The sequence below is a fragment of the Balaenoptera physalus genome (genome assembly GCF_965194825.1).
Source record: "Balaenoptera physalus genome assembly, contig: SUPER_7_unloc_1, whole genome shotgun sequence".
Taxonomy (NCBI): Eukaryota; Metazoa; Chordata; class Mammalia; order Artiodactyla; family Balaenopteridae; genus Balaenoptera; species Balaenoptera physalus.
The window spans coordinates 350,471-494,649 of NW_028126534.1; the positions used below are offsets into that span (position 1 = coordinate 350,471).

Genomic DNA, 144,179 nt, shown 5'->3' on the forward strand with positions numbered 1-144,179 from the left:
CTTTTAAGCAGGTAAAATTCTATTCTTCTCAGGAAGTGGAGAAAAGTTCACCGGCAGAACCCAGGGAAGATCTGGGCTGATTCCAGGCTGGCGTTGGGTTAGCTGCAGTGCCTGATTCAGGGGCAACCGCACTGGGCAACCGTCCATCTGAGAGATGAAAATCCCTCAACTGCTGCTGGGGTGAGTCTCCTTGGTGGCCCAGATGCATTTCAGGGCCCAGCGCTCACTCCTGGCAGAAGCACTGCCCTGCAGTGGGCCCTGGAGCTGCCTCCAGTTCAGACACGGCCAGCTCACTCAGGGATCACGCAGGGGCCATTCAGGGCTCCCCTATTTGGCTCGATGAACCTTCAAGAGAAGGTAGGCCACTAGAATCATTTTCTACATTCCAGATATTTATCTGATATGACCTTTGAGCCCTTTATAAAGATATTCTCTACAGGTGCATAGTAGTAGTATTAAAGATCACCAATTAAGAGAAGACATTTTAATTAAAAACTAATATAGTCATTGGAAAGAATGTTTATATTTTGCTCATTATAGGGAACAGAGATAGAATTTGCTAAGGACCAAGTACTCCTGGCCCTGGGTCCTCTCAGTGGCTTCAGAACCAGGATGGCCTCTGCCACAGTGTTTCCCAGAGCTGCTCCCATCCATCGACTCCTCCTATTCAGAGAAGCGGAGAAAACCTGTCTATAAAAGGTCTCCTAAAAGACAGTGAGGGGTTAAGGGGTCCCAGCTCATGCAACTAACTTATTCCTGCCTCTCTGTACCTTGATGGGTAATGGCCGGACCACAGGAAGTATTTGCAACTCCTAGAAAAGAAGGGGATTACAAATTAACACAATGTAAATATAATAAAGTAAAATGTTATCCTAAAACAGAGAGGTGCACAACTGTTTTTCTTTTACAACGTGTCTCTGTCTCTAACTAGCTAGGTGACTTTGAACAAGTCACTTTATCCCCTGTCCTTCCGCCCCTGAGTTGTTCCCTCTGAAAAATGACTGAATTTGAACTTGATGGCTCCTGCATGCCCTTCATGCCCCGCAGTCCCGGGCACTCTGGGCTGCCATGTGGGGATGATGGCTTCTTGGCAGCTGAGGCATCAAGTGAGAGCAGCATGGTGTACCAGGTACTTGCAGCCACAACTTGATTTAATTTAAACTGTATTTCATGAGGTAGATAGTAGTATCCCCATTACAGATGGGAATACAGAGGTTTAGAGAGAATAAATGATTTACCAAGGTTCCTAGAGCTGGTTAAGTGGTAGAGCCTGGATTCAAACCTTGAAAGCCCATGCTTTTGGCGGCTCTGCGTTGAGATCCTGCCACTATGCTAGACATTGGAGTAACAACCCCAGGTGCACAGCACTTACCAGGAGCCAGACACAGTTCTAAGCACTTTGCATATACTAATTCGCCTAATCCTCACAACGGTCTCATGCCATTTCACAATTGAGGAAACTGGGGCACAGAGAGATTAAACAACTTGCCCAAGGTCACAGAGCTGGTATGTATAGGAGGGATATTCATAAGCACAAACGATAACTTAGAACTGGGTTTCTCCTTTAAAATAAAGTATGGAAATACTATTTTTTTACATCTATCTGTAGAATATTGGCACAGAAATTTTTCGAATACCAAATCATCTACCTTTCAAAACTTCCTCCAATACTAAGATTCTGTTCCCCAAGAAACCTAGTCAAAGCGTCACCCCAGGACCCTCAGGTTGGGTATACTATAAAATACATTCGTTTCTAGAACAATTTATCCTTCTTTAAGAGGGCTCTCCTAATTATGTTAATCTGCACTTTTAAAAAAAATGTGTAACGTAGTTATCCAAAACTTGAAAGATGAATAGGATTCTATAACATTATAAATTGTTTATTTGTAGTATCCTGAACTGAAACTTAATAATTTCACCAAGCATAAAATAAACTCTTGTTTAAGTAAAATGCTGGACAATCATTGCTTGGACAATCTAAGATCACCCTTTTGAAGTTTTTCAGGATTTAGGATTCAAAATAACATTTTTAAATGACTCAGTGTTTATACAACACCAGCACAGGGAGATGTGGGTGAAGGTGAGAGAGCAAAACACAGTGCTCATATATTTTATAATTATTTATTGAGTATGCACTAGATACTTGTGAATACAGTGATGAAAATATTGTCACAGCTCCTATCTTTGGTCAATGGAGAAGGCAGACATTGATTCATACATACACAACTACATACTTAGGTTTTATTACGTGAAACCAAGAAGTGCAGAGTCCTGAAAAACAAAGAAGTGCAGAGTCCTAAGAGAGCTTATAACTCAGGGAGGGGAGAGCTCCCTGAGAAAGTAATGTTTGAGCTGAGATCTGAAGGATATATATCTCAGATCTTGGTTGAGAGATGAGAGCATTCTCGGTACAGAGTGTGCATTCCAGGTACATGTGCCAAGATGCACAGAAGAGGAAAGGAAGGGCTAGTGGGGATGGGACACAGAAGGAAGGATGGTTAAGGATGGGGCTTTAGGTAATGGTGTGGCTGGCACAGTGGCACATCCAATTCTACTCCCTCTTTCCCGAAAACAGAACCCCACTTTATTGAGGCAGTGGGCAGAGACCCCTTGATCTCACTGAAGGCAGGCCCAGTCCCCAGACTCAAAAGAAAAGTCATAACTGGTTGGCTAATTTTTTGCCTCCTTTCCCAGTGACCGGAGAGGGGTTGGCAAGTGGCCAGTTCTGACCAATAAAGGAAAAATGCAAGAATGCTGGAGGGTTCTTGGGAAAAATTAGATTTCCAAATAAAACCTCAGAGATCAAGAGAAGACATCCTTTTTGCCTTGCCCCTCTTGTCCTGACTGTATGTGACAGTGCGGCACTGTGGTCATCTGGAATGCATGACAATCTTAACAACACAAAGCCACCGGGTGGAGGATGGAAGAGTGGAAAAGTAGCATCTGGGTCCTTGACATTTCCAAGCCTCTGAGCAAACCCTGGAACTGCCTCCCCCAGGCTCCTTGATATGTAGGATCATTGAAGGCCTTTGTTTAAGTCATTATTGCTCAGGTCCTCTTATTCACAGCCAGATGCAACCAAAACTGATATGTGGGGGAAGACATTTGTTTCAGTGGTCTATTGTTAAGTCATGAACCACCTCAGAACTTGATGGCATAAAGCACCCATTTATTATTATCTCTCACAGTTCTGTAGGTTGACTGTGCCCAGCTGGGCAGTTCTCACTTGAAGTCTTACAGGTGGTTGCCGTCATACAAAAGCTGCAGTCATGTGAAAACTCGACCAGGTTGGATGCTCAAGGTGGCTCACTGACGTGTATGTTGGCTGGGTGCTCCGCTGGGGCTGTCAACCATTGTGCCTATTCATGGCTTTTTCACGCAGCTTTAGCAGCTCACAGTATGGTGGCTGGTTTCCTAGAGGGAGTATTCTAAAAAACAGTGTTCTAGCAGAAACAGTAACGTTTTTTATGACCCACTTTCAGAAGCCACATGGCATCACTGGACAAAAGCAAATTGCAGAGCCAACCCAGATTCAAGATGTGAATACCAGGAGGTGTAATTCAGTGGGAGGGTCATCTTTGAAGACTAGGTGCCATACTGTTGAAGGATTTTAAGTGATGAGTGATGTAGTCAGATGGTTGCTGTATCGAATGGATCGGTGGAAAGGAAGATAAAATAGGGAGACCAGTGAAGTGGCTTTCGAGGATTGTGATTGACTCCAATATCCATTCTGTTCCTCCCATTGTGTATCAGCAAATCATCCCTTCTCTCCTTTACACTGACTGATTCAGGTGTGGACAGATCCAAGTCATGTAGACCAAGGAGACTTGAGCAGAACTCTCAGGGTCTCTTAGAAAAATCGTTCCTTGCTCTTAAGAAAAAACCTCTTGAAACCAGTCTCTCTCTTTGCCTGGACGTGAACATGGAATCATGCAGAACTGATTACCATCAGCTGCTGTCTTATAGCCAGTGAGGAGTACTGGTCTTAAAATTATCTTGATATTGGTCTTACAAAGAAGTTGATACTGTGGGTAGTGGAACAAAGATCTCAGAAGAACCAGAGGCTTCAATAGCTTTGTTGAGCCACAGGACTGGAGTTATCCAGGGATGACCTGAACCTCACTTTTTAAATTTTTCACAAATTATTTGATTGATTGATTATCACTGCATATTTTGCAAGGCTACAGGTATAATTAAAGACATTAGAGCAGGTGTCCAGAAGGACAAGGGATGAGAATGGGAGTGGGGACTGGAGACAAAGTGGGGGGAAACGAATGGATGGATGAATAGAGAGACTACAAGTGATTTATAAACTTAGCAGTCTGAATAACTCAACTTTATACCCCTACAATAATAAAAATAATAATAATGAATTGAGAGCCCTTAAGAAATATTATCTAAGAAAGGGTTGCAGGAATGGATTCAAGGGTGTGTATACAAAACTACCTGTTTGATATACTGCAGGGTAATGGGAGATTTAAGGGATTTTCAGTTAATTTTAATATTAGGCCAACAAATCTATTTGATTTTAGATCCAAACAGAAATTTTTCTACATCCCACAATAAGATATTTTTCCACTGTTCAATACACATAAATCACTGATAACAGTGACTGACACATAATGCTAAATACGTTAGGTAAAATATTATAAAGAACAATTAAAGATACAACTTGGCTTAATTTTGATTTTTTTCCGTTTTAGTACGTATACTATATACACATATACACATATACTTACATATATTATAGGTTAAGAATTCAGATAAAAGCACGAGGTTTATAAAAATAAAAATCTGTCCTGGCCCACCCTTCCCCACCCCAGATTCCCATTTCCAAAAGGCAACTACTTCTTTTAGTTACTTCTAAAAATTTCTTTATATTTTTAAGCAGCTTGCTCTTCTTGTATTTATGATGTTTTCATTTTGCTGTTATTCATTAACAACATGTTATAGAAGATGAAGATTCAGGTGCCTTAACATTATCCCTCCCACACATTTCAACATTTCACCAACTCCCATCTTCTCAATATAGTTGAACCCATTTTTCAGTTAAGTTCATTCACAGTGTTTCTATTATTAAATGACTTTAAACGTTGTTCACTGTCAAGCCAAATAGTGATTCCTCTCTGTAACATTTTTCTTCTGGGTTTAATTGCCTCTTTTTGTTAATTTTCTTGATGTTGGACCCACTTAGATCCATTCCTTCTGTCCTCCATCCCATTAATCCAATTTGGCCTAGTCACACTTAGGCCTGCCCACAGCTGTCATCCTGGAATCTCCTTCCCTTCTTTTCTGTGTGAGGTGTCCCATGTCATCTTCTTTCTTGTTTTGCTACTCATTTGGGAGTGGCATATCACCCAGGAGTTTCTTGAGAAAGAGTACCAAGGTGGATCGGTTATTAAGAACTTGTGTGCAGGCATCAGTGCTGTTCTGTTTTCCAGACATGGAGTAACATCACACCTCCTCGCCACATGAGTAGAAGTGGCATGTCACCTTCATGCCACAGCACTAATTGCTAGTGTGAAACTGGCAGTAACACAATGATATGTGATGTCCAGGATGGTGGCTGTTGTGTTGGCCTGGATCATGAAAAAGGGCAGTGTTGCAGAATCTCCCCTACTCTCAGATTTACAAAGGGGTGTAGCATAAGCAAGAAATAAACTTGTTATAATAAGCCACAAAGATTTGGGAGATGGTTGTTACTGTAGCATCACCTAACTGATCCTAATTGATATACACTGTATGTCTTCATTCTACTTTTATTATTGAGTAATAGTTAATGATAGACTCCTTTGTTGGAAATCATTTCCTTCAGAAGTTTGAAGGCATTGAGGACTTCCCTGGTGGCGCAGTGGTTAAGAATCCTCCTGCCAATGCAGGGGACAGGGGTCCAATCCCTGGTCCGGGAGGATCCCACATGCTGCGGAGCAACTAAGCGCATGTGCCCAACTATTGAGCCTGCGCTCTAGAGCCCACGAGCCACAGCTACTGAGACCGTGTGCCACCACTACTGAAGCCTGCATGCCTGGAGCTGGTGCTTCACAACAAGGGAATCCACTGAAATAAGAAGCCTGCACACCGCAAGGAAGAGTAGCCCCTGCTCGCAGCAGTGAAGACCCAACACAGCCAAAAATAAATAAAATTAATTAATTAAAAAAAAAAGTTTGACGACATTGGTCTATGCTGTCTGGCTTCTAATATTGCTAATGAGAAGTCTGACCCTATATTTACACTTGATCCTTTTTATATGACCCGTCCTCCTATCCCCCCTTTTAGAAGATTTAGGAGCTTTCTTTATTTTCATTTTTCTTTAACTTTACAATGGTATAAGTAGTTGTGGGACTTCTTATAATCAGTATGTTGGGCACTTGAGGGAGCCTTTCAATCTGGAAACTCATGTCCTTTGGGGAATTTTCTTCTATTATGTCTTAGATTGTTTCCTCTCCATCTTTTCCTATGTGCTGTCTTTCTGGAACTCAAGTATATGAATCTTGCAATTCCTAAACTGTTTCTCTCATCTGTGTGTCTTTTGTCCCTAATTTCTATCTCTTTGTTTTTTTGTTATATTTTCTGGGACATTTCTTTAACTTTATCTTTCAAGACTTTTAACACATTCTTTCATTTCTGCTTCCATGTTTTTAATTCCCAAGAGCTCTTCCTTATTACCTAGATGTTCCTTTTTATGACATATGGCTCTTGCCTCATGGTTGCATTATATTCTTCTTCTTTCCATGAAACTATATTTTTTCCTTCTTCATTTCACATTAACCCTGTTTCCCCAAGTTCCTTTTTTGTAAAATAAGCTTTTTATTTTACAATAGTTTTAGATTTACAGAAAAAATTGTGATGATAGTAGAGTTCCTATATAACTCACAACTAGTTCCCCTATAATTAAACAGCTTATACTAGTATGGTGCATTTGTCACAACTGCAAAGCCAGTTGTGCCAAGCTCTTTTTATTCTTTGTTTTGGTGTTTTTCTTTCATGTTAAATTATTTTTTCAACTCTGCGGTGACTCTTGGATGACCATTAATATTTAAGAGTTAGGAAAATCCTGATATATAAAGTAAATGGGATTTTACTGGGCTTTAATAAAAAAGTCTTTTCAGTGACTATGGTAAAGTCTGTCACTATATTAACATTCACTTTATTCAGTGTCTGAGTGGGCAGCAGTCCAAGGTAGGAAAAAATTAAAATTTTAGAAAAATTTTTTAAATTTTAGAAATTTTTTCAAATGTACTGGAAACTAATACCTAATATGACCAAATAGAAGTAATATCTGAGGAAATATGGTTAATAGGGAAAACAGGAGGCCATCTTAAAGTAAATGTAGTTAATATACCCAGTAAGTGGTGCTTTAAGGCAGAGCCTTTATACCTCTTTTCTCCTGTATCTACACTCATTTCCATTTCTATTCCTTACCTCTCTTCTGAACTTCAGATCCAAACATCCACCTGCCTATGGGACATCTCCATGCAGATGTCTAACATCTGCTTTCAAACTTGCTCACCTTCAGTCTTCCCCATCTCAGAAAATGGTAATGCCATTCACTCAGTGATTCAGGCTAAAGACCTTGGAGAATCCTTGATCTACTTTTCTCTCCCATCCCACAGTGGCAAATCTTATCAGTTCTATCTTGAAACTGTCTCTGGTATGATGACTTCTCACCTCATCCAACTCTACCACCAGCGTCTAACTAAGTCAGGACCTTTGCAGTAGCTCCCCTCACCCTACACCAGCCACACTCTCGTCTTTGGTATTTCTTGAACTCCCAAAATATTTTCTCATCGCTTGGTCTTTCCCCTACCTATAACACTCTTTCACCAAACATTCATAAATTTCATTCCTTTATTAAAAGTTCTGCCCAAACAACAACTCTTTAGAGAGCCTTCCCTGTCCACTTTCTGTAATTCTTTATCTCTATACATACTTTCCCTTTCTTCATAACATTTCATGACATTAAGCTGTATATTTTGTTGTTTATCTGTTTATTACCTGTCTACCCACTACAGCGTAAGCACCAGGAGGGCAGGGATGTGACATTTTTTGTGCATTTCTATGCTCCAGTGCCTTAGGAAGTAAGTGCTCAATAAATAAATGTTGATGAATTCCACATCTAGAATTTTAAATAATTTACTTCTCTAGAAATTAAAAATGGTCACTGAAATTAGATTTTAAATCAATGACCTGATGGGCTGAATAGCCACAACTAAAGACAAAATGGTGGACTAGAATATTGACACCAGGAATTTTACCAGAATGAAGTTTAAAAGGACAAAAATTGGAAATTTTGGAAAAAAAGTTAATCTATATAAAATTTAAATACATACATATAAAGAAAAAGGAGTTCTTTATTGTGGTAAAACATACATACATAACAAAATTTACCATTTTAACCACTTTTAAGTGTATAATTCAGCACCATTAAGCATCCTTTTATGTGCTTAGTGACTATTTGTATACCTTCTTTGGTGAAATATCTGTTCAAATCCTTTGCCCATTTTTTAACTTGGTTGTTTGTTTTGTTGTTTTTGTTCAGTTGCAGGAGTTCTCTATACATTCTGGATATTAATCTCTTATCATTTATGTAGTTTGCAAATATTTTCTCCCATAAATAAAAAACTGTTTTAAAGGTAACATAAATAATGAGGTAGAAATAGTCAAAAAAATTGTTCTAGAACTGAAGAAGGACATAATGCTTCAGCTTGAAAGAAACCACCTAGTACCCAGCAAAATAAATGAAAAATGTTTAACATTACTACATATAATACTTGTGTGTGTGTGTGTTGTGTTAGTCTCAGACTCTTGATAGTGATGCTTATGGTTAGGAATGCCTGAGACACTTGCCCAGGGCCTATATTACAAGCAGCCAGTCCCCACAGACATTTCCCTGACCTGAGCCAATGTTGTGGCTGGTCTGGTCCTTGCAGTACTTATTATGATTGCAGGATGCACTTCAGCAAAAACCATCAGGGAACTTTAAGGAACAAGGTTTATTACTCACAGGTCTTGGAGGGTACATGGCAAGCTCCAGGGCCACACTGTGAGGTCACGGAGAGGGAGGGAGGCAGGGAGGGAGGGATGGCGGGGAGAGAGAGAGAGAGAGAGAGAGAGAGAGAGAGAGAGAATCTAGCAAGAATCAGGGGCTCTGCCTTTGTTAGGGTCCAAGGTTGGGGTGTGTAGGGTTTTGCAGGTTCACTCTGTCAGGAGGAAGAAATTTTTCTCTACCCTTCTAGGTTCTTCTGGCTGGTCTAAGAATTAAATTGACATGAAACAGATTAACAGGAGAAAATCACACAAAATTTTAATAACATGTATACATTGCAGAGACCCAGGAAAACCAGATAACTCACCAAAATGGCAGGAACCCTCACCTTACATATCATCTTCAGCTAAAGACAAAATAGGATGTTGGGGATAGCAGTTTGGGACTTCAAAGAGGGGGAAGGCAATTTACATGGAGATGGAAAAGCAACTGTTTGGTAAACAAATGTTTGCTGGCCATGCAGAGACAGTGAGACAGAGAGGAATTTTAAAAAACACACTGCTAGGTTCCTCCCTCTGTACACACCAAGTTCATACCATAGTTATCTATGGTGATAGCTCCCTTCCTGAAACAGTCCTCTATCTACATTCTTTAGGCAGTTAGGAGGAAGGTCAAAGGTTCTTCCTGAGTCTTTTGGGCTTTGATTTTTTTCAGCTCAAAATAATCTGCATGCCAAAGAAACATTTTGGGGTGAGAAATTTTGCTCCTCTGTAGTCCCACTTTTGAAACTTAAGTTTCACAGTCCAGAAGTTAAGTTGATAGATTGCTTTTTATCTCACTGAACCAGTATCTTAGTCCTGATAATAGGTCAGTTCAGTTACTCATTTCAGGAAGCAGAGATGCAGGTGGGCTCCCAAAGCTAGGCCTATAGGGTGTGAGAAGTTGGGTATTTAATAAGAGGCATTTCTACGGAGACAAAAGAAAAACAATGGTTAATGATTGGAGCAAGTTATAAACTCACGGTCTGAGTGAGTTCTGATTGCTGCCAGTGCAGAAGATTTCTCGATGTCAGGATTGAAGCATCTTTTGCAGTTTGAAATGTCTCTGAGGATGTCATCAGGTGTTCAGGTAAACTTTCTGAGTGCCTTACACAGCAATAAGCACAGAGATGGTCTAAACATGGGCTATTGAGGTAACCTCTCTTAAGTTTATATCAAGTTGTTCAGTTTCAGTTCACAGGGCTTCAGGAAAAGGGCAGTTTTAGTTCTCAACGATTCCAAGTCCAAAGTGGGAGAAAAATTGGAAACATTAGTTTGAAAAGTTGTAGTAAAAGATTTGAGTAAACTAGAAGAATTCAGGATCCAGACCAGCTAACGAGTGGAAAAGCAAAACCTTGAAGACAATTAACAGAACTAGAATCTAATACCCATGACTGTGTATTAAAGTTCTACTGAAAAACAACTTTTTTCTCTAAAGTCATCCTCATTTCTAACAAAGATAGCTGAATTAACATTTAATTTGTTTGCCAAATAAATTTAGTTTCATTAAACCTAGCCTGATTACTTAAATCCAGAAAGAATAGTGATTGACCATAAAGACTATTTTAAATTTGCTTCCCTGGAACTTTTCACAAGGAATCCCAGATTAAATTTTTATTAGCCTATGGAGGCCAGGAAGCCATGAAGCCACACCAAGGACTTGCCATCTGACTTGCCTGTAATACCTATATATTTGGGTGAATTCCTCTCTTCTTGAGGTCCCCAAAATATTCTGAGATTCTTGTGCCTGCCAGGAAGTGACCTTCCTTACTCACCTGGTAAGGCCACTGAGAACCTGTTAGCAGGGTACCAGGCTAACTTTCCAAGGGATTTTATGGCTCCCTAAAGTCAGCCTCAGTTCCTTAAGGCTGTCTGGTTGTATCTGATTCTATGCACATTCTCAAATATGACTTTCCAGCCAAAGCCATAGCCAAAGTTTCCAATTGGGTCCTGTTATAAGGGGAACATATTTTTAGTGAACTTATACAAATAACTATATTGCCATGAAAATAAGAATACTCACTAAGAGTCTCCAAATTCTGGAGCAATCAGGTAGGGAGAAAAAAAGATAAATGTTTCAATTCTACTTACAAATGTATAATTTACCAAGTAGCTATAATATTGTCAGCTTAAGAGGAAAGATTTCCTTATATCTGGAAAGCAAAGATTAAAAAGCCTGTAATAGTTCAGATGAAAAGTCATAAAACTTATGATCATGTTCATCAGTTCATTCAGTTTGGTATAATTAATTCTTATTGATATTGATCTTTGTTAGCAGTTTTATGAAGCCATCAGGGTTTTCATTAGAGTTCTGTAATTTCTTACTCAGTTAAGTATATGATTTGAAAGTTATCAGAAAGGTATATATGTCAAAAAATTCTTTCTATAAATCTTCTTGAACATGAAGCATTTTTGTAAAAGCATCAGAGTAAAACAGTAACTGTCTATAAATGACAAAATACTTAAAATGGTATGGTTAAAGATCTTATTATAATGCAATTGACAAGGAAATTTGGTTATTTCTGTGACATACAACATTATAAAATAATAACTAGAATTGTAATTGATATTATACCAGGACATATCTGAGTTTTATATAGAATTTTATATAATTTCTATAACATTTATATTAGTAACATTCATTCATACAATATAACCTAAGGTTTATCTCAAATTATCACTCATTTGACAATGCTTTCCATGTAATTTAACATACCAAATAAGCCTAATAAGTTTAATATCTCTCTTTGAGATTTTTCAGGGGCCCTCTGAAAACCTCAAAGTTAGCTAGAGGTCAAAAAGACTTCATCTAGAATTTGATTTGGGGAAATTTCTCAAAGATATCAAAAGGTTTAAAACACTTGGTCAAATAGGATCATAGGTCACTGTGAAAGGATACTTATTCACTTAACCGAAGTGACAATAAGATATTTCAAAGGCAAATACAGAAACTTACAACAGATTATTTAAAAGGTAAAGAAATTTTACAATCTGCTATCAAAAACAGATCAATATTGCAAGATAACTTTGTCCACTTAACAGAGAGAAAAATTCAAATTCTAGTTTTGCAACAGCTTAGTTTTAATATTAAAATTCATTCGCTCAATTAAATTTATTATATTTATTCTAAATTTATTCTATTTTATTCTTAGCCAGTCCTAACCACGCACAAAAATTTTTCTCAGGGTTTCTTTTCCGTAAACCTCTATAACACCTTTCTTTTGTATATTCAGATTTTGTCCTATGCTTTCCCTTTCTCTCTCTCTCTCCTTTTTTTTTTAACTTCTTTTTAGGACAAAATTACTTGTTTTCCCCTTAACAAAATGCATTTCCATTCCTTATACTTTTTTCCCCTTACATATAAAGATGTTTTCCTTATTAATTTTGATAATTTTAATTATTTATATTAATTAGAGTTCTTAACCCATAGAAACCTTAATTTCTAGTGAAAACTAAGGAGTAAGCAATTGTGACCTGTTTGTTATACCAGTATTTTCTGGTTGGCAAACATGTGAATACATTTCATAATTTCTAGAAACATACATTTCCTCATAACATAATAATTTTTTTCAATGTGGTACATGACATGTTTCTAATAAATCTAAACATATTTAGTTTTTCTGTAATAAGAAGACAAAAAGTAGGTATATTTATACTTGTTTAGCAATTAATATTTCAGCAATTTATCATATTTGGAAATGATCTAGACATTCGATGAATTTTCATCATTTAATTTAACTTAGCAAAACTGTACAGTTTTGTTACCAAATTATTTTGGAAGCTGTTTTTAAGATTTAGCTTACTTACATTTATCTACATCACTTGTTCCCAAAAATCATGTTTAGATCACCCTTGAAAACTTCAGGAGACATTAGACAAAGCCGATCAACATCCCAAGCTATTTTTCTTGCTGGCAAATTTTGTATCAGAGATAACATAAACTTATTTGACTTTTAATACATTTTTTGGGGGAATTATTTATTTATTTATTTATGGCTGTGTTGGGTCTTCGTTTCTGTGCGAGGACTTTCTCTAGTTGCGGCAAGCGGGGGCCACTCTTCATCGGGGTGCGCGGGCCTCTCACTATCGCGGCCTCTCTTGTTGCGGAGCACAGGCTCCAGACGCGCAAGCTCAGTAGTTATGGCACAGGGGCTTAGTTGCTCCGCGGCATGTGGGACCTTCCCAGACCAGGGCTCGAACCCGTGTCCCCTGCACTGGCAGGCAGATTCTCAACCACTGCTCCACCAGGGAAGCCCCCTTGACTTTTAATAAACCTAGGTTGAATAAAAGTTTTACATTTAATGCTGACAACTCTAAACACATGCCTATTTTAATTGAACTGATAACCTTAAATTTACTTTTATTTGTTAAAGATTAATCCTGGATCACATGAACTTGAAAAATATTTGCGTTTGTTTCTATTACATTTAAAAATATTTAATTTGTAAGCACTTTTAAGCAAAGTAAACAGAGCTCTTTTACAAATTAATTTCAATAATACTATCAGAGGTAGAAAAAAATACCGTATCTCCAACATACACCACAGACATACAGACACAACCAGTGATCTCATAGCTTCATTTTAAAACTTTAGTCATGAATCAGGTATTACAATATAAAACTCACTAGTTTATAAATAACAGTTGGAATAAGTTGTTTATCTGCTCAGAAGACTAAGGTTTTTTACTATTTGTGGAAGAGACTTTTAAAATTTGCATTTGTCCTTGAAAAATCTTTACAGAGAGTATGAATTAGATTTTGGGGCAAGGAAGTCTTTCCAGCAGGTTGTACTTTTTTAAAGCTCTCTTTCCCTCTTTTTTCCCCCTTTGGTTTCAGGTACTACCTGACTGAGGTCACAGGGCTCAGTCTTAGGCAATAGTGAGCTGTGTTTACATTTCTGATTAGGTAGAGATTACAAGACAATGTTTTCAATTTCCCCAAAGAACTGGGTTGCCGCCTAAATGATATGAAAAGGCTGACTTGCTGGTCCAATTACATTTTCTTTCACTTGCTTCTTTATATCAAGGAGATTTCCAACAACTAAAATGGAAATCAAAATATTTCTATGTTCTAGAATTTCGGGGTTTATGTACCACATCTTTAAAAAATCTGCACAAGGCATTCAACAAAGGCCCTCTATCTGAGTGCATACGTCAACCCTAAACCAGTTCACCCTAGGGATAAAAATCCTCCGCTACTACTCCTGTCAACCCCCAGTTTCCACCTTACACTACGTGGGATCAGGCAACCCTACTGACTTCTTTTAGTATGTTCAATTCACGTATGACGTTGCCCAAAAGGTGGATTTATATGGCCTGTCTTACAATACCAGGCAGGGGAAGCATTCCACAGTGAGACACAAAGTTCACTCCCACAAAACAATCAGGCAAAAGAGACACAACCATTTTACATAAAGCCCATTCAAATATTCCCATTTTCTCCAAACTGAGGTAAATAGAGCAGACTTGTTTGGGGCCCTTTAATGTTGGGGGGATGAGTAGGGGAGTAAGTAACCACATCAGTGTTTGTTTTATATATCCCACTTCTTAATAATTATCAAAAGATTTTCATTCCTCTGTGATGAATCCCATGATTCTTTCTTTTTTGATTCTTCTTTATTCTGCCTCTAGCAATATTTGTTAGACGTAGGTTGTTGTGAGGTTGCCCCTGAGCAGAGCTATTTACTTAGGTGGCAGCTGCCATTAAAAGTGCTAAAGAACTTCAGGCAGGGCAAACTTGACTCAGAGCAAAGTGTCAGGTTTGCTTTCTCACCACTCAAGTGGTTTATTTTTCCTTGTTAGACCCTAGCTGATACATTGCTTCTAAAATGATCCCATCAATCAATTTTCAAAGAGCTGGCAGAGAAATCCTGGCAAATGCAAGCCAGAGCGTGTCTCTCTTCTGTTCAGAACCCTCCAACAGCCCCCATGTCATCTGGGAAATGGCAGAGTCCTGAGAGCGACCTACAATCCCCATAAGACCAGGCTTCTTCCTCACTCCTAACCTCACCTCCTACTCTTCTGTCCTCTGGCTCAATCCAATCCAGCCAGATTGGCCCCTCATTCTGCCTTGAGCATTCTGAGAATGCTCCAACCTTAGGGCCTTGCACCTGTTAGTCTCTCTACCTGCAAAGTTCATAGGAGCTGAGAAATTTTTGTAGTGTGCACAAAAGACAATAGTATTGACTAGGTATCTGCATGGCTAGCTCTTTCATTTGCAACTAGTATTTAAGTCAAAAGTTAACTTCTCAGTAAGCCTTCCCTGGTCATCCGATCTAAAATATCAACCTCGCAAACAATTTATAACCCCCTTCCCTGCTTTATTACTTTCTCTCTAGCATTTATCACTATCTAAGACACTATATATTTTCCTTGTCTGTCTTGTTTCTTTCTGGTTTCCTTAGTAGGATATAAGCTCCAGGAAGAAAAAGATCTTTGAAGATTTTGTTCACTTCTTTGTCCCTATCTCCTTAGGCTTATAGTGGGTACTGGTTAAATATCAGTTGAAAGAGTAAATGAAAAGAAAATGTAACCTCATGAAAGAAGAACTGACTGTTATGAATAAGAAATAATGAGCCAACTGAATTGCTACATTCACCAGAACAAAATACCACAAAACTACAGTGAATTAAAAAAAACATGGTGCAAACCACTTAATGGCAAAGGAATAGTATCTAGATTACACAAAGAACTCTTAAAACTGAACAGTTAACATAAAATCCAGTTGGAAAAGGGGCAAAAGACATAAATAGACATTTTACCAAGGTTGATATACAGACCTCTCTCATCCTTATTTAATAACAAATAAACATATGAAAATTGGAAAATGCAAATTAAAACTACAGTGAGATATAATTACATACCTATCAGAAAGGCCAAAGTAAAAAATTGTGACAACACCTGGTGAGGATGTAGAGAAACTAGATCACTGATATGTTGCTGATGGGAAAGCAAAATGGTACAGGCACTCTGCAAAATAGTTTGGCAGGTTTTGTAAAACTAAACATAAAATTACCATATGACCCACCAATTTCACTCCTGGGTATGAATCCCAGAGAAATGAAAGTTGATGTTCACACAAAAATCTGTACACAAATCTTAATAGGAGCTCTAAAACTGGAAACGACTCAAGTGTCCTTCAACATGTGAATGGCCTAACAATGAGCAGAGCTAACAATGGCCTAACAATGACGTAACATCCATATCACAGAATACCACTCAGTAATGAAAAGGGAAACACTATTAATACATGTAACTTCCTGGATGAATCTTAGGGAATTACGCTGAAATTTAAATGCCAATCTTAAAATTTCCCCTATGGTATGATTCCATTTATATAAAATTCTAAAAATGCAAAATTATAGAAATGGAGAACAGATTAGGGGGTGTCAGGGGACAGAGACTGAGGAGGGAGAAGGGGAAGTGGGTGTAGCCATAAAAAGGCAAAATGAGGGATCCTTGTGGCAAGGGAATGCTTCTGTATCCTGACTGTATCAATGTCAGTATTCTGGTTTTAATATTGTACCATAGTTTTGCAAGATGTTTTGATTGAAGAAAACTGGGTAAAGGGGACATGAGATCTCTCTGATTTATTTCTTACAATGCCATATGGACCTGAAAATATTTCAAAATAAGTAATTTATTTTTTTTAAGTAATATTGTATCAGAATGGGCACAAATAAAATAGATTAATGGAATCAAATAGATGCTCCAGATACAAACTCTATCAAGTATGGTTTTCCAGAAGCAGACTACGAGGCAAGGATATGTGTGAAAATGATTTGTTAAGAAGCATTCTCGGGAAAAACTGGTGGGAGAGATTGGTGGTAGAATCAGAAAAGAAAGGAGGCCGTAGTAAGTTGAATAGTGGCCCCCAAAGACATGGTCTTATCCCAATCCTAATCCTACATTGTAAATGTCACCTTATTTGGAAAAAGGGCTGTAACAGTTGTAATTAAGGATTCTAAGATGAGATCATCCTAGATTATCCAGATGGGTCCTAAATCCAGTGACAGTATCTTTATAAGAAACACAGAGGAGACATACACAGAGAAAGAGGAGAAGACCATGTGAAGATGGAGATAGAAATTAGAATGATGCAGCCACAAGCCAGGGAATGAATGGAGCCACCAGAACCTGGAAGAAGAAAGGACACATTCTCCCCTAAAGCCTTCAAAGTGAGTACAGCCCTGCAAATGCTTGATTTTGGATTTTTGACCTCTCAGAATATAAGAAAATAAATTTCTCTTTTTTTTTCTCCCACCCCATTCGTGATAATTTGTTATGACAGCCCTAGGAAACTAATACAGATTTTGGTACTAGGAAGTGAAGTGCTGCTGTAACAAATACCTAAAACTATGGAAGTGGCTTTGGAATTAGGTAATGGATAGAGGTTGGAAGAATTTTGAGGTGCATGAGAGAAAAAGATTTGAAGAGTCTGCAAGTAGAAATATGGGCTTTAAGGATAATCCTGGTGAGATCTCAGAAGAAAGTGAAGAGCATGGTAGAGAAAATGTCTGTCATCTTAGAGAATGGGGATCCCATCATGACCAGAATGTTAGTAAATATGGATGTTAAAGTCCTTTCTGTTGAGGGCTCAGAAGGAAATGTGGAACATGTTATTAGAAACTAGAGGAAAGGCAATCGTGGTGATACAGTGGCAAAGAACCTAACTGAATTGTGTCCTGTAGCTACGGTGGAAAGCAGAACTTTTAAGTAATGAACTTGGATAATTAGCTGAGGAAATTTCTAAGCAAAGTGTTGAAAGTGTGGTCTGGTTCCTTCATGCTGTTTCTTCAAAAATATGAGAGGAAAGAGGTAAATTGAGGAAGGAACTGTCAGGCAAAAAAGAACACAGCACTTGATGACTTGGGAGGTTCTTGGGTTATCCATATTGCAAAGGATGAAAAAATTAGTAGAGTCACTGTTGGGAAAGTATGCTCTGGAGAGAGGGCCAAGGATGCAGCTGGACAAACTTTTTGTAAAGAGATTAAATATGTGACTCATGGATCCACTCAATCATCTCAGCAGAGCCAGAAGTAGAGACGGGGTTATTCAGAAAAGATCTCTGGAGGACTCTCTGTTTATGGCACAGTCTCATGACATACATGGGAGACCCACAAGGTTTCTGAGAATGTTGTATCAGCAGAAACACGGTCAGCTTGGCCTGAAGGGACAGAGACAGGACAAAGTGAAAGAGTGCTGTTGAATTTCCAGAATTCTGTTGAATTTCCAGAATTCTACAGGGCTGTTAAAGCTTCTTAGCTATAAGCATATGCTCCCCTTCAAGAAAAATGAAGAATGACTATAAGGGCAGAGCCATGGACTCAAGAGGTAGAAGCTGGAGGTGTAGCAGCAGAGACCTACCAATCTACCATAGGTGCAGAGGCCTATGGAGCTGTGTGCCCAGATGATGTAGCTTCATAACACAGAGAATTATTCTCAGGTCTTGAAACAAAATGAAACTGGCCCTGCTGGATTGCTAACTTTCTTGGGACTGATGACTCCTTTATTCCTTGCATTTTCTCCCTTTTGGAATGGAAATGTCTATCCTATTCCTGTCCCACCCTTGTATTTTGTATGTGATCTTCTGGCTTTACAGGTCAATAGATGGAGAATTTTGCCATTGGATGGGTTATACCTAGAGATTCATTCATATCTGATTTAGATGACTTAGATGATGAGATTTTGGACTTTTTGAACTGATTTAGATGAGGGTTGAAACTTTTGGAAATGTTGGAACGGAGCAAATGTATTTTGCATGTGGGACAGATGTGAATTGTGGGCCAGAGATTGGACTGTAGCTGAGTTGAATTGTGGGCCCCCAAAGTACATGTCCATGTCATAATCTCTGGAACCTGTGAATATGGTCTTATTTGGAAAAAGTTTCTTTGCAGATGTAATTAAATTAAGGCTCTTGAGATGACATCAGCCTGGATTATCAGGATGGGTCCTAAATCCAATGACAAGTGTGTGTAAAGAGACACATATAGGACAGAGAAGATCATGTGAATACAGAGGCAGAGATTGTAGTTGTGCAGTCACAAGCTAAAGAATGCCAGGAGCCACCAGAAGCTGGAAGAGACAAGGAAGGATTATTCCCCAGAGTCTTTGGAGGGAGTGCAGCCCTGTGGACAGCTTGATTTTGGACTTCTGGCCTCCAGAACTGTGAGAGAATAAATTTTTGTCGTTTCAAGCCACCCAGTTTCTGATAATTTGTTATGGCAACCTTAGGAAAATAATACAGGGACCATGCAAGAGTGCAAAAGCCTGAAAGGTTCCACAGGGTACACATTCCAGTGATCTATTGTAGCAGATAACTTCTACATAGCAACCAATCCCAAAGCAGTGGCTTAGGACAATAACAATCATTTGTTTTGCTCACAAATTTTGGGGTTGTCTGAGCTTAGCTAGACATTTTTCACTCAAAGTCTCTCAGGTGGTTGAACCAGAGGGTGATTAGAGCCAGGGTCATCTTGAAGGCAACTTCCCTTACATGTCTGGCACCTGGACTGGTAAGACTCAAACAGCAGGGGGCTGGAGCAGGTGGGGTCACTTCGCCATCTCTTTTCCTGTGTATGAGGTACCCACATGATCTCTCCACATGGCAGCAGCAATCTACTGTAGAAGTTGTCACAAGGTACACCCAGATTCAAGCAAAGAGAACATAGACTCTACCTCTTGATGGGTGTGTCAAAGAATTTGCACACAGTACCCTTGACTCAATCTAGAGGAGATGGTGAGGTTCACCCCTTCGAATCGTCTTGCTCTGTGCCGCCAGGAAGCTCCAATATTTTACACCCCAGCAACCATCAGTCACCCACCCAGTAAAGGGCTGCCTGAGAAAACATGTTCTCAGATCCTTCCAGTTCTCCATGAGAGTAGGAAACATGGGTTCTGGCAGCCTGAAGGTAGGCCTCTGAAAACTGCAGGAGCTGGCTGTTGGGAGTGAATGCACCTGGGCGAGGCAGCGTGCGCAAGCATGGTACTGGATCCCAGGGCACCAACACCATCGGGTACACAGTGGCAACTTCATGTGCAGTGCATAGTGCTGGTGCCATTTCACAGAATTTGGGAAAATCAGGATTACTCAAACAAATGGCACTGAGAAAAATTGTTATTCCTTTAGGAAAAAATAAAGGCCCATACCTCTCATCATACAAAAATATCATTTCCAGAATAATTAAAGAGCTAACTATAAACAACAAACTGAAGCGTGGGAGGAAAACCTAAGTGTGGTGAAGATGGTCTTTCTAAGCAAGATACAAACCCACAGGCAATAAAGGAACAGACTGACACATTACATAAAAATTAAAATATAGGTATGACAAAAGACAATGTAAACAACTAGACAGAAATTGGGCAAAAATAATTGTCACATATGAAATAGGAAAATATAAGATATTCAGAATGCATAAAGAACTTCCATACATCCATTAGAAAGTGAAAAATAACTAATAGAAAACTGGGCAAAGAATATGAATTGATGATTCACAAACGGACTACAAATGCCAATAAACATATAAGAATAACCATGAATAACCAGCAGCATGGAAAGTAAAATTCAGTGGAGACATTTTATCTCCATTAAATTAAATTGGCCAAAAATTTTAAAAGATTGATAATATCCATCATGAGATAGAGCGTGAATACACTTTCAAACATTTAAAATTGGTTGAGCCATTCTGGAGAGCAGTATGGCAGTATTTATCGACATTAGCATGCATATTGAGTAAAATTCGACTTTGAGGAAACTTGTCAGATATACCCCAACACGCACAGAAAGACAATAGGGCACATCAATGTTTACTGTAGCATTGTTTGTAATAGGTGAAAAAGTAGAAAAAACCTAAGTGTTCACCAATAGGAAAATGTTTAAATAAAATGGAAAGAGAAATACACATAACAAATTATTCCAATAAATAGGCTTCTTCGTTGATTAAAAACACAAGATTTATAGCCAAAAAAAGAATGGAAGAAAAGCAATTGTAGAACAATATTGTCCCTATGCTCCCGGTTATATTTAAGAAATCCAACCGAAGTGTGTGTGCACACCACGTTGGGATACAGAGGCTCTTGAAGGTTCCACACCAAACTCCTATATGGCTTAATACCTGCAAATCCTTAGACTAGGCTTTATACACAGTAAGTGCTATATAAGAGTTGTCTATTTTTTTTTACGATAATGCATTCCTGCATTACTTATGTAATTTAAAAGCAAAGAATATGTTTGCGATTGCATTAATAACTCCCTGCACCCAACTGCCTAACAAGCACGAGGGCCATTTATTAAAATCTCTCCATCCTGAGAGCCTATCACAGGGTCTGGCACATAATGGCCACGTTGTGAATACCTGTTGCGGGGACCAGCCTGCCGCTTCCCACCCCTCCCCTCACCTAAGCGAGACCTCAAGTTGACCTTCCACCCCGAAACCTTCCTCAGCCAGCGCAGCCACCGGCCGCCCAGTACGCAGGCGCGAGAAGGCGGGGCCCAACTCACGGCAGCCCCGCCTTCCGGGCGTGTAGACGTCACTGGACCGCGCCGCGCAATATCTGACGGGCCTGCGGCCCGCCTTCCGGAAGGAAACCCTGGCGGCTAACTATGGCGACGGTGGCGGAGCAGTGGGTGCTGGTGGAGATGGTACAGGCGCTCTACGAGGTGAGCTTGGCGGCCCCAGGGGTCCACGACCACACCCAGCCCTGGGGAGGTGGGACGTTTTGTGTGGATTTTTGGTCTGAGGCCTGGGCAGGCCTGGCCCGGTTACGCCCGGACCCCCGGCGTCCCTCGCTGGAAAGGCTCATAGGCGCACACATTTCCCAGTGGCGGAATGTAGGGAGGCACGGGCGGGAGCCGGAGCCGGGGGTCTCGTATTGCGCTGCTGCGAGCGCGGAGCCCTCTCCAGGTCCTGCCCGGATACAGGAGAGAGGCTAGTCAAAAACAAGAGTTGGGACTGATGGTAAAACGGAGTGATGAAAGTAGAGTGGAAAATCTCAGTCTGGAGAGGTCCCAGGGAAGACAGGTTCTCGGAACTGTGGAGCAGGGAATAGGGGAAAGAATTGTAATAAGTTGGACTTTGTTTTTGTTGGGACGTGGGGTTAGAAAGGAAGCCGAATGATTTAGGTATGTGAAATAGTTTGTCATTCTTCCCGCCTACGTCCCATCTTCTGTCTTGTAAAGATAAAATTATTTTAGTAAAAATTTAAAGAAAGACCAGTTAGGAGCTTTTTTGAAAGGCCAGCTGTTTCAAGTAGGTAAAATAATATGAAATTTAAATGTCAGTCTTGGAGAATGTTCATTCATTTGACATTTAGTGAGTTCCCATGCACTGTGCAATGGAACTTTCTGCGTGTTCTCTGAGCTGTTCAGTACAGTAGCCCACTAACCACATGTGGCTGTTAAGCGCTTGAAACGTGGCTAGTGCAACTGAGGGGCTGAATTTTTCATTTAATTTAATTTAGATGTGTATTTAAATAGTTGAATGATGCTAGTGACTACAGTATTGGACAGCAGAGATCTAGATGCTAGGAATAGTGCAATGAGGGAACAGGTAGAAGTCCCTGTGCTTACAGAGCTTACATTCACTTAAAGTGAATCTGTTTCCTTTTGATAATTTTCTTAAAACTTAATATAGCGTTTACTGGTAAGGGTGCTGATGCAAGATGTATTATTGCAAAACCCATCAGGACTTTTTGAAAAAAAACAGTTAAGAGAGCAAATAGAGCTTAGGTGATGTCCAGCCTTAGGTAGATTATAGTGACTAAGAAGAACCACTAAAATCTAAGATTTCTTTTTTAGAAATGAATAATTTCTACTATATGTTGTTGCTGCCTTTTTGAAGACTGCCCTTTGACTATGTAACTTCTCATACCCTGGTATTGACCATGAGTGGGACTTGAGAGAAGGTCTCCTTTATGTAACATTTCCTAGGGAAGAAAAGAAGCCACATTTGTGATTTTTATTAATTCAGTAGACATTTCAACTTTTCTTAGGATTTCTTTGTGGAGTGGAATGTTTAGTGACTTGGACTTATGTTTGTCAACTATAATCCAATTACTGATAAAACCAAAAGGATTTTTTTAGTCGAGTCCTCATTCTTAAATGAATTATAGTCAGGAGGGATCAGCAAATTTTAAAAATAGTCTTAGATTTCTGGTTTTGCTTCTAATTTCTGTGCACGGTGTATGCAGAATTTGAGGAGTCTTGCTGTGTACCCATACATATGTAACATGTATGGAGTTTTAAAGTTATTTGTCCAATGACCTGAAAGTTTATTTATGAAATAGTCAGCAGTTTCCCTGGTCCCCCCTTCTGAACTTTTTTAACTATTGTGAATCATCATTGCTTTTTTTTTGTCTAATGTTTGAAAATAATTTGTATTTACGTTTCTAAATACCTCTTTTTTTTTTAACATCTTTATTGGAGTAAAATTGCTTTACAATGGTGTGTTAGTTTCTGCTTTATAACAAAGTGAATCAGCTGTACATGTACATATATCTTCCCTCTTGCATAAATACCTCTTTTAAATGACTTTTCAATGACAACCTCTTGGAATGTAGCACCCGATAACTGACTTATGGAGGTTTAGTTGATATCTGGAATCTTTTATATGCACTTACTGTATCTAGTTGTGTAAGACATAGAAGTCAGCCTGGCTTTTATCCTGGAAATGTTCAGTTGAAAAGAAGACCTGATGTGGATAATTTCATTAAGGTACCTTTGTGGATGTTGACACGGAAAACACTACATACTTTTGGGGAACTGTGGTAGAAAAGAGACCTGCTATTTCTTTAAGCACTTATAAAGTCTTTTTTTCTCTGCCACGTTCCAAGGAGAATTTAAAGAGGCCTATTGGGGATACAGGAAATATAGTAAGTTGTGCAAAAGTCTTTTGAGAATTATGGAAACTGGTGTCCAAATAATTCTCAATTTATCCATGGTATGTGGGGGTTGTAGAAGGCTTGTGAAGCTGTGAAATGTTTGTTACAGTCATTTCCCACCAGTAAAAATATAAATTACCTGAAGGATCTGATAGTTGATATTGTTTGACTATTGGAATTCTGTGTCAGATTTAATTTTAAAAATTAATTTTATTCCTAAAGCTGTTTTTATTCCTAACGCTGCAGTTTTAGAGATTTTTCATGTAGGAGAAATTGCCTTCTGTTAGAAATGGGAAAAGGAATGAGTAGAAATGAAGTGCGCTTTGAAAGTAAATTTTAAGAAGTAATAAATAGGTTAAAGGTCATGGGAGCAGTATATGCAAGTGAATTAAATTTTATGTGCAGGTTTTGGAAATGTTTATTTCACTTCTTGTTTGCTTCTGTTTTTGACTGACTCCTAGGCTCCTGCTTATCATCTTATTTTGGAAGGAATTTTAATACTCTGGATAATCAGACTTCTTTTCTCTAAAACTTACAAGTTACAAGAACGATCTGATCTTACAGTCAAGGTAAGAAGTTAAATCTCTATTTTATTATTTGGTGTATGATTATAGTTGCTACATCTTTCGAAAAAGGACTTGTGGTGGCTCAACTATCAATGTTAAAATATTTTCTGGAATGTAAGGAAATCAGGGTAAGCAAAATACGGGGAAGCCAGGGATAAAGTGAATACACAAAGCAGTACCATGTTACAGGCCTTTATACTTTGCTAGGAGTAAACAGCAGCCTGGGAACGTACTAGATGCTGGACGGGAAGCATGGATGCATGCTGCATTTCAAATGTCCGTATACAAGAAAGATTACATGAGTTGCTCGGGAAAAGCACCACTATTCCTGAAGCCTGAATGAAAGTTTTCCCTGTGGTCTTTATAAAGGAAATTCAGAGTTAGAAAGAATCCTCCCCATCCCACTGCTCTCCACCTTCCCACCCCAAATCAAATTTTGATGTGTTCTGTATGGTAAGGGACCCAGCTCCAGCCCAAGCTAGGCAAACCTTAGGAAGCAGAAGTGTCGAGAGGACTTGCAGTCCTGCCCACTTCGAGTCTGTTAGTATGAGGGACCAAGGGGTTTGTGGAATCCCCTACCTTCTCACGCACGTAGAAACACTTAATAACTGTGCCCCAGGTGTGAGAGGAAGAGCAGTTTTGACTGCAGTGTGGTTTCTGTAGCTTGGATTGTTTCCTTATCCAGCCTCTGTAGCAGTGTGCCAGAATACTACTTAGGGATACAGAGACGGTGAGAGATGTTTTCCCACAAAAATGCCTGAAACTTTGGTTCACAAGGCAGCATTGAGTGCGGCACAATGATGGAGCACTGCTCTCTTCTGGAGCATTCACAGAAGGAAGTGCAAGTGGAATGGAATTACAGCAATGTGGCGATTGTTTCCCTGGTTTCACTGGCTGCCCCTGCTGTCCTGATCATTAATATTTGTCATGAGATGGTCAGGCAGTATCCCCCCTAGGGGATATGGGATATGCAGCAAATGGTTCTTAGGGCAAATAAGTTTTGGAAACCTGGGTAAAGAGACTAAAGAGGTGTCTCATTGCATGATTTCTTGTAACCTTTAATATGACAGTGGATATTTGAACTGCTGTTTGGAGAACTGCCCTAAACTTGACCATAGATCCCCACCCCTGCCTTTTTTTTATGAATACCTTGTGAGATTAGTGTGCCATAGAACACACTTTTGATAGTATTGCAGTAAGATTGGGCTATCTGGGCCAGAAATCCTGTCTCTACTTTTTTCCCTTAGTATTTAGGAACTCCATGTGAATGATTATGAGGCCATGGAATAGATTTCTAGCCCAACTTTTTAAGGGGTTGATCATTCCTAATATTCTTAGTTTAAGTTTAAACAAGTCAATCCACACAAATATGCATTTTAAAAGAAGGATACTGAAACATAATTTTAGGCTAACCCTCTAAAAGCAGAATTTACCTAGAGCAAGATTCAGTAATCACTGACATCTTACCCTAAAAGCTGTGGAAGAAAAAAAAACTACATGAGTGTTTCTAAAGCTTAACTTATGGCAACAAAGAAGAAATGCCCTTCTCAGTTTTATAGGTCTGCAGAGTCTCTTTTTTTATGATTAATTAATTAATTAATTTTATTTTTGGCTGTGTTGGGTCTTTGTTGCTGCGCGTGGGCTTGCTCTAGTTGCAGCGAGCGGGGCTACTCTTCGTTGAGGTGCGCAGGCTTCTCATTATGGTGGCTTCCGTTGTTGCGGAGCACGGGCTGTAGGTGTGCGGGCTTCAGTAGTTGTGGCAGGCAGGCTCAGTAGCTGTGGCTCACGCGCTATAGGGTACAGCCTCAGTAGTTGTGGTGCACGGGCTTAGTTGCTCTGCAGCATGTGGAATCTTCCCGGACCAGGGCTTGAACCCATAGCCCCTGCATTGGCAAGCGGATTCTTAACCACGGCACCACCAAGGAAGTCCCCTGCAGAGACTCTTGAATACCAGGCAGTCTTGAGTTGATTCTCAGATCTGTCTCTGTGGTAGCAAGTGGACAGTATGCATGATACATACGTCAGGCTTGTTCAGGCTGCTGTTCTGTGCAGTCATTGGCAGAAAGAGATGAGGAATTTACTGGCTGATTTACTCAGCCAGCATTTTTGAGTGCCTGAGCATCAGGTGAATATGCTCCTAGCCATGCCCTAGAATTGCCTATTAGGAGAAAAGTGCACGGAAGCATTTAACAGGAGTGTGAAAACAGAAGTATTGAGAGTGGGCCTATGTAAGGCAAGAATTGCTGTGGCTGTCATGTTCATCAGGTGCCTCATCTCATCCTGTACATCCAGACTACATTTTCAAAATTACATTGTTTTCTAGTTCAAGAAAGGATAAGAAACTCAAAATAGTCAAAATACTTGGAATGCATGAAATAACAGGTAAAAAGAATAAAGTGGTTTTTTTATGAGAAATTTCCAAACAACTAAATCCTACTACAATAATTATTATAAGAGAGTCTTTTGGTATATTTCAGTTACTTCTGAATCCTTGCCAATGGCTTGTAGAAACAGTGCTTTGTAGTCTAGTTGATCCCTTCCTGTGACAGTCATGCCTGTAAGAACTTAAGGCATGGCTGTCTGTCATATCTTGCAGTAGAGGCTGAGCTCCCTTACCTGCAGTCATGCCTCTCACCTTTGTGTTATAGACTTTTTGTTTTATCATCAGTAGCAGTTATACTTCCTACTTCCCACAGTGAAAAATCCTGAACATAGAAATACAGTTTTTAAGAAATTTCCAGTCAGCCACAAAGCTTCATGGAAAAAGAGCCTTTAGCCTGAGATAAGGAAAGAGGTGAGGGGTTAAGTGCACAAAACTCAATAGTGATTCTGTGTCATTTCCAGGCACAGCAGCTGGACGTCTGTGTCTAGCAGTGTGTTCATTATGATGGTTCCATTACAACGAACAGCTTAGATACCGCTAGAGTTGCTGTCCAGTAATTAGCACTGCACTGTATTTTAACTGCTTTTCTCCTGTAGGAAAAGGAAGAATTGATTGAAGAGTGGCAACCAGAACCTCTTGTTCCTCCTGTCTCAAAAGACCATCCTGCTCTCAACTACAACATCGTTTCAGGGTAAATTGTTTTTGCTAGTCAAGGGCTTATATTTGGTTTCCTGTAGGTAAACTCAACAAAGTATCCAGTGGTTTATATAGTATTCCTTTTTTAACTGAAATAAGATTTTTAGAAATTTCTGGAGATCAGAAACTGCTTTTTAATAGTCTCCAATTTGGGTTTCTGAGTTTGTCCCTTTTTAAAAATATATATATATATTTTTTAAAGTAATACACACATGTAATATTTCAAATGGGAAGACAGTTAAAATGAAAAACAGCATTCCTACTTTTTCCCACCTGGATTGTTTCTGATTTTAGATCTGTTGGAGGTTACCTTCATAACTAGATATTAGCAGTATGCTTACACTACTGTTTCTTGATTGATTAATGATAGGCAGTGCCTGTTGACTTTCACAATATGAATTATGAAACTTCAGCTCACTTATGCTACCTACCTCCTGGCTTCCAGTGTTTTATTTATTTTTATTTTTATTTCTTAAATTGAAGTATACAGAAAATATCAGGCACATATGTATCTACCACCCAGAAGTAATAGGTATTAACATTTTGCTCTCTTTACTTTAAATCTATTTTTTAAAAGAAATAAAACATTAGAAATGCAGTTGACCCTTGAACAGTATGGGGGTTAGGGGCCCTGACCCTCTGGGCAGTCAAAAACCTGCATATAAATTAGAGTCAGCCCTCCAGATACCCAGTTCCTCCAGATATGTGGTTCTACATCCATGGATTCAACCAACTGTGGATCATGTAGTACAGTAGTATCTACTGTTGAAAAAAATCTGTGTATAAGTGGACCTGCACAGTTCAAACCCATGTTGTTCAGGGGTCAAGTGTATCACTAAAGAAATCCCTTCCCATCTATCACTTACTCTTGCCTCCCAGGCAAGATAACCACCATCTTGAAGTTGGTAGATGTTTTTCCTTTGCTTATATTTATACTTTTGCCACAGCATGCCTGTTGCCATGAAAGTGTTTAGTATTCTATTTAAAAATATGTTGTAGGATATTTTCCTGAGTATGTCCTTCTACTTCTGGTCTGATCTGAGAGAGGCTTGTATTCTTCACTTTCGTGAATTTCTTTGGTCTCATGAAAGTTTTACTTGTCCTGAAATCAGACTTACCAATCATTAATGTTATGGTTATAAAATCCTTCCTACCACAAAGGTCTAATTTGCCTGTTTTCCATATGACAGTTAGTTGTCCCAACATTATTAGTTGAATAGTCCATTTTTTACCTACTGATTGGAAATTTCCCTTCTTTCATATGTCAAGTTCCCTTATAAAGGATCTGTTTCTGGCTTTATTTCTATTCTTTTGGTATATTTATCTCTCCCTGTGCCAGAACCTCGCTTATACCACAGCTTAATAATAGGCCTTGACTAGAGTGAGTCCTTCACCTCCTTGTTCTTCACAATTGTCTAGGCTATCCTTGACTCTTCACTATGAGTTTAGGTTTAGCTGCTCAGATTTGACCAGAAAATGGGTTTGGGTTTGTGACTAGTAATGCATTGAATTTATGGATTAATTTGGAGAGAATTGGTATATTGCTAATACTGAATCTCTTCACCACGTACCTTGTGTGTCACTTGTATACTTAGGTCTTTTATGTCTCTGAGAGAAGTTACATAACGTTCTTCATAAAGATTTTGCTTAACTTTTTTTTCCCTACTTTTTATTTGGAAATAATAGTAGATTCACATGCAGTTGTAAGAAATAATACAGAGAGATTTCATATACCCTTCATCAGTTTCCCCCAGTGGTAACATCTTGCTTAACTATAGTACAGTAGCACAACCAGGAAATTAACATTGCATATCTTTTAATAGCTTCGTCTCTGGGTTCCAGAGAGTTTTCACTTCTGTCATGAGGCATCATTTTCTTCTTGTTTCTGTGTTATTGCATTTGCTAGGATACCTACCATGCAGTGTTGAATAGGAGTGGTAACAAGGGCCTCTGTATCCTGTTCCGGATGGCTGTTAAGGGATAACCTGTATGGTGTTATAGGCCTTCCTTTCTCTTCCTAGTTTGCTAAGGGAACTTTTTGTTAGTTTTAAAGTCAGTGTTAAATTTTATTAAATTTTTTTTTTATCTATTGAGATGGTTGTGAGTTTTCTCCTCTAATTCATTGCTATATTAAATTGTACTGATCGATTTTTTTTACATTAATTAAGCATATACATAAATTTTTACGAGAAAAATTGCAAGCAACCATGCCACTCATCCTCACCCCAGATTTCAGCTCTGTAGACTTGCAGAAAGATGGGAGATTTACTCTCCGGAAAGGCTAAATATAAATTGGAAGTCCTAAGAATGTGTGAGGAGGCGGGTGCCATTCTAAAAACAAAGCAAGTATATAATGAATAATGGGATGCTAATCCCGTTTCCTCCAACGCAGCTTTCAGAAAGTTGGAAACCAGATTTATATCCTCATGTACACCTCACTGGAGGATTCCTCTCTGGTGAAACTCAAAGTCAAGAGAATAAAAACAGAAAATTTTGAGTTTGGGGTCTCCACAGATGAATAAACAAGTCTGTGTCTCATTATCATAGAGTGAAGCCCACCATTTACAAAGAAGCCAAGCCCATTTACACAGTGCTTGCAATTAGCATTTCAGTGTCTTACTCTTAAAAATGTGTGGACAACCTTAAATTATGGTCCATTGATTCTCAACAGAATGCTGAGACAATCCAGTAGGGAAAGAATACTCTTTTTAACAGATTGTGATGGGACAAGGGGATATACACATGTAAAAGAATGATGATGGACCCTGACCTCACACCATGTGTAAAAATTAGCTCAAATTAATCATGGGCTTAAATTTAAGAGCAAAAACTATAAGTTCTTAGTTTAGAAGAAAGAAAACAAAAGAGTAAATCTTCATAATCTTGGATTGGCCAGAGATTTTTAGATATGACACAAAAGCACAAGCAGCAAAAGAAAAAATAGACAAACTGGACTTCATTAAAATTAAAAACATTTGTGCTTCAAAGTCCACTACTAGAGAAATGATACAAAACCCCACAAAATGGAAGAAAATATTTTCAAGTCATATATTTGTTAAGGGGCTAGTATCCAAAATATTAAATATATAAAAAGAACTCTTACAACTCAGTGATAAACCCTATTTAAGCATGACTATTTGGTTAATTTTTATTAATTGTTGGATTTTTTTTTTTTTTTTTTTGCTAATATTTGGTATTTTTAGCATCAGTATTGAAAAATGAGTTTAGTCTTTTTCTTTTCCCTTACTGTGCTGGCCCAGCTTTGGTATCAGAGGTATATTAGTCTTATAGTTTTCCTGGCAACACTATTTGTGTTTGTTCTGTTGAGCATAGATTTTTAATCATGAATTTAATGTCTTCAGTGAGTTTTTAAAGCTGTTCATATTTCCTTTTTGAGTAAGTTTTTGTTACTGCCATTTAGTAATTGTTCATTTCTTCTTTTGTTTTCAAATGCATTGGCATGAAGTAGTTCATAGAAGTAGTTCATGAAGTAGTTCATAGTAGCTCCTTTCATATTACTTCTTCTGCCCTGGGTCCTGGAGTGTTTGAGATTTTGTGTGCAGTCTCTGTTTCCCACAGCACTATGGCTCTCCCTAGAGGAAGCTCCACTGACCTTCAAAACCAAATGTTTGGGACTTCCCTGGTGGTCTAGTACGAATCCACCTTACAGTGCAGGGGACCCGGGTTCAATCTCTGGTCAGGGAACTAAGATCCCACATGCAGTGTTGCAACTAAGCCCATGCACCACAACTACACCGAGCCCTCGCGCCTCAACTAGAGAGCCCACGTGCTGCCAACTACAGAGCCCATGCACTCTGGAACCCCTGCGCCACAACTACAGAGCCCACACACCCCAGAGCCTGCGCGCCACAACTAGAGAAGCGAAAACCTGCACACCACAACTAGAGAGAAGCCCACGTGCCACAACGAAAAGTCCCGCATGCCTCAATGAAGATCCCGCATGCCTCAACTAAGACCCGGTGCAGCCAAAAATAAATAAAATAAGTAAATAAATAATAAATTTTTTAAAAAAACGCAAATGTTGTGGGGGTTCATCTTCCTGGTGCAGGACATCCAGGCTGGGGAACCTCTTGTCGGGCTCAGACCCCTCACTCCTTGGGAAGGGCTTCTGCAATTGTAATTATTCTCCCATTTGTGGATCACCTACCTGCAGTTATCGGTCTTGACTATACCATGTCTGCACCTCGCCTACCCATCTCATTGTGATTCCTTCTTTATATCTTTAGTTGTGGAAGATCTTGTCTGCTAGTCTTCAGGTCATTCTCATTGATAGCTGCTCTGTAAATAGTTGTAATTTTGGTGTGCCCATGGGAGGAGGTGAGCTCAGGGTCTTCCTAGTCTGCCATCTTGGCCACTCCCAATGCAATAAATTATTATTTATTTATTTATTTTTGGCTGCGTTGGGCCTTCGTTGGTGCACGCGGGCTTTCTCTAGTTGTGGCAAGCAGGGACTACTCTTTGTTGTGGTCCACAAGCTTCTTGCTGTGGTGGCTTCTCTTGTTGAGGGCTCTAGGTGCACAGGCTTCAGTAGTTGCAGCATGTGGGCTCAGTAGTTGCAGCACACGGGCCCTAGAGCGTGCAGCTTCAGTAGTTGCGGTGCGTGGGCTCAGTAGTTGTGGCTCGAAGGCTCTAGAGCGCAGGCTCAGTAGTTGTGGAGCACGGGCTTAGTTGTTCTGTGGCATGTGGGATCTTCCCCGACCAGGGATCAAACCTGTGTCCTCTGCATTGTCAGGTGCATTCTTAACCACTACACCACCAGGGAAGTCCCAATAAATTATTTTTTAATTAAGGTGTGTACATTGTTTTTTAGACATAATGCTGCTGTACACTTAATAGACTACAGTGTGGAGTAAACATAACTTTTACATGCACTGGGAAACCAAAAAATTCATGTGGTTCTCTTGATTGCTATACTTGCTTCATCGCAGTGGTCTGGAACCGACCCCGCAGTATCTCTGAGGTGTTCCTGTATACACAGTTTTCTTGAGTTCTGGATTCTTTCATTCGTCCAGTTGTCTGTTCTCCCTCAAGTGCCAAACCTGTTGTTAATGGGGGTCTGTAGTATTTGTTTCTTTCTGGTAAAGCACCATTGTCCTATTTCTAAGTTCACTTATGTAATTACTGACTCTCACTAATAGTGTGGTTGTGGGTTTTGGCTGGGAAGGGTTTTATTTTCCCTCCTTTGACTCTTCTGAAGCCTTGTTGTGGAGATGTCTTTCTGTATCGGTTTTATTTGCTTCTGTGAGGAACTTTGAAGTGTCTTCAGCTCCAGTATTCCTGTGTTAAGTGCCCTGTCTGGCTTACTGCTGCAAGCCTGCATGGGGCACAGGTGTTAGCCTTCCACTTCTCATGGAAACTGTTTTCCTTTCCTGCCCCATGTGCTAGGCAGAAACAAGATGTCTGCATCCCTACGTCATGCTGGCAGCTTATCGACTCTGGTCAGGGGCTTTGGGTGTACTTATTCCTGATAGTTTGATTTCTCTGTGTGTCACAGTTTTTGTAGAATGGCCTCAACTTTCACAGCAGCAACCGTTAGTACAGACTTGTCTACGTGGATATTTTGTTTTTTCATCTTTTTGTGGGTGCCAACACCTCCACATCAGGGAGGACTTATGAAACTAAAGAAGTCCTGGGAAGTGGGAAACTAAATAACAGTGGATTATTTGAAAGAGAAGAAGCTCTTGAAGCAATAGGAAAAAAGAAGAAAATATGTAATGAACACCTCTTATAATGACAAGTTGAGAGATGAAGAAATTGAGGCTTATGCAGGCCAGGTAACATCCCTGAGTTTCTGAAGTGGTCAGTAGCCATAATACTGACGGGATCTGCCTGACTCCACAACCATGTTCTTTTCACCGAGTCTTGTATGAGTTCATCTGCTTTTGTGAATTTACTTCAAGTAGTCATTCTTTTCCTTCCCTGGTTTCCCAGCATCTTTTGCTATTTTTCTCATAGAAAACCAGTTCTGTTAAAACATACCAGTGAGAGTGGTGTTTCCCCGTCTTTTCTGACCACAGTGCATTTTACAGAGCAGCCCAGTGCACAGAGCAATGCATGTGTAGAACAGTTCCGTGCCACCGTCCTTTCCCTGGCCCTGTTGGTGCATTTCCATTCCGTTCTATTCTTATGGCTTAGTTTAGGTGAAATAGGCTGGCTGTGACTAAGTAAATTGATCTCACAACCCTTTAATAGCTCACGTCCCATAGTTTGGCCAGTGTTTTTGAAGCATGACTTAAAGCTAGAGTATTTGTCAGCAGAGGACATAATAGGTTGTCTCCTCAAGAGCCCATCTCTTGTCTCAGCTGAACTCAATCCATGCTTCTCCTATGCAACTGGCCACTCTATTTTCCCCCCTTTTTGGATGAGGGGGATTCCTTTTAAATGGTATTCCAGCATTAACTTTAGAAATTGGGAACAGCGCTTACTTATTCTTTTGGTGGCTTCCTGTAGGTAACATGTAATTTTTTTTTTAATATTTATTTATTTTTATTTATTTATTTTGGCTACGCCGGGTCTTAGTTGCTGCATGCGGACTTCTTAGTTGCTGCATGCAGACTTCTTAGTTGCAGCGTGCATGCGTGATCTAGTTCCCCACCAGGGATCAAACCCAGGCCCCCTGCATTGCGAACGCAGAGTCTTACCCACTGGACCACCGGGGAAGTCCTAGTAACATGTATTTTTAAACCACTTAACTGTAAGATTGTTGCTTGCTCTGCCTCTTCATACCTTTGATCTTGATCTTTTTATGTTTCCTCCCTGTTTGTCTCATTCCAGGTACTTTATTTAGCAACTTCTTTCTTAAGTGAGTTTTAAAACTAAAGCAACGGTGTGCCATTAATCTATTCATCTTGGAATTCTAGCTCACTTTTTTTTATTTAAGTAGTACAGGGTGACCTATTAAGAGTAGAATTAATGACCGAGTATCTGATTTTTAATATACTATTGTCTAATTTTACTTTTTAAGAATAAAAAGAGAGATAGGAGGCTAGAATGCAAACAGAGTAGAATGGCAACACTTGTGTGTCCTGTCGCCTTCCCTCTTCTGGACAGCTGATAATGTGTGTCCTGTAACAAGAATGACTGCTGAAGTATACCACTCTTGTCTCTTTCCCCAGCCCTCCAAGCCATAACATTGTGGTGAATGGAAAAGAATGCATAAACTTTGCCTCATTCAATTTTCTTGGATTGTTGGATAACCCTAGGCTCAAGGTAAGTAGCACATATGCTGAAGTGGACAGATAACATGACTGACATAAGCATCTGGACATAAAATAAGAGACAAATGCAGAATATCAGAAAGGGCTGTGTAAGTACTTACTCTTTACTCTTTAGTGACAGAGCTGTAACCTAGTTTTCAACAAAGGGAGGCAAGGGTGTCCTAATGTGGCTTAGTGTTGGGTGACAACCAGAGAACTATATGAACCAGACCCAGGTAATAGTTGGAGATGTATCTAGGAAATTGCTTCATCTCCTGTTGGGATTGTGGGCCAGTAAACATTTTTTGAGGAAAGACCTATGCCCACAAATGCCAGAAAGTGCGAATGCATTGAGTTAACCAGGTTTTAATGATCAAGCTAATATAACTTTTCCATGTTTTAAGTCGTATACCTAAGTCTTCCTATCCCTCTTTTCTTTATATCCTGTTAGAATTGTCTTAGTACTAAGAAAGGGAAAGCCAGGGTACTGGGGAGCTATGTGGGTTAAAGAATAGGAAATGTCATTTTTAAACTGTTAAAGATATATTATTACAGTCTAATTTTTTTTTTTTTTTTTTTTTTTTTTTTTACTTTCACAAAGGCAGCAGCTTTGGCATCTCTAAAGAAGTATGGTGTGGGAACTTGTGGACCTAGAGGATTTTATGGCACATTTGGTATGTTTTCTGTCATATTTTTCAGACTACTGCTCTCAAGAATTAAGATTCAGTTTGATTTCAGAACTCCTTGGAAAAGGTATCCTTAATGAGTTGTGGTAATAAGCTGGCGAACTTTCTAGATTTTGTGTTTGAGATCATTGGTAGGAGATGCACTGGTCTGGGGCTGACTGTCCCTGTGGAGAAGAGCCATAGGTACCTAAGGCACACTGTCTCAGTAGGGCAAAGCCCGAGCTCTTGTTGCATTTGCCCCAGGAGACAGTGGTGTGAGGAAACTGTTTCTGCCGGGCATGACAGTTGTAAGGGGAGGCGTCCGGCTGTGAGTGGCTCTGCTCTTGGTAGTCGGGCAGGAACCCAGATTTTCCCTGTCTCGTTGCTTTAGGCCTGAGGGCACCATCTTTGTCTGTGTGGCCGAAGCCAGGTGATGAGTATGGGGGAGCAGGCGTGCAGGGCATTGGTACCTGTTCAGGTGGGCGGGTGGGGTTGCTCATCATTCTGCCCATATTCTGTTGGTGAGAACATAACCCAGGTCACGTCTCCCAGCAGAGGGACTGGAAAGTTGCTCTAGCTGGGCGGCCACCACGTGCCGGGAGGAAAGTGAGAACGGATTTGGGGGATGGGGCAGGTCATACACTGTGTAGCCCTTTTCTTTCTGGAATGAGGACAAAGGATCATTGATTTCCTTGTGTGTGAATGACCTGGAGATGGGCTAACTACATATTAGCATGAGAGTTGTGATTTCAAACACTATGAACTCCCTAAATCAGAGTCATCAAAGAAGACCCTGGAATTTTATGGTGGTTTTTTATTAAATGTATATTGTTCTTTGCTTCTGAAAATTTCAAAAATGTTGTTAAATAATTTTCCAAATGAGTATATTACTGGAAATAACATTCTGGTTTACAAAATGTCAGAGGGTAGGGACAATGGGGCCAGGGAAGTCTCTTTTGTCTTCTCTACTCATTTTCATTTCTGGGTCTTTGTTTTTTTCACTTTAACAGTTAAGATGTTTTTATTTAAGGGAGCACCTTTCTTTATCCCTTAGCTAATTTAGTGGTTAAATTATTTTTATTGGAAACAGATGATGGGAGTTGGTGTCCAAGAATCCTACAGCTGAAAAGGATCTTTAAAATCTTGTATTCCAGCATCCCAGCTATTCAGAAGAATAGAAAGCTCAGAGAGGTTAAGTGACTTCCTCATGGTCACATAGCTAATTAATTTCAGCCCTAAAACTAGAAAATAAGTATTCTGATTTGCAATATTACTGGCAAGATCAAAGACTTAAAAGAGCTCAGATCAGAGGCTCCCTCTTTCCTCTAGCCTAGTGCAAACATGATTTGTTTGCCTGCTTTTTATTGGTAGGGTATTATTTCCTTCATAAGAATTAGAAAACTAGAAAAGGCATTTTTTTTACAGGGTTGTTTGTTGTAATCTGATCAACAAGGCTTTCTTTCCATGATCTGCTTGCGGGGTAAAGAAATTTTTTCTTAAAAGCCTCTCTTTCTAGTAGATTTTATTTGCATGTGTGGCCTTGGCTCTTGCTCGGGAGTTAAATCTGAGAAGACCGATAAGAGATTTATTGCTGAATTTAGTGGAAAAAAAGTTTCAAATCTTCAAGACCAGTTTTCCCAGAGCTATGGAAATATGTTGTTTTAATTGCCCAGTCAATTTTTCATTTGGATCACCTGAAATATGTGTAATAGGATGCTGTGTGCCTCTAAACTTGGGGGGGTCGTTAAATTAATGATTTAAAATTTTTTTAATTTAAATATAGTTGACATACAATATTATGTTAGTTTCAGGTATACTATATAGTGATTTGACATGCATACATTATGAAATGATCACCATGGTAAGTCTAGTAACTGTCTGTCCCCAAAGTTATTACAATATTTTTGGCCATATTCCTTATGCTGTATGTTACATCACCATTGCTTATTTATTTTATAACTGGAGCTTTGTACCTCTTAATTCCCTACACCTAATTTTCCCCACCCCTGATCCCCTTTCCCTCTGGCAACCACCCCTTTGTTCTGTGTATCTATGAGTCTGTTTTCATTTTGTTTTATTTTGTTTGTTTTGTTTTTTAGATTCCACATATTAGTGAGATCATATGCTATTTGTCTTTCTCTGTCCAACTTATTTCACTTTTCATAAAACCCTCTTGATCCATCCTAAATTAATTTTCTTGATGGAATAATTCAATCCATGATATAAACCTCAAAGATTTAAAGAGATAGTGAAGTCTTCTCCCCACGGCCATTCCGCCCCCAAAAAAGCCAGCTGCTATCAGTAGTTTCTTGTTCATTCTTCCAGGCTTTTTTCAGTGTGTGCAAACCACTTCCATACATTTTCCCCCCCGTTTTACAAAAATGGTAGCATACCACATACATGTGGTGTGCTGTTCAAGTGCGTTTTAAATTTAAATTGGATTTCATCTTTCAAGTGTCTGAATGGGCCACCAGAGTCAATATAATGAACACGTAATTGTGTATTAGCTACTCTGAACTACATTATTGGTCACTGTGTCATCCTTATCCTAATGTAGTTGAAGGTTCAAACAGACTGTGGTATCTGGACAAAGGCTGAAGGTTAATTGGCAGTGTGATGGTTTTGTAATAAGACACCAAACCTACAGCTTGGAATAATGTGTATTGTTTTTTGAGTACATTGTCCTTCCTGTAAACTTGTTTTGTTCCTTTTCAGCAGTTGCCCATGCTTGCTTATCATCTTTTTTCCTTTCTTTATGTGTATATCGTATGTATTTTTACTTGGTTTTCCAACAGGGTATTTTCTGTGTTTTTCCTTATTCTGGAACTAATCATTTAAATTACTGTAGTTGTGTTAAATTACCTTGAAATTTCAGTGTTAGATAAGTTCAAGAAGCTACTTGAGGTCAGCTAAGGCTATATTTTAAATCTCTAAAATACCCTTGGGACTTCCCTGGTGGCGCAGTGGTTAAGAATCTGCCTGCCAATGCAGGGGACACAGGTTCGAGCCCTGGTCCAGGAAGATCCCACATGCCACGGAGCAACTAAGCCTGTGTGCCATGACTACTGAAGCCCGTGCACCACAACTACTGAAGCCCGCATGCCTAGAGCCTGTGCTCTGCAACAAAGAGTAGCCCCCACTTGCCACAACTAGAGAAAGCCTGCGCACAGCAATGAAGACCCAACGCAGCCAAAAATGAATAAATAAATTTATTTTAAAAATAAAAAAAATAAAATACCCTCTATAATTAAATTATTCTGAATATTTAGGGTACATTTGCCCTTTGTACTGAGCATTAAAGCAGAAGTGTACTTCCCTTTCCTCTCATTTTAGTAGCTTACATGTGAGGCTAGGGTCTCTTTCCCAGGCCCACCAAAAGGTTGCTTTTGATTTTGGCTTTTTCTTTTCCTGGAAGTACTAATATCACTCAGGCATCTGTTTTCAGTGATGAAAATGCTCCCTCTTTTAGCTCTTTTCTCAACTTTTCCGATAGTGAATGAAAATCACTTATTGGAAAAGTAAATTTCCTTATTAAAACATTTTCTGTTTATTATTTCATAGTAACATATTAGATGATACTAGATGATTAACACAGAAAAAGAAAATTGACAGTTGAATTAAAATTCTTCTAGTTTCTTAGGCTAAATGTTCTCCTGCCTCCTGAAGGCCCAGCAGGTTCTTAAAATAGTCTTGTGAGGACTGTGTGGATCCGAAGTTTTCCACCTTCTCATCTTATTGTTTTAATGTGTAGTTTAGAATCAGTCAAGTGATTTTATCAGGTTGTGGAGCCTTCCTTTCCTCTAAGGCTAATGGGGCCCCTATGCACTTTGATAGTTTCTCTTGTTGAACCTCTCTGATTGTTTTGTTTGTAATGCATTCAGATCTCATTTACATGTGGTTTATCCCTGTGCCTGGGATCTGCTTTGCATACATGTTGCCTACTTGACTCTTTGGTCTTAAACTAAATCAAAAGACAATTAGTGGCAGAGTTTCATGGTGAGAGATAGTGGCATGTAATTGTGTTCTAGAGCCAATAGTAAACAATTGTTCATTTGTTTATTTTAAAAAATATTTTCTGTCTGTTGTAGGACCATGACTGCATGTTTTAGTTGAAAGGGCATTTGGTCATAAAATTCCTAGATCTGCCACTTCTTCCTACCAGTCATGGAATTGTAGTTTTCGCAGTGTAGGCAGGGAATGATCTTAGTTGCACAACTTAGAACATTTTGGTAAGAATCACATTAGATACCGTATGTGAAAACATTTTGGAAAACATTCAGCACTGTTTTTAAAGTTCTAATGAGTACATAGGTGATATTTGTACTTTTAAGAAAATTGTCCAAGTCTCAAGGGATTTAAAAAAAGTATGTAACACAAAAATATGGAGATTTTAAGAGAAAATATAGTTGGTTGTTTTTAAACTGTTCTAAAGTTGGGTATTTCATAGTCTTTCCTCTGAAAAACAATCAAGAAGGCCATAATACCTCCTTTTATTCTGATAAATAGGAACTTGAACAAGTGGCTTTAATATAAGATAGTCCTTAAATATCCAGGATTTGGATAACTTAATTAGCAGATAGCGTACCTTTTTTCCTTCTAAAAGATTACTTTTTTTTATTCTACAAATATTGAGTTAATTGAACAAACACCAGCATGTTGCTTTTTCGATGCCAGACATTGTTGTGAGTGTTTTATAAGCATTTTCTTGCGGTTCTCCTAACAATCCTTTGAGGCAGGTAGAAGTGTTAACCATTTGACAGGGGAAGGACCTGAGAGGCACAGAGCAGTTTTGGGCCTGTCCATGGTTCACACCTGGCAATGAGGGAGCCCAGGTCTGAACCCCCTGTGATGACTGCCATGGCCAGGCCTTGTGTTTGGTGTGGGGCATCCTGCCCTGGCCTTGCCTCCCATCTGTTACGTTCTGGTGAGGGAGCAGGTGCCAGAAAGGGCAGCAAGTGCTGAGAAGACACAGGCTTTCTGGTCACCTTCCTCCGTGGCCTCTTGCCTACCATATTGGTTCCTAACAGTGAGTGAGAGAATGACGCATGCAAATCTGTGGCACTAATTGTTGAAATGGATCATACACACAGAAGATAGGCATCCAAAGTTAAAGAACATGCCCTGGTAGTTTTTCTGTTTGCTGCCTCCCCCGCCCTTGGGTTAAGAGTTTCTTCCTTGCAGAGTAGCTATCAGACTTCAAAAGAAGTTATGCAACTGTCCGTGTTTACCTGTCACAAAACCTGCTTTGCAAGGCTGACATCAGCTAAAACCCAGTGTCTTTAGATAGGAGGAGGAAAGGCCCATCTTTTTTAAACTTTTGGGACTAGGCAAGAACCAGTAAGTCATTGATTTATTGTAGAGGGATTCTTCTTACCACTTTATGGCAATGACATAAAAATGGCTATGAGTATGTATAATGAGAATACTAACATAATTTTTATCAACTGGGTAGCTAACTCTAAAGCCCTAAAACAAAGCCAAGATTGTTTTACTGTTTTATTGCTAATCAATGAAGAGAGTCATTTAGAGCTACAGAATGATTTAAAATCCTTTTTTGTAGTTGGCAAAAACAGTTTGTCTGTATCCATAGCATGTTTTTTCTTTTTAAAATGGAGATACTGAATGAGAGCAATTCACTGTGGCTTGGGTTGTCCATCTGCTAGCTAAATTGTTGAGATTTGGGATAGATAATTCCCAGTTCAGAGGCAGCATTGTAATTTGAAGGAGGCCTCCTATGGGGGACCTGCCCTCCTGTCTCATCAGAAGTGAGAGGCAGCAGAGTGGTGGGGACCTATCTGTGGGCAGGGTGCTCAGAGAGCACTAACAAAGAGGAAAGGAAGACATGCCTGAGACACGCCCGTGCTCAGCTGCATGGACGTAGCTGGTTCTCTGGTGCTTTGCTGCTTTCCTCGTTCTTGCCAGACTTTGCCTGCAACACTTCCCTGGCAGCATATCTCGTGGAAGGGCGGGCAGTCAGGAGCAGGATCAAGTCTTCAGACTTGGTGGTGTTGATGTCACAGATTTGATGCTTGAAGAGCTAAGCACTCTTTTGGTGCCATTTTGATCAACCGGGATGCATTCTTCTACACGTTACTGTGAAACCTCATATTTATTTAGTGTTGCTCTAATGAAAGTGTCACTTCTATAAAAATGACTACCTGATTGGTAATGGAAATCAAATGGTATTTCATGTGTTTTTTATGTAATAAGCTATGTTGGTATACATTTTAACTTATAAATGGGAAGAAGCATGCCTAGTTGTTTATCATTACTTGATGGGATAAATTGGAATGGGATAAATAGTTCATTTTCACAATTCTGTATCATCCTTTAAGAAGTCTACAAATGAAGTGGTCTTCAATTTATTTTATTATTTGGATATTGCTGCTAAATTTTCTAATTCCTCACTATACCTCTCTTGCCATCAAATTGAGATTTAGTTCGGACCCTCTGTGTCTTCTCATCTCTCACTCAATAGCTGGCGCCCACCCCAGCAGCCTTTGGTTCACAATCGAGGGACCTCTGTGCCTTTAGTCAGAAGTCACTCTGAATGTGTTGTAGTTCTGAGTGTAGAAGGGACCCAGGTGCTTCAGACCAGGGGAGTGAAGGCACAGCTTAGCCTTGTATCTGCCCTCTGGGCTCCGAGTTCTCCATTGACAGCTGCCAGATGCTTCTCTTAGCTGTCTCACTTTGTCAAGTGGCAGAAACCCTATATTTCTCTTTGATCCAGTGCTTATCAGAGTATTTTTATGTGATACTCACTAAATGTTTGATTAACAATTGAATGAGATTGTCGGACAGCCCTCATTTAATTACTTATTAAAATTTAGTCCTTTGTGAAGTTGTATCTTTTATAATTCTTAATTTTGTCTTTTACTAGTTAAAAAGCATCACAGTAAGATTAACTTGCCTCTGATAAATCAGTGAGTGGGTTTACAGATTTTAGACACTTTATTCAAATGTTCTAAAAAGTTGTTTATTCCTGTTGCTGAGCTGACCTTACTCACTTGTTCCTCCCCGGAAGTTGGTGGAAATCTCACACTTAACGGCTAACCAGGTCTCTGTTGGAAATATTTAGTCCACTCAGTGTCCAGCCTTGTATCCAGCTGGGTTAAGTTGTTTCTTTTGTATATCTCAGTCCTGCAGGTCTTTTCCCTCTCCCCCTTCTCACTAGGAATGTCTCTGGTAGGGAGGGGCATACTTGGAGGGAAGGCTGATGCTGAAGGGGTCTCCTGGAGCGAGGCTCCCAGCCACAGGTCCTCGACATCTGAGCTGGAGGGCTCTGCCGGGCCATCAGCCCTCTCCACCGCCCCTCACTGGGGAACGTCTGGGTCCCCCTGCCACTGCCTACACTTCTGAGTTCCCCTCAGTGGACATGCCACGGCTCTGAAAGTCTGCCTTTACTCCTCAGAGTTCCTCGTTTCTCCCGTGAAGCTCCAAGGCTGGAGGGGCCTGGCTGCATCCTTCCTGTATCAACTTCTGAGTTCTCTTTGCGCAGAGCATGTGGTAAAACTCTGATCTTGTTCTCCAGACTTGGGTCCTGCTGTAGTTAAAAGAGCTAAAGAAAGTTTTAAAAAATTTTCTCTGCCTCATTTTAAGACACTTGGAAGTTTTCCAGTTCACAGCCAGCTGGTACACTATTTATTTTAGACATCGCTGGTCCCTCCATCCCAGGGTGTGAAGCCTCATGGCTTAGCCTGGAAAGGTGAAAGGCTATATGGAACGATGATGTAAGAGAGAAAAAAAAATACCAGTTTAATAATTACAGTTTATCCCTATAATTACATCAACATTCTTCTTAAGCTGCTTCCATAAAAGGACCATATTTCTCTTTGTACTATACATTTGAATTCACCAGTACACTTAAAAAGAAATTTAGACAGAAACTCAGTACTGCAGAGTGATGGCAGGTGCCACAACTAAGTGCTGACACAAACTGTTAGAGGAGTGACCACCACAACTGAAAAAGTTCCTATCTCTTGATGCAGAGTATGTGGGGTTCTTTTTAACGTAACTACTTTTCTTTTTTCTTTCTTTTCCTTTTAAAAGCTGGTTGACAGTTGTCTTAATGCCTGGTTTGGTCACTTCTACTAAAATGCAAAACGGCGTTAATAAGTTAATGTCGTACATTGGTAAAGTCTTGGCATTGTTGGTTGAGGGAAGTTAAAGCAGGCAAGGTCACTGGACCTTGAATTCTTATTGCTAGAGTGATATAAAAGCAAAACCTAGAGTCAGAGCTGTCCCAGTCACATATTTATAGACAAATGAGTAGCTGATTCAGCTCACAGAGTATAGAAACAGTTTTGGCCCAGAATTATCTTAGTAGATATTGTATGACTTGTAACTTAAGAACAATTACATTTTGACCACAAGGTGACAGTATTAATAACTAAACTGCTTATGTTATTTTATTAATTCTTTAGTCAAAGAAAAAGAATTATGAGACAGTTTAACCATTTAACTTTTTACTCTTGAACTAGATGTGCACTTGGATTTGGAAGACCGCCTGGCAAAATTTATGAAGACAGAAGAAGCCATTATATACTCATATGGATTTGCCACCATAGCCAGTGCTATTCCTGCTTACTCTAAGAGAGGGGACATTGTGTTTGTGTAAGTAATCTTTACTGACATTTCTTATCAGAATTCCTTTGGAAATAATATTGGCCCTCCTAGAGAATTCCTTTGTTAGAGGTCATCTGCCTAAAATAATATTGATTTTTTTTTTTTCATTTTTAAAGAAATATATAGTCACCCAGCCAAGTAGTTCTGCAGAATTAGTGAGACCTCCACTGGAAGGATGCCTTAAGGTGTCGGTACTTTGTTATCTGCCATTATGATTTTATTTATTGATGTTGGGAAGGCCAAACTTATGTAGGACGGGACCAGCCCTCTGTTTTCCCTGTGCAGCTCTGTGACAGTGTGGTGTCCTTGTGAGTCCATGGTCGTAGCCCACATAGCCACTCATACTACCTGATAAAGTCACTCCACTTCTCAGCACCCTCGCTGCAACTCTTGGTCTCTGCTGATCTTGCTTCATGGCTTGTTAAGAATATAGAAGTCATGAGTTGCAGACTTCCTTAACTTCCCAGGAACAAATTACACACTTGCATACATGTGCACTAGATGTATGGTGTTGCTTTTTACTGTGGAGGGGAAGAGCAGAGAGGAGTAGAGTGAGGGCTGGCATAGCCCAGGCACCTGGTTATACCCGTCAGGAGCACCTGCCACTAGCCCGAGCCTCTGTTATCTTTTGAGTGGACTATTAAATGACTCTCTTAATTTAGGTTTCAGAGTGACTTTTGTTTCCTCTTTTCCTTTTTGACACCATAGCCAGACACTCCATTTAAGAGCTTCCATTGTTCCTAAAATAAATATCCAAGTTCTTATTACGATCTTGTACATTCTAGACTACTGTTTTAGGCCCGTTTTCTGCCATTTCCCCTTAGGTGGTCATGCTGTGTAGCCTTACCAGCCTTATATGCTAGTTTCCCCTCAAGGCCTTTGCACGTGCTAAGACCCTAAGTCCCTACGCCTAGAACACTGTTCCTCCTCTCATCTCCTACTTAATTCCTGCTCATCCTGCACACATACCACCTCTGCAGGAAAGCCTTCCCCAAGCTCTCAGACCAGGTGAAGACCCCTTGCTGCATGTGGAGAAAATTTTACAGCCAGAGGAGTTTGGTATCCTTGTGAATCCATGACCATGCAGGCATTTACGTGCCTGTCAAAATCACTGTTTCTCAAGCCTCGCTTAACTTGCATATGCAGGTGTGTGCGTGTGTGCTCATGTGCGCCCGCACCGTCTGCTCTTGGCTCAGCTTGCCTCACGCTCACTGTACTCTTTTACACCACTTTCAACAGTTCATACCAGCCCGTTGCCTAGGATAGCATGTGCCATTTAGTGGTGCTCAATAAATACCTTCAGTAAGAGAATGAATGGAGGCTGGAGCTCAAAAGAGGGGTCCAAGTGACTGGACTTCAGAGCCCAGCTCACCTCAGTCCCTGTACCATCCTGTTGCTTCTCACTCACTGTCGGAGCACCTGTAGTGCAACAAGCTCAAGCACACGCTGCAGGGCTGGCTCTTCCTGGGGGTTTTCAGCGCGCTTGTGTCCCATTCTTCCCCACAGCCCTGTGACAGTTACCTGGGAGCACTCCAGCACATGGCCTGGGCCTGAGTAGAATTGTTTCCCAATGTGACCATGAAAATGAATGTTTCTATTAATTTCTTGCACATAGTTTAAAAAATCAATAATAATAAAGACTCATCACAAATTTGAGAGCCAGTGATTTAAACAGTGATTCTAGGTTTTTAATAAAGCATAGATGCAGACAACTACAATACAGTGTCAGCCAATATCGCTTTATACAAGCCCCCACCATAAATTCCTTTTTGAGTTTAAAGTCCAGAAGAAGTTTACAGTTACAGTTGAACTTGTATGCTTCCTTTGTCAGATAATAAATACTATATTGTCCTTTTGGTTTTCACTGCTAGGAAACCTAGTCTAAACTCACTTTCAAATCTTATGCCTGGTGTCTTAGAACTTCAGTTTCTAATGAGTCACTAGACAACTTAATTATTCCCTTATACATAATTTTAAATATTCCACCTGAAATTCATTTGAAAGTAGGAACACTAGAGGTAGAAATGGTGTTTAGTAAATTATTTGATAAATTGTTTTTGATAATTTCATTAGGCATAGACAATATGTTCGATGTTTTATTTTCTTTCTTTTGTAGTAAACAGTGATAATGCTTTGCCAGTAGGTCTCAGAACAATGGTTGTTTATATACGTAAGTCTTTCCTTGTCGCTCTGTCTTTATATTACTTTGTGTACCCTTTTCTAATGAAATGTTTTATATTGAGATAATTGTGGATTCACATACACTTGTAAGAAATAATACAGAGATTTTATGTGCCCTTTACCCAGTCTTCCCCAATGGTCACCTCTTGCAAAACTGTAATACAGTTTGAAAAGTGGGATGTTGACATTGATAAAGTCAAGATAATCCCTCTTGTTGCCACACCCATATCCCTTCTACCCTACCCACTCTTTAGCCCCTGGCAACTACTAATAGTAGAAACAATTTTGAGTTAGGTAAGATAAAATTTCTCTTATGGTGGGTGATTTTAAAGACTCAGTGAGCTAGTCAACAGGTACTTATTGAGCTCCAACTTTGCAGGAATGTTAGGGAGTATGGACACTTCTTTGGATATTTTCAATCTTTATTTTTTGTCCGTGCCACGTGATTGGCAGTATCTTAGTTCCCCGACTAGAGATCGAACCCTTGCCCCCTGCAGTTGAAGTGTGCAGTCTTAACCACTGGCCTGCCAGGGATGTCTGGATATTTTCAAGTTGGAAAAAATAAAACCTCACAAAAACACCAGAAAGGATAATCCTTAAAAGAACAAAACAGGTACAGAGTTTCATAGGTGCCTAGTCTCTCTCATTCTGTGACTGTGCGTTTTGGTAAAATATAAGAGTTTGCCCACTTTCACACAGAACAAAAGAGAAAATGCCAGAATTTTCTTGTGAGTACCAAAGCTCATGGCCAAGGCAGGAGAGACACTGATTAGGGAAATGAGACTTGAAAATGAGAAAAAGAAGAATCACAGGTGACAGATGTACCAAGAGAAAAATAGAATGGCTTAAACTTAGGACAAATGATCAGGAAAAATGGAGAGAAATAAGACATCCGCAAAGACCAAAAATAAAACCAAGTTCATAATGAGCAAATCAAGGGAGGAGGAAATGTCGTAACACACAAAGACAGTCATTCACTGTCCTCAAAGTACCATTTCTGAACCATTAGAGAAGAAATTAAAGTATTCATGTGGCTATAAAGCATGAAGCTGTCCTTCTGATGGTTTGGTATTAGTTGTTCCTGGAGAACTGAGACTACCCTTATGGGCCTCTATTGCTCTCCAGGTAGGAAACCTCTCACTACCTGCATACCCTCAGGTCCTTGAAGTGTTGGTGGAAAAAACTTTATGCTTGACATTTGAACATCCAACAAAGAAAATTAATCTTCCCATAAAACTAACAGGAGAGTCAAATTGATTTTAGGATTTTTTCTTTTTTCATTTTTTAAATTGAAGGCTAGTTGATTTACAATGCTATGTTAATTACTGCTCTACAGCAGAGTGATTCAGATATATATATACACACACATTCTTTTTTAAAAACAGTCTTTTCCATTATGGTTTATCATAGGATATTGAATATATTTCCCTGTGCTATACAGTAGGACCTTGTTGTTTATCCATTCTATATATAAAGGCCTACATCTGCTAACCCCAGCCTCCCACTCCATCCCTCCCCCAGCCTCCTCCCCCTTGGCAACCACCAGTCTGGATTTTTCTTAAAAAGAAATCATCCATTGTGTATTTCTAAATAATATGATGTGTTTCTGAATACGAGTAAATCAATCTGAGGAGAAAAGTGAAGGACCTAGAGGATAGTCGTGGAGACCAGGATTAGTCTTAGGCATGCTGAGAAAGTAAGGAACATTTAACTGTCTCTTCCTACTGTGTCCCTCTCTTCTCCTTGGTGAGTGCTATAGACTGAATGTTTGTGTTCCTCCCTCCCCAAATTCATACGTTGAAAGCTAATCCCCAATGTGATGATATTTGGACGTAAGTGCTTTCAGACATGATTTAATCTTGAGGATGGAGCCCTCATGAATGGGATTACCAGCACACTTTGGCGATACTGTGGGTTTGGTTCCAGACCACTGCAATAAAGAGAATATCACAACAAAGCAAGCCACACAATTTTTTTGCTTTCCCAGTGCATGTAAAAGTTATGTTTACACTATACTGTAGTCTATTAAGTGTGCATTATGTCTAAAAAAATGTACATCCCTTAATTTAAAATACTTTATTGCTAAAAAATGGTAACCAGCATCTGAACTTTCAGCCAGTCACAATCTTTTTGCTGGTGGAGGGGTTTGCATGCATGGATGGCTGCTGACTGATCAGGGTGGTGGTTGCTGAAGGTTGGTGTGGCCGTGACAATTTCCTGAAATTAAGACAACAATGAAGTTTGCTACGTCGATTCACTCTTCCTTTCATCAACATTTTCTCTGTGGCATGCAATGCTGTTTGATTGTATTTCACCCACAGTAGGACTTCTTTCAAAATTGGAGTCAGTCCTCTCAAACCTTGCCACTGTTTTATCAACTAAGTTTATGTAATATCCTAAATCCTTTCTTGCCATTTCAACAATCTTTGCAGTGTCTTTACCAGGAGTAGATTCCATCTCAATAAACCACTTTCTTTGCTCATTTAAGCAACAACTCCTCATCTATTAAATTTTTATCAAGGAGTTGCAGCAATTCAGTCACATTTTCAGGCTCCAGTTCTAATTCTGGTTCTCTTGCTACGTCCACCACATCTGCAGTTACTTCTTTCAATGAAGTCTTGAACCCCTCAAATCATCCATGAGGGTTGGAATCAACTTATTCCAAAATCCTGTGTATGTTGATATTTTGGCCTCTTCTTATGGATCATGGATGTCTTTAATGGCATCTGGAATGGTGAATCCTTTCCAGAAGGTTTTCAATTGATTTTACTCAGATCCATCAGAGGAATCACTGTCTATGGAAGCCATAGCCTTACAAAATGCCTTTCTTAAATAATAAGACTTGAAAGTCAACATTACTCCTTGACCCATGGCTGCAGAATGGATGTTGTGTTAGCAAGCATGAAAACATCATTAATTTCACTGTACATCTCCATCAGAATTTTTGGGTGATCAGGTGCATTGTCAATAAGCATTCATATTTTGAAAGGAATTTTTTTTCCTGAGAAGTAGGTCTCCACAGTGGACTTATATTCAGTAAACCATATTTTTATACAGATGTGCTGTCATCCAGGCTTTGTTGGTCCATTTAAAGAGCTCAGGCAGAGTCAATTTCGTGTAATTCTTAAGGGCCCTAGGATTTTTGGAATGGTAAATGAGCATTGGCTTCAACTTAAAGTCACCAGCTGCATTAACCCCTAACAAGAGAGTCAGTCTGTCCTTTGATGCTTTGAAACCAGGCATTGACTTCTCCTCTATATCTATGAAAGTCCTAGATGGCATCTTCTTGCTTGCAATAGAAGAGCATTTCATCTACATTAGAACTGGTTGTGTAGTGGAGCCACCTTCATTACTCATCTTAGCTAGATCTTCTGGATAACTTGCTATAGCTTCCACATCAGCACTTGCTGCTTCCTCTTGCACTTTTATGTTATAAAGAAGGCTTCTTTCCTTAAACTTTATTTGCCAGCTTCTGCTAGGCTTAATTTTTTCCTGCAGTTCCCTTACCTTTTTCACCCTTCATAGAAGTGAAGAGAGTTAGGGCCATCCTCTGGATTAGGCTTTGGCTTAAGGGAATGTTGTGGCTGGCCTGATCTTCTATCCAGACCACTACGTATTCATTCAGCCAGTCTGTGTCTTTTTGTAAAATTTACTTATTTTTATTTTATTTTTTAAAATTTATTTTTGGCTGTGTTGGGTCTTTGTGGCTGCATGTGGGCCCTCTCTAGTTGTGGTGAGTTGGGGCTACTCTTCATTGCAGTACATGGGCTTCTCATTGTGGTGGCTTCTCTTGTTGCAGAGCACAGGCTCTAGGCGCGTGGGCTTCAGCAGTTGTGGCACATGGGCTCAGTAGTTGTGGGTCACAGGCTCTAGAGCGCAGGCTCAGTAGTTGTGGTGCACGGGCTTAGTTGCTCCACGGCATGTGGGATCTTCCCGTACCAGGGCTTGAACCCACGTCCCCTGCATTGGCAGGTGGATTCTTAACCACTGCGCTACCAGGGAAGACCCAGTCTGTGTCTTTGGGTTGGAGTGTTTAATCCATTCACATTTAAGGTAATTATTGATATATGTGTTCCTATTACCATTTTCTTCATTGTTTTAGGTTTGTTTTTGCAGGTATTTTTCTTTTCTTGTGTTTCCCACTTAGAGAAGTTCCTTTAGCATTTGTTGTAGAGCCTCGTTTGGTGGTGCTGAATTCTCTTAGCTTTTGCTTGTCTGTAAAGCTTTTGATTTCTTTGTCGAATCTGAATGAGATCCTTGCTGGGTAGGGTATTCTGGGTTGTAGGTTCTTCCCTTTCATCACTTTAAATATATTGTGCCACTCCCTTCTGGCTTGCAGAGTTTCTGCTGAGAAATCAGCTGTTAACCTTATGGGAGTTCCCTTGTATGTTATTTGTCATTTTTCCCTTGTTGCTTTTAATAATTTTTCTTTGTCTTTATTTTTTGTCAGTTTGATTACTGTGTGTCTCGGTGTATTTCTCCTTGGCTTTATCCTGCCTGGGACTCTCTGCACTTCCTGGACTTGGGTGGCTATTTCCTCTCCCATGTTAGGGAATTTTTTGACTATGATCTCTTCAAGTATTTTCTCAGGTTCTTTCTCTCTCTCTTCTCCTTCTGGGACCCCTCATGCGAATGTTGGTGTGTTTAATGTTGTCCCAGAGGTCTCTTAGGATGTCTTCATTTCTTTTCATTCTTTTTTTCTTTATTCTCTTCTGCAGCAGTGATATCCACCATTCTGTCTTCCAGGTCACTCCTCTGTTCTTCTGCCTCAGTTATTCTGCTATTGATTCCTTCTAGTGTATTTTCCATTTCAGTTATTGTATTGTTCATCTCTATTTGTTCTTTAATTCTTCTAGATCTTTGGTAAACATTTCTTGCATCTTCTCAAACTTTGCCTGCATTCGTTTTTTGAGGTCCTGGATCATCTTCACTATCAATATTCTGAATTCTTTTTCTGGAAGATTGCCTATCTCCCCTTCATTTAGTTGTTTTTCTGGGGTTTTATCTTGTTCCTTCATCTGGGACATAGTCCTCTGTCTTTTCATTTTGTCTATTTTTCTGTGATTGTGGTTTTCATTCCACAGGGCTGCAGGATTGTAGTTCTTCTTGGTTCTGCTGTCTGCCCTCTGGTGGATGAGGATCTCATTTTAACTGTGTTTTATCTTATTTGGAGCTGGTGATCTTCTTGGATGTGTAAGTTAATAATTTTCAGCAAATTTGGGATGTTTTCAGCCATTTAAAATATAGTTTTTCTGTTCCTTTCTCTCTTTCCTCTTTTCTGGTACTCCTATCACATATATTTTGGTATATTTGATACCAAATGTCCACATTTCTCTGAGGCTCGGATATTTTTCTTCATTCTATTTTTTTCTGTTTTTCAAATTGTATAATCTCTATCCATTTATGTGTCTTCAAGATTGTTGAGTGTTCCTTCTCTCAGTTCAAATCTACTGGTGAGTCCTTCCAATGAATTTTTATTTTTATTAATATTTATACTACTTTTCAATACCAAAATTTCCATTTTTTAAAAAATAATTTCTGCCTCTTTATTGGTATCTCTGATGAAACTGTGTCTTCATATCAGGCTTTACTTCTTTAAGCATGATTTACTTTAGTTGTTGATATATTTTTCAATGGTTGTTTTGAAGTCTTTGTCTGTTAAATCTGGTCCTTCTCAAAGTCAGTTTCTGTTGCTTGCTTTTTTGCCTGAGTATGTGTCAAACATTCCTCTTCCTTTGCACTTCTCATATGGTTGTTTTTGTTGTTGTTGAAAGCTGAACATTTTGGGTAATGTATTATAGCAACTCTGGATACTGATTCCCCTCCCTGCTCACCTGGCTTGTTGTTATTTGCTTTTTTATTTGTTTTGTGACTTGGCTAAGATTATTTTTGTGAAGTCTGTTTCTTCCACAGTGTGAAGCAGTGTGAAACCTCAGAGGGTCCATGAATGGGTTCATGGAGCTTCTCACATTGTCAACCTGGAAATGGACTTTATGTGTTTTGTCTACTACTAAGATTTTTCTTGTGTTTATCTTGAATAATTAAACAAATTGGAAATAGCAGCGTTTAGTATTCTGATTTTCTCTTTTCTTATCCTAAACATGTTCCTTTTTAAAAATAGCATTTTTTTTTTTTTTAAGATCATGATTTTAATGGCTGCTCTGCCATTTTACTCTGTTGGTACAACCAATTCTCTAGGGAGGCCGTTAACCATTCTTGCTGTTACAGTTTTCTGTCTTCTTTGCTCTGTGATCCTATGCTCTGTTAGCAGAGTTGTCATTCTAAAGCAAAGATATGATCTTTACCAGGGTTCTGTTGTATATAAGCAAGGCTACTGGCTATGGTGACATATGGCTCAAGCTACTCACTTCCAAGGTGCTGGTCCTGAGTGCAGGATGCAGTTCCGCAGCCTTATCTTGGCGCTTAAGACCTTCACATACTACCCCAGCAACTTCTTTAGCCTTTCTCACTAATGAATCCTTCATTTTCTACCTGTATGGGCACTTGCCCTCCCTTGCGCTACCCCAAATATTCTTGCCTCTGTGCTGTGGTTTTGCATTATGTTACCATAAATTCTTATCTCCCTTCTGTTACTGTTAGAGAATTACTGCTACAGACGTTTTCCTGGGGCTTCCAGCCAAAAACTCTTCTTTCTCTCCTATACTGTAGTAGGTCTTTGTGATGAGTATTTTCTAGGGAGATTTATGCTCAGTCAAAATGATCACTTTAGATGACTGTAGTCATTTAGTAATTACTTTAGGTGTCTGGTCATTCTCTCCTATTTCCTTCCTCCTTTTTATTTGTTAAAGACCTCCTCTGTGCCTAGCACCTCGCTTTGGAAGTGCTGGCATACCTTTTACACCATTAGAATAACAGTGTAGAGAAATGGACCTACATTAATTTTCTTCCTAGGGCAATCATTGTGGTTTTTCAAGCATAACATCCTTGTTTTTCATTAATTAAAACACATGGAATGTTTTATTCTTCATAAAAGACCTTGGTTGTTACTGGCAATTATTTAATTTTTTCAAAAATAAAAACAATGTGGGGGTGGTATGGGGTATCAAGCAGCGAGCGTCCCCTTCAAAGAATAGCAAGAAGCAGGACACCGTGAGACCTGACTGTTTTGGGTGTAGATGTGGCAGCTTCTTTTTATGAAATCTAAAAACAGTTTTATCCTGTAGACAAAAGGAGAAAAAAACTTTAGAGACACAGATATTAACAGGTAACTCTGTATTCATTAAATAACTATGCATAGGATTGTGACCCAGTAGCTTACAGATCAAAATTTGAGTCAGGCCACAAGCCTGCCTCCTTCAGGATCACCTCATAGGCTATTTTTCAAGTATGCTTCTGATGTTGGTGGAGAGGGCAGGTGTATCAAGAAGAAGGAACTAATTAAATACTTTGTTACTGCCATGTTTAGTGAAATTGAGATAAATTCTCGCCAGGAACGTTTTTCTTTATTAACTTGACCTTAAACGACTTTTTCTCTGACTCTACCCAGGACATCTTAAAAGCCTATGCCATTTTCTCCCTACAAAATATGCCTAAAAGGATCCCAAAATAGTACAGACTATCAAGACAGAGATGTCTTCTGTTTGCTCTTTGGGTGGAAGGTTTTTAAGCACTACAAACTTTGCTAACAATCTGATGCCCAATGCCTTAGGTAAAGGGTAAAGGCACTTAAGCGTAAAGAAGGTAACGCACTGTAAAGATGCCCAGAGATGACATATTAATCTGCTTGGGCTGCTTTAACAAAACACTACCGACTGGGTAGCTTAAAGAATAGATATTTATTTCTCATAATTCTGGAGGCTTAAAATCTAGCATCAAGGTGCTGGCAGATTCAGTTCCTGGTGAGGACCCTCTTCCTGGCTTGCAGGTGGCCACCTTCCTGCTGTGTCCTTACACAGTGGAGAGAGAGTGCGCAAGCTCTATCTCTTCTTATAAGGACACTAATCCCATCATGGGGGCCCCACCCTTATGACCTCATCTAAACTTAATTTCCTCCTAAAGGCCTGCCACCAAATAGCATTACTTGCGGGCTTCAACATATGAATTTGGGGAGTACATAAACATTCAGTACATAACAGGTGATCGCCCCCACATTTATCATTGGATTTTAAGATAATCATAGAGCCCACATCCCCAGCTAATGTAGGATGTGTGCACCTGTACACTGGGAGAGGGTTAACAACTCCTCTCTGAGAATCAGAGTTCAATAGTCCTGAGAGAAAACTTGGCAGGCAGGAAACTCTCTCTCTTTCTCTCTCTCTTTCCTCTCAGGCCTCTTTTGGGATATAATCAACATACCATGCAATTAATCCATTTCAAGTGTACAGTTCAACAGAGGAGTCCCTTTGTAAGTGTTGCGGGAAGGCTATTCTTAAATGAAACAAAAATGTGATAAAAGAGAATGTTTGGGGATCTTTCTCACATAAAGAGAATTGATTAGTGACAATGACACCACCAGCTCAAAAACAGGAACACTGATGCTGTGAACTAGACACCTAGGTGATTTTGTGAGAAATGCTTCATAGATAATTCTGAATGAATGTTGGCTGTTGTTCTTTGTTGGTTTAAATATAGGTCTTGGCCACTTGTATGCTTATATTGTTTTGGATGTTTTCTTGTATTCAGTTCAATTCAAAATGGGGTTATTTGCGATTGAACAAAATGGGGGATAATTTCACTGTGGGTCTAACATTTGGCTAGGACACAGGTAAGATGAATGTTATGAGAAAGATAGAGTGGAGGCATTGGCTAGGTCCACACTAACTAAGTCTCTAACAGGAAAACTTCTGTGTTTAGTTTGGAGTTTTGTAATGTAGACTCTAATTCCATTGTCCGTCTTGTTTAGGCTGCTTTGGGGGGATGGTGACTGTCTTCTTCCCTGTACTCTGTGTGCTCTCACTACCTGCTGCCTCTGTACACAGACAGGCAGCTGCAATAATGAGGTGTAATAAATCAGGTGCTGAGCTCATGGCAGGAGTTACAAATTATTCAAGACTTTCACAGGGGAGCTTGGACTAAGACTATCCAGGTAATGCTGCAATCAATCACAGAGTAGAAACACTGCCTCAGTCTGCCAAGCGAAATCAGAGAAGGCTGTCTCAGAACATTGCCAAGCGACCCTGTGGTGGGTGAAAGCAGCATGAAAATCATAAGGTGATAGGATACTATTTGGGCTGCCTCTCCTAATGGAAATTTTGAGTGTATTACCTGGACTTTCCCTCTTTTCTAGCAGAAACAATTGTGATAAAATTACCTTGGAAGAACATTGGAAGTTTATTTTTGAGACTAGTCATCTCTTGTTCAATAGTGAGTGAATTTCACTGTGCTTGAAGTATTATAGTCAGTTTGAGTTATAAACAAACGCAAAACACATTGTCTTTAATTAGGAGATTCAAAAATGCCAATATTTTCTTATTTCTATCCCTCTTGTCAAGGAAACAGAAACTGCACATTGTAATATAAAAATCAGAATTACTCATTTGTTCATGGTCACTTACCTTCAAGTGTCTGAAGGAGGAGGGGAAGTATTGTTGACAGGTGGGTCTCCATGAAAAGTTACATGTTTAAATAAGTTGTTTCAACCTAATTATATAGCATTTGTACTTTTAACTGATGCCTTTAAAATTAATGTCAAATACAAAAAAGTGTTATGTTAATCAGAAGTCCTCAGATGCTGGCCCTAGTAGCAGGGAATAGTTTTGGAACAAGGAACACGCTTATTACCTTATTATCCTTATTACCTACTTTAGTAATTCACGTGGCAAGAGTACTGTACTTAGCCTGTGTGGTAAAAATGTTAAGTTATCAATACAGGTGCTGTATAAACATGTTTATTGATAAAGCTAGTATGTTTAGAGTTTAGAGATTTCTATATGAAATTAGGAATATTTACACTGTGAATAGTGAGAAGTGAGAAGAAAGGATCTTTCAGTTGTGAAAATTAGATATTTGGAGTCCTAAATGTTAAGACATTGTTAAATTGATGACTACAACAAGTCTCCATTTCCTGTAGACACACCTCTTTGAAATACATGGCTTTACTGTCCATCTTTTTAAGAGGTAGAGTCTTTTATCCCGTTTATTTACCTAGAATGGCCTTGTGACTGGCTTTGACCAAAAGAATGTGGAGTGAGTAATATTTGTGACAATCTGATCTAGGACTCAAGGGGACTTTTGACTTCCTCTTACCCCATAGAATGTAGTGTGTCTGTGTGAGGAAGCTTGGTAGAGCCTCATAAAGGGTGAGACCACGTGGAGCTGAGATGGGATCTTCCAGCTGAGGTCCCTCTGGATGAATCAGTCCCCAGTTGAACAGCCACATGAATAATCTCAGATGAGACAAGCAAAAGAACTTTTCAAAAGTTCTTTTCACAACTTGAGCCTGGCCCAAATAGAATTGTGAGCAAATATAATCCTGTTTTAGCCCCTTCTGGCGTACTTTGTTATGCAGTGATAGATACCTAACACAGTTATTCTAAATGCCAGCATGCAGGGTTAAGTCTAGTAAAAGGACTAAGAATTCATGATCTTGCTCTTTGTTTCTCTTAAATGCTCCATTTAACTAGTTTTCTGTTTTTGATCAACTGTTGTAAGGTACTACATGGTTAGGAAAGCTCAGCATTATCAACTTACAATCAGCTGTTCTTAAGGCATTTTATGTATTAGCCAATCCCACTATATGACTCCCATTACCTCCCTGTGTTTAATAATACCTCTCCTTCCAGTCTGGCGTCCTCTCTTTGTAGACAAAAAGACTACAGGGTCTATCGTTTGTTGATCTTTCAGTCTCCGGTTCTCAGTAGAGTGCCTTCCACATGTACTGTTCAGTGGGCGATTATTGATTGATTGGGTACATCTTTGTTGTGCTTCTGCCAGAGTCTATGGTCTTTGCTGGCAGGTAACTCATTCTCTGACTCCAGGATCCAGATAACTGCCTGGCCCATGGCAGATAATCAATGCATTCTTGGGATTGATGGATGCCTTTTGCTTATTTCTCTAATCTCTGTCAAGGAAAAGTAGAGGAAAGTTATATACAAAAATAAATGATTTTACTTTTGTGAGAGCCAAAAAAGTACAGTGTGAATCCATCACCTTCAATGAATTCCTGGCTCAGACCACTGCATGTTAAATGGTAAAGTAACTGCAAGTACTCTAAGACTTCTGCAGTGAGAAGGGGAGCACCATTTCAGGAACAGATAATTGTAAGTTACCTTTGGTTTTTTTTTTTTAATTTATTTTTAATTTATTTATTTAGTTTATTTATTCTTGGCTGCACTTGGTCTTCACCGCTGTGTGCAGGCTCTCTCCAGTTGCGGCGAGTGGGGGCCGCTCTCCGTTGCGGTGCACGGGCATCTCATTGCGGTGGCCTGTCGTGTTGCGGAGCACGGGCTCTAGGCGCGTGGGCCCCAGCAGTTGTGGCACTTGGGCTCAGCAGTTGTGGCTCGCGGGCTCTAGAGCGCAGGCTCAGTAGTTGTGGCGCACGGGCCCAATTGTGCCGTGGCATGTGGGATCCTCCCGGACCAGGGCCTGAACCCATGTCCCCTGCACTGGCAGGCGGACTCCCAACCACTGTGCCACCAGGGAAGCCCTGTAAGTTACCTTTTAAAATCTCCAGTTGGTGCATATGTTTAAAAGTGAAATATGCATTGCTAGTGGGCTCCATCTCACAAAAGGGAGAGCTTCCTGCTCTTCCTGTCAGTGCCTGACAGTTCATGTTTTTCTTAATACTCATCAGTATGCCCTCTGTCCCCTACTAGAATAGGTGACTTTAAGAAGAGGACCTCCACTGTGATGATGATGGACTGGAAGGGTTCTGAAGGAGATGTGAGAACAAGTTGCCTCACTTCCGTTCTGAAAGTGAGCAAGAAGCACAGCCAAGTAGTCGGGAAGAGCCAGCAGGGCTCTTGGGTTGTAGGCATTGTCCCATTGTGTTCAGAAAATCCCCTCTGGCTTTGTTGGATATTCCCTGTTAGATTCTTTAAAGTAACAAAACAACCCTCTGTTTTGAGGAAGAGAGGAAAGTGACTGATGTGTGACGTATGGACTGCCCACATACTCATTAAGGGTCATATAATGTATGCAGTCAAAACTTTGGAATTAATGAAAAGAATGTTGGTGGTAGAGATTTAGGAAGGATCTAGAAGCAGGTACTCTCTTCAGGGGGTTGCACGTTCTAGTGACCACCTAAAGAGCTAGAACTCACGCACGTGAATCATTAGCATCAGGCCAGTGAAAGAGGATTCTGGGAACAAGCCCGCTCTGAAGATGGAAAAGCATTCCTTTTACCAGATAAGTATGACCCTAGGCCTAAATGAAATACATTTAGATCTCACTTAGATTGTGACCTCCAGATGTCTGAATTAGGAAAATTACAAGTTTGCTGGATGTTCCTAGTTCAATATGGATTGAGGGGATAAACATCACATGCAAAGATTTTTGGAAAGTACAATTTGATGACCTCAGCATGCGAGGCATAGACCAGAATTCCAAATCTCACAGATGTTTTCTTTTGGCTGATATTAAAAATAGTCCTTCCAAACTTTGTTTTGGTTTGTTCTCACCTTTTGGCTATTGTGAATAGTGTTGCTATTAATATTTATATAGAAGTTTTTACTTACACACCTGTTTGGAATACATACCTACGAGTAGAATTGCAGTAATTCTAAGTTTAATTTTTTTAGGAAACGTCAGACTGTTTTCCATACTGATTGTACCATTTTCTATTCCCACTAGCATTGGACAAGGGTTGTGATTTTTCCGCATCCTTGCCAACAGTTGATATATTCCACTGTTTTGATTATAGCCATCCTAGTGGGTGTAAAGTGGTATCTCATTATGGTTTTGATTTGCATTTCCCTAATGAATAATGATGTGGAGCATCTTTTCATGTGCTTGCTGGCCATTTGTATGTCTTCTTTGGAACAGTATCTATTCAAGTGCTTTGCTTATATTATAACTGAATTGTTTGTCTTTTTGTCATTGAGCTGCACGTAGCTTGATATTTCCTGTTCTTGTCCTTTATATGAGTGAGATGGTGCAGCATGTACTCTCTTGTCATGGGTTCCTTTTGCATAATATTGTGTTTTTGTATTCATCTGTATTATTAGACATAGTGGTAGAGCATTTATGCTCGTTGCTGTGTTATTTTCCACTTTACATTTGTAATTTATTCTCCTTTATGTTTTTGATGGACATTTTATAGTTTCCAGTTTTTGGCTATTCCAAATCACACTGCAATAACAATTCTAACGGCTCATAGTGAGCATTTCTGTACATGCCTGTTGGTGCTGGCAGCTGTGGAAGGATTGACTGACAGCAGTTTATACCACAAAGCAATTAGTCTGAGTGATCTGGAGCCTTGGACACAGATGTTATCATGGGTTATTATTTCTAACGGAGTTGTTTCCTTAAAGGAGGGCTCATACACTTAGCAACCACCTCTCTCTCCAGTTGAAAGCATGTTGACGTGTAGGTGTCTGCACCTCCAGGTTATAGGGTTTCTTTTTTTCTTTTTCTTTTTTTTATTGAAGTATTCTTGATTTTCAATATTATATTATCAATAGTTTCAGGTGCACAACATAGTGATTCACTATTTTTATAGATTATACTCCATTTAAAGTTATTATTATAAAATATTGGCTATATTCCCTGTGCTGTACAATAGATACTTGTAGCTTACTTATTTTATACATAGCAGTTTGTGCCTCTTAATCCCCTACCCCATTTTACCCCTCTCCCCTTCTGTCTCCCTATTGGTAACCAGTAGTTTGTTCTCTATAACTGTGAGTCTATTTCTGTTTTGTTGTATTCATCTGTTTGCTTTATTTTTTAGATTCCATATACAAGTGAGAACATACAGTATTTGTCTTTCTCTGTCTGACTTATTTCACTAAGCACAATACCCTCCAGGTTCATCCATGTTGTTACAAATGGCAAAATGTCCTGTTTTTAGTGGTTGAGTAGTATTCCATTGTATATATATATACCACATATTCTTCATCCTTTCATCTGTTGATGGACACTTAGGTTGCTTCTATATCTTGGCTAATGTAAATAGTGCTGCTATGAACTTTGGGGTGCATGTATCTTTTTGAATTAGTGTTTTTCTTTTCTTTGGATATATACCCAGAAATGGAATAACCGAATCATATAGTAGCTCTATTTTTAGTTTTTTGACGACCTCCATTCTGTTTTCCACAGTGGCTCACCAATTTACCCACCACCGTGTATTAAGATTCCCTTTTCTCCACATCCTCACCAACCAGGTAATAGGGTTTCTCAAGGTCAGAAATAGCCTTATTTTTGTTAGTTCCTCTGTCACAAACAGGATTGTGCCTTCTGTAGATTTAATAGATGCAATGGAGGCATATGGACTAGATACTTATGGAATATTAATAAAAATGAAAGATCCACATACAATAAACATCTTAAGACTTGCTAAGACATGGTGTTTTCTTTCTTTTCTGCTTGTCCCTAGAACTTTTGAGTCTGTAATTTCTTGGACTCCTGTATGGAATGCTCTTATATGCAGCTAATCAGCATCTTTAACTCCTGCTCCATGTGGATCCAGAGTGTAGACTTTCTGCAGCAGCCCTCTGTGGACATCTTTACACTAGCACTAGACAGCTATTTCTTAGCACTTTAAAAATACTTTAGATTAATAGTGATGAGAGTGGACATCCTTGTCTTGTTCCTGATCTTAGAGGAAATGCTTTCAGTTTTTCACCATTGAAGAAGATGTTTGCTGTGGGTTTTTTATATATGGCCTTTATTATGTTGAGGTAGGTTCCCTCTATGCCCACTTTCTGGACAGTTTTTATCATAAATGGGTGTTGAATTTTGTCAAAAGCTTTTTCTGCATCTATTGAGATGATCATATGAGGTTTTTTTCCTTCAATTTGTTAATAAGGTGTATCACATGGATTGATTTACGTATATTGAAGAACCCTTGTATCCCTGGGATAAATACCACTTGATTATGGTGTATGATTCTTTTAATGTGTTGTTGGATTCTCTCTGCTAGTATTTTGCTGAGGATTTTTGCGTCTATATTCATCAGTGACATTGGTCTGTGATTTTCTTTTTATGTGATATCTTTGTCTGGTTTTGGTATCAGGGTGATGGTGGCCTCATAGAATGAGCTTAGGAATGTTCCTTCCTCTGCAATTTTTTGGAAGAGTTTGAGAAGGATAAATGTTAGCTCTTCGCTAAATGTTTGATAGAATTCGCCTGTGAAGCCATCTGGTCCTGGACTTTTGTTTGTTGGAAGATTTTTAATCACAGTTTCAATTTCATTACATGTGATTGGTCTGTTTATATTATCTATTTCTTCCTGGTTCAGTCTTGGAATGTTATACCTTTCTAAGACTTTGTCTATTTCTTCCAGGTTGTCCATTTTATTGGCATACAGTTGCTTGTAGTAGTCTCTTAGGATGCTTCGTATTTCTGTGGTGTCTGTTGTAACTTCTCCCTTTTCATTTCTAATTTTATTGATTTGCATCCTCTCCCTCTTTTTCTTGATGAGTCTGGCTAAAAGTTTATCAATTTTGTTTATCTTCTCAAAGAACTAGCTTTTTAAAAAATTGATCTTTGCTATTGTTTTCTTTGTTTCTATTTCATTTATTTCTGCTCTGATCTTTATGATTTCTTTCCTTCTACTAACTTCCATGCTAGCATTGGAAGTCCTATCCACAGCAATCAGAGAAGAAAAAGAAGTAAAAGGAATCCAAATCAGAAAAGAAGAAGTAAAACTGTCACTGTTTGCAGATGACATGATACTGTACATAGAAAATCCTAAAGATGCCACCAGAAAACTACTAGAACTAATCAATGAATTTGGTAAAGTTGCAGGATACAAAATTAATGCACAGAAATCTCTTGCATTCCTATACAGTAACAACAAAAGATCAGAAAGAGCAATTAAGGAAACAGTCCCATTCACCATTGCAACAAAAAGAATAAAATACCTAGGAATAAACCTACCTAAGGAGGTAAAAGACCTGTACTCAGAAAACTATAAGACGCTGATGAAAGAAATCAAAGATGACACAAACAGATGGAGACATATACATGTTCTTGGATTGGAAGAATCAATATTGTGAAAATGACTATACTACCCAAAGCAATCTACAGATTTAGTCCAATCCCTATCAAATTACCAATGGCATTTTTCACAGAACTAGAACAAAAAACCTTAAAATTTGTATGGAGACACAAAAGACCCTAAATAGAAGATGTGGTACATATGTACAATAGAATATTACTCAGCCATAAAAAGGAACAAAATTGGGTCATTTGTAGAGACGTGGATGGACCTAGAGACTGTCATACAGAGTGAAGTCAGAGAGAGAAAAACAAATATCATATAGTAACACATACATGTGGAATCTGGAAAAATGGTACAGATGAACCAATTTACAAGGCAGAAATAGAGACACAGATGTCGAGAACAAATGTATGGATACCAAGGGAGGAAAGTGAGGGGGGGTAATGAATTGGGAGATTGGGATTGACCTATATACACTAATATGTATAAAATAGGTAACTAATGAGAACCTGCTGTATAGCACAGGGAACTCTACTCAGTGCTGTGTGGTGACCTAAATGGGACGGAAATCCAAAAAAGAGGGGATATATTTATACGTATAGCTGATTCACTTTTCTGTACAGAAGAAACTAACACAACATTGTAAAGCAACTATACCCTAATAAAAAATACTCTACATTATTTTGTTAGTTATTTCGTAATGACTCTGAAGCAGATAAAATTCTTAAGCAATGAATTTGCCTTTATTTCCTTCAAAGTAAGGAAAAACATCAACATGACTCCTCTTTTCTTATTAGGTTGGAGGATAAAAAATACTTCTTGATTTATAGTTTGAAGGGACAGGGTGTATAATATATATGTCCTTATCATTATCTTTTTATCTTGTATGCCACTAATAAAGAGACCAAACAAGATTTCTTTAGAAGAAAAATATCCGAATGGGAAAATAACATATTTTTGCAAGAAAACTTTTCTTAAAACTCTCACTTGGCCATATGAGTTTGTTTTTTCGGAAGTTCTATTCCTATGACTTTGAAAACCTTTCTCTATTCATTATGAACATATGATACATATGAGATATTTAGTCCATTTATGAACTATTCTCTGTCCTGGCTTAATTGTGGTATGTTATAGATAATTTAGTAGATTTATTTGTTAAATGTATGTGCCTCCTGTTCTCAGACACTGCTTAGCACAGTGAAAAAATGGGGATTTTAGAATTGGACAGACCTAGATCTCTTTATTTGTGGAGTGTCCACTGACAACTTACTTAATCTCCCTGAGTCTTAGCTTCTGCATATTTAAAATAGGAATGATAACATTTGCCATGGAGGGTTGATATGAATTAAATTCCATTAGCAAAAACAGTACAAAGAGCCTACAACATACTAATCGAGGAAGAATGACCTTTCCTTGCAAAAGTGTTCCATGCACACAGGAAAGAAACATGGTACCTAAAAACAAGAAATGCTAAACCCTTAAGGATTTGAAGGAAGCATTCACAAAGAGAAAGATGAAACATTGCCAGAAATCAAGGGCTGGCTCAGTCAGGATTAATGTGAACATGGGCATTGTTCTTTCTCTGACTGGGTGGTGGTGTGTGTGCAGGTAGGGTCAGTCTGGGCCGGACCTGCAGAGCTGTGTGCACGGTGGGGTTGGCTCTCCTCACTTCGCCCTCAGGAATGGATGCTCCTGGGAGTGGACATTGGGAGGGGTTCTTAGAAGAAAGAAACCTAGAAGGGTTACATTTCTTTAGAGTGTTTTTAATTGATAAACCCTGCAATGTGCCTTTGGTGACTAGGTTCTCCCATTCTTGGAGGATGAGAGCAGGCAGGAGGAATAGCTGTCCCTCAGGAGACAGAAGGATCCTATTCTCCTTCCTTTTCATCTCACTTGTACAGAGAATCTGTCTTTCTCAGGGGTATACAGAGTAAGAAGACCTTCTAAAAATCAGTCAAGCCAGAGCGACTCCAAGTTTTGGAGAAGTGGCTGACAACTGTGGCAGCTGTAATCAGAGCCTCTCCTGGGAGCCCTGAGACCCACCACTGTCCTGTAACTTCCAGTGCAGCTCCTCAGGCTCTTTTCCCAGGAACCAGAGTTCTTGCTCTGCTCACTGACTTGGTGGCCCTGCCTGTGTCATCATACTTTTTTTCCGGGTCCTTCTTCCTTGGTTTTATAAATATAATGCATCCTGAACAACATATAAATAGTAAAATATGCATCATCAGAAGTTAATTCCAAGCTGTCTTCATTATTTATCCCTTATGTAGTTTGGGAAGGTATTTTAGACTTTTCAAGGTGCTGCTACCTGCCGCCTTGTCCTCTGATGATGAGTTAGGGCCATGGTTTCTGTTTATTACTGGGTCCATTGCATATTCTGAGCCACTGCTCTCCATGTGAGCTATAGCATTGGGAGGAGGTTTCAAGGTGTGTAGCATCTGCTGCAGTAGATGCTGGACAAATCTTGTCGAAGGGGCACAATATGTTTACCTAGTAACTCTCAGACACAGTGAGCCCCGCCTAGAGGTGAGTTCTTTTTCTTTTCTGAGGATGTCTCTGGGATCTCTTCTTTCCATTTTTACAAGTAATTCTGCTCTGAAATTGGGAAGGCAATTCAGTTATGTTTCTGGCCATATATTGGGTGTCTTGGGCATTGCTTCAGGCCCTGTGTCCTAACCACTTTACTAGAACGGACCTGGGTGTATTTCTCTAAAAAGTGGCACTTTGTTATGTGACAACCGGAAAAGGTTGGCATGTAAAATTCTTACTTTCTTAGCATAGAATTTCATGTGGTCTGTCATGATCCATTTTTTAGTACCCTTACCTTACAGAAAGAAAAGAAAAGATAAGGCAATCAGTGCTGATGTTTCCATTTGCTTCAGTTAAGATTGATGTCAGGAATAAATCACAGATCCCAGGTCTAGGATCCCTGGAAATCATTCCCTCTAAAGTCTCTGATGGTGAAATCATCACTTACTTTGCTCTCTTCCTGGTAGAACACTTTTGTATGTAATGGAAGTTAAACAGTATTGTTTATCCACTGGCTTCGTGCAGCAAATTGTGTGAAGGTGGTTATGTTATTATAATTGCTGTTTTTGTTTTATACCTTCAGTCATTATTTATTTAGTGCCTCCCATATGTCAGGCACAATTCTTGGCATCAGCTATATAATAATGAACAAAATGGCCCAAGATACCTGCCCTCAGGGAGTTCTGTGATTGGAGGTACTCCAGCTTCATGGAGAAATAAACACAATGCAGAGAGATTATGTAACTTGCACAATCACCACCATTAGCAGGTCAACAAAGTTGGGATTAAATCTGAGACTTATCTTAAAGCTAAGATTCTATTGATTTGTCTTGAAAGCTGTAAACGATCCAAATAGTGGGCATAAAAAAACACATTCCATGGGGAAAAAGTAGTATAAATATTATTTTAAGTGTAAAAAAAAAGGGAAGAACAAATCCCCACTAAAAAGTTTATGATTTATTCCTGACTTCAACCTTAACTGAAACCAGTGAAAACATTGGCACTGATTATGTTTTCTTTTCTTTTAGTAAGGTAAGAGTACCAGGAAAATGGAGGCAGACCTATTTTAGGGAATATGCCAGATAATAGAAGTGGTGGGGACAGGTAAGTGTATGTCAACCACTGAGTGTAATTCACTCATAGAAGAACATTACGGATGAACTGCGAAAACTCACAGGGGGACGGTGAAGCAGAAAGAGCCTGCAGAGGAATTGAAAATACAATCATACCTGCTTAATATGATAGAATTTTCTGAGGGTCAGAAAAAGAAAATCAGTGGGGAAAAAAGTTATTTTTTCAGGCCCTTGGTAGAAACCAGAGAGTAATTCTCTGGACTTGGGGTATCAGTAGAGAAGTTGAAATAGATCACGAGTTACTTAGTAGGGACATAATGTTATGAATGGGCATATTCTCTGCCCTTCACGGCACTCTGTTTTTCTAGAATAGAGGTGCACTTGGATTAATGATAATTAGGCCATGGTTTTTCTTGTCTCAGTGGTTAATGTCCTGTTCCTTGGGAGGCTGCTTGATACAGTACTCCATTCCCATATCTGTGGGTCTGGAATAGCAGGGGATGGCTTTCTGAGGAGCAAAAAAGTTGTAACAATCAAAGGCTTATAATATTAAAAGGGATGAGATACTTTTTACATTGCCTGCTTTGGTCAGTAAAATGTTTCAGTATTAAGAGGGGAGGGGAATCCTGTTTTCAAAGTGAAAACATAATACATTTCAGTAGAAAAACAAAGGGATAAAAAGAAGATTGTACACTTTCCTTTGGCATTTGGCAAAAATCAGTCAGTTGATTTTAATATTCTTAGAAGGTACCTGTTTTGCAGTTTGGCAGTTTCTTAAAAAGCCAAGCAGAAATCCATCATATAAAGCCATCATATAATCCAGCCATTCTGCGCCTAGATATTACCCACGACAAATAAATCATATATCCACACAAAGACTTGTGTATGGATGTTCATAGCAGATTTATTTGTAACAGCCCAAACCAGTAAATATCCCATATATCCGTCAACAAGTGAATGGATAAAGAGAGTATGATATATCCCTACAGTAGAATAATACATGACAATAAAAGGAAGTAAACTATTGGTACACACAACAGCATGATTAATCTCAATTATGCTGAGAGAAAGAAGCTAGAAAAAAATACTGTATGAGTCTATGTGTATGAAGCCCTAGAAAATGCAAATAAATCTGTCATTACAAAAAGTAGTTAAATGTTTGCCTGGGGATGGAAGGAATGAGGGGAGTGGGAAGGGGTTGCAGAAGGGCATGAGGAAACTTTTGGGGGTGATGGATGTGTTCACTATCTTAATTAGGCTGATGGCTTCATGGGCACACATATATCAAACCTATGAAACTGTACACTGTAAGTGCAGTTTATTTTATGTTACTGCTACTTCATTAAAGGTTTTAAAACATTTCTGTTTTGAAAATAAGTCTAAAACCATGCTTAAGTTTCATAGTTGCAGTCCAAAAAGCCAGTAAAGGAGGCAAAATTGTAATTTAAAAAATATCTCATTTTTCATCATAACATTTCATTTCTCCTTGACAGTAGAAAATAATCTAGTCAATTTCAGATTTCTCAATTCATTGCAGAAATTTCTCAGTCAATGTAAGGTTTTGCTTGGGAATCCAAGTTCTTTGTGTATCTGTTTTTATGCGAGGGGCTTACATGCATTATGGAATGGGGAGTTGGTAAGGGGTGGAAAGGAGCCCCTGACCCATGCCTTGCTGGCCTCTGCCATCGATGCCATTTCTGTACATTGTTCCTTGGCATAAAGATGTCCAGGTCACCTTGGGCAGTGATACTGGTCAGTCTGAGCACTTGCTCAGTTCCCTCTGAGTCTTCTGGAATTGGCATACGCCTCAACTTTTTGTAATGCCAAGAATGTTGCATTTTGGAGCCTGCCTGCCCTATACCCTTGCCAAATAGCAGTTACATGTCTCATATTTCATTTGAGGGATGAGCATAAATGGAGAAGGAAATACGCACTGATTTGGAGCTCAGTTGTTCTCCCAAGATCCACAAGGCAGAGTACCTCGGGCCATTTTCTTTCTTTTTTTTTCTTAATGTGATTTGGTTAATTTATTGTTTTCTTTTCTTTATTTTTATTGAAATATAGTTGATTTACATTTTTGTGTTAGTTTCAGGTGTACAGTAAAGTTATTCAGTTATACATATATATAAATATATGTATTCTTTTTTATATTCTCTTCCATTATAGGTTATTACAAGATATTAAGTATAGTTCCCGATGCTATACAGTAGGCCCTTGTTGTTTAACTGTTTTATATATAGTACTGTGTATAAGTTAGTCCCAAACTCCTAATTTGTCCCTCTCCTCCCCTCCCCTTTGGTAACCATAAGTTTGTTTTCTATGTCTGTGAGTCTATTTCTGTTTTATAAATAAGTTCATGTGTATCATTTTTTGTAGATTCCACATATAAGTGATATCATACAATATTTGTCTTTGTCTGGCCTACTTCACTTAGTATGATAATCTCTAGGTCCATCCATGTTGCCACAAATAGCGTTATTTCATTCTTTCTTATGGCTGAGTAATATTCCATTGTGTGTGTGTGTGTGTATATATATATATACACACACACATACACCCACACACACATCACTTGGGGCCATTTTCTTGATTCTTGGGAACCTCTGTAAAATGCCGGTAACAGCTGCCTCACAGGGTAGAGGTTAGCAGTGAAGATGCTGGAGAAAATACTTGGACTTCAGAGGCGCTCAGCACATGGCTGTTACTTCTCTCCTTCTCACGTAATTATCTGTCAAAGGAACTGTAGCAAAGGTCATGCAGAATCGTGGTGTTAGGATAATCCTGATGTCTTTTTTTCTTAATAATCTGCATCTCATGGCTTTCCTACAGCAACAGTTCATGAAATACTTCAAGATTATTAGAAAAAGAAAAGCTGCTAGAAAAATGCAAGAACATTAATATACTAACAATGCTACTTTAGTTTTATTTTTCCCACACCTACAAGTCTTTTCTTCCTTCTCCTCTTCTCTTCTTCAATGCTTGGTTTGCTCTAGGTTCTGCATGACAATTAAATTATAGCCAAAATTATTATCCCAGTGAGGCTAGAGACGATTTCATTTGTACAGAGCACATTCAAAGAATAAAATAGCTCATAAATGTTCTTTGTGGAAATATTTATACTCAAACTATTAAAACATTGGAGGAGAAAACTGTAATCTTGAAGAAATTATACTTCTGTTGGCTGGTGCTAAAGTCACTGTCCTTCTCCACATCACATAATTCAGCTTTCAGAAGTGCTCCACAAAGAAATGGCTGAATGAAGTGTAGAAGTGGTTAATTGTGGGAGATCAAAATTCAGTCTGCCTGTCCTGGCCCTCAGGCTCTGGGGGAGCTGCCTAAAGGCCCCCTACAAGGGACTGCTAGGAAGGCTGGCCATGCACATCCTGGAGAGGTGAAGGATTCGTCTTCACTTGAGCATGTTTTAGGGAGTGACTCTAATCCTGAAACCTCATGGAAACTGCTTCACAATCTATATTTTTTGTTTAATGAATTGATGCCGTATTGACATTTTATCTATAAGACAATGAGAGTCATCTTAGAATAAATTCTTTCACTTCAGGACATTTCCCACTCCAAAAGGGCTTCTGCTTAATGAGAAACAGAGGAACAAGGTATGTAATAGCTAATATGCTTCATGTAACCACCACTGAACCTGTTAGGTCGGGAAGAGGACTACTTTAAGAATCAGTAGAAGCAAATGTCCATCAACAAAGAAATGGATAAAGAAGATTTGGTGTATATATATATATATATACACACACACACACACACACAGATATATATATATACACACACACACACACATAGATATATATACACACACACACACACACACATATATATACACACACACACACACACACACACACACACACACACACACACAATGGAATATTACTCAGCCATAAAAAAGAATAATGCCATTTGCAGCAACATGGATGGACCTAGAGATTGTTATACTGAGTGAAGTAAGTCAGAGGAAGACAAATATCATATGATATCATATGTGAAATTTAAAAAAATGGTACAAATGAACCTATTTACAAAACAGAAATAGAGTCACAGATGTAGAAAACAAACTTATGGTTACCAGGGGGGAAAAGGGGGGGGGAGGGATAAATTGAGAGATTGGGATTGACATATAAACACTACTATATATAAAATAGATAACTAATAAGAACTTACTGTATTGCACAGAGAACTCTACTCAGTAGTCTGTAATGGCCTATATGGGAAAAGAATCTAAGAAAGAGTGGATATATGTATATATATAACTTATTTCCTTTGCTGTACACCTGAAACTAACACAACATTGTAACTCAACTAGACTCCAATAAAAATTTAAAAAAAAAGAATAGGTAGAATATTCCATGCAAGGGCCAGGCGGAGCCTCTTCCTTTTTAGTCCACATGCAGGATTTACTTTAAGCATCCCACCTGTGTGTGATCAGCATTCTACTGCCCTTTTAAAAAATAATGGCAGGCGTAAATCCCCTCGTGTTTTTTCAGATGCAAACACTGACTTAAGGAGATTGTTGCTCTCTCCATTCCCTGGTGCTTCTACCTTAACTGCATACATACAATGCAGGGATAATGTTTTTGGATTACCTTAAAGTTCCAAAAAGGCAAGGGTGTGGAGAAAAGAAAAGCCTTGTACACTGTTGGTGGGAATGTAATTTGGTACAGCCATAATGGGAAACAGTATGGAGGTTCCTCGAAAATTTAAAAATAAAACTACCATATGATCCAGCAAAAAAGTGAAGGAAATAGGACTGTCACTGGGAAGCTGAATCAGGATAATTTAGCAGTGATTGGAAATGCTAATAGTTTCCAATATTGGCATGTTTAATGTTTTGAGCTATTTCTTTTATGCCCCAAATGTGTATTGTTGTTGTTGTAAAACATTTCATCCAGTCCTTAAAAAACTTACTCAATGAACACTTCTTTCTGACCACTCACTACCAATCCTGAGCTGTCAGAGGAAGGGGTGCTCAACAGCCGTAAGGCCTCTCTGAAATGGCGTGATCCTGTTTCTCCCTGGATGATGGCACGTAGACATAGGAGGCCTGTGACTCCCACAAAGCAGACAGCTGGGTAACATATGTGTCTGTGCTTATGCACGGTCCTTAATGGACACAGCCAGACACTAACGAAGGATTAAGGCGTTGATTCTATATTTTCCAGTATGTACAGAGTTTATAGAAATTATGTTTAAAAAACAACTTGAACTATGAATCATCCCTCCTACATCTTTTTTTTACTTCCTTCTAGAATTTGGGCAGTTACTGAATTCCATGTTTATTCAGAGTTTTTAATAAAACAGATTTGCACCGAGGACTGCCGAAAATACAAAAAGGTTACATAAAGCAGAGCGTATCCACTACTTTGTTGTACATGAAAGCAATGGAACAAAACATCAGCTAAGGAGGCAGCTGTGGGGTCCATGAGTCATTTGGGTGAAAGATGGTAGTACCCGAGCCAGGAACATTGGAGTAGAAATAGAGGGGGAGGGTGAAACAGGTGTCGACTTTTCCTCCTCTGCACTCCCAGTATTTATGCCTCCCTTCCACCTTTCCCTACACTACACGCCTGCTGCTCCTGGTCTGTCTTAATTCAATGTCCAAAAATAAGGCCCCAAAGTTAAGCTTTTCATCTGTACTTAGTCCTGGATTTAGAGTAGACTGTTATTTCAATTTAAGCTGATAATCAATTATTTGTCAATTTCCATAACATAACATATTTTTAAATGGTTTTGAGTCTATCATCTGTTTAAAATTCCAGAGAGGAAAGAGTTTTGATTTTTCAAATTATTATAGAGGATTGCACTGCTTTAAAGTTAGATTTGTTTTCCCAATTTATTAGCCACGCTGCACTGGTAGAATTTAAGAATCTTTAAGTGAAAAATAAGATTAGTTGTATCTTTTAACTATTCAGTCTTCTGCTGTGAGCTCTGTGGATAAATGTAAAATGACCCAAGACAGTGCACATGTGTCCAGGCCCAAGGAAGTTTCTCTCAAGGAATCTAATATTGTGCATTTCCTGGCAGTGTTTCAGTTCTTATGGTGGAGCAAGCCTAGAACACAAATGACTAGGAATTGCTGCATATTAGAGAAATAAGCTTTTTCTTCTGATCACTGCTTGCCCAGTGGTCCATCCTCGTGCTCCTCTGCATCTCCTCTCCATGCTGCCCCTGTTTCTTCCACTGAGTGTTTGAGAATCACAGCAAGTCAGTGATGGTCTTTGTGTAAGTCAAGATGGGGCTCTGAGGCAGCTCATTTCCTTATACAGAGCCTTCTCCCTCAAAAGGAAACTGGATGAAGTAGTCAAAATAGTTTCCCATGGTTTCTTGAGCTTGCTTCTAGCTGCAGTGTCTGCTCATTTCCAAGCATGATTTAATACACAGTAGTTTGTTTTAATATCATTACAATGAAGACATAGAATTCTTTCTTTCTCTCTACACCTGGAATGACATTAACTAGAGTGGAATGCTAGAGTTTATTAAGCCATTTTTATTTCTACTAATAGCCCAGCAATGGCAATCAGCCTGTAAAATGCTGGTTACTTTCAGCATTAAACTTCTGCTGCTTTCAAGTCAGGGATGAAACATCGTGGGGGGAGAAGAGAGAACTGGGGCAGAGACAGAATAAGAAAAGATGATAGGATGAAATGGAACAGCTCTACAAATGAGAATATTTGAGCTTTATATTATAGGGTACATTTGTACTCACGGCTCATAATAATCACAATATTTTCAAGGACATTTCTTTTGCTAAAGGTTCTGTTGTCCAAATGAGCATTTACATATTTTACTTGGTTTTAATGCAGCATTTATTGGGATGTTTCCATATTTTCAAAACCCCAATCTTAAAAATTATTTTTTGGACATCTATACACACACCCTGTAGTGTGTGTGTATGTGTGGTAGGGTATGTGTGTGTAGTATGTGTATGCATGCATGGGTGTATGTGTGTGTAAGTAGGTGTGCATATGTATAAATATGTTCATGTGTATAAGTAGGTGTTTATGTGTGTAAGTGGAAATGTATGTGTGTATATATCTATGTGTACGTTTCTGTTTGTTTTTGTGTTTACATGTGTATATACATGTGTACATATGTGAGTATTTGTGTGTTAGTGGGTGTGTATGTGTGTGGATATGTGTGTGTGTAATTATTCTGTGGCATATACATTCAAATGTCACAAATGTGACGCATGTGACAGCGACCACAGGATCAAAGTTTTCATGTTTGTTATATTTTCTGAACACTATAACCTCAACTTTCTGCACCATGTTGCTTGGAAGACATAAAGTTACAAAACGAATGATCTAGTTTGTACATTTGACTAATCCATTTGTTGACAGCTCCTGTTAACGTGGATGTCATTTTTTTCTTGTTCTTATATCAGTCAAGTGGCTTCAGAAAGGTAATTTTTTATTCTAAAAACATAGTAACTTGAACAGTATTACAGTTATCAGGTTTGGAAAATATATATCTTCATACCTATGATCACTATTAGTATGCTGAATTCATGTTTTCTTCTACTTCTTTTTGTTGTTATTGTTGGAGGCTTTATGTTAAGTGACACAATCCCTGGAGATAAAAGAGTTTTTACTCCATAGCTGCTGAAATCAGAAGCAAGAAAAAATGTCCTGGACATAGGTTTTGAGCTATGAGAATGTCTTCAGTCTTGTGATGTCTGCTGAAAAGCATTAAATGAATGAATTAGGTTTTTAATCTCACAACTGGCTATTTTGAATGGATGAAACATTCTAACTCACATTTTTATAAACCCAGAAATAATTAGTTGCATCTTCATTTTTTCCATTATTAACTGCATTCTAAAATAAATGCTCTGGAATGGAAAAAACGTGAAATGAGGGACAGCACAGAGTTTTGTGAGCCCTATATATGATGGGGTGTGGAGGGTGGGAAGATCTTTCAGATCCAGATTCAAAATGTCCCTTGATAGAAGGTTTCCAGATTATAAGAAAAATTTACCAAATGCCACTGGGTTTATTAATTTTATAGTCTTTCTAAGGACTAGTTTTAGCAATGTTAAAACTATTGTGTTTCTTCTTCATTGATTTCTGCTCTCATCTTTATTTTTTCCTTCTTTCTTTTGCTTTAGCTGTTCTTTTTCTTGCTTACACAGATGGATGCTTAGATTATTGTTTTTAAGAAATTCTTTTCAGATATGCACATTTAAAGCTATTATAAATGTCCCTCTAAGCCATCCCACAAGTCTTTTTTTAAAAAATTATTTATTTATTTATGGCTGTGTTGGGTCTTCGCTTCTGTGCGAGGGCTTTCGCTAGTTGCGGCAAGCGGGGGCCACTCTTCATCGCGGTGCGCGGGCTTCTCACTGTCGCGGCCTCTTTTGTTGCGGAGCACAGGCTCCAGGCGCGCAGTTTCAGTAGCTGTGGCTCATGGGCCTAGTTGCTCCGCGGGATGTGGGATCTTCCCAGACCAGGGCTCGAACCCGTGTCCCCTGCATTGGCAGGCAGATCCTCAACCACTGCGCCACCAGGGAAGCCCCATCCCACAAGTCTTGATTTTCCATTATTTCATTATCATTCAGCTCATAATATTTAAAAATATCTCTTGCGTTTTATTCTTTGACCATTGGATTATTTAGATTGCTGTTTCACAATTTTCTAACATAAAAATGTTTTTAGTTCCCACTTTGATTATTATTTATTGATTATTATTGATTTCTAACTTAATTCCACTGTGGTCATAGAAAGTACTCCATGATTTCATTCCTTTGAAATTGTGGAGGCTTGACTTATGGAACAGCATTTGGCAATTTTCACATATGTTCTATGTATATATATGAAAAGAATATGTATTCTGAAGAATTGGACACAGTTTTCTTCCTAGATGTGTCCATTAGATTCAAATTCTGTCTGATCTATTCATTTAACCTATCCACTAAGCTCCTAATTTCAATTATTACATTTGTAAGTCCTAAAATTCCTACTTAATTATTTTATGTAGGTTTAGTTCTTGGCTAAATTTCTTAACCCATTCTTCACCAGACCTGCTTCAGTTATTTTAATTTTATTCTTTGAATGTCAATTGAGTTTTTCATTTTATTGACTATAAATTTTATTTTGAATTTACTTGTTCTTTTTAATTTGATTTTATTTCTTTGTGATTATCTCTAGACCTTCATTTCTTATTCTGACATATTTAGTCCATTGTCTCATTCATGTTTTACATTTTCACAAATTCTTATTGTTTCAGTTTTCTTGTGGCAGAATTTTATTTTATTTATTTTTTTAAACTATTTGTTCAGATTCTTTTATTTTTTAATTTTTTTAACATCTTTATTGGAGTATAATTGCTTTACAATGGTGTGTTAGTTGCTGCTTTATAACAAAGTGAATCAGCTATACATATACATATATCCCCATATCTCCTCCCTCTTGTGTCTCCCTCCCACCCTCCCTATCCCACCCCTCTAGGTGGTCACAAAGCATCGAGCTGATCTCCCTGTGCTATGCAGCTGCTTCCCACTAGCTATCTACTTTACATTTGGTAGTATATATAAGTCCATGCCACTCTCTCACTTCGTCCCAGCTTACCCTTCCGCCTCCCTGTGTCCTCAAATCCATTCTCTACGTCTGCGTCTTTATTCCTGTCCTGCCGCTAGGTTCTTCGGAACTTTTTTTTTTTTTTTTTTAGATTCCATATATATGTGTTAGCATATGGTATTTGTTTTTCTCTTTCTGACTTACTTCACTGTGTATGACAGACTCTAGGTCCATCCACCTGACTACAAATAACTCCATTTCTTTTTTTGGCTGAGTAATATTCCGTTGTATATATGTGCCACATCTTCTTTATCCATTCATCTGTCGATGGACACTTAGGTTGCTTCCATGTCCTGGCTATTGTAAATAGAGCTGCAATGAACATTGTGGTACATGACTCTTTTTGACTTATGGTTCTCTCAGTGTATATGCCAGTAGTGGGATTGCTGGATCATATGGTAGTTCTATTTTTAGTTTTCTAAGGAACCTCCATACTGTTCTCCATAGCGGCTGTATCAATTTACATTCCCACCAACAGTGCAAGAGGGTTCCCTTTTCTCCACACCCTTTCCAGCATTTCTTGTTTGTAGATTTTTTGATGGTGGCCATTCTGACTGGTGTGAGGTGATACCTCATTGTAGTTTTGATTTGCATTTCTCTAATGATTAGCGATGTTGAGCATTCTTTCATGTGTTTGTTGGCAATCTGTACATCTTCTTTGGAGAAATGTCTATTTAGGTCTTCTGCCCATTTTTGGATTGGGTTCTTTGATTTTTTGATATTGAGCTGCATGAACTGCTTGTATATTTTGGAGATTAATCCTTTGTCAGTTGCTTCGTTTGCAAATATTTTCTCCCATTCTGAGCGTTGTCTTTTTGTCTTGTTTATGGTTTCCGTTGCTGTGCAAAAGCTTTGAAGTTCCATTGGGTCCCATTTGCTTATTTTTGTTTTTATTTCCATTTCTCTAGGAGGTGGGTAAAAAAGGATCTTGCTGTGATTTATGTCATAGAGTGTTCCGCCTATGTTTTCCTCTAAGAGTTTTATAGTGTCTGGCCTTACATTTAGGTCTTTAATCCATTTTGAGTTTATTTTTGTATATGGTGTTAGGGAGTGTTCTAATTTATTCTTTTACATGTAGCTGTCCAGTTTTCCCAGAACCACTTACTGAAGAGGCTGTCTTTTCTCCATTGTATATTCTTGCCTCCTTTATCAAAAATAAGGTGGCCATATGTGAGTGGGTTTATCTTGGGCTTTCTATCCTGTTCCATTGATCTATATTTCTGTTTTTGTGCCAGTACCATATGTTCTTGATTACTGTAGCTTTGTAGTATATTCTGAAGTCTGGGAGCCTGATTGGAGCCTGATTCCTCCAGCTCCGTTTTTCATTCTCAAGATTGCTTTGGCTATTCAGGGTCTTTTGTGTTTCCATACAAATTGTGAACTTTTTTGTTCTAGTTCTGTGGAAAATGCTATTGGTAGTTTGACAGGGATTACATTGAATCTCTAGATTGCTTTGGGTAATATAGTCATTTTCACAATGTTGATTCTCTCAATCCAAGAACATCGTATATCTCTCCATCTGTTTGTATCATCTTTAATTTTCTGTCATCAGTGTCTTATAGTTTTCTGCATACAGGTCTTTTGTCTCCTTAGGTAGGTTTATTCCTAGGTATTTTATTCTTTTTGTTGCAGCGGTAAACGGGAGTGTTTCCTTAATTTCTCTTTCATATTTTTCATCATTAGTGTATAGGAATGCAAGAGATTTCTGTGCATTAATTTTCTATCCTGCTACTTTACCAAATTCATTGATTAGCTCTAGTAGTTTTTGGTAGCATCTTTAGGATCCTCTATGTATAGTATCATGACATCTGCCAACAGTGACAGCTTTACTTCTTCTTTTCCTATTGGATACCTCTTATTACTTTTTCTTCTCTGATTGCTGTCGCTAAAATTTCCAAAACTATGTTGAATAATAGTGGTGAGAGTGGACAACCTTGTCTTGTTCCTGATCTTGGGGAAATGGTTTCAGTTTTTCACCATTGAGAACACGGTTGGCTGTGGGTTTGTTATATATGGCCTTTATTATGTTGTGGTAAGTTCCCTCTATGCCTACTTTCTGGAGGGTTTTTATCATAAATGGGTGTTGAATTTTGTTGAAAGCTTTTTCTGCATCTATTGAGATGATCATATGTTTTTTCTCCTTCAATTTGTTAATATGGTGTATCACACTGATTGATTTGCATATATTGAAGAATCCTTGCATTCCCGGGAAAAACTCCACTTGATCATGGTGTATGATCCTTTTAATGTGCTGTTGGATTCTGTTTGCTAGTATTTTGTTGAGGATTTTTGCATCTATGTTCATCAGTAATATTGGCCTGTAGTTTTCTTTCTTTGTGACATCTTTGTCTGGTTTTATATCAGGGTGATTGTGGCCTCATAGAATGAGTTTGGGAGTGTTCCTGCCTCTGCTATATTTTGGAAGAGTTTGAGAAGGGTAGGGTTTAGCTCTTCTCTAAATGTTTGATAGAATTCGCCTGTGAAGCCATCTGGTCCTGGGCTTTTGTTTGTTGGAAGATTTTTAATCACAGTCTCAATTTCAGTGCTTGTGATTGGTCTGTTTATATTTTCTATTTCTTCCTGGTTCAGTCTCGGAAGGTTGTGCTTTTCTAAGAATTTGTCCATTTCTTCCTGGTTGTCCATTTTACTGCCGTATAGTTGCTTGTAGTAATCTCTCATGATCCTTTGTATTTCTGTAGTCTCAGTTGTTACTTCTCCTTTTTCATTTCTAATTCTATTGATTTCAGTCTTCTCCCTTTTTTTCTTGATGAGTCTGGCTAATGGTTTATCAATTTGTTTGTCTTCTCAAAGAAACAGCTTTTACTTTTATTGATCTTTGCTCTGTTTCCTTCATTTCTTTTTCTTTTATTTCTGATCTGATGTTTACGATTTCTTTCCTTCTGCTAACTTTGGGTTTTTTTTTGTTCTTTCTCTAATTGCTTTAGGTGTAAGGTTAGGTTGTTTATTTGAGGTGTTTCTTGTTTCTTGAGGTAGGATTGTATTGCTATAAACTTCCCTCTTAGAACTGCTTTTGCTGCATCCCATACGTTTGGGTCATCGTGTTTTCATTGTCATTTGTTTCTAGGTATTTTTTGATTTCTTCAGTGATCTCTTGGTTATTTAGTAGTGTATTGTTTAGCCTCCATGTGTTTGTATTTTTTGCAGATCTTTTCTTGTAATTGATATCTAGTCTCATAGCACTATGGTCAGAAAAGATACTTGATGATTTCAATTTTCTTAAAATTACCAAGCCTTAATTTGTGACCCAAGATATGATCTATCCTGGAGAATGTTCCATGAGCACTTGAGAAGAAGGTGCATTGTGTTGTTTTTGATGAAATGTCCTATAAATATCAATTAAGTCCATCTTGTTTAATGTATCATTTAAAGCTTGTGTTTCCTTATTTATTTTCATTTTGGATGATCTGTCCATTGGTGAAAGTGGGGTGTTAAAGTCCCCTACTATGATTGTGTTACTGTCTATTTCCCCTTTTATGGCTGTTAGCATTTGCCTTATGTATTGTGGTGCTCCTATGTTGGGTGCATAAATATTTACAATTGTTATATCTTCTTCTTGGGTTGATCGCTTGATCATTATGTAGTGTTCTTCTTTGTCTCTTGTAATCATCTTTATTTTAAAGTCTATTTTGTCTGATATGAGACTTGCTACTCCAGCTTTCTTTTGATTTCCATTTGTATGGAATATCTTTTTCCATCCCCCCACTTTCATTCTATATGTGTCCCTAGGTCTGAAGTGGATCGCTTCAGACAGCATATAAACAGGTCTTGTTTTTGTATCCATTCAGCCAGTCTATGTCTTTTGGTTGGAGCATTTAATCCATTTACATTTAAGGTAGTTATCGATATGTATGTTCTTATTACCATTTTCTTAATTGTTTTGGGTTTGTTATTGTAGTTCTTTTCCTTCTCTTGTGTTTCCTGCCTAGAGAAGTCCCTTTAGCATTTGTTGTAAAGCTGGTATGGTGGTGCTGAATTCTCTTAGCTTTTGCTTGTCTGTAAAGGTTTTAATTTCTCTGTCGAATCTGAATGAGATCCTTGCTGTGTAGAGTAATCTTGGTTGTAGGTTTTTCCCTTTTATCACTTTAAATATCTCCTGCCACTGCCTTCTTGCTTGCAGAGTTTCTGCTGAAAGAGCAGCTGTTAACCTTATGGGGATTCCCTTGTATGTTATTTTTTGTTTTTCTCTTGCTGCTTTTAATATTTTTTCTTTGTATTTAATTTTTGATAGTTTGATTAATATGTGTCTTGGCCTGTTTCTCCTTGGATTTATCCTGTATGGGACTCTCTGCACTTCCTGGACTTGATTAACTATTTCCTTTCCCATATTAGGGAAGTTTTCAACTATAATCTCTTCAAATATTTTCTCAGCCCCTTTCTTTTTCTCTTCTTCTTCTGAGACCCTTATAATTCGAATGTTGGTGTGTTTAATGTTGTCCCAGAGGTCTCTAAGAGTGTCCTCAATTCTTTCCATTCTTTTTATGTTATTCTGCTCTGTGGTAGTTATTTCCACTATTTTATCTTCCAGGTCACTTATCTGTTCTTCTGCCATTGATTCCTTCTAGGGAATTTTTCATTTCATTTATTGTGTTGTTAATCATTGTTTGTTTGCTCTTTAGTTCTTCTAGGTACTTGGTAAACATTTCCTGTATTTTCTCCATTCTGTTTCCCAGAGTTTGGATCATCTTTACTATCATTACTCTGAATTATTTTTCAGGGAGACTGCCTATTTCCTCTTCATTTGTTTGGTCAGGTTGGTTTTTACTTTGCTCTTCAACTTCTATGTGTTTCTCTGTCTTCTCATTTTGCTTAACTTACTGTGTTTGGGCTCTCCTTTTTGCAGGCTGCAGGTTTGTAGTTCCCCTTGTTGTTGGTGTCTGCCCCCGTTGGCTAAGGTTGGTTCAGTGGGTTGTGTAGGATTCCTGGTGGAAGGGACTAGTGCCTGTGTTCTGGTGGATGAGGCTGGATCTTGTCTTTCTGGTGGGCAGGACCACGTCCAATGGTGTGTTTTGGCATGTCTATGTCCTTATTATGATTTTAGGCAGCCTCTCTCCTAATGGGTGGGGTTGTGTTCCTTTCTTGCTAGTTGTTTGGCATAGGGTGTCCAACACGGTCGCTTGCTGATCATTGAGTGGAGCTGGGTCTTAGCGTTGAGACGGAGATCTCTGGGAGACCTTTCGCTGTTTGATGTTACGTGGAGCTGGGAGGTCTTTGGTGGACCAATGTCCTGAACTTGGCTCTCTCACCCCAGAGGCACTACCCTGACACCCGGTTGGAGCACCAAGACCCTGTCAGCCACATGGCTGCTGAGCCCCTTTGAGCTGCTGCCTGCTCGCTGCCTCTGGAGGTGTGGGGACATCCCCCTGGATCCTGGTCCTTGTTTAGCAGCTTTGCTTCATGAGCTTTCAGACTCTGAGCATTTCTTTTTTCCAAGCTGTGTCCCAGAACCACCTGGATTTGGCCTAGGTCCGACTCAGAAACCCCAGAATTTTAATTCTCCTTCCTTCATAGAATCCTTGTGCTGTTTGCATTTTTTTTTTTTTTATTTCAAATTCTTCTTCAGTGCTTTTGATTTGTCTTTATAGAATCTTCTATGATTTATGTCAGTTCTGGGATTTAACTTGACCCTATTAAGTCTAATAAGTTAGCTCTATTCCAGTAATGCAAAGCTAGTTTCGTATTTAAAAATCAATCAGTGTAATCTACTATGGAAACAGTACAAAGAAGAAAGACAGTATGATCCTATCAATTGATGCAGAACAATCATTGGAGAATAATCAATACCCAGTCTCTTAGAAAACTAATATCCTCAACCTGATAAAGAACATCTATAAAAATCTCTACAGATAGCATCATACTTAATGACTGATTATTTTCCCTGTAAGATCAGGAATAAGTCTCACTACTCTTTGGGGGGACTTCACAGTGAGGCTATGAATTAAACTATTATGTGATTCAGCACACAGTTAAATTTTGTGTTTAATTTTCAGCAGTATCAGTCTTGTGGCTACAAGAAATCGGAGATGTTTCTTTAGGGATGACGTGGAAGCCATCTGGTTCTCAGACCATCTGAGCTGAGAATTAAAACACCTGAGCTTGTTCTTTTTAATATATAAATAATTATACTCGAATTAATTCATCCCACACCACAGTCATCATCACTGCTGTAATGGTCAAAGGCAACAGTCACTTGGGCTCCCAAAGCACATATTTCAGTTGGTGCATCATCACAATTAACCATGGGTGGTTAGTGTGGATTAATTAAATTTTATGTCATTGCATGCCATGGATTACTAGCATCTCATCTTCATTAGGCAGGAGCTCAGCACCATGCCAAGCCCAAAAGCATGAGCAAACTAACTCCCAAACCCATCTTTATGGTTTATCTTCTAACACCACTCTCACTATCAAGTTGGACCCAATCAGGAGACAGAAACTACACAAGTGTAAACAGGGGAAATATAAGGAATTATTATACTATGATAGGAAAATAACTCTAGAAATGGAAGGAGAACTCTAAAGGGTACCTTAGGGCTTAGGAAGAGGACCCAAGGCAGGCCAAACTTGGAAGGGGAATTTGGACTTTGTTGAATAAGATGTGGTTCCAGACCACCACTGGAGAGAAGTTTACTGAATTGCCCAAGCTAGAGCTGGTCCGTAGTCACTGAAAAAGCAAGAATAACACTCTGGGTGGGACACACATGAGCAGAAGCTTGTAGGCAGGCATGCAGAGGGAGTTGGGGCACTACCGTAGACACTTTTGGACCTTGGAGTTGGATTGGCCTTGGTCTGCAGAAACCAAGCATACTTACATGTATGGCCCAGGCCAGGGTGGTTCTGGTCCACTGTGTGGAATGAAGATCAAGTGGTTAGCTTACACCAGCTTGGTGTGGCTTACCTAGTCGAGAAGTGGGTGCTAGGGAGCCATGACCTGGGCTGGGGCAGTCCTTTGCTCGCTGGGGCTCCCTGCTCTTCTGCTGTTGCCTGAATCAAGAGTTGGAGAAAAAGTGCTGTGTAAGCCACACCCTGAGGCATGGAGCACTGGAGAAAACTGTATAGTCAATAGTAAAGAAAAAATCATACTCTCCAAGAGGCTGGTGAATGAGCATAAGGAACCATGAAGGAAAACTTCTTATTCCTGCAGTGTCTCTCCAGAGCACTCTCCTGACAAAACTTAACATCAAGCCAGCTGGCAAGGGGAACATTTAAAATGTCCAACTACCTTGTCTCGGATTAGGCAATTAAATAAAAATGTATAGTAGAGAATCATTAAATTGATAACTGGCACACCACACCTTTTTTTACCTTTTACCATTTCTCTCTCTGTCTCTCTGTCTCTCTGTCTCTCTCTCTCACACACACACAAACACACACACACACACCCCTCATATATGTATTTATGTAAGTATTTGTAGTGTCTAAATGAAAAATTAAAATATATAATTTTCAATAAAATATGCTCAGCCATAAGTATGTTAAAGACATCATGCAGTGGTCAGATGCATTCATCTATAAGGGGAATAACTATGAATGTGGTGTTGAGTGCAGAATGATGCAGGGGTCTTGGCTTAAATATCTCAGGGTCACCGGTGAAGTAATTTTTCCAAAATGCAAACAACTGTTGATAAATTTCAAACAAATAAAGAATTATCATTTGATATAAGTGGCAGTTGCATTCCTTAAAATTTCTACATACATTATACACATGTAAAAATCATTTATAAATACACAAAACAGAGTTGGTACTAGATTCTTGCTGTAGTGTAAGGGCCTGACATTAAGCTTTTGATTGCCGAGGCATCCATTTCAAAAGACATCCTTCTTGAATAAAGATATTGCCAGCTGTATGACACAGCTACCAGCAAAACAACCAGATAAGGAATTAGGCTGCCCTCACTCATGAATTTCCCCTTTCAGATAGCCCTGCATAACCTAGATAACTGACCACTTGAGTGATCCCATCTCTTCCTCCCTGTGCCCTAATTCGCACTCTTATGCTTTAAATTAGCTAATAAGGAGTGAACCTGCAAAATTCTAGATATCCCACCCTCTGACCCTAATAAATGCAGAGTCCCAGGTCCCCACTCTCTCCTTCTCAACCCACTACCTTGCTGTGTGGCCCTCAGGCATGCTGTGTATCCTTCAGGACCTGTGAGTAATAAATATTATTTCTCAAAGTTCCCTGATGGTTTTTGCTAAGATGTGTCCTGCAATCATAACAAGAACTACAAGGGCCAGTCTAGCCACAGCAGTGGCCTGAGTGGGGGAACTGTCTTTGGGGCTTGTTATGAGCAGTATGGACCCAGGTGAGTGCCTCAGGTATTTCTAGACAAGAGAATCATTATCAAAAGGCTGGGACAGTCACAACATATGTAAACACAGTGTTTTCACCCATATGAATGTATATTTGGACAATCAGAAGTTGACTGTGATAATTCCATGTGTGACAGGATGTGCAGTATCCCTGACCCTTTCCCACTCAGTGCCTATCACTGGGCCAAACACACATAATTTCATTACTTTTCCAAATGACCCATGGGGTTCAGTCCTCCACAACCCTTGGGAACCACTGCTCTACCTTCTTCATGCCTCTTTGCATTGCACTCCTGCTTTCTTTCAGGTTCCCTTTTGGCACTGAGTGTCTGTCTTCTGACCTATGATGTTTGTACTTCAGAAAGAAGCTTGGTGGTAAAGAGGACGGCTCCCCATTACCACAAATTTTGCTGATACCACAGGGAAGCACATGTGGATCAGTCTGGCAGCCCTCCTTTCTCTGCATGTCATGACTGAGGAAGATCAGGACCGTGTTCTGATCCTCACCATTCCTCTATCGCAACCCATTTTTGTCTTCAAAGACGCTGTTAAATCTTTCATTAATGTTGTTTTGCCTGCATACTGTGATTTTTTTTTTCTTGGCTTTGGAGTCAAACTGAACTGAGTTGAAATATGGATGTATGGTTTTCATCAAAAGAAACAGCCAATCCACAATATTGTTTGAGACAAGACTATACCAACACCAATTATTTTCACTACATTGAGAGGGAGAGAGGTTGCTTTCATCTTACAAAGGGTAAACTTTATTTTAGTTTTTATTTTATATTGGAGTATAGTTGATTAACAATATTGTGTTAGTTTCAGGTGTACCACAAAGTGATTCAGTTATACATATACATGTATCTATTCTTTTTCAAATTCTTTTCCCATTTAGGTTATTACAGAATATTGAGCAGAATTCCCTGTGCTGTACAGTAGGTCCTTGTTGGTTATGTGTTTTAAATATAGTAGTGTGTACATGTCAATCCCAAATTCCCAGTCTGCCCCCCCCACCACACTTCCCCCACTGGTAACCATAGTTTGCTCTCTAAGTCTGTGAGTCTGTTTCTATTTGGTAAATAAGTTCATTTGTATCAATTTTTTTTTAGATTCTGCATATAAGCGATATCATATGATCTTTGTCTTTTTGTCTGACTTACTTCACTTAGGATGATAATCTCCAGGCCCATCCATATTGCTGCAAATGATACTGTTTTGTTCCTTTTAATGCCTGAGTAATATTCCATTGTATATATGTACCACATCTTCTTTATCCATTCATCTGTTGTTGGACATATAGGTTACTTCCATGTTTTGGCTATTGTAAACAGTGCTGCAGTGAACATTTTGGGGCATGTATCCTTTCAAACCATGTTTTCCTCTGGATATACGCCCAGGAGTGGGATTGCTGGATCATATGGTAGCTCTATTTTTAGTTTCTTAAGGAACCTCCATACTGTTCTCCATAGTGGCTGTACCAAGTTACATTCCTACCAACAGTGTAGGAGGGCTCCACAAAGGATAGACTTTAACGAGAAGGGACATTTGATTTGGTTACCAAAAATAAGTGTGTACATACACACATATATACATTTACCACAGGCTTCCAGTCTGAGTAACATGACTCTCCTAAAAACTGTTTTTTGCTGATGATACTCCAATTTATAATTATGTTTATGCAAATGGTTCCAATGAACTCTAAGACTTTTGTTGAGCAAAAAGAGAAAAGAAACACATGTATACTGTACCCAAAGATTAGAACTTCCTGCTTTTTAATTCCTCATGCAGTTTTAAATATTCTTTATGGCTTTCATTCCCAAAGGTAATCAATGATTATGCAGACATGCACATTACACTCCATGGGAGCTGCCCTTTCAGGAACTTGGTTTTGAGCTGTAAAGACTCCCACTATGTCTCCTGAAGGTCATGGTAAGATGTTTAAATCACAAATACAGCCATGTGATCACTGAATTCTCCTAAGAAGCATCTTTCTTTTGACTTTTACTTATATATGTTTTCTTTTAAGTGTCTCAAAGAAGCCTGAGGCATTGTAGGCCCTTTGGGTACTTTGAATTTTTTGTAAAGTGTTAATGATACTTTATAATAATGACATCAAATGAATTGACATTTGATCACACACAAAAAATTTTAACTTACACTTTTTTATTCATTTACTGGCTTTCAATGGACTTCCAAAACTTCTAGGGACCTATACAGAAAATGACCCTTTAAAATGAAAATACACCACTCTGTGTTTGTCATCAATATGTTATCAAAATATAAGAAAATCTATTAGTGGGGGAAGACAAGTAGAAGAATGTCAAAAAGTTGTGTAGAAAGAGATCATATCTACTACTTTGCTCAGTCATCCACTCTGCATTTTAAGAGAGACATTGAATATTTCTAAAATAAAGTGACCCACATGGTAGACTATCTAGAAACAAAGTCAAGTGATTATTAATTTAAGGAAGTGCATGTGTTTAAAATACAGAATAGAAAATAAAATTAGGGCCAATTTTGAAAACTGCATAATTTTTGGAAGCAAATTTCATCACAATAGTTCTTGTTTTGTAACAATTAGATCAGTCCAAAAGGGAGATAGTGTATTCCTTATTGTATGAATTTAAGAAAAGGCTTTTTCTTTTCCTCCAGGAGTCATAGATGTTGTATTGAATATAAGCTTTAGATGGAACATCAAGCCAATGCCTTTCACGTTTCCTTTTAATGTTTGTGTTCGGTGTTTTTAATCGGGATCAGTACGGAGCCTCACTCATGGTAGATCTGCAGTATTTGTTTACTTCTGCTGTGAATTCATGTCATTTATGTTTATTGATGGTTCTTGATTCATGGGATGCTTATTATTTTCATGCAATAAAAAATAGATATTAGGCACTTTATGTATGTTGCATCTGGGTAATTCCCAACTGCATTGTTTATCATCAATGCAAGTGTCACATTGCCTGAGATACCTTCTCCAGCTCTCTCAGTCAGAGCAACTGGATGCCTTCTCTGTTGCCTTTAGAACTTTGGAAAATTCATACATACACAGGGATCTAAAATGCACACACACATCTATACATATAAACATGTACATGTACATGTATATGTATATATATCCACCCACATAAATATTTTACTTTTTCTTTCAATAAGTTTTTTCATATTTGTGTGATTTTTAACAACAATAACAGAACCCTATGGGGTCAAGTATACCATAGGCAGACTTTAAAGCAGAGTGTGAATATCTTAAAATTAACATATTATAAAGATGGAAAATATAATATGAAAATTGAACAAAGCAACTTGATAATTCCAGAATAAATGCTTAAGAATTATGTGACTTCGATAATACAACTAAATAACACTTTCATATATGTACAATAAAGTTTTCTGTTTCTCTAAAACAAAAAAAGGATTACATGGCTTCCAATAAATGCGTCCCTTGGCTCTTTTTTTTTTCGAGTTAAGTTTTATTTGGGGCAAAATGAGGACTGCAGACCGAGAGACAGCATTTCAGATAGCTCTGAGAAGCTGCTCCGAGGAGGCAAGGCGGGGAGCCAGGTTATATAGAAGTTTTGTAACAAAGGGCAGGTAGTCTGAACATCAAAAGATTATTGTTAATTAAGGAAAACCAGATATCTCAAGTTAAGGAATTTAGTGCTTTTCTGTCTGTATCACGTGACTATACGATGCACACCACAACTTTTTGCCAAGCTATCAAATCCGTATTAGGGCTTTGTTTGCTTGCTTGATTGTTTATATATCCATAGCTATTTCCGTGTTCTCGCCAAGTTCCAGCTTGTGTTACACTTACATTTCTTTAAGACTTTAGAATAGTATTACCGTGTCGTCAACAATAACTCAATGTCAGCTTTTCTACTAAAAGCTGAAATTGAGTTATTGTTGACGACACGGTAATACTTTAGAATAATATTTCTTATGGAATCAGGAAAGCTGAAATTGAATTATTGTTGATGACAAGGTAATACTATGCTAATAAAAGACTAAAGGCACCCTGCATCCTTGATACAAATTAAAAGATAGATCAAATGCCTTCAAAGAGGAAAGTCCACCCTCTTTCTCTGAAATAGACAAGAAGAAATACTATCTACTAAGGAATGTGAAAGAGAGATTTTGATTTGTAATGAATATATCATTTTGGAAGTGTGCTTTGGTATCATTAAGTATTCATTTATTTTCTTACTGATTTACTCAGCCCCCATTATTGTCTGCCATATGCATTACCCCATGTTACATGCTGAAGTGGAGAGGGGTGATAGCAAAGACGAATTGGGGAAAATGGACATTAACAGTGTACCAAAGAAAACTTAAAGGTCTGCAGAAAATCGTAAGGACATCTGGAAGAGGTGGTCACTTGCTCTGACTTGAGGGAGCTGGAGAAAGCATTTCAGGTGAGGCCATGCACGTCTTGGTCCAAACATTGCAGTGTGACTTCACCAGGTGAAAAGGATAGGTATTCCTAGAAGACACACTAGAAATCACAGAGTGGGGAGAGGAAATCAACAACAACAAAAATATAACAGTGCGTTAGGCAATAATAAAAGTTTTCAAAATGACTAGTCATAGGATTTGGGAAGAATTGCAAGACAAGGTGACTAACAAAAGAGATAGGACCACACTGTATAAGTTTTTGTTGTTGTTTGCTTCATAATTCCTAAAGAAAATGGCAGAGTCAGCCAGTACAGTAAAATGTAATGTTTACAGTCAAAGAGGTCTCAAGGTAGGGTAAGAAGCAACAGTAGAGCTCTGGTCTGCAGTGTCATGCATTCCAGCTGCCTCTTCTGTGCTTTTTTTCCTTTTGTGCTCTCTGCAAGTCACTTAGTGTTCTTATGTTATCTTCCGTGTTTCCTCTTCTTAAAAACATCTGGCAAAACCAATTCAACCTAAGGTGTAGAGCCCCAGAGTGAGGACCATGCTAAGCCATAAGAAATGACACACAGATTATGGAATCAGTATTATTAAAGAAATACCACTGGGGAGAATTAAGGTCGTGTCTATGCTAATTACCGACATCCAAAGGGATTATGAACTCCTACGTTTTTACTCAGTGGCATTACTTAACACACATTTCTACAGTGAGGCAGGAGGAGAGGTAATCATCCTCAGAGATGTAGTTGTGAACATATTCTTAGTTCTAACACACCACTCCTACTTGTCCTGCTCTCCCAATTCACTTGGCCACATGACTTGTTTTGACACTACAGGCCATTGGGTACCAACCATCACGGATTAGTCTGTAAATATGTTTTCTACTTTAGGTGCCTAATTTCTCATTCATTATTTGCTTTGTTCCCTTCTATGTCCAATCATTCTCCTATCTATTTTCTCTAGTCTCTAAAAACCTTGACAGCAAATTTATGGTAATTATTTGATTTTTATTCATAAATTTAACTTACATATCACAACAAAGTACTTTGCGAGCAGAGTGGAAGGTCATTGCCATAAGGAAGTTGAGGGGCACTAAAAAGAGATTTTGTGGAAACTGTAATGTTTAACCTGGATATACCTATAGGTAAGATTATAAGGTGGCAGAAGAGGGAGTGTCAGGCAAGAAGTTTGGAAGCCAGTAGGATTAGGGGTATTTAAGAATGTCATAACCAGGTGGCTTGAAACTGTCATAAAATGCAATAATCAACCATTGTCACTGGTTGGGTTCTCTGGAAGTAGATGTTGAGGATGGGGTGTGGTGTGCAGAATATTCAAGAAGAATCAACACCCAATGAAAGACAAAAACAAGGATTGCCTCAGGAATAAAAATGATAAAACTTTTAGAAATTATTAGTGTAAGCCACTGTTAATAGATTAAAAGAGACATGATATTTTGATTATCTCAGTATTTATAGAAAACGACACATGACACCATTTAACATCCTTTCATAGTAACCAGAACAACAACATAAACCTCAGCAGACTAGAAATGAAAAGATACTTATTTTAACTTGATACAGACAAAAATCAAAAAACAAAACAAAATAAACATCATACTGGAAGGTGAAGGGTTTAAACCATTTCTTTTAAAATTGGGAACATGAAAAGAATGCCCATTGTCACTGCTCTATTCAACGTTGTGCTAGGAAGCCTAGCTAAGGTAGTAAGACAAGAAGTGAAACTATCATGTATAAGAAATATAAAGGAGGAAACAAAATCATTATTAGCAGTAGATAAAATAGTTGTCAACATGGAAACAAAACTCTAAACAAATTTTTGAATTTCAAAGACAGTTCAGCATGTTTGCAGGATATAAGAATATTACCCTAAAAATCGATTGCAGTTAGATATCACAGCAACAAATTATTAGGAAACATGAAGACATCATTTACAGAAATATATAATGCCCAAGAATAAATCTAAAAGAATATGTGCTTTATGGAAGAACATTTTCAAATTTTATTGAAAAACATTGGATAAGTCCCAAGACATTATTAAAGGAATATCAATTTTCCTCAAATGTGTCTAAATACAATTCTAATAAAAATCCCAAAGGTGGTACCTACCTAGCTGGCAAGAATATTCCAAAATGTATATGGCAGAAATAGGGCCAAAATAGCCAAGAAAACAATATTTTTAAGATGTTAGTTCAAAACAATTGTGATAAATAAGAACAAAGTTGGGAATGTTACCCCAACTGATTTTGACTTACTATAATCATGTCAGTATGAGACGTGTAAAGATGGATATGTAAATCACTGAAAGAGAATAGAGTCCAGAATTAAATCCACACGTAAAGGGATGGTCTGTTGATTTTCAACAAATGTGCCAAAGTGATTCAAAGGGGAAAGACATATTTTCAATAAATGGTGCTAGAGCAATTAGATATACATATTCAATAAAATGATCTTTGACTCTTACCTCAAAGCATATATGAAGATTAACTCAGAATGGATCATAGACCTAAATGGAAGAGCTAAAACTATAAAACTTGTAGAAAAAATATAAGAAGATATTTGTAGTTCTGAGTTTCTATACAGACTCATAAAAATTTTTATTGATATATGGGACACAACATACTAATAAACTAGATTTTGTTAAATTTAAAAGCTTTTGCTCTTCAAAATACTCTGTTAAGGAATTAAAAAGACAAGTCACAGACTGAAAGCAAATACTTGTAAAACATATACTGGACATAGGATTTATATTCAGGATATGTAAAGAAGACTTGCAGCTCAGCAATAGAAGAAAAAAATCCAGTAAGGAAATTGGCAAAATATTTGTATAGAAACTTCACCATAGAGGAAATATATAAATAAATGGTAAAATAAACCTGTTTTTTTTGAGCCTGTAAAATACCAATGGTAATTTTTTTTAATGTCCTGTTTTTTTTTAATTTTTGAAGTGTGAGTGTGGTGCGAAGGTGTGTCTGGGTGTGAATCTGCACCTGTGCCCTGCAGTGTGAAATGTGAGGAGAGACATGGAGGGGGAGAATGAAGCCCAGGGACTAAGGTCCACTGGAAAGGCCAGCAGCCTGGTAGAGGCCATGCAATTTAAGATAAACGATAAGGGAGGGGAAATGGTTGATGACAGAAATAAGGAGGGACTGGGAGAAGTATGAGAATCTATATAACCTGATCACTCAGAAATAGGAGCTACGAAATGTCGGTTATGCAAAAAGGGGAACTCTGAATTACCAACTTCAGCCTTGACCAAGGTCTTATTCCTCCTCCCAGAATTAAAATACAGATTTTCTTTCCCTTTAGAGATACCTGAGTAATGGTGGCATAGTGATTGTAAATATATTAAAATATTTTCTAATTTCCCAAAAGTCATTGACAAACTATAGTGACTTCAATAAAAACTAAAAATATCTAAAATAAAAATGGTATAGACAACAATATTTTGCTTCAAAAATTATACTGTATTCTTAGTTTTATCATATTTAATTTTCCTTATAAAATTGATTAGCCATTTTCAATTTAAAATTTTCTATTATGCATATGTATAAATATATTTTGAATACCATTTCCATGCTTAACTTATTTACATAAATCATGAAAAAATAACTTTTAGTTTGTATAAAGATATAATTTAATATCTGGTGGGAAGAATAGGTATGTGGCTGAAGATCTTTCTTGTGGGTTACATTATGTATGGTCTCTGGATATGAATGTGATCTCCAGAACTTTTTCTACATTGGATGAATACACCTAAGGACTTGCTTGACCACCTTACATATATGAGTGTTTGTAGATACCTAAATGTTTTCTGTTTGAATCAGAATAAATAGAGCTGAATTTGTTTTAGGTTGTAGAATTTCTCCAGCATAAAATGGGGCTAAACTCCTTCAAATCACTTGTTTTTCAACTTGGACATACATGAATAGGCAGGATTATCTATGTATTTCATTTGAAATACACTAAATGCTTCAATCCGATATCAGTGCTTAATTTTCTCTCTGAACATCTGTCTAATTTTATAGTGAACTAGGCTAAAAAAAAGCACAAAAAGGGACTTCCCTGGTGGCGCAGTGGTTAAGAATCTGCCTGCCAATTCAGGGGACACGGGTTTGATCCCTGGTCTGCGAAGATCCCACGTGCCACGGAGCAACTAAGCCCGTGCGCCACAACTGCTGAACCCATATGCCACAACTACTGAAGCCCACGCACCTAGAGCCCATGCTCTGCAACAAGAGGAGACACTGCAATGAGAAGCCCGCACACAGCAACGAAGAGTAGCCCCCTCTCGCCGCAACTAGAGAAAGCCTGCACGCAGCAATGAAGACCCAACACAGCCAAAAATAAATAAGTAAATAAGTAAATAAATAAACAAAACAGAAAAATATAAAGAAAAGCACAAAAGAAGTAATATTTATGAGCAGAAATCCTAATGGGTCATGATTTTCCACCAAAGAGACTAAAATATGTCGTCAGTTTAATACACCACTCAGTAGGAGCACTGTACAATAATTCCACCTCTTCTTCATCTGGGTACAATTTCTGATAACATTATTCACTTGTTCTTTGGATGTAGTAAACTTTTACCTCTTGAAAATTTGCTTCACATTCTCCAGGTCGGAGGATGCATGATGATGAAGAAACGAGTAAGTATTCCTTTACCCAGCTCTGTCCAGGGCTGCTGCAATATTCGATGCACAGACTGTACAATGAAAAGCATGCACAGCCATCCATACACAGCAGCCCGTGCGCACTATCACCCCTGTTTTCTTCCTTCATCTGTGGAAACCTGCAGGAAGCCAAGTGTTGCCATAACTGTAGCCTGTTGCCTCAGCTTCTTTGCTAATCAGAGACCAGACCACCACCACCAAGCTATAAAGTGGGTGGGGCTGGGCTGTTTCTTTCTGCCCTGTACCCGAGCTGTGGAATTTGGTTCCAAGAAAAGAGCTCTATCATGAAAATAAGCTATTCTTCCAATCATTCAAATGGGAATTTCAAAACTTGGACTTGAAAGGACTTCCAACATATTCTAATCAAGATCTTTTCTCTGTCCAGATCCTCTCTTTTCCTATTTTCAAATGCAGCACATAAACATCCTGACCCAAATGTTCCAAATTGCTAAAGAATTCATATGATGGTACTGGATTGACCTCCAAATGAATGTAAGGTGGTGTATTTTCACCACTTGCCATGCTTACACAATAGAATATGTACCCAATGAGATTTTTAGTTGCATATGTCTTGGCCTCTACTGGACTAGTTTGAGCCTTAGAATCTTTTAAAATTCAATAAAGTCTAGAATAAGGACACTCAGAGCATCTCTGCTGTTTTTGCTTTTGCCCACCACTTTCTTTGGTGACAACAAGCACTAATAAAGTGTATCTCTCTTTAATATTCATGTGTGTTAGAAATGAAAAAAAGAGAAGTGTGTGTAATATGTGTGATCCTTGTATCTTAAGTAAAAACTCAAATTTATCAGCTAAATATGCATTTCCCTAGCGCCATTTGCCCATTGAGATGGTATGGATACATTTCTTTAAGCGCACCAATGATAAATGATGAGCAGTGACAATGACTTGAGGTCAACTTGTTAGTTGAAGATCTGCCTAGAATGCCTGGGTCAGAGGGCTCTCACACTTTCTCTTAGATCTTTCACCTGCTCTCTGGTGCAGTTCAGGGGCCTTTTCTCCAGCTTGTCCAGCACTCTGAGCCTGCATCGACTCTCTGCAGGGTGCCATAGACAGAGAGGTAAACCCAGTCCAATCCATGATTTCAAGAGAATTTTAAGAGAAGTAAGTATGCCATATAATGCGTGCCTTGAAAGAGGTATGTCTCCAATGCCAGAGAAGTTAAAAACAAGAATCTCATTTTCAGGTAGGGCAATAAGAGGAAAGCTACCTGGAAGAAGTGACATTTAGGCCAACTTTGAAATTTGGGTATTATTTTAATGGGCAGAGAAGCACAGGGGCTCTTGTGACAGAGAGCATGGCATTAGCTAATGTGTGGAGGAATGTTTGGGACTAATGTGAATAGTCCAGTTTGCCAGATGAGTGGAGCAAAATATAAGGCAGGAACCAAGAAAGTTGAGATCTGGAGAACCAAGAAAGTTTAGATCTGAATACAACTTATTGAGGAACAAGGATGTGATGTAACTGGGTTTTAGCAAACTCATCAGAAGGTGGTTTTCATATGGGATGAGTAGTAAGAGGCTAGAGGTGAGAAGGCCTGGTAGGAGGTGAAAGGTGAGAAGGGGATTTATAGGAAGGATGATGCATAGACAGATGGCTCTAATAGTCTTAACTAATTAATTAATTACTGCTGAGCACTGGGGATATGTGCTGAGCAAAAATTCAGTCTAATACAGTGGGAGAAATTAAATAATCACACATCTGAGCAGAATCACATCTGTGATGAATGCTTGACAGAAGCAATTTGACTCTAGGAGGATTTCAGAACTTGGGGGAGTGATTGGCAATATTATATTTTGAGCCCCAGATAATGTCGCATTAAGGAATTTGGGTTTGTCTTTTAGACTGTGAAAAACCACTGAAAATTTTGGATCAGAAACTAAGATTAAGAAAGCAGCCTTTCTCTTGGTCAATGTGGTCTTCTTTCTAGAGTTGGGATATTGCATTATATACACCATGAAATTCTGGAAACAATCAGAGATGGTAAATCCTATATATGCCTCTTCTACCTTGAGTTGATGTCCAGTGGTCATTTCAGTCAAATGCTTTTTAAAAGAATACTTCTGTTAAAACTTCAGTAATTCATTCAGAACAGTATAGCAACTGTACTTATGTGCCTTGGATTCTACCTTTCCAGCATTGTGTTGTTTAATTTTCTGGAGTTACTGTTGGACATATCTGGTTATTTTTTCTCAGGTTGACATAAAGTCAAAATGAAAATAAGTAAGGAGAAGCATAGTGACCTTAAAAACTGTAACTTTAAAAAGTACTTCTGTGACTTATGAAACTTCTATCAAGGATTTTTATCTATTATGTTTATCATTTTTTACTGTATAGGTCCAATTTAAACACTTCCTTTAAAATTTATTGCCAAAAAAACTTTCTCTCAATTAACATATATTTGTAGTTTTTTTCCTAAAAATCAGTATTCTCACCTGTTTATCTTAACTTCAAAGAAATTGAGGATCTTTTCTTTATAGTGGTAAAATATGCATAACGTAATATTTATCATTTTAACTGTTCCAAAGTGTGTAATTCAGTAGCATCAAATAACATTTGCAATGTTGTGTAATCATCACCACTATATCTAAAACTTTTTGGTCATCCCCAACAAAAACTTTGTATCAATTAAACAATAATTCCTCTTTCCCCTTTAACTCTATTCTACTTTCTGTCTCTATGAATCACCAAATGATTGTTGTTTTGTATCTGGACAATTTCACTTAGCATAATGTTTTCAAGATACATCCATGTTGCAGCATATATAAAAATTTCACTTCTTTTTATGGCTGAATAATATTCCTTTGTATGTATATATCACAATTTGTTTAGACATTCCTTTGCTCAAGGACACATGTTATTTACACCTTTTGGCTATTGAGAATAACTTGGCTATGAACATTGGTGTACATATATATGTTCAAGTCCCTGCTTTTAATTCTTTTGAATGTATACCTAGGAATGAAATTGCGGGTCATATGGTAGTTTCATGTTTAGTCTTTTGAAAATACAACAAACTGTTTTCAACAGCAGCTGTACCATTTTACATTCCCACCAGCAATGCACAAGAGTTCCAATTTCTCTACATCCTTGTCATCACTTGTTTTCTTTTTTTTTTTTAACCCATCCTAGTAGGTATAAAATGCTATCTCATTGTAGCTGTGATTTGCATTTCCCTAATGACTAATGATATTGAGCACATTTTCATGTGCTTATTAGCCATTTGCATATCTCCTTTGAGAAATGTCTATTCAAGTCCTTTGCCCATTTTTTGAATTGGGTTATTTGGTGTTATGGAGTTGTGGGAGCTCTTTATATATTCCGGATATTAATCCCCTATCAGATGTTATTTGCAAATATTTTACCCCATTATTTATTTATTATTTATTTATATATTTTGATAGTATCCTTTGGTGCACAAACATTAATTTGATCAAGTCCAATTTATCATTTGTTTCTTTTGTTACCTGTGCTCTGGTGTCATAGTCATTAAGTCGTTGCCAAATCCAATGTAATGAAGACTTAAAAATTTTTTTCCCTGAGTTTTACAGTTTGAGCTCTTAAATTTAGATCTAAAATTTAGATCTTTGATCCATTTTGAATTGACTTTTGCATTTAATATGAGGTAAGGGTCCAACTTCTTTTGCATGTGGATATCCAGTTTTCCCAGCACCATTTGTTGAAAAGACTTTCTTTTTCCCATTGAATGGTCTTGGCACCTTTGTCAAAAACCAATTTACCATATATGTGAGAGTTTATTTCTGAGCTCTCTATTCTATGCCAGTGGTCTATATGTCTGTCCTTATGCCAATACCATTCTGTATTAGTTACTACAGCTTTGCAGTAAGTTTCAAAGTCAGGAAGTATGAGTCTTCCAGTTTTCTTTCTTTTTTTAGGACTGTTTTAGCTATTTAAGGCCCCCTAAAATTCCATTTTTGTGAAAAGAACTATTGGTATTTTGATAGGGATTACATTGAACCTGTAGCTTGCTTTGGGTGGTATTAACATCATAAAAATATTGTCTTCCTAGCCATGAATATAAATATCTTTCCATTTATTTTTGTCTTCTTTAGTTTCTTATTTAGTTATTCATTTATTTTTTTGGCTGCGTTGGGTCTTCGTTGCTGCGAGCGGGCTTTCTCTAGTTGCGGTGAGTGGGGGCTACTCTTTGTTGCAGTGCGCGGGCTTCTCATTGCGGTGGTTTCTCTTGTTGCAGAGCAGGGGCCCTAGGCACGTGGGCTCAGTAGTTGTGGCACGTGGGCTGTAGAATGCAGGCTCAGTAGTTGTGGTGCATGGGCTTAGTTGCTCTGCAGCATGTGGGATCTTCCCGGACCAGGGATCAAACCCCTGTCCCCTGCATTGGCAGGTGGATTCTTAATCACTGCGCCACCAGGGAAGTCCCTTCTTCAGTTTCTTTCAGCATTATTTTGTAGTTCTGAGGGTACAACTCTTTCACCTGCTTGGTTAGATTTACTACAAAGTATTTAATTCTTTTAGGTGCTATTATCAGTAGGATTGCTTTCCTAAATTTTTTTTGGCCTTTTTTATTGCTGGTATTTAGAAACACATCTGATTTTTGCGTGTTGATCTTGTACTCTGCAACTTCGCTGAATTTATTAGTTTCTACTTGGTGTATTCTATATACTGGATGGTGTCATCTGCAATAGTTTTAGCTCTTTCTATTTTGGATGCCTTTTATTCACTTTTCTTTTCTGATAGCTCTGGTTAGAACTTCCAGTAGAATGTTGAATAGCAGCAGTGAAAGTGGGTATTCTTGTTTTTGTTCCTTATCTTAGGTGGACAGTTTTCAGTCCCTTACCATTGATTATAATGTTAGCTGTGGGTTTTTGTAAATATTTTTTAATATGTTGAGGGATTTTCCCTCTATTTCCAGACTTCTGGAAGTTTTTTATCATGAAAGTGTGTTTGATTTTGTCAAATGCCTTTTCTGCATCAATTGGGATAATCATGTGGTTTTTTTCCTTGTTCTATTAATGTGACACATTACATTGATTAATATTCTTATGTTGAACGACTCTTACATTTCAGGAAAAAATGCTGCTTGGTCATGGTAAGTAATTATTTTAAAATGCTATTGGATTCAATTTACTAATATTTTGTTGAGGATTTTTGCATCTATCTTCATAAGGGCTATTGATCTGTGATTTACTTTTCTTGTGGTATTTTTTTTTTTTCTGGCTTTGATATAAATTAGTGCTGGACTCATAAAATGAGGTAGGAAGTGTTCCCTCCTTGTCAATGATTTGGAAGAGCTTGAGAAGGATTGATATTAATTCTTCTTTAAATGTTTGGTAGAATTCTTTTGTGAAGCCACCTGGTCCAGGACTTCTCTTTGCTGGTAAGTTTTAGATTAATAATTCAATCTCTTTACCTGTTATAGGTCTGTTGAGATTTTCTATTTCTTTGTGAGTTGGTTTAGGGCATTTGTGTGTTTCAAGAAGTTTGCCCATTTCTCTAATGGTTATCTAATTTGTTGGCTTACAGTTGTTCATAGTATTCTTCTATAATTCCTTTTTGCCTCTATAAGGTTTGTAGTAATACTTCCACTGTTATTCTGATTTTAGTTATTTGTGTCTTCTCTTTTTTATTTTGTCAGTCTAGCTAAAGGTTTGTCAATTTTGTTTATTTTTTTCAAAGAACCAATTTTTGGTTTCATTAATATTTTTCTATTGTTTTATTTCTCTATTTTGTTAACTTTGCTCTAAACTTTATTGTTTCTTTCCATCTGCTAGCTTTGAGTTTGGCTTTATTTTCCTTTTCTAGTTCCTTATGGTATGAAGCTGTTGATTTGAGATCTTACATTTTTTTACAATGTAAACATTTACATCTATAGATTTCCCTCTGAGCACTACTTCCACTGCATCCCATAAATTTGGTATGTTGTGTTTTTATTTGTTTCTAAGTATTTTCTAATTTATCTTGTGATGGCTTCTTTAAGAGTATGTTGTTGAGTTTCCACAAATCTGTGAATTTTCCTGTTTTCTTTGTTACTGATTTTTAACTTCATCCTGTTGTGATTGGAGAAGGTACTTAGTATGATATCTGTCTTTTAATCTATTCAGACTTATTTTGTGGTTTAACATGTGATCTGTCCTGTAGAATGTCCCATGTGCACTTGAAAAAAAACTGTATTCTGCTATTTTGGGGTAGTGTTCTATATATCTTTTATATCTAGTTGGTTTATTGCATTTTTCAATCCTCTATTTTCTTACATCTCTTATGTCTGACTGATCTATCCATTACTGAAAGCAGGGCATTGAAATCACCACTATTATTATAGAGCTCTCTATTTCTCACCTTCTGTTCTATCAATATTTTGCTTCATATATTTTGAGGTATTTTATTAGGTGCATAAATGTTTATAATTTCTATTTTCACTGTGATAGCGAACCTTTTTTAATTTAATTTTTTATTGAAGTATAGTTGATTTACAACATTTTATTAGTTTCAGGTGTACACATAGTGAATCAATATTTTTATAGGTTATACTCCATGTAAAGTTATTACAAAATAATGGCTATATTCCCTATGCTGTACAATATATCCTTGTTGCTTGTCTATTTTGTATATAGTAGTTTGTATCTCTTAATCCCATACCCCTATTTTGCCCTTCTCCCCTTCCCTCTCCGCACTGGTAACCACTAGTTTGTTTTCCATATCTGTGAGTCTGTTTCTAATTTGTTATATACCTTTGTTTTATTTTTTCAGATACCACATATGTGATAACATAGAGTATTTGTCTTTTTCTGTCTGACTTATTTCACTAAGCATAGTACTCTCTAGGTCCATTCACTTTGTTGCAAATGGCAGAATTTTATTCTTTTTTATGGCTGAGTAATATTCATAGTATATATATAGCACATCTTTATCCATTTATCTGTTGATGAATACTTAAATTATTTCTTGAGACTTTTATTAAGATACATCTTCTTTGTCTCTTGTAAACTTTTTAAAGTTAAAGTCTATTTTGTTTGATATTAGTATAGCCACTCCAGCCCTATTTTCATCATCATTTGTATGAAATATTTTTTCTGTCATTTTACATTCAACCTATTTGTCTTTAGAAGTAATGTGAGTCTCTGATAGAGACCACATAGTTGAATTATAAATATTTATTCATTTTGCCAATCTCTGTATTTTTATTGGAGAGTTTAATCCATTTACACTTAAGGTAGTTACTGATAAGGAGGGATTTACTTCTGCCATTTTTCAGAAAACAAATATGTTTTCTATATGCCTATAGGTTTTTATGTCCCTCATTTTCTCCATTACTGCTTTATTTTTAGTTAACTTTTTATAGTGAAATATTTCAGTTCTCTTCTCAATTCTTTATACGTATATCCTATAGATATTTTCTTGGTGGTTACCATGGGTATTATATTTAATATCCCAAAGTTATAATAATCTAATTTGAATTGATGCCAACTTAACTTCAGTGACATAAAAAAGCTCTACTACTATACCACACCACCCTCAGTTTCTGTTATTAATGTCATAGATTACATCATTACACATTTTGTATACAATAAAATAGATTAATAATTTTTATGCATTTGTATTTTAAACCCTTTAGAAAATAAAAGTCAGGCTCAACCAAAATTATAGTAATAGTAGCTTTTACAGTTGCCCATGCATTTACCTTTACCCTAATTTCTTTATATGGCTTCAAGTTACTATCTTCCTTTCATTTCAACCTGAAGCACTCCCTTTAACATTTCTTGGAGGGAAGGTCTGGTGGTAATGACCTCCCTCAGCTTTTTAAAATCTAGGGGTGTCATTTCTCCCTCATTTTTGAAGAGTAGCTTTATTGGATATAAAGTTGCCCATCGACAGTTTTTTTTCCTTTAAGCATATTGAGTATATCAACCCACTGACTTCTGGCCTTCAAGCTTTCTGATGAGAAATTGACAGATAACCTCATTGCGATCACTTGTATGTGATGAGTCACTTCTCTCTTGCTGCTTTCAAGATTGTCTCTTTGTCTCTGTCTTTCAACATTTTGATTATAATGTATCTCAGTGTGAGTATTTTTGAGTTTATTCTATTTGGAGTTTTTGAGCTTCTTGGATTTGTAGATGCATTTATTGCAATTTCAGTCCTTTAAATTTGGGGGGTTTTCAGGCGTTATTCATTTCGTTCCTTTCTCTCTCTCTTCTCCTGATGGCATTCCCACAACGCCTATGTTGGTCCACTTGATGGTGTTTCACAGGTCTCTTAGGCTCTGTTCAATTTTCTTCATTCTTTTTTCTTTCTGTTCCTTAGACTTGATAATTTCAGTTGTTCTTTCTTTATGTTCACTTATTCTTCCACTTGCACAAATCTGCTTTTTAACCCTTTTGAGGTATTTTTCATTTCAGTTATTGTACTTTTCAGCATCAAAATTTCGTTTTGGTTCTATTTGAAAATAATTTAATCTCTTCATTGATATTTTTTAATATATTATTTTCCTTTGTCCATGTCTTCCTTTAGCTCTTTGAGTGTCTTTAAAACAGTTGTTTTAAAATCTTTGTCTAGTAATTTTGACATCTATGCTTCCTCAGGTACATTTTCTGTTGCTTTATTTTGCCTCTTTGAATCAGCTATGCATTCTTGTTTCTTTGTATGCCTTGTTGTTTTTTTATTGAAAATTGGACTTTTGAATTTGATAACATGGAAACTGGGGAAATCAGATTTTCCCTTTTCCTCAGAGTTTGGTACTTTAAAAAGTTGCTATAAGGTGTCTCTGTATTGGAGTAAAAGCTTAAGATCTTCTGCATGTCTTTTCTGAGCTCCATATTTCCCTAGGTATGCATGGTGGCTTTCTAAATTCCCCCATATACATAGTTGCTTTTGAATATCAAAAACAAACAAACAAACAAAAAGCAAGCAAACAAAAAAACAGGTGGCTCTTTTAAATCTCCTGGAAATTACTTCAGCTGGTGGAAGTTGGAACATTGGTGGCCAGCCTCCATATCCACACTTCAGCAGTGAGAGCAGTAGTTCACAGTTAGAACGAAGAACCTACATGTGGATGACAAGGATCTTATTGGCCACCCTGGCTCCAGAAGAAGCTGCTCCAGAAATTTGGGTTACGTTCTTCACAGCTGTCTGGTATGGGGCTGGGGTAGGGGGCTGAGTAGCTGCAACCACCCTAATGGTTGAAATAAACCAAAATTAATGAAAATGTCCTAGCCAAGCTATCCCCTTGAAGTTACAAGTGTTCAAATAAACTCCAAAGTTCCAAAATATCCACCTCTGATAGTTTCTCCTAGTACAGTTGCTGTCCAGGTAGAGAGATGAATTCTTGGTGCTTCCAACTTCACTATCTTCCCTGACTTCATTCCCTTGAGGTTTAATCTTAATAGTAATGCATGGTAACTTTTTAAACCATTTTGGTTTCCCTGTATTGGAGATCCTGATTTTCTCCTCTTTTATTAAATTTAGTGTCTATCACCCGTTTATTGGCTACATTAAATATATAACTTTAAGAAACCTAGATATTTTAATTAATCAGAAAATTACAGTGCACTAACATCCTAGTCAATCAAGTGTCTTCACGGCACTATAGTACCGATTTGTGGGGTAACTGAAATCACTTTTCTTTGCTATTACTAACTGTCATGCAGTATGAAATAATTTAAAAAGTATAAAGGTTCTTGAGGAGAGCAATTTACCTATGTTCTTTTTTAAAATCTTTTATTGGAATATAGTTGATTTACAATGTTGTGTTAGTTTCAGGTGTACAACAAAGGGAATCAGTTATATATATACATGTATCCACTTTTTTTTTTTTTTTTAAGATTCTTTTCCCATATAGGCCATTACAGAGTATTGAGTAGCATTCCATGTGCTACACAGCAGGTTCTTATTAGTTATCTCTTTTATATATAATAGTGTGTATATGTCAATACCAGTCTCCCAATTTATTCCTCCCCCCCACCTTATCCCCTGGTAACCACAAGTTTGTTTTCTACATCTGTGACTCTACTTATATTTTGTAAATAAGCTCATTTGTATCATTTATTTAGATTCCACATGTAAGTGATATCATATGATATTTGTCTTTCTGTGTCTGGCTTACTTCACTCAGTATGACAATCTCTAGGTCCATCCATGTTGTTGCAAATGACATTATTTTGTTCTTTTTTATGGCTGAGTAATATTCCATTGTATATATATCACATCTTCTTTATCCATTCCTTTGTTGATGGACATTTAGGTTGCTTCCATGTCCTGGCTATTGTAAATAGTGCTGCAAAAAACATTGGGGTGCACATATCTTTTCAAATTATGGTTTTCTCTGGGTATATGCCCAGGAGGGGGATTGATGGATTATATTGTAGCTCTATTTTTAGTTTTTTAAGGAACCTCCATACTGTTTTCTATAGTGGCTGTACCAGTTTACATTCCTACCAACAGTGTAGGAGGGTTCCGTTTTCTCCACACCCTCTCCAGCATTTATTGTTTGTAGGTTTTTGATGACAGCCATTCTGGCCAGTGTGAGGTGATACCTCTTTGTAGTTGTGATTTGCATTTCTCTAATAATTAGTGATGTTGAGCATCTTTTTATGTGCTTTTTGGCCATCTGTATGTCTTATTTGGAGAAATGTCTGTTTAGGTCTTCTGCCCATTTTTTGATTGAGTTATTTGTTTTTTTGATATTGAGCTGCATGAGCTGTTTGTATATTTTGGAGATTAATCCCTTGTCAATTGCTTCATTTGCAAATATTTTCTCCCATTCTGAGGGTTGTCCTTTTGTTTTGTTTATGGTTTCCTTTGCTGTGCAAAAGCTTTTAAGTTTCATTAGGTCCCATTTGTTTATTTTTGTTTTTATTTTCATAACTCTAGGAGGTGGATCAAAAAAGATCTTGCTGCGATTTATGTCAAAAAGTGTTCTGCTTATGTTTTCCTCTAAGGGTTTTATAGTGTCTGGTTTTACATTTAGGTCTTTAATCCATTTTGAGTTTATTTTTGTGTATGGTGTTAGGAAGTGTTGTAATTTCATTCTTTTACATGTAGCTGTCCAGTTTTCCCAACACCACTTATTGAAGAGGCTGTCTTTTCTCCACTGTATATCCTTGCCTCCTTTGTCATAGACTAGTTGACCATAGGTGCGTGGGTTTATCTCTGGGCTTCCTATCTTGTTCCATTGATCTGTATTTCTGTTTTTGTGCCAGTATCATATTGTCTTGATGACTGTAGCTTTGTAGTATAGTCTGAAGTCAGAGAGTCTGATTCCTCCAGCTCCGTATTTTTCCCTCAAGACTGCTTTGGCTATTTGGGGTCTTTTTTGTCTCCATACAAATTTTAAGATTTTTTTGTTCTAGTTCTGTAAAAAATGCCATTGGTAATTTGATAGGGATTGCATTGAATCTGTAGATTGCTTTGGGTAGTATAGTCATTTTCACAATATTTCTTCTTCCAATCCAAGAACATGGTACATCTCTCCATCTGTTTGTGTCATCTTTGATTTATTTCATCAGTATCTTACAGTTTCCTGAGTACAGGTCTTTTGCCTCCTTAGGTAGGTTTATTCCTAGGTATTTTATTCTTTTTGTTGTGATTATCTATATTCTTGGCATTAACATTTACTAATAGAATGAGTTCCTTCTGGGAAAAATCAGCTTGAGTGACTTCAAAGTTTTGGAGAGTACCACCATGGTAAAAATGGGTGGGTAAGTATAGATAGATTTCAGCGTGAAAAATTATCAATTTGCCTTTAATAGCCCTGAGTTTGGTGCTATAAGTGCACTTAAAGGCATGACTTAACAAAGAGGGATTTAGAAAGGAAATGCCGTTGACTTCCCAAGCTGTGCACTTCATGGGATACAGTTTTGTAATAAAGACCGTAGAAAATTACGAAACTTCTGAAAGAAACTTCCTGTCTGTGTATGTATATGTGTGTGTTTACAGTTTATACTGGATTAGGATTGTAAACCTTGATAGTGTCTAAAAATATTAAAGGGGAATATGAGGATGTAAGCCAAATAAATGAGGACTGCTAGAATGTTTAATTGTGTATTAGTCTTTTATTAGCAGTGTATGTTCTTCAGGAAGCAGCTGCCTGAGAACCCATCTCCTGAGAAAAAACAGCTCTGAGTTTGAAATTCAAGGCTCTCAGAATGAAAAGTGGTGACCCTCTAGAATTTTAGTCTTATCACTAAATTTGCAAAGTTGGATTAGACCAAGCCCAGCTACTTATCAACTGCATTATTATTCTCTTCCTTGGGCCTTGGTTAACTCATCCATGGAATTGTGGAGTCACACTAGATATCCTTAAAGTCCCTCTTAAATGCATGTCCTCTGGTCACACACATGTCAGTCCTCTAGTTAAACTTTCTGTGCCACAGATGTTGTTTTGTATAGCATCCTGCAAGTGTTGTCCAACTCTGCTGAGAGGGCTCCAGGCAGACCAGGAGAGTCTGGGTTCATTACAAACATCCCTCTTTGAAAACCAATGTCCGTGGTATTCACCTATCTTTTCTTAGCTAGTTGGATCTTACTTCCATATGTTACTACTCCTCCTTTAGGTCTTATACTCTCAGCCAATCTTAGACATGGCCATTGAGTTCTAAGGAAAAATTTTCAGAATCCTCATCTCCTGTTTGTTTTCCTCTAGAGCTACATTTGTTCATTAATGTGCCTTTTGTAATGTGGTATTCACCCTGACTGAAGCTACTAAAATAGTCTAATTACTAATCAGTATGTTGAGACTGTTGCTGTGATCCTTCAGTGGTTAGACATGTTCTTCATACTTACTATTTCATACTTACTAGTCAGTATGAATTTTAAAATTAAAGTGCATATTTAATCTAGTATTTACTTTTCCTCTTTTAGTCCTCTTAAAGTATTAATGGTGTCTCTTATAATCAATAATTCTTGTGCTGGAAAAGTAATAAGGTGCTCTGATGTTTGCACAAGTTTCTAATAATGTACCAAAAGATAAAGTATATAAAGTACAACTATCTTGCCATAATCAGTCCTAAGGAATTGGTTTTCATTCTGGAATTATACTTGAATTTCAATTTATTAAACCCACGCCCATTTCTCTCCCCTGTGATATTTATATTTATAATCATATGAGTATTATTTTAGCTATTACAGATCCAGGTAGCTGCTATTTGATGTTGACTCTCCACTTCTGTTCAACTGCTAATGATAGCAAGAGCTCTGTGGTCCCATAGGACTCATATTTTATTGTATTGCTATGGCTGCCATGCTTGTTATTTCCTCAGCCGCTTCTGCAGAATGAATTCTGTAGAAATTTTTACATAATTTCAATTTTGAATTTTGTTTAACATAACAGCATGCTTACTTTTAAAAATAAAGGAAGGAGACTGATTGATTTCTACTCTTTGCCATCCTATTTATTTATTTATTTATTTATTTAATTGTGGTCTAGTTGATGTACAATGTTGTGCCAATCTCTGTTGTACAGCAAAGTGACTCAGTTATACACATAGAGACATTTTTAAAAATATTATTTTCCATTATGGTTTATCCCAGGAGATTGGATATAGTTCCCTGTGCTTGGGTATAGTTCCCTGTGCTATACAGTAGGACCTTGTTGTTTATCCATCCTGTATATAATAGTTTGCATCTGCTATAAAATAAAATTCATTTAAAATAAAATTTATTTTCAGCTATAAAATAATTAAGTCATAGGGATGTAATGTACAGCATGGTGACTACAGTTAATAATACTGTACTGCGTATTTGAAAGTTGCTAAGAGAGTAGATCTTAAAAGTTCTCATCAGGACTTCCCTGGTGGCGCAGTGGTTAAGAATCCGCCTGTCAATGCAGGGGACATGGGTTCAATCCCTGGTCCGGGAAGATCCCACGTGCCTTGGAGCAACTAAGCCAGTGAGCCACAACTACTGAGCCCGTGTGCCCTAGAGCCCACGTGCTGCAACTACTGAAGCCTGCGCGCTCTAGGGCCCATGTGCCACAACCACTGAGCCCACATGCTGCAACTACTGAAGCCCACGTGCCTAGAGCCCGTGCTCCACAACAAGAGAAGCCACCGCAATGAGAAGCCCCTGCCTGCTGCAACTAGAGAAAGCCCACATGCAGCAACAAAGACCCAGCACAGCCAAAAGAAAATAAATTAAAAAAAAAAAAGTTCTCATCACAAGAAAAAATTCTTGTGTATGGTGATGGATGCTAACTAGATCTGTTGTGGTGATCATTTTGCAATATATGTAAATATTGAATCATTATGTTGTATACTTGAAACTAATATAATGTTCTATGTCAATTGTACCTCAATTTAAAAAAAGAAAATTTCAAGTATATATGTAAGTTGGAGAAGAGAAATGGAGAGTATTTAGAGGTGGATATGGAGGTCAAAAGAGGTATTATGTATTTATTTTTTAAGATGCAAAAAGTATGGTACCATTGTATGCTGATTGTAATGATTAAATAAAATTTTTATTGTTTATTCATGAGGTGGTGGTGTTGAATATCTGGGGCAGTATACTGCCTTGTATCTTTTTGTTGGAGAGAGTAGATAGATTCTGGTGCAAAGTGGAAGGTTTGGTCTCTGAACGGGGCATGGACGGTGAATCCACTGTGTCAGGAGGGAAGGCAGGGTGCATGGACACAATGGCCTGTAGGTGGGCAGATGTGGGGAAAATAGGGAAGTTGCCTTCCGATTGCTTCTGTCTTCTCAGGCCTATGGAAATGTCACATACAAATTGGCACTTGCCATCTACCTCTACAAAAATTAAATTATGAGCCACTGCATCTGCTGACCTTCAACACCCCCTGAAAGGAATTCAGGGTGGAGATCAGAAATGAGGCACTCTGTGCTCTGGAAAAAACTGGCAGAACAGGTCCTTAGACAGTTAGATATTTTCAGGAGATGATTTTATGAGCCCAATTCTTGCATCTCCTCATATTTAGAAAAGCACTAAAAAATTCTTCATGGTGATGTCTGCTCCTCATGACTAGCAGTAACCTTCACGAAACTAGCAGAACCTTCTGCAAAAAATATCTGCTTGATTGCATGTACTCCCCCTTCACCAAAATCACATATATACTGACCTTCTCCACTTCCTCTTTGGAGCACTTTCTCAGAGCTATTCGATATGCTGTTTCCCAGGCTATAGTCCTCATTTTGCCCCAGATAAAACTTAACTCACAACTCTCACGCTGTGCAATTGTTTTTAGTCAGCAGAAGCAAGTCATCAGCTGAGGGTGGTCACTGAGGAGGAGACTTGGGAAGTTTTCAGAAAGAGAAGATGTGAAGTATGAAATAATTTAGGAGCATGAGAGAGTGAACGGACAAAGGAATATGTTAGAATTGTTGGGCAACAATGAGGGCCCTTGTGAAGTTATTGGTCGTGAGTTAAAGTGAGACCAAAACTTAGACATCTTAGAGGAGGTCTGGTCCGGGTCAAATCCTGGTTGTTCCTGTTAGTTAGATTCATCACCTGGACCAGGTCCATTCATTGATGCCTGAGTCCCATGGAGGAGAGGACAAAGAGTTAGACGTGAAAACAAAAAAACTGTCAACAAAAGCTCTGAAATTTTGATACGTCTTTAAATTTTGTAAACCAAAGCAGAAAAGAAGACCATGTCCTCTCTCCTGCCCCTCATCAAGGGGCGCCTCAAGGAATCTGCTTTGCCACTGGTGGAATTTTCGGCCACACCAGGTGAGGATTGTAGTGCCTTTGAGGAACTTTATGGAACCTGATGAATGTGGAAGAGCTGGAGGACATCGCAGGTCCCAGGAAGATGTAGAGGATTAATGTGTAAATATCACATGGTAACTAACTAGAATGTTTCATCATCGACTACAAGACCCCTCTGGGAAATCCCAGAAGGGCTTAAATGCACTTAACTCATTACAGGCTTATAGTAGGAAGATTTCTAAACCTGGTCTTCCAAGATTCCTGTTCTCTGATTCTTCATTCAAACACTAATCTGGATACTGCTGTGAAGAGAATTTGCAGTTGTAGTTAAAACTGAATGGATTGATCTTAATACATAGAGTTTATCCAGGTGGACTGGACCCAATCAGGTAAGCACTTTGCGTACAGAGTTTGCTCCATCTGGCAGCAGAAGAGAAGGTCAGAGAGATTTGATGTACAAGGTGACTTGATAGATCATTGCTGGCTTGAAGGCAGAGGAAAACACATGAAAAGGAATGTGGGTGGTCTTAAGATGCTGAGAAAGGACTCTGGGTGACAGCCAGAAAATAAGGGACCTAACACTTCCAACAGCAAGGAACCGTATAACAACCTAAATGAGCCTAGAGGCAGATGTCTTCCTAGAGCCTCCAGACAAGGAATCTGCCTTGCTAACACCTTCCTCTCAGCCTTATGATACCCTGACCATTGAATCCAGCCTGCTGTAAACTATACGTTAATAAATGGGTGTTATTTGAAGCCACTTAGCTTGTGGTAATCTGTTATGCATCAACAGGAAACTAATACATAGTCCTTTACATTTCGTTTGCTCAGGAGCCAGATGAGTTTCAGAACTGGGTCATTTGTGCCTATGCAGGTGGCACTCAGCCAAGTAAACTGCGGCCATGTGCTATCAAGTTCTCTCTCAAATTCACCAATATACCTGGGAGTTGTGCTGGTCTCCATAGCGGTTCAGTTAACGAGGTCTTTTTCTCAAACTTGGTGGGTTGATTTTGAGCATGATTCAATTGCAAAATTATTGTTTAACATAACTCTATCCATAAATTGTTATTTGTTTATTAACGGAGAGATATTAAAACTTTTTTACAAAGAATAAAAATCTTCACTTTCAGTTTTATGTTTCATTTTTTTTTTCACTTTACTAATTTCGTTCTGAGAGAGGAAGCCTAGTCTTTTTAACAAATGATGCTGGAGAAAACGGATGTCCACAGGCTAAAAAAACTCAACCCAAACTTCACCCCTTTCACACTAATTAACTCAAAAATGGATCACAAAATTAAATATAAAATATAATACTATAAAACTTTTAGAAGAAATCCTGGGAGAAAACCTCTGGGATCTAGGGCTAGGCAAGGAGTTCTTTTTTAAGTACATTTTAATGAAATTTTATTTTCAATTGTAGATTGATGTGTACCTTCACTTATTCTGAGAAAAAATAAAATGTATTCAATTTGCCCTTCCAGGTTTATAGACAAATCACATGAATTGATCATATTATAAACCCATAGTTGGTCAACAGTAGAGCCATGCAGTGTTTTCCTGAGGAGAAACCTTTCTTTATGTTCATGAAATTTTTGGAGGATTAGGGCTGTAACTAGAGGGTCGGGGTAAGCTGGGGATTCTGCCAGTGGAGGTGAGAGCAGGGAGGGAATTCACCAAACCCAAAGACAGGCAAACCTGTCAGAAACTGCTGGAGAGAGAGGACAGTTACTTGGGATTCAAATCTGCTGATCAACCTTGGTGTGCTATGTTTTGTGGAACAATAAAAATAGTATTTTCCAGCAAAAACTGGAATAGGTAATGCAAATTTAAGGATGCTAAAACGCACACATATGTATGTGCATATATACATACACAAAACATATATATGTATACATGTATATATCTATATATACGTCTGTGTATTTTTTCCAGCTTTATTGAAGTATGATTGACAAATAAAAATTGTATATTTTTAGGTTGTACAATATAATGTTTTGATCTACATACACATTGTGAAAATGATTCCACAATCATTTCACAAAGTGAAATCAGGAAATCATACCATAATCAAGCTAATTTACATATTCATTATTTCCCATAGTTATCTTTTGTGTGCGTGTGTGCCTGTGTGTCTGTGTGTGTGGTGAGAACACTTGAGATCTATTCTTCTAGAAAACTTCAAGTATACAGTACATTATTATTAACTATAGTCACCATGCTGTACATGAAATTTCTAGAACTACTCATCTTATAACTGAAAGTTTGTACTCTCCATATTTGTAATTTAAATTGTTAGGCAATAAATATGCGGGCATATTTTCCTATCCTCTCTCTTACACATCTTTCAAATGATGTTTTGAAACATTTTCAGTTTTTTCAATAATTCAAATATAATTTTCAAACAGTCAAAAAAGCACACGGAGTTGTTTTTCACTACCCTATTTTACATATATTTGTTAGTAAATAAATGGTTCTCCAGACTGTTCAGCAGATTAAATGTTAAAGTAAACAAGGGCTAATTGCTCCTTATTTTTAGAACAGTAGATTTACAATATATGTAGCTGTTACAAGTCACATATTTAAATTATTTTAAACATCTTCTTTGGTAATAGTTTTTTTTTTATGACTTTGTGTCAAAATAGAAACAATACCTCGAAGTAAATTTGCTTTTTAATCCATATTCTGTGAACACCTAAATTTCACAATGAAAAATTTCAAAACCTACAAGGATATCCATATTTGAAATATAAAATAAATGATAAATTCAATAATTGGGAATTTTCTTTGCCCTATTAAACATCAATTTTTAATGCTGTTTTATTCTTACAGATTCTTCTCAAAATATATTGGCTACTTGAGAGATGTCATTACACTCCTGTGATTTATACAGAAGGTAAGTTAGAAAACTTTAATTCTTGTGTCCATTAATTAACAAACTTTTAATAAACACTTTTCATCAGGGACTAGAGTAAGTACTGGCAATGTGGTCAGACATGCTTCACTCCTCTCTCTTGCCTGCAAGGAGCTTTCAGTGTAGTGAGGTGGATGGACCTAGAGTCTGTCATACAGAGTGAAGTAAGTCAGAAAGAGAAAAACAAATACCGTATGCTAACACGTATATATGGAATCTAAGAAAAAAAAAAAAAAAAGGTCATGAAGAACTTAGGGGCAGGACGGGAATAAAGACACAGACCTACTAGAGAATGGACTTGAGGATATGGGGAGGGGGAAGGGTAAGCTGTGACAAAGTGAGAGAGTGGCATGGACATATATACAATACCAAATGTAAAATAGATAGCTAGCGGGAAGCAGCCGCATAGCACAGGGAGATCAGCTCGGTGCTTTGTGACCACATAGAGGGGTGGGATAGGGAGGGTGAGAGGGAGGGAGACACAAGAGGGAAGAGATATGGGAACATATGTATATGTATAACTGATACACTTTGTTATAAAGCAGAAACTAACACACCATTGTAAAGCAATTATACTCCAATAAAGATGTTAAAAAAAAAAAAAGATATGCAGTAGTTGTCACAGGGGAGAAGTGCAAAGTGGTCTAGGCAACACAGCACAGGGGACCAGTCCTCATTGGGGCAGTAGAGAAGGCTTTCTGGAGTAAGCAGTGTTTAGTGAAAGGGCTGAAGAATGGGGGTGTTCTCCACGGGGTGCCAGAGTTAGCTGGTTAGGATGAGATCATTCCAACGTCTATGTTCTCCAGCCAAAACAACCAGGAACACACCTGGGAACCAGTTTAGTCTAGAACAAGTTGGATTTATTACTCATGGCAGTGAGGGAAGACACACACCATGGGGAATCCTGGGGTGTCTCAGTAAGAGGGTGTTAGAAAAGAGCTACTACAAGATTTGGGCTTTAGTTGGGTGACTTGGGAGAGGGTCTGAAAGTGATGGGCCACTTTAAATTGGATGCTGAAAGCCAAGGCAATTCTATAATTCATCTCAATAAATTTTAGCTACAAGAGGGAAGACTATAGTCAAAATAAAGCCATTACTGGAAACAAAGTAGATGTCACTCATTTTAACCAAGAGAATGGAGTGTTTGGTATTTTGGGGGGATGGCACAGTGACTTCTTTTTCTGTACTTAGAAAACAGTTGTGAATTGCCTTCACTTTATCTCACTTCATCATTATCTCAGAGTAATCTTGCTTGGCATTGGTATTCTGTGATACCTTTTGGTATTTATGTCCAGGCTTACCTCTGGATATCATCAGGGCTGTTGTTGTTTTTGCTTCTTTTTTTTTTCTCTCACAAGACAAATGAAGCATGGGGGAAGCATTTAGCTTCAATTGGAAGGCATCGTTCTAGAATTTTAGAAATCAATGGAAAAGTACAGGTCTTCTAGCCAAACCCATACATCTGTTTGTATGAAGGACAAACAGATTAACAGAGTAAGTGCATTGGTAGCTTGAATTTATTTTCTAAGATTTGCTTAGCTCCCCTAGTCCCATTTTTTATACTTGTTATATTTTGATATAGTAAAAATTCATAAATGTGAAAACCACCAGTAAGATTTCAGTTCATCCATCTTCCCTTAAATACTTTCTCAGCCTGGGCACGTTGATTCCCTTTGCTTAGGATTTAAATCTCTTATCAGTACACCTCCCCAACTCTATTCAGTAGGAAACTGGTGAAATGATATCAGAGTGGGATGACATAAAACAAAGAAGACATCCACACGCACAAATAAACTGTATATAAAGTCTGCTCGTAATTTGAATACAAAGTGTTTTAATAAAAAAAATTTAACCACTGCTAAATTATCCATATACTGAGTAAAAGCAAAAATGTTACCCTAATAAAAAGAGTGTAGACATGATAGCCCATGAAGCCATGTGGGATGAAATTAAAAATAGAGTATGTCTCCAGAGATTATCAGGCAACACTTTTTTCAAGTTTGTAATGTATAGTATTTTTTTTACCATTCCTTTTTGTATTGATAAATCAATCATGTCATATCATATCATATATTTTGTATTATATGTCATATCATATCATATCAATCAGTATTTTTTACCATTCCTTTGTGTATTGATACATTAATCATGTCATGTCATAGTATATATCATTTATTATATATCATATCATGAAATGTTTCATTTGATGGTCATCTATCTGAGAGCAAGTTGCAAGATTTTCACACTTTCACTGAGTCCTTCACTGACATCCAGCTTGACCTTGACAAGTATATCTGACCTTCCCGCTGTGTTAGAGATCAGAGTGTGTGAAATACTGACAACTACTGAAGATTACTGGGTAATGTAGACAGTGTGCAGTGGATCGACCAGTATAGACTCTTAAGTCCATTTTCTACATCTAGTAATGTGTTCAAGTGATTGGTTTTGGCATCAAAACTGAAATACTTCTCTTTCTCAACTTGCTGTTCACACATTATCTTCCAATGGCAAGTGCTGACAACTACCGATGCTGCTTTCACTAAAACTTCATTATTGACTAAACTCCCCTCATCTTAGCTTAAAACCCCTGAATTGGGAGAAAGTGTATCCGATCTGCCTGTGCTTAAGCTGGATCACAGCAGTTGCTTGGCCTAATAGCTGAGACCCTTTCTCAATATGCCAGCTTGTGAGTGTGATCAGTGTTTGTGCACCCTAGGTATATTGATCTGATGTTTAATTTTGTCTAATATTTTTACTCTCCTGCTTACTAGTCAAGTCACTATATCCATAAATTTGACTTAATGAGTCCATTTTTCTTTTCTTTCTTCAGAACTGTTTACCTGATCCAAAACACCTTCCAGTGGATTTTCTATATGTAAAACCTGTTTTTTAAATTAGTAAATAAAACTACTGCCTTCAGAATTTTGCCTCGAAAGCAACAGGATGCTTTCAACAATCTAATGTAAACGCAAACCACTGCATTCTTAACTAAAAGCCATTCTCCTGGGTATGGTGTGTGCTGCTGTTCACCAATCTCTGCTAGATGCTGCCTGAGGTCCCCCTTGCTTCTACACCCTCACACATTCCCCCTGCAGCTCTGATGCTGCTGGAAGGTCTGGAAGTTCCTGCACTGTATTCTAACTGGATCTGTGCTCTTACTACAGACTTGGGGTCCCTACCAATCCACAGCTGCATGGTGTTTGCAGGCAAGTGGGGGGAGAATGGTTCACTTACCTGTGTTATCTGCCCTCTGCCTACAAGGTGAAACTCAGGGCTGACGGGGTCCCTTTGAGTTTCAGAGTTTGGTGAAACAGATATTCTAGAGTTTATTCATGGTTCTCCTTCTCCCTGGACAGGCCACACACATGTGCTTTGCCTGACAGAGCCCAGAGCCCATGGCTGTTTTGGATTCTGGTTTGATTCCTTAGAAAAGGCCAGGAATCTGGTTCATGTCAGTGTTCTCCAACATTTCTATCCTTCTCCTACTCAGTAAAAAGTTTTCTGAGCATGAAGATCCAGTGTGTATATTTATGCATTTGCAAATTAAATGCATGTTCTATGGTTCCGTAATTTATATGCAAGACAAAGATTATACAGATATAGGAATTTTAAAAGAATGAGATGAGGAGGAATGCAAATGGAAGTTCTAACATTTTCTTCCTGCCTCCTAGCATACTGTCTTGTCCACTCTGACTGGCGGGCTTCCCCATCAAGAAGTCTCTTAGTGAAACTCCATGCTGCTCAGGTGAGGGGGTGTGTGGGGACATGGGGGCAAAGCAGGGATGGTATTTCCAGGAACTGGATTTTGTGTACTTTTGCCTTCAACTCTCAAAATCTGCATGGATGACCTTGAATTGCAGGTGGATTCAAGATTCAGAGAGTTAATGTTTTTCATGATGGAGTTCTATCCAGAGAAGTGGATGTGGATCACACTACATTGCATTGTTTTTCCTGGAAGTTTCTTTCTCTTGTTATTCTCTTCCTTTTAAGCCATGTTATGATGAAAAATAACAGACTGTTATCAAAGAAGGGTAGTATACTCTTAAATACTTTAAGTGGCACAATGAATTTTTTTTTTTTTTTTTTTTTGCTAAAACAGTAATACGTGCCATAACCTCGTGGTGGTGGAAATAATTTACACTAGGTTTATCATCTGGATGATCTATGAAAAGGATTCTTTCACACAGGTTATATGATGTAGCAGAGGAAGCATTTGGTCTGCGTCAGTTGTGGAAAGCGAGTATCTGTATGGTTTGGGGAATCCCTCTCTGTCTCAGGGTCCCCATTTGTTCATTAGGTGACCAGACTACAGAAGAGGCCACAGTCATTTTTTGGTAATGACTTTCCTTCATCATCCTCCTTCTCCTGTTCCCTCCCCACTCCTGCTCTCCTCCTTCTCCTCTTCTTCTTCCTCGCCTAATCTCCTTCATCTAAAGTCCGCAGTAAGTCCCCAGACAGACAACGCAGGAGGGCTATAGGGTGTAGGGTGGTGAAAGGCAGGGTCATCTAGGAGTAACTAGAGGGAAGGAGCAGCACCCATCACTTTGGCCAAGTTGTAGTTCCTCCTTCAATTATGGACAAATCTTTTAGGTGGTATCCTGGCCGTGGCCAGCAGACCCTAGACCTGCCTGTCCTTCTTGATCTACTCTTTGCAAATCCTTTCATCAGATAGCTTTGGGGGAGTCCTTCCAGTTTTAATAGACTAAAATGTATGTACTTATTTGTGGGGCAAATGTATCTCAGCTGCCTACCTGAAGTCCCCACCTTTTTTTCTTCTACTGGGAAAGTTCAAGGAAATGTAATGGTTTTTCCAGAAACTGTTTGTGCCGGTTGTTCTGTTTACCCTCATGTTCCATTCCATGAGGGATGAGAATGGCCATAGAGCCTAATTTATAAACCGCATATCCTATGCATCACTTATGTAAAAATATTCTAGCCCACAAATCTTAAAAAAAGAATGTTAATGCATCCCATCCAGAGGACCAGCTAAAGCACACACACACACACACACACAAATGCTTAGACCAAAGAGCTGTGTCACTCAAATTTCTTGTTATCAGGATGAGATGAGACAACTGTGTTTTCCTGTGAAAGATGACAGTATTTCCTAAATCCTCATGTATTTTGTTGGGAATTACATTATTTTATAATGCCTCTTACTAGAATTTAGTTTTATCTCAAACACATGGTTTAGAAATATTGGCTTAAACTTCCAAGAAGAGAGTGTCATTTTCATGAATGTGAGATGTTGTAGTTGTGGGTATCTATAGGAAAACGACGAGCTAGTCTAGTTAGTAAATACTGTTGATTGGCTATTAGAGGACATCTGTGGCTACTTTCCAAAGTTCTGTGATTCAGTAACATAAGAAAATGTCACAAAGGGAGCACATTTCAAAAAATTAATAGCTATGATTTTGTAAAATATTTTACAGCCTGAATATTTGTTTTTCTTAATTAAAGAAAATACACAGGGCCCTCACATCAGCTCACTCCTCTCTTTTGAGAGAAAGGACCATGACACTGTTACCCCACAGAGTGACCTGAGAGACTTAACCGGACATAATACTTGACATCTGTACATTATCCAGTTTTTACCATGTAAAGGGCAACAGAATTTATGACCAATGAGAAATATGTAGTCTCAACTGAGTGCACAATTTGGAAAGTATTAGGCAGACAGTGAGACCTCTATTATTATTATAATAGAAATGCTGATTAAAGATATACTTTCTTTAACAGATGTTAAAATGCCAATTCCCAAGCGATATGAGGTAATATATATTTCAAGCACCAATTAAGTGACATATTTTCTAAGATTTCAAAATTCTTTTAAGCAATGTATCCTTTTTGTAGCCCTATAATAAATAAATAAAATATAAATTTCCTGAGTCTTGGAAAATGCACGTTTCTTATAATTATATAAAATATGAATTCTTCTAAATGGTTCAGAAGTTTAAGTTATCACAGGTGAACATTAGGATTTTTTCACGTTCTAGAGACACGCATACCATACAACCATCTTGACTGTACTACTGTATTTTAAAAGGAGTAAAATAAACAATATCATTTAATATTAGGCAGTTAAGTACAAATATGCCAGATAATGTAATAGAGATATTGCCAAAAATCTGTCACATTTGTGAATAAGCTTCGTGTGTCTGATAAGGTGGCTCACTTCATTGAAAAATAAAGCAAACCTCACAAACCTGACACAAGCTATTCTGTGCGAAATCCCACGCCATTTGCACAGCTAGGAAGTAGGGGTTAGATGCCTCTTTGCTGGTTCATTTCACCATGGATCCCACTTGCTGTAGGCCTCTCTACATCATGTTTCCAAAGGAGAGAAGTCACTTTGAGTGCAGGAACTTGTCCCCAGCAAAACAAAGCATGTGACCCCCTGATGCCATTTGACTGAACGATATTTAAAATTGGACAAAGATTTTTCCCTCATTAGATGCTGGCAGAGTTTTGCTTCTTTTCAAAGTCTGTCATTCTTTCAACTGTGAGTCAGAGCTCAAGCAAACTAAAACCTGTGAAGGAAAGGATTTTGCGGGTTTTCATGGGGAATCTGTAATTCTTCTTTTTCAGAAGTAATTAAAAACTACACAAGAATTTTCTCTGGGGGCACTGGTACTGATCTCCTCCTGCACCTTCAGTTTGCTACATGGCTTGGGATCCATTCAGAGCCGGCTGGTGGCTCAGGCTCATTTGAGTGGGTGTCAGGCCGCTGTTTGAAGGGTCTCTGTGGTCTTGCTGGGGCGCTGGGCGCCTGTGTGTGGACTGCATGGAACTGTGTGCAGGTGCCTTGAGATTTCTCTTCTCAACGAGGGCTCTGTATAAGGCTCTTGTGAGAGGTCTCTGTGAAGTCTATGTATTATCTCTGAGAGGTCCCTGTGTGGGGTGAGTGTGGGTCCCCGTGTGGAACCAGTGTGGGTCCCCGTGTGGAATCAGTGTGGGTCCCCGTGTGGGGTGAGTGTGGGTCCCCGTGTGGGGTCAGTGTGGGTCCCCCTGTGGGGACTCTTAGTGGGGGGCCCTCCATTGCTGGCCTTTCTGCACCTCACAGAAGGAGAAGGGCAAAGGGACTTGCAGCTTCTTGTTTCTTGCTGTTTGTCACTGTCCCTCTGTGTCACTTCTCCCGACAGGTGCCTTGGGCGTCCAGCACCCTCAAACCCAGCACTCACCTCTTGGTGCCCCTGAGAGGACCCGGCAGCAGTCAGGCTCAGGGGCCCCGCTCTGTGCCAGCCTCTCCTGAGCTCTGGAAGTTGTTCTGTGCTCTGGGTCCCAGCCCCTCCCAGGGCCCCTGGCTGTGCCCCCAGTGCTGTGTCTGCCCCGGAGGAGGGGGCCCAGAGGTGAGACCTGGCTCCAGGGAGAAACCACAGCACAAGCAGGCCTGTGGCCGCTCCCCCTCAGCAGGTCCTGGTCCCGCATGTTGGGGTCCTGACAGGCGTAGGGCAGGGCCATTCAAGCTGTCACCTGGATCAGGGGACCCTCTGGAGCAGAACTCTGCAGCACGGGAGTGACTGTGACACAGAGCCCCCGATTGCTCTGTAGAATTGCTCCTGTCTCCCTGGTTTCCCGTGTGGACGGGCCGGGGAGGAAAGCTGACGGCACCCTCGTTCTCCGCAGGTCACTTCCCGCCCGCTGGGTGACACATCCTGTCTGCTGGCCTCTTCCCCCTCCAGGCTGTGGGGTGAGCAAGGCTGACAGCAGGTGAGACTTGCTACGACCCCAGCACAGTCCCTGAGCCTGTTAAGTCCCACTTATCCCCTGGGGGCCTCCTTGGGCCACGCGTGTAGGTAAAGGTCACAGACCGCGAGTCTGTCGTGAGCTCCCAGTCCTGTGAAAGTTGATTAAATACATTGTGGGGAAGTGAACCTTCCCTGCTTGGGGGCTCCACGGCCTCTGGGAGCCTGGCCCTCTGTGGAGGAGCTCCAGGGGCCTTCCCTCTGTCTGGGCTCTGGGAGCTGGAGTAGGGGGAGAGTCTGGGCTGGGGCCACCATAAGCCGCTGGCCCCTGACTTCTTTTCTCTGGGCCTGTACACGGTGGTGGGACGCCAGGGGCTCCCTGGTCACTGCGCCATTTATGGGCGCCTCTGCCACTTGCCTCCTTCCCCTGCATCCCACCCTCGGGGCACATGACAGACAGTGAGGTGACTGCACACACAGTCACACCCCTGCTCGTTCCCCAGGGGGCGGGGAGCACTGTGAGTAGGGCTGTCCTCTCCTCCGGGGCAGGGGTGGACGGCCCTCGGCGGCCTCCATGCTCGTCACCTCACACCCTCAGACCTGGGAGTGCGCGGTCCTCCTCCTCACCGCTGCTCCAGAGTGTGAGAAGGACAGAGGACGCGTGACGCTCCCGGCCCACCTCAATCCCAGCTCCATCGGGGAGAGAAGGAGCTTCCAGGGCAGGCATCATCTATCCCCACCAAGACATGGGGGCAAGGTTTCTGCCACGTCTGGACTCTGGGCTAGCACTGCCCCCAAACTCCTCTCCTTATTCTGACATGTGAACTTGTCTCTGACACTTTCTGGAGCCTGAGGGGAATTTCAGCCCTCTGCAGACCCCTCCCCTACAGTCCCACAAGTTCAAGGTAGAGAGAGAGCAGGAGAGGACTGAGCCGGTTCCTGAGAAGGGGGAGGTCTTTAGGTTTAGTTCACCTTGACACGTCCTGAATGCTGTTGCTTGTTTCTGTAATGCTGCTATTATGGAAACTTAAATGCAGTGAGGGAATTGAGGTGAGGATGGGTATTCCACGCTGGGATCAACCTCCCTCCATGGCCCCATCCCATCTGGAAGCCAAAGCAGGCACCTGGGAAGAGTGGACCCTGATCCCTTCCCTTCCCCCCAGCAGGGCACAGACAGAGGCCACCACCTCTCATGAGAAGAAACATTTATTTTGGGAAACAAAAATTGTGGTAGGAAGAAGCCATTAACACATAGACAATGTGTTAACATGAGAAGAAACAGGTTTTCTTTGCATGACCTGCACTTTTCCTTGCACTGCTTTCCTACCAGGAGAGGCATGAGAAGCACACTCTGGTTGACCAGAGGGAACACATTTTTGAGGACATGTTGGATGATGGTGCAGGTGGCCTGAGTCACCTGCCACCCTTGGTCTACGCTGGCAGGGTCTGACTGGGGACTCCAGTTCCCTGGGTGGGAAGGCAAACTTGTCGCCTCTGCCTCTGGTATGCCTGCTGTTGTTAAGGTAGCTGTGGTCCTTGGGGGTGGCTTGGTGACTGTAGGCTGTATCTTTCAACACTCTTCTCTGTTCTGAAGAGGAGAGAACCCTGTGGTAGTACGAATGCCCCTCTGCTGGGGCCTGGAGCTGTTCTGGGTGCTGATTTAACTCTGAGGCACAGAGTCCTTGGTGAAGCCCCAGTTTGTCTACTAGGACCTGTCCAACAGCTGTTCCAATCGCCCGAGGATCAATAGCCCTGCTCTCTACAACAGATTTGCCTTTGGTTGGTTCCTGGTGGTGAGCAGTGGCTGATACAGGCTTGCCTTTTTGAAGGGATTTTTCTGTTCCTTTGCCTTTTTTATTGTGGCTAAGATACTGCAGAAAGTGCCTAAGATACTGCAGAAAGTGCCTTGTCCATTTTTGGCTTTCTGGTGAAAGCTCTCTCTTCTCTGGCGAGAGCTGGGGGTGTTTGCTCCCAAGGGACTCTCCTCTTTCCCTGACCTGACAAGCGTGGCTCATCCCACTTGCTTGAGAAGCCTTTAGTCCTGAAGACCTTTCTTCATACTCTCCCGGTTTGGGCCTCCAATCGTCCTCCCTCTCATCAGTTGGGGCAAACATCTTGCTCTGGCTGTTCATTTCTTCATCCTCTTCTGGTTTGAGCCTCTCACAGACCTCCCCATCATCAGTTGAGGCAAACTGGCCCTTACACGGGTCCCTAACCTTTGCTTTCCAGGGTTCCTGTTGTCCCTGGTTGCTTCTCGTTTCTTCATGTTCTCCTGGTTGCAGTCTCCTAACGCTCCTGCACTCCTCAGCTGGGGCAAGCGTCTCGCTCTGGCTTCTTGTTTCTTCATGCTGTCCTGGTTGGGGCTTCGTGAAACCCCTCCACTCCTCAGCTGATGCGAGCACCTCCCTCTGGCCCTTCATTTCTTCATGCTCTTTTGGTTGGGGCCCCTTAAAGTCCCTCCACTCCTCAGTTGGGGCAGACATCTTGCTCTGGCTGTTCATTTCTTCATCCTCTTCTAGTTCGAGCCTCTCACAGACCTCCCCCTCATCAGCTGAGGCAAACTGGCCCTTACACGGGTCCCTAATTTTTGGTTTCCTGGGTTCCTCTTGTCCCTGGCTGCTCCTCATTTCTTCATGCTTTCCAGGTTGGAGCCTCTTAAAGCCCCTCCACTCCTCAGTTGGGACAGACATCTCACTCTGGCTCTTAAATGAGTCCTTAAGTTTTGGTTTTCTGAATTTCTGCTGCCCCTGGCTGCTCTGTTCACTCACGTTGAGGTCATATGGCACCACCTGGAAAGCTGGTGCGTCCTCACTAGCATGTTCCCTCTGGGAACTGGAAAGAGACCTATGAGAAGCCAAGATGTCTGCAGGAAGGAGCACATCAGTGTGAGAGTCTTGAAGGAGCTCACCAGTGGCACGGCCTTGAGCCACCTGTGTTTTAAGGCATGGCTCCTTTGGATGTTGGGCAACTGACTTTGTTGGTAGTGACAGGGTTTTGCTAGCGGCTGGAAACCCCAAGACAGTCCCATTCTCCCAGCTTCTGCCCATGAGGTTGACTGTGGGCATCTGATAAGGCAGTCTGCCCTCCTGTCCAGTCAGAGGGGCCTCTGAGGGCCCATACCTGTCAGCAGGTGAAGTCTTTCCCAGGGCCCTCTGGATTTCTGTATGCTCAGGTGAGGGAACAGGGAGGGGACTCACCAGGGTGGGAACTGTTGCTTTTGTTATCACTTTCATTCCCTGATGGGGCTGAGGTTTTCCCAAGAACTTATTAGCAAAGTTGGCTTTTGAGTGTGCCCCAGATTGCCAGGTGGCAGAGGGGGAAAAGGTGGACCTTGGAGAGGACAAGGGTTGAGCCCCACATGGCTTGAGATTTATGGGCTCAAAGGCCTGTTTGGGTAGGCCCCACCTGTGCCTTACCCGCCACCTTATAATATGTGCTTCCAGCATCTGCTGAATGCTTGGACTGAGGAAGGAAAGCATACGGGAGGAGTTTACACAGGGTTTCCAAGACTTCAAGGGTGCTAGATTTCTGATTTCCTCGTGAGGGTGGGGCTTAGAAAAAACACAGTTGGCAGCAAGCCAGGATTGACGCACAATCACAGGGATCAAACCTTGATTAATCTGCCTCGACTTTGTGCTCAAATGGGCTTTCAAGATTTTTTCTAGATGTTTCTTCTCTGGGCTACTGGGTAAAGAGTTTCTAGAGTCACTCATCAAGGGCCTCATCAGGTATCTTTCTGACTCCTTTTCAGAGTTTCTTTGCAGAAACTTCCCTGGGAGCCTGGCCCCGGAGGAAGCTTTTGAGATCCTCCTCAGACATGGCCTTAGACCCTTGCCAAAATCCTTCCCTGGTTGAAATTGCATTTGACCCTTCCTATGGGATCTCCTAGGGTGCCTGGACCTTATCTTCTGTGGGCCCAGTCTCCTTTTGCCTGTAAAAGCAGAGGGCTGCCAGGGTCCCTGCTTGCCCTGTGCCTGATAAGTCCTTAAAAATTGGCACTGAGAGGAACTCAATTCCAGAGACAGAGACAGGTGGATACTGAGGCACAGGCCCCTCTTGGTTTGATCTTTGATGAGCCTCTTTTGAAGATGTTGCTTCTGGAGATCAGGGCCAATTAAGTCCTCATGATGAATAGAAACTGACCTTTGGGCCTGAGAGCGCCCCCTCTCTTGGGGAAGGTTGAGATTGAGTTGGCTAAAGCCTTTCTGAGATCTTTTGACCACAGAGGATGAAGGCTTCCCACTTTTCAGTTGCTTCTGCAACAAGGGGCATTTCAGACATTGAGTTTCAGTTGGGATAAAATATGGTGTCTTGTTCTGAAATGTAGGACAATCTAGTCCACAGGTACTCATCTGGGGTGGAGAATAAGGTGGTCTGAATGGGAGAGAAGATGGGAGGTAGGGCTGGGCCTGGATCTGAGCCAGAGGTGAGGACTGGCACAGAGGCAAGGTTTGAGTGAAAGGCTGGGGTGGGACCCCCGGGCAGGGCAAGACTGCGGCCTGGGAAGGACCTAAAGGTATTCTAGGTTGAATTGAAACTGGAAAGCCATTAGAAACTCCACTGAATAAAACAAAGGGTGCCTGCTGTTGAGTAGAGCTCCTAGTAGGCACCAGGGACTCGCTGTGCAGAGAGGGGTGACCACAGTAGAGCTGGGTGTATGTCAGTTCCAAGTGGTCCCTCAAGACCTCGGAGTGTAAGAGCTGCCGAGGACCGGGTGGCTGCTCTGTTTTGTCTTTCCTGTTCCAGAAAGATTGAGGGGTTGTGTTGTCCTGCTCAGCACCCAGTGATTTCCACACATTCCCTAAAGTGTTCAGGTGGTAGTCTGAGCTCATTTGTTCCGAGAATGACCCATCCTTTTCTTTCCCCTTATGAATCTTTAGTTCTACTTTCTTGGTGATTAGAATCTCCAGCAGCTTCTGGACTTCAGGGTTGACAAGTGAGGGGCTACCAGTCTCTACCTGCTTGTCTGTGGGCTCTTCCTGGAATGGGGCCCCTGGTGGCTGGTGGGACAGGTGTTCTTGCCGGGACTCACTCTGTGATGAGGTGGGGAAGAACAAGGCCTTGGTAGTCTTCCACCAGAAGGACAGGAACAAAATGGGATAGCATGCAAGGCCAAGACTCAAGATGGCTGCGATGGTAGATGCCAAAAAAGAGTTACCTGGAGGTGAGCTCTTTGCAACAGTGCCAAGGGTGATTCTCTTCAAGTTGGATTGGTCTTGAGGTTCTTTTGACAGGGTGGAGGCCACAGGTAAAGAGCCCTGGGTCAGAGGAGCCAGGGCAGCTGATGGGCACGTGGCAGGAACAGCCTTTTCTGAAGGTTCTCTGCAGGGCTGGTGGGCTCCAGCAGACGCTGCTCTGCACACTTCACCAGGGGGGTCTTGATAGGAGAGCTGATGAGAGCTGCCCTTGTCAGGGAGCCTCCCCAGGTGGCTTCAGGAGACATGAGGCACAAGCTGCAGCCAGGAGCCCCCAGGGCCAGGAGGGCTGGGCAGGCCAGGCAGGGGTGGGCACCTGTGGCCCACAGCCCTCCACAGCCCCCATGCTGACTTCACAGTGCTCCTGCTGTCCCTCACCCCAGGGCTTTGGCCATACCCCACCCTCAGCGCTCCCCCTCCCAGCTCAGCCCCAGGCTGCCTGCAGCCCAGGTGTCACACCATAGGCTTTGGGTGGAAGAAGAACCCAGGAGAGAAGGGGAAGATTCTTTACCTTTGTAGAAGTGAAGTCAGGGCCCGAACCTCTTCCAGCTCTTGCAGGCAATCTCTGAAAACTGGAAAACAGCAGAATGGGTCATGGTGGTGAAGGCAAGGGCTTAGGGGGTCTTACAGGAGGCTGAGTGCTGTGTCCCTTTAAGGGGACACCATTGGGAGATTGGAGCCCAAGCACCAGCGTCCAGGGCCACATGATCCCTGACAGTGATGGCGAAGCTCATGAAAGGGTTTATCATTTACAAAGTACTTCCATATCCATTACCCCTTGCTGCCCTCCCATCCTCCCTGTGGGGGACAATGGGCAGGGGTCACATCACAGAGGAATCTGAGCAAAGTTAAACAACTTGTCCACGGTCGGACCTGGAGGTCCCGCCTCCCAATCCAGGCGCTATTGGTCCACTGTAGGCCACACACCCCTGCTGGGCCACACCCTTTTCCGGGCCCCTTACTGCTTCATTGTGCACATGGCATCTGGGAAGTATCTGGGTTCTGCCCTCCTTCCCAGGAACCTCCCTGAGGGTTCTGTTTCTTGAGGCACAGGCCCTGCCACTGGCCTCCTCGGAGCCTGTGGAGTGGGCCCTCAGGGCTGGGAGAGATGGGGCCTAACCCTCGGGGCACACAGGGCTGAATGGCACAACTTACCTTTCAAAGCTCTGTTTTTCATCTTAACCTTGTGTTTCCCCCTCCACTCCGTCTGATGCTGAGAGACAGAAAAAACGAGGACCTGGGACCCAATTCTCACTCTCCCCTCTCTAGACAAGCATCAGACACTCAGTGTTCATACATAATATGACTTTTTACATTTAACTAACAGAGCTCTGTGGTTTTTCTTGCCTTTCACTCATTTTTAAAGAGGATAAAAATATTTTCTGTTTTCCTTCTCTGAAGAACATAAAGAAGGATTTTCAATGTGAGATTCACCCTGGATTTCTTTTGTCACTGTTCCTCTGCTCAAGAAACACACACATTCTCTGAACTACGGGTTCATCTGAGCTCCAACAGGTGGGTCTCTGCTTCCCGAGGCCAGGGCCACTCCAACCCCCGCTCTGAGGCTCTCAGGGCCTCAGCACTGCCAGCAGATCAGCCCTCATCCGAGACACGTGTTCACAGCTGGTGATCCATTGCTCATGGGCCTGTCCTCTGGCTGAGATTGAACTCAGTATCCAGTCCTCGACCTCCGGTCACTGTGTGTGAGACTTGCCCTGGAGCCCTCTACCACACCTGGACAACTGGTCTGAGATCTTTGGATACAAATCCTAGTGTTCACTCTATCCCCTGCCCAGGCTGGCTTGCCCTTAGAGGGATGACGTCCTATTCTTAGGAGTAGATGTCCTATTCTTTCCCATTTTAGGAGTCTCTGAATTTGATTCAGAAAAGTGGAAATAATAATAGAAAAGAAGGGAGAAGCATGTGCTTGTGGGTCTGGCCCAAGGGTTCTTTACCTTCGTGATGTTTCCATGTTTCCTAGGAGGTGGTGAAGATAGATTATTCTGGAGGTAGGAGAGTAACAGGAAATAGAGCCCCAGTCCACACAGAAAGCCAAGGATGGTGGCACTCGCCCAGGAAGTGCGACTGGAGTACAGCCAAGTATCAAAAGTGCTTTTCAGAGAAAAGAGAGGATTCTCCATCATCTGAATCACATTGCTGGCTTCAGGCAACTGAGCACAGGATGTGTACTTGGGGACTGATGTCCTAGGCCTACATCATAGAGCTGTGGTCTGGTCACAAAGGGCTCCTGAGGGTTGGGGAGGGAGTAATAGAGGAGGAGGCTGGACCACGGCCCCTCCCCACCATCCGCCCCACAGCTCTATCCCTCGACCCTCATGGGTCTTCTAGACCTTAGTCAATTTTCTATTCATTCCACCTGGAAATCACATTTTTCCTGGTTCCTCAGCTCTCTTGGGGATTTCGAAAGATTCCCTTTCTCTCCTATTGAATCATTACTTATTTCAGCAGAAGCTGAAGATACAATAGGAAGGCCATTAATATACAGTACACTTTTTGCTTCCCTTTCCAATTTCAATTGAGAAACTTAAGTTTTCTGTTTTTTGACAAATAATTTGAGCCCTCAACAAACAAAAGTTTTTTTTTTTTTATTAATTTAAGTGGTCTGCGGATTATCCAGTTCATTTGGATAATACCCTCCATAGGTATGGATCTCTTTCTAATTAATGTTGTCTGGAGAGAAAGATGAAAACAGCTTTTCACAATTTAAATGTCATTGGTCTCCTATCAGAATACGTTTTTATTGTGTTTTATCATACAAGATGGTACATTTCCCTACTACTTCCTCAGCATCTGTCAGGTATATTAGGAAATGGGTTTTTTCCTCAGGTAATTGCTCAAATCTATAAGATGGTTTTAGGTCTACTCTCTCTGACCTGTTTTGACCTTTAAACCTCTTCGAGTCCTAAATGCACGTCGCATTTCTTTCTAAGATCCTGGGAGGTGTGGCCATTTGAAAAGCCTTCACTTTTTCTCGCCATTGATATTTACTGTTATACCTCTCTGCGAGGGCTGCTTGATGGGGATGTTACATGAACATTCCCCCTGCTTGTTTTCTGTGCTTTATGGGAGTAATGTGAGCTTTCTGTTTTAGATAATTTACTATGTTCTCCACTGTGGACAAAGCAGGGAGTGAGCATATTGCTGTAAGGCAAAAAAGCATGATTGATAAGGTGGGTGTAAAACAAGCCAAGAGTCGTGGTCCTCATGTGCGTAATAGGTTCCATCAAGTGAGGGACAAATGGAAGTGATGCAAAGAGAGAGAATGGAAATGAAACTAAGAAATAATCTCTCCATTTTTATTTTCTTCAATGTCACCAGCCTGGATGAAAAGACTTCAAAGCACATAGAACCAATGAGTCAAAAATTATATTGTAATTATACATCCATGATTTTCATGTGAGTTCTTAGATCATGTTTTACCAGGTATTTTTCTGAAACATTTTTCTGAATAAATGGAAAGGTGTTCCTGATAGGCAGGAAAGGCAGATATCAACATTTTACAATTGACTTCAGAGATGTAGAGAGCTGGAAAGAGTGTTGTTGGAAATTAATGACTTTTTTCAAACCCTTCCTAAAACTGAGGTTGCAGGACAAGCAACCAACAGGAACTCTAGAGAGTGACAGGCACCTGCAGGGAGAAACAGCAACTTGACATTCGTTTACTTAAAACAGACACAGACTGAATGAATTATAAGCCCAGAGATTAAACTAGACAATTTTAACAAATTGAGCAACAAAACAAACAACCAAATAGCAGATTATAAACCAAAGAATAAAATAAATGTCCATGAGTCCATACTTATATAAATAAATCATTGACCAGAAAAATAAATTACAGAAAAATTACAAATAATATATAAAGATATTTAGATATTCCTGCCTCCAAGAAGTGGAGTTTTATTTTGATCATGTGTTGGGTTTAGTGTTGGGTTTCTAGCTAACAGAGATTTGAGAGAGAAAAAGAATAACTTTACAGTGAATAAACCTGGCAGGTACCACCTAAGTCTAGTGGTCCTGATAACATCCTCAATTATAAGTCATCTTGAAATCATGTACCCTCTGATATGATGCATAAGAAAAGCATTCACCTCTGTACTATGCTTCCCCCAAACCCATAACCCAAGTCTAATCATGAGAAAATATCAGAAAAAAGCAAAATGAGAGATATTCAAACTTGAAAAAGTCATGAAAATCAAGAAAAGACTGAGAAGCTCTCACAGATTGAGGATGACTAGGCAGATAGGTAACTAAATGCAACATGTTATTCTTATTTGGATCTGGAACAGACAAAGGACATTAATGGAAAGACTTGGTGAAAGTAGAATGAAGTCTGCAGTTTACTTAATAGTGTAGTACCAATGTTAATTTCTTAGTATTAACAACTGTACTATGGTTATATAAGATGTTAACATTAAGAGAAGCAGTTTCCAGAAGTCATCACTCCTATCCTTACGATAAGGAAAATCTGGAAAAACTGGAAATCAACAATTCTTTCCCATTTCAGGAGTCTCTGTAGGTGATTCAGAAAAGTGGAAATAATAATAGAAAAGAAGGGAGAAGCATGTGCTTGTGGGTCTGGCCCAAGGGTTCTTTACCTTCGTGACGTTTCCATGTTTCCTAGGAGGTGGTGAAGATAGATTATTCTGGCGGTAGGAGAGTAACAGGAAATAGAGCCCCAGTCCACACAGAAAGCCAAGGATGGTGGCACTCGCCCAGGAAGTGCGACTGGAGTACAGCCAAGTATCAAAAGTGCTTTTCAGAGAAAAGAGAGGATTCTCCATCATCTGAATCACATTGCTGGCTTCAGGCAACTGAGCACAGGATGTGTACTTGGGGACTGATGTCCTAGGCCTACATCATAGAGCTGTGGTCTGGTCACAAAGGGCTCCTGAGGGTTGGGGAGGGAGTAATAGAGGAGGAGGCTGGACCACGGCCCCTCCCCACCATCCGCCCCACAGCTCTATCCCTCGACCCTCATGTGTCTTCTAGACCTTAGTCAATTTTCTATCCATTCCACCTGGAAATCACATTTTTCCTGGTTCCTCAGATCTCTTGGGGATCTCGGCTTGAACCCACCATTTTCATAGCCTTTGAAACTCTGAAATTCTCCCAGGATTTTGGCTGTTTCCCAACGATTTTAACTCTCAGAATCTCCTTTGTTCACAATTCCATCGTTTTTTCATCTCGCATATTTACATTTAAGTTGTATCAATACTTTCTCAGCAAATTTCAGTTATACAATACAGTATTATCAACTCTGGTCACCATGTTGTACATTAGATCCTAAGACTTTCATCTCATACAAAGTTTGTACCCTGTTGCCACCCTCTCCTTATTTCCCCCAACCCTAGCCCTTGGCAAACACTCCTCTGTTTCTATGAGTTTGACTTTTTTCTGTGTAGATTCTGTATATAATTGATAATAGGCAGTATTTTCCTTTCTCTCTCTGGCTTTCACTTAGCATGATGTCCTCTAGATTCATCCACATTGTTGCAAATATGAACACCACTTTTCCCATATAAGTTTTTTACTTTCATCAACCCAGAAATAGAATTTTTTTTATACTTATTTAATTTTGAATATTTAATTTGTTATAGTTTCCATCCACCTTTGCCGACTTCACTCAGAATAATTAACACAAAAATTCAAACTAATGATGATTATTTCAAATTTACAAAACCAAGTATAACAAAAAGATAAGTAATTTAACCTCTAAATGATATGTTTTGTGTTAGTAACATTTTATACTTCTGAAGTTAGAAAAGCTTCGCAAAAACTGTACACACACACACATTTTGACAGACCAATGCAGTATATTCAAATCCAAAAATTAAGCATGTCCTCATTTTCTCTAAATCTTTTGTATATTGTCTTGACCACATTTCTTCTCACTCTGCCCAAAATAGACAGTCTCCATTCTCCAGAGTTTAGAAACATGTGTGGAACACCCAGAAGTCAGAAATGGGTTAGGTGAGCTTAGGTTCTCATCTTTAGAGTAGACACTGGGACTGGAGGACCAAGGCCTGGGTTAAAGTCATCTACAGTAGCCTTTTCTGATATCCCTAGTGTGTTCTACACATATTCTCTTTTTCAGAATACACCTTGCCTTCCCCCTCCTACCCTACCCTCTCCAGACCCTGGAGCTTCGAGTCTTGCCTGTACCTTATAGAGAGGGCACTTTGAGTCTTATAGGAAATCCCCTATGACATCATTGGACATCCCTTTTGGCAGGTGGAATTGGGTATTCACTTAGGGATTGTACTTTTTAATCACTAGCTGGTTAATTTTTCTTAATATGTGAAATATTTATTGGCCATACTGTCATGAATGTACATGTTCAAGAACATGTCTCTAGCATCTACTGTTGCTTTTATTACAGTCTCTTCACCCTTTATGATATTGTCACTGGGGCATGACAGTCCTCAGTGTGAACAACTAGGGCACCTGAGGAGCATGGAGGTCCCTAATTTAGACAACTAGAATCAATGGAGATCATGGTGGGTCCTGAGTTCTGCTTCATTTGCAGGGGGACTTATGACTGAAATGTGAGTCTCATCTTGACCTAGAAAATCAGGCTTGGGCATGCAAGGAATCACCTTCCAATATGATTCTGTGAGATAATGGAAAATATATATTGGTCTCTGCCACCAGTGCCTGGCACAGAGCTCCTGAAGCTCTTGTGATTTCCTGGGTGATAGGAGTGTCTTTTTTTTTAATTAATTTTTATTGGGTTATAGTTGATTTGCAATGTTGTATTAGCTTCTGCTGTACAGTAAGGTGAATCAGTTATACATAGACATATACACACTCTTTTTTAGATTCTTTTCCCATATAGGTCATTACAGAGTATCGAGTAGAGTTCCCTGTGCTATACAGTAGGTCGTTATTAGTTATCTATTTTATATAAAAGTGTCTTTTTGTGATAGGGATGGGGCAGGCACGTGGCTATGAGTGAGCAACCATCAGCAGTCCCACTCAGCCACTGGTTGGCTTTGCAGTGGGCCCCTCCCCCTCCCCTTCCTCTGTTTAAAAGGAGCCTGCATTCAGACTGGAGGAAGATGGTTCTTTGAGACACTAGTCTACCATCTTCTCAATCTGCTGGCTTTCTGAACAAAGTCATTATTCCTTACCCCAACACCTCGTCTCCTGATGTACTGGCCTGTCGTGCAGCGAGCAGAGTGAGCTTGGGCTTGGTTTCATTTTGCTCTCGTGAGGTGACTCTGGGTGGGCTCCTGGGTGGCTCCTGGGTGAGGGCTGGTCACCAGAAAGACCAAGCCATGATGCAGGCTTGACATTTTTAGCCCCACCCCACTATTCTCTTGAGAAAGGAGAAGGGCTAAAAAGGGAGTTAATGACTGATCACATGCCTACATGAGGAAGTTTCCGTAAAAATCCCTAAAGTACAGGATTTGGAGAGTTTCCAGGTGGGTGAATACATCCACATTCTGGGAGGGTGACACACCCCAACACTGCGGGGACAGAAGCCCCTGAGTTTGCGACCTTCTCAGATATCATCCTATGTATCTCTTCATCTGAATGTTCATCTATATCTTTTCTCATATCCTTCGATAAACTGGTAAATATAAGTACTTCCCTGAATCCTGTGAGCCCCTTTGGCCAATTAATGGAACCCGAGGAGGGGGTCTTGGGCATCATTTCCTGAGTACAAATTATTGATTCTCTGAACCCTTTTGTACACGAGTGCTTAGATATTCACCTTTGTAGGTATTAGACAGTTACACATACAAACACTTACAGATTATGGAAAGATGATTTTTTACTTGATAAAAAGATAATCTTGGTTATACCAAAAGAGGTCTTGTATAAGTTGTTCTTATTACCCTAAGCTAGTATATTTATTTCCAATTTATGCATATTTTGATCACAGAATAATTTGTTGCATAGTTAACTCTCTTAGTAGTCACCAAAATCATGTTTAATGTCTTCCTCAAGAGATAAGACAACTTTATACTTAACAAGTCAAACAAAGGTCTCTTTCTGGAGCTGGGACTGAAATTCAAGTCTGCTACTTTATTGCCTCTTATCATCAAATGATGTAGGAACAAATTAAGAAAAATATAGAAGAATGTCAAGTAAGATAGTGGGTATACTGTGAGTTATTTTATTTACTTTGTATTTAAAAACACATAACACTTGTGAAGTGTCAGGTATGGTTCCATTTAAAATACTGACCATTTAATAGTTTAATAGTTTATGTGTGACATAAATAATGTATATCTGTGGGATCTAACACAAAAAGCATCACAAGCATGTCTGAAAATAGAATTGCTCTTAGTAATGTCAGACCATAACTGTGCAGTTTGTCAAGGTGTTCTTACTATAAATTCCCAGTGTATCACTTTTCACTGAAACTTCTGATGATATGCATTTCAACCCTACTTTGCTGTTTTGATCAAGGTTTTCCTTCTTTCTACACTTTTACAACAGTACTGTAACATCGTAAGCATGATTCAAAGTGTAGTTCTTTAAAAACTTCCTTTAAGAGAATTTTAGAGAATCCTGCAAAGTACATTTCTCCACATGTATCATCCTACTTCTGTCAAACCACTTAGCATTTGCTTGATAGCGGAATCATCTATGGATATGTCTGACTTTTCTCCTAGATAGCAAATTTCTGGAGAGCAGGGACAGTTTTGGGCAGATTCAAGCAACATGGAGAAACCCTGAGATTCTGTGGGCCCAGGCGTCCCTCTTCCATGCAAGGCCTAGGTAGGGTTTGAGCCAGGTGACTTGCCCAAGATCATATGTCTAGTTTGTGGCAGAAATAGGCCTATCACACAGTCCCTTGACTCTTAGTCCTGTATTTTTCTACCACACAGCTCAAGCCAACTGTGACCTGATTGTCCTTGTATAATGAAGATGGCCTTCCAATAAGCCAATAAGTAGATATTGGGCACTAAAATATGCCTAACATAGCAGCATGGGACTAAGGAGGAAATAAAAGAAAACTAATAAGAACCATCATGTATTTATTATTATGCCACCAAATAGAATTTTTTAGCCTTCATCCTTATAATAAAGTACCAGTTTGGGGAAATAGCCCACTACCTTTGCTCATTTATGCACCGCAGATGATATGGGTTGTCATTGGATCTGAAGACAATGTATGTGTTGACTTTAGTATCACAAATCTTATCTTCACTGTGCTATATTTTGCTTATGATTTGTTTATGAATTATGCATCTATGTTTATGAGGGAGATTGTGGTTCTTCCTGAAATGCAAGGTTCCTGGTCTTATTAACAGCTATGCCACGACCTCCACCATAGTCTTCCAGTTTGCCTGTTTCTTTGGTCTCAGCATTCTCTGCTATGACACACAATGCTAATGTCTGGATTGCGACGCATGTAAATTCCAGCAGGGTGGAAGGAATGAAAGAGGATGAGAGAAATCTAGCACTGCCAGAAATTAAGAAGTGAAAAATCTTGGGGAAATGGGAATGGACACAAAAACCATTAAAGAGAGTTTATTTCATGAAGACAAGGTTGTTTTCACATTCAAAAAAATCAATCATTATTACACATCATATTTATAGGATAAAGGAGGAAAGTCCAATGATCACCTTAGTAGACGCCAGAAAAAGAATTTGGTGTAACCCAGTATGTTAAATGACTTATTTTTCTATTGCATCATATTCTTGACAATCCTAATGTTGTTTCTTGTATTTAACAAACTCTAAAACCTAATCCTGCTCAGTACTTTTCTAGGCTTACATGTATATTTCTTATGAAGCCTTTAGGGCATGTGTTTAGAATGTAAATCAATAAGAAAACTCTTCCAGAAAACCTAATCCAACTAGAATAGTGTGTATAGTAGAGAGGAACCCTCGTGTTAAATAAAGACCCCTCCCCTAAAAAATTAATCAGTATTACATTGGATTATTTCCCTGACCTATGTGATGCTTTTTATCTCTGTAATAAAAGAAGCCATAAGTATAGGAAGTGCCTGCTGCTCAGTTATTAAGGTGAATTTCAGAAAGATTCCCTTTCTCTCCTATTGAATCATTACTTATTTCAGCAGAAGCTGAAGATACAATAGGAAGGCCATTAATATGCAGTACACTTTTTGCTTCCCTTTCCAATTTTAGTGTTTCTGGAGTCATCATTTAATGTTGTGATAATATTCAATTGAGAAACTTAAGTTTTCTGTTTTTTGACAAATAATTTGAGCCCTCAACAATCAAAAGTCTTTTTTTTTTTATTAATTCAAGTGGTCTGCGGATTATCCAGTTCAGTTGGATAATACCCTCCATAGGTATGGATCTCTTTCTAATTAATGTTGTCTGGAGAGAAAGATGAAAACAGCTTTTTACAATTTAAATGTCATTGGTCTCCTGTCAGAATACGTTTTTATTGTGTTTTATCATACAAGATGGTACATTTCCCTACTACTTCCTCAGCATCTGTCAGGTATATTAGGAAATGGGTTTTTTCCTCAGGTAATTGCTCAAATCTATAAGATGGTTTTAGGTCTACTCTCTCTGACCTGTTTTGACCTTTAAACCTCTTCGAGTCCTAAATGCACGTCGCATTTCTTTCTAAGATCCTGGGAGGTGTGGCCATTTGAAAAGCCTTCACTTTTTCTCGCCATTGATATTTACTGTTATACCTCTCTGCGAGGGCTGCTTGATGGGGATGTTACATGAACATTCCCCCTGCTTGTTTTCTGTGCTTTATGGGAGTAATGTGAGCTTTCTGTTTTAGATAATTTACTATGTTCTCCACTGTGGACAAAGCAGGGAGTGAGCATATTGCTGTAAGGCAAAAAAGCATGATTGATAAGGTGGGTGTAAAACAAGCCAAGAGTCGTGGTCCTCATGTGCGTAATAGGTTCCATCAAGTGAGGGACAAATGGAAGTGATGCAAAGAGAGAGAATGGAAATGAAACTAAGAAATAATCTCTCCATTTTTATTTTCTTCAATGTCACCAGCCTGGATGAAAAGACTTCAAAGCACATAGAACCAATGAGTCAAAAATTATATTGTAATTATACATCCATGATTTTCATGTGAGTTCTTAGATCATGTTTTACCAGGTATTTTTCTGAAACATTTTTCTGAATAAATGGAAAGGTGTTCCTGATAGGCAGGAAAGGCAGATATCAACATTTTACAATTGACTTCAGAGATGTAGAGAGCTGGAAAGAGTGTTGTTGGAAATTAATGACTTTTTTCAAACCCTTCCTAAAACTGAGGTTGCAGGACAAGCAACCAACAGGAACTCTAGAGAGTGACAGGCACCTTCAGGGAGAAACAGCAACTTGACATTCATTTACTTAAAACAGACACAGACTGAATGAATTATAAGCCCAGAGATTAAACTAGACAATTTTAACAAATTGAGCAACAAAACAAACAACCAAATAGCAGATTATAAACCAAAGAATAAAATAAATGTCCATGAGTCCATACTTATATAAATAAATCATTGACCAGAAAAATAAATTACAGAAAAATTACAAATAATATATAAAGATATTTAGATATTCCTGCCTCCAAGAAGTGGAGTTTTATTTTGATCATGTATTGGGTTTAGTGTTGGGTTTCTAGCTAACAGAGATTTGAGAGAGAAAAAGAATAACTTTACAGTGAATAAACCTGGCAGGTACCACCTAAGTCTAGTGGTCCTGATAACATCCTCAATTATAAGTCATCTTGAAATCATGTACCCTCCGATATGATGCATAAGAAAAGCATTCACCTCTGCACTATGCTTCCCCCAAACCCATAACCCAAGTCTAATCATGAGAAAATATCAGAAAAAAGCAAAATGAGAGATATTCAAACTTGAAAAAGTCATGAAAATCAAGAAAAGACTGAGAAGCTCTCACAGATTGAGGATGACTAGGCAGATAGGTAACTAAATGCAACATGTTATTCTTATTTGGATCTGGAACAGACAAAGGACATTAATGGAAAGACTTGGTGAAAGTAGAATGAAGTCTGCAGTTTACTTAGTAGTGTAGTACCAATGTTAATTTCTTAGTATTAACAACTGTACTATGGTTATATAAGATGTTAACATTAAGAGAAGCAGTTTCCAGAAGTCATCACTCCTATCCTTAGAATAAGGAAAATCTGGAAAAACTGGAAATCAGCAAGTTTTCGTAGACTCATCAAAGAACTAAAGTTGCAAGGCTAATTGTCACCCCAAAATTTGGAGAGACAGGCACATCCAGAGAGATATAGGAGCCAAGATCTGCTTACTTGCAGTAGGAGCCATAGACTAGCAGGATGACTTAAAAGGTAATTTTGACAAACTGCTGGAAGCCAAGGATGACTAGTTGAGAGGGAGAAAATCCTGGGGGCCAGACTCTTGGGGGGCATTCCCTTCAGGAACCCCTGCAGGCTCTCATGGTGAGGATGGAGAGAGGTGCCCTGGTGGCTCTGGAGGGGGTGGGGACGAAGGGGTGGCAATGGAGCTTTCTATGTAGCAGAATCTTACTCTCCAGAGAAAGGACTTGGCCAGAGTGCAATTCTGAAATCTTATCCCAGCTAGAGGAAATAAATTCTCCCCCAATTCAGCCTTCTACATCCTTCCTTTCTCATGTGATGCGGTGTGTTGGGGGAACATGTCAGCAGGGGATAGGGCTTCAAGGAAATGCTGCAGCCAAGGGAAGGCGTAGCGGCAGGGGAAAGAGCCATATCCTTGGGGAGAGTCAGAAACAGTTGTGAAGGCCACACCCTCAAACAGAGTCCCACTAGAGAATGGGATTTACTGCAAGATTATAGAATGTTTTCCCTCCCTCACAGTTCACCATCACACCCGCAGGCCTCCAGGATAGTTAAGAGTAGATCACAGCCAAGAGAACTGCAAGACACAGACTCAAGCTGAGCAACAGTACTTAGGGAAACCCCAAAATCAAGATGAGAGACAAGGGACTTCCCTGGTGGTCCAGTGGTTAAGACTCTGTGCTCCCAATTCAGGGGGCCCAGGTTTGATCCCTGGTCAGGGAACCAGATCCTGAATGCCGCAACTAAAACCCGGCTCAGCCAAATAAATAAGTATTAAAAAAAAAAAAAAAAAAAAGAGGAGAGACAAAAACAAGGACATTAGAGGAATTTGAAGCCTTTGGCACCTATGTTACCACAAACATTAAAAACAGAACAACTGACAAAGATCAGAAAATTATATCTACATAAAGGAGGAACTTCCAAGGAGAAATGAATGCTGGTAAAATTAAATCCTTGAGTTTTCTGCTTCTTAATCAATCTAAAAAATAACTTTTATCAGCCCTGGTGGCCTAATGGATAACATATAACTGTTTTAAGGGACAATAGTAACAATGTGTTAAGGAATTATGGCACATGGATAAGTGAAATTAATGACAGCCACGTCACAAGGATGGGAGAAAAGAATTGGGAATACTATGTTATAAAGTTCCTGCACCCATCAAGTGGTGTAGTGTTATTTCAAGGTGGGATTAGATTATTTTAAAAATGCATATTGTAAACTCTAAGGAAACCATAAAAAATTTAAGAAGTATAACTTACACTCTTAAGTGAGGAGATAAAATGGAAACAGGGGAAACTGGGTACAAGGAACAGTCTGTACTATTTTTGCAACTTTGCTGTTATTCTAAAATTATTCCCAAAGTAGTAGTTTAATATGTTCCTTAAGTGTACTTGCTTAATTATGAAACTGTCTCAAATAAATTAATGGTGGATATCTTGCCCTCAGTTCCTAATTTTTGAAAAGTGAAAAATCCTGGAAAAATTAGCACATTTAAGTCAGTTTCTCCACCCCACTCCAGGTGATTCTCTCCACATTGTCCCTCATTTGGCTATATAGATTATTTAGTTCTTTTTAGGATGCTAATACAGCTGTCACTGTAGCTATGTATGCCCCATTAATGTATGTAACAGAATATGCCCACATAGATTGCTGGATATATATGCCCTTATTCATGTTTTCAAAGACAAAAAATAAACAAGAGGATTGATTTTATTCAGGCTTTTGCAATAAGAAGATCAGAATGTCTTGCAGGGTGGTTTTTGCCTTAGACTTTTTTAGGGAAAGTAGAAAAGTTACAGGTGGGGCTGATTTACAGTTGGAATTATTTTGCAATTAGGTGAAGTCTCAGTCAGTTAGATGAACAGGAAGGTTCATCTCTGTGTCTGGCTAGTTTTAGAAGGACAGACAGTTCTGAGCTCAGCTAATCATTCATGGAACAAAGAAAGGGAAGTTGAGAGATCAGTGCCTGGTCTTATCAGCAGGTTAAGGCAAAAGGGGAAAAGTTGGTGTTTCCCTGGTCACAGATAAACAAGGGAGTGATCTCCAGGTCTTAGGGGAATCCTGAGAAGGCCTGGGTAGCAAATCTTATCTTAAGTGGGGTGGTTCTTTGTGGTACACAAAAGGTGGAGGATTTCAGAAAACAGAGGATAGGGTGATTTCTTAACTGTTGCTATTTTCTGAGATCACAAATCACAGGTAAAATTCAAAACTGTTGGGCCTCAGTTTTGTTCATGACCAAGAAATGTCATTCATTGTTGAACAACACAGAGGCAATCATAAACCTTTGAGTGGGGCAAATCTGGGTCTAAGGAATAATCTCCTGAAGACTCTTGTTTGGCGTTGTTCCTGCAAAATCATTTGAACAATTGTTGAGAGGAAGTGGAAAAGATGAGCGTTTTAGAGTTCTGGAGATCAGGCATCTTAAAAGAGGGATTCTAAAATGAAGAAGAGAAATATTAACATAAAATATTATAGTAAGTAAAAAGTCTGTACCCTCTCTTTTCCATGTGAAAATTAGAGGCAAAATCATATAAACTTAAAATTATGTTTAGTAACTAATTTTCAGTATTTTATCTTATTTAAAAATGTATAGGTATCTAAAGAATACTATTATTTAACTCAGTTTAGCATAAGTCTAATGTTTTAAGTTACCTAAAGATCTTGGAAACTATCTTCATACCACAAAGCATAAGCACTGTTAAGATTGGTTTGAATAATGATTCAATTTGGTTAAACAAAAATTTACATTTTTCATAATCTGAAACATCTGGTAGATACAATGCTAGTTTATTCAATCAGAAAAATTTTATAAGTTTCGGAAGAGCATATCCAGGTAGAATAAAAATGTATGATGTTGAAAACATAGCTGTTTTTATTAAACCAATAATATTAAGCTAGTCTTTTTTGACAAAGATTTGCCTTAATTATGTAAACTTGAATTTTACAAACTTTTTAGTTAGTTTCCATAAGAATACATTTTTAAGCATATGAAAATATCAGAAGTTCAGTTTCCTTAATTTCTGGTAATTTTAGAACTATTCAATTTATGTGTGTTTGTTTATGTTTAAGCTAATCAAAACAGAATTCTCTTTAAGAAATTTCATAGTGCAATTTTGTAATACCATCCAAAGGTAGAAACTTACTACACGTTCATAGACAAAAATACATACAGACAGACACAAATAGAGAGGTTCAGTTCTACAACTTTAGCCTTTAGCCATGCATTGGACAAAAGCACAGAAATACTAATACATGATCCCTGGGCCATATAAAAGAGTTAGCTTTCATCCTTGTCCCACCAATACTTGTAAAAGAGATCTTCAAGATTCCCTTTGTCCTGATGTGTAACCTTATGGATGCTGTGTACTAAATTTTCGGCAAGTAACCAAGAAGAGACCAAGTGGCCATCTGGGTGTCTCCAGAATCCATCTGGGTGGCAAAACATCCAGCTTGTTTCCAATGAGATTGTTCAGCCTCAGGTTTTAGCAGGCTGTTGTGCCATAGGTTCCTTAAGTAGAGTTTCCCATCTATAAAAAAGATTGAGCAAGGGGAAGTATGTAGGTGGCAGAGGACAAATTTTCTTGGGAAGTGGCTATGTTAACATTTTTGTCAGTCAGGTAGTTTCCTTGGCTTTGGGAGTTCTGGCTTCCAGTGTGAGCTTTGATTTTGAGAATAGCTAATTATTTGGTTTGCAATGTCTTCTAATAGGTCAGTGACTTGTGTTCCGTTTTTGATGGGTATTCCTGCAACTGTCATTGAACACTCTGTGTTTCCATTAAAGGGGGCTTAGGGATCTTGACAGAAGCAAAAGAAAGTCGGGTGGTCAGTGAGAGCAATTCAGCGGCAGAGGTGCCTAGGCAGAGTCAGGGGCCCAGAAGGTAAGGCCATTGGGAGAGCAAAGAATACTGTTTTCCAACTGGAAAGTTATTCTCTTCCCAGAAAGTTTACTGCAATTTTGGGGCTAATGCTGGGTAAATCATGCCAGGTAGTAAGAAGTTCTAGTGAGACAGAAAGAGGTTTAGATAAAGGCAGGTCACACACAGCATGAATGTATGTCGGTTCTGGAGTTCTGTGCGCCTCCTTGGGCTGCATGGCCTCCTTTAGAGAGACCTCCTGCAGGAATGCAGCTTTCTGTTCTCCCGCACAGATGGCCAACCTGCTACTGCATGCTGAACCCTTGCTCTGACTAATTAATTTTTCTTCTCCACTTACTTCTGCTTTTAGTAAGTGAGCCAATTCACCCCATTTCCTATTGTAAATTAGATAAACCAAACATTAGATACAAAGAGAGGGATAAAGAACCAGTTTCTTGGTTAAGCTTGACCTCTTTTATGTGTATCCAGTTGTTGTGTTTTTCTGCTTGAATGGGATGTGGTATTAATAGGAATAAAGCCAATGAGGCAAACAAGTCTGAGCGGTCTGAACATCACATAATAAACACTGAAGGAGGGCTGGTTTCCATAGTTGTATGTCAGCGTCACTAGGCACAGAACATTCTAGAGACACCTGAGTGGTTTGGGACAACTGGGTCAGGGATAGCAATTATTGTGTGAGAAATTCCAAATAAATAATTAGCATGTGTTCATGCAGAAGAAACCCTATTCACAGTAAACCAATTAAGGGTGCCTGAGGATAGGAGCACAATAGAGAATCACTGTACTTACAGATAAATAGAAAAAGGAGACTACAGAATATGCCTCTATATTGGTTTAATTTGTAAATTAAAAAAAAATAATGTGAGGTTTTATATGAATGAAGAAAATGCGATATATTCAAATACATATATATATTTCACATATATCTATAAAGACATATAATGAAATATTATTTATCCATAACAAAGAAGGAAATCCTGCCATTTGCATGAACCTGGAGGACATTATGCTAAGTGAAACGAGCCAGACACAAATAGGTAAATGCTGTGTGATTTCACTTACATATGGAATCTGAAAAAGTTGAACTCATAAAGCCAGAGAGTAGAACGGTGGTTTCCAGAGGCTCGGACATGGACAGAATGGGGAGATGCTGGTCAAAGGGTACAAACTTCCAGTTATAAGATGAACGAGTTCTGGGGATCTAATGTACAGCCTGGTGACTATAGTTAGTTAATACTATACTGTACACTTGAAATTCACTAGGAAAAGCTAACTGTGTGAGGTAATGGATGTGTTCATTAACTTGATTGTGGTAATCATTTCACAATACATATGTATATTAAATCATCACATATGGCACTTAAAAAAATCACGTGTACAACCTAAGTATATACAATTTTTATTTGTCATTCATACCTCAATAAACTGGAAAAAATACTGAAAAAAAAAAGTGGAAAGATAAGCCACAGACTGTGAGAAAATATCTGCCATTTATATCTGATAAAGAACTTGTAGCCAGGATATATAAAGATCTCTTAAAAACTCAATAAGAAGAAGACAAAATAATTCAATTAAAAATGGGCAAAAGATTTGAATAGACATTTCCCCTAAAGAAGGTATACAAATGGTGAATGCCACATGAAAAGATGTTCAATATCATTAGCTATTAGGGAAATGCAAATTAAAACCCCAGTCACATCCACAAGAATGGCTAACAGAGAAGAGAAAGAAGATAAATATTGGTGAGGGTGTGGAGAGGAACATTGCTGGCAGGAGTGTGAAATGGTACAGCCACTTTGGAAACCAGCTTAGCACTTTCTTAAATTGTTAAACAGAAATTTACCACATGTCCTAGCAAAATTCTACTAGTAGGTAACTACTCAAGAGAAATGAAAACATTATGTCTACAGAAAGACTCACACATGACTGTTCCTGGCAGAATTATTCATAATAACCAAAAAGTGAAACAACCCAAATATCCATCAATAGGTGGGCAAATAAAATGTATAAGTGGTTAATTAAACCTGTGATAATAATGGCAAAAAGGCCCAAGGGGAGAAAACAGTACACTGCTGTAAGGTTCTTATACTACCTGTGAAGTGGTATAATAAAAGCTGAAGATAGGCTGTGATAAGTAAAAAGTATAAGTGAAAATGTATATTTGAAACCCTGAAGCTACAGCTAAAACAACACAACAAATCACAACCAGTAAATTCTGTGTTCCAGGTGATGCTACCGACTGAGTTATAACAAACCTGCCAGTATCTAACAAAAGGTAAACTAAAAGATAGGAGATTTTTATACCTGCTTTCACTTGGCTTTTTAGTTATCTGAATTTCATTGACATAATATATGTCTTGTGTGAAGAAGATGGCAGAGAATAGTATTGAGAGTTGTTTTCTGCTCTCTGTTTTTATGTTTTCAAGGAACAATTTAACCTTTACCCTCTCCAATCTTAGGCAAAATTGCAACACTTTGCTCTCTATCTCCACACAATTAGCCTTTCATGTACATTAACCAAACAAGATTATTTACTGTAACACTATTTGATAACCGTAATTCAATGTGTTTTAAAATGAGGTATGCTCTGCAGAAAGAAGAGTCAATAATGCTTACCTTGTGAGAAACTAAGAAGTATGAATAATGATTGTAGGACTCATATGGCTTTGTTATTACAAGGTTTATAAAGGTAAAGCTCCCCAAAGAGTTTACATGCTTTAAAACCCTGAACTGTAGTCAATCTGAACTTGTTTAGATTGCACATCTTTATTCAGAGTATTAAAAGTAAAATGTACATAGATACCTTTGAAATATACTCACGGTGAAAACTCAAAATTCAAAACTATGTTGCAGTTTTTACTTCACTCCTCCCCATACTCTCTGGCGTTTTTTTGTTCTCCTAAAATCTGGGCACTGTCAATCCCTGAATGAATAAAATAATTTTTTCAAGTCAGGTGCCCTTTGGGAAATCACATCTAAATTAATCGAGCAAAATGTTGTCGAAAAACGTTCCATAAGGAAAACTTTTGAGATGCACAGAAAACCTCTGTTTAAACCATGTAAAAACTAACCAGAATAGCCAAGAAGTTTGGGAGTTGGAAATAAAACAAAAAGACATAGCCCACAACACATGCACAAATATACATTTCAATATTTTCTTGTTTTCTATTTATAATCAGAGTAAAGAATTGTCACTAAATGGTTATGAAGGAATTTTAAAATAAATCTGATGTTATAACTATTGAGATAAATTAGTAAATCAAACTGAACCAAAACCAAATGTGTTCATGGGGGCAGGGGGCAGGCTCATTCAGGGAAGGGTTTTGGAGAATTAAAAATATAAACCAAATGGAATATTCTTTATTGAAAAATATTGTGAGGTTTTAATTTGTTTATAAACAAAGTCCTTTAAAATAATCTCTTGAGCCAAATAATTCTTATTTCCCTTCAATATCATTAGGAAAACCAGTGAGCTGTTCGTATACATGGCAATTGATAGGTCAGCATATTGGTTAGAAACCCAGAGGTATTTATCATATTTCATTGTTATGCAGACATCAAAGACTGTAAGCATCTTGTTATAGCAAATTTGATATATTTTATTTCTAAGTGGCCGCTAAGGAGGTATATTTTCCAACTCACCCTTCAAAAGAACCTACTGTGAGGAGTGTGAGAAAGTG

General features: G+C 39.1%; 1 protein-coding gene and 3 long non-coding RNA genes across 7 annotated transcripts in view; 3 read left to right on the top strand and 1 right to left on the bottom strand.

Moving 5' to 3' along the window:
* The window catches only part of LOC309665254, a 1,834-nt gene extending 954 nt beyond the window's left edge, over positions 1-880 (top strand). Inside the window, exons 1-2 of the long non-coding RNA XR_014266294.1 lie at positions 1-180; positions 541-880. The exon at positions 1-180 is cut by the window's left edge and continues 954 nt beyond it. This is a non-coding gene — a long non-coding RNA (uncharacterized lncRNA). The remainder of the gene's footprint in view (positions 181-540) is intronic.
* A 20,615-nt stretch (positions 881-21,495) lies between these two features.
* Positions 21,496-119,173, top strand: LOC309665249 (serine palmitoyltransferase 1-like). 4 transcript variants are annotated; one of them, XR_014266277.1, is made up of 9 exons: positions 21,496-21,681; positions 24,362-24,469; positions 27,446-27,540; positions 34,682-34,775; positions 35,364-35,436; positions 43,908-44,040; positions 111,388-111,451; positions 115,141-115,214; positions 119,096-119,173. XR_014266277.1 is itself a non-coding variant. In XM_082478887.1 (8 exons), the coding sequence occupies exons 1-7, from the start codon at positions 21,625-21,627 to the stop codon at positions 111,437-111,439; spliced, it is 612 nt and encodes a 203-aa protein (XP_082335013.1). In that variant the 5' UTR covers positions 21,496-21,624; the 3' UTR covers positions 111,440-111,451; positions 115,141-117,353. The 4 variants fall into 4 exon arrangements, 3 of the variants coding, with proteins under 3 accessions (XP_082335013.1, XP_082335012.1, XP_082335014.1); XM_082478887.1 differs by lacking the exon at positions 119,096-119,173 and having other exon boundaries at positions 115,141-117,353; XM_082478886.1 differs by lacking the exons at positions 115,141-115,214; positions 119,096-119,173 and adding an exon at positions 114,300-114,391.
* LOC309665257 lies at positions 49,202-53,299 on the bottom strand. Its single transcript, XR_014266297.1, has 2 exons — positions 51,562-53,299; positions 49,202-50,988 (listed from the first exon to the last, which is right to left on the bottom strand). It is a non-coding gene; the product is annotated as an uncharacterized lncRNA (long non-coding RNA).
* LOC309665255 lies at positions 101,997-107,363 on the top strand. The gene is made up of 2 exons (XR_014266295.1): positions 101,997-103,992; positions 105,075-107,363. It is a non-coding gene; the product is annotated as an uncharacterized lncRNA (long non-coding RNA).
* Positions 119,174-144,179: the final 25,006 nt, after the last annotated feature.

Excerpts from the sequence above, each read along its gene's own strand:
- LOC309665249 (XM_082478887.1), top strand. The coding sequence starts at position 21,625 with ATGGCGACGGTGGCGGAGCAGTGGGTGCTGGTGGAGATGGTACAGGCG. Across the intron at positions 24,470-27,445 it reads GATCTGATCTTACAGTCAAG|GAAAAGGAAGAATTGATTGA; the intron begins GTAAGAAGTTAA and ends TTTCTCCTGTAG. Across the intron at positions 34,776-35,363 it reads TGGATAACCCTAGGCTCAAG|GCAGCAGCTTTGGCATCTCT; the intron begins GTAAGTAGCACA and ends ACTTTCACAAAG.